The sequence below is a fragment of the Heloderma suspectum genome, chromosome 4 (assembly GCF_057233095.1).
Source record: "Heloderma suspectum isolate Gila_16-S chromosome 4, 16-S_ref, whole genome shotgun sequence".
Taxonomy (NCBI): Eukaryota; Metazoa; Chordata; class Lepidosauria; order Squamata; family Helodermatidae; genus Heloderma; species Heloderma suspectum.
In genome coordinates, this window is record NC_139461.1 from 34,257,122 (window position 1) to 34,401,300 (window position 144,179).

The 144,179-nt window shown below is 43.6% G+C and overlaps 2 protein-coding genes across 5 annotated transcripts; one reads left to right on the top strand and one right to left on the bottom strand.

The window, feature by feature from the left end:
* Nucleotides 1–4,719: 4,719 nt before the first annotated feature.
* On the bottom strand, nt 4,720–15,590 carry ENY2 (ENY2 transcription and export complex 2 subunit). 3 transcript variants are annotated; one of them, XM_084848928.1, is made up of 6 exons: nt 15,456–15,590; nt 13,044–13,131; nt 10,705–10,803; nt 9,303–9,373; nt 7,389–7,463; nt 4,720–6,347 (listed from the first exon to the last, which is right to left on the bottom strand). In XM_084848928.1, the coding sequence occupies exons 3-6, from the start codon at nt 10,770–10,772 to the stop codon at nt 6,271–6,273; spliced, it is 291 nt and encodes a 96-aa protein (XP_084705054.1). In that variant the 5' UTR covers nt 10,773–10,803; nt 13,044–13,131; nt 15,456–15,590; the 3' UTR covers nt 4,720–6,270. The 3 variants fall into 3 exon arrangements, with proteins under 3 accessions (XP_084705054.1, XP_084705055.1, XP_084705052.1); XM_084848929.1 differs by having other exon boundaries at nt 4,881–6,347; nt 13,044–13,128; XM_084848926.1 differs by lacking the exon at nt 13,044–13,131 and having other exon boundaries at nt 6,010–6,347.
* A 2,394-nt stretch (nt 15,591–17,984) lies between these two features.
* On the top strand, nt 17,985–77,729 carry NUDCD1 (NudC domain containing 1). Of its 2 annotated transcripts, XM_084848923.1 has the most exons (11): nt 17,985–18,199; nt 23,981–24,135; nt 27,931–28,005; nt 32,172–32,357; nt 35,573–35,756; nt 38,789–38,974; nt 41,549–41,753; nt 50,260–50,404; nt 59,883–60,008; nt 72,401–72,557; nt 76,208–77,729. In XM_084848923.1, the coding sequence occupies exons 3-11, from the start codon at nt 28,003–28,005 to the stop codon at nt 76,498–76,500; spliced, it is 1,485 nt and encodes a 494-aa protein (XP_084705049.1). In that variant the 5' UTR covers nt 17,985–18,199; nt 23,981–24,135; nt 27,931–28,002; the 3' UTR covers nt 76,501–77,729. The 2 variants fall into 2 exon arrangements, with proteins under 2 accessions (XP_084705049.1, XP_084705048.1); XM_084848922.1 differs by lacking the exon at nt 27,931–28,005.
* The last annotated feature ends 66,450 nt before the right edge of the window (nt 77,730–144,179 follow it).

Here is a 144,179-nt window from a genome sequence, read left to right on the forward strand (position 1 = left end):
GCAACAGCAAGATGAGGCAGTGGGAAATGCTGAGGTGAAGAAAAATGGAATAGAGGATACTCCTTGGAAAACGGGGACAGTTAGGAGAAGAAGAACTAGACGCCACTCTGCACCAGTGGAAGCAGTGGAGCTGTGGAACCGATTCCAGGTACTTGCAGATGAGACTGGAGGACGGCCTGCAGAGGAAGAATCACAGGGGAACCTGCATGAGAGTGAGCAAGAGGCTAAAGGTCAGTCAAACAGAGGCGATGAAACCCAGGCCTACAAGAAGAAGAAGAGAAGAGTGGTAGTAGTGGGAGACTCCTTGCTGCGTGGGATCGAGACCCAAGTATGTCACGAAGACCCATGGACTCGCCAGGTATGTTGTCTCCCGGGAGGACAGATTAGAGACGTGACTGAAAGGTTGCCTGCACTCATAAAGCCCACTGACAGGTATCCCTTTCTTCTCATCCATGTGGGAACAAATGATACCGCCAAGCGGAGCTACGAAGAGATCACATCAGACTTTGAAGCTTTGGGAAGGAAACTCAAGAACTTTGGGGCCCAGATAGTTTTCTCATCCATCCTTCCAGTAGTTAGAAGAGGGATAGAAAGGGAACGAAAAATACTCCAGGTGAATGACTGGCTACGAAGGTGGTGCCGACGAGAGAGATTTGGATTCTGGGACCACGGGCTATACTTCCTGGAAGATGGGCTGTTGGCTAGGGATGGGTTGCACCTCACAAAGGCTGGGAAGAATGTGTTTGGCCACAGCATGAAGAACTTCATCAGGAGGGCTTTAAACTGAATTCTACGGGGAAGGGAGATGTAATGTTGGGGGTAACAATGGACATAGGCGCATGCACTGCAATGGAGAGAACAGCTCTGATAGCGCCCAATAATACTCTTCAGACACATGTAGGAAGAAAGCCAGACTATGAAGCACACGGTCTTCGATGTCTATATACTAATGCCCAGAGTATGGGAAACAAACAGAACGAACTTGAACTCTTAATACAAGAGGGAAATTATGACCTGATAGGTATAACTGAGACTTGGTGGGATGACTCTCATGACTGGAATACAGCAATTGAAGGATATAACTTGTTCAGAAAGAAGAGGAGGAACAGAAAGGGAGGTGGGGTTGCACTGTATGTGAAAAATACATATCTCTGCACAGAAATACAGGAGGATGAGCTTGGTAGCCCCATCGAGAGCATCTGGGTTGAAATAAATGGAGCAAAGAATAAAAGGAACCTGGTGGTCGGAGTCTACTACCGGCCACCCAATCAAGGAGAAGACAAGGATGAAACTTTTGAAAAGCAAATAGCCAATGTTTTAAGGAAGCATGATGTAGTAGTAATGGGGGACTTCAATTTCCCCGATATTTGTTGGGAGACAAATTCTGCAAAACATGGCCCCTCCAGGAAATTCCTGACTTGTGTGGCGGATAACTTCCTCCTACAGAAAGTAGAGGAAGGAACTAGAGGATCAGCTATCCTTGACTTGATCCTAACCAACAGAGATGACTTAGTGGATAAAGTAGCAGTTACAGGAATTCTGGGGGAAAGCGACCATGTTGTACTTGAGTTCTTGGTTCTAAGGGAAGCAAAAGCCGAGTGTAGTCAAATGCGTACCCTGGATTTTAGGAAAGCTGATTTTCATAAACTCAGAACAATGATCAGTAAGGTCCCATGGCAAGCGATGCTAGCGAGAAAAGGAGTCCAAGATGGGTGGGAGCTTTTAAAAAAGGAAATTCTCAAGGCACAATCACAAACAATTCCAACAAAAAGAAAAGGTGGAAGACAACAGACGAAGCCAATGTGGCTTCACAAAAAGCTTAGGGATGACCTGAAAACAAAAAAGGACACATATAGGAAGTGGAAAGAAGGCCAAGTAACAAAGGAAGAGTACAGGCAGATAGCACAGAATTGCAGGGATGGCGTCAGGAAGGCTAAAGCTGAGAATGAGCTGAGGTTAGCAAGGGATGTTAAAAACAACCAAAAGGCTTTCTTCAGCTACGTGCATAGTAAAAGGCAGAGGAAAGAAATGGTGGTTCAGCTATTAAATAAGGATGGAAAAATGATAACAGATGACAAAGAAAAGGCAGAGGTGCTCAATTCCTACTCTGGCTCAGTCTTCTCCCAAAAGAGGGTCTATGAGCCCCCTGGCAAAGGCGAAGTACAGGCTGAAGGGGCAGGATTGCAGCTTGAGATCGATAGGCATATGGTCAAGGAACACCTCATTACTTTGAATGAGTTCAAATCTCCAGGGCCAGATGAACTGCATCCTAGAGTCATAAAGGAACTGGCAGAAGAACTCTCAGAACCGCTATCTATTCTCTTTGAGAAATCATGGAGGACGGGGGAAGTGCCAGATGACTGGAGGAGGGCTAACGTTGTCCCTATCTTCAAAAAGGGTAAAAAGGAGGAACCTGGGAACTACAGACCAGTCAGTCTGACATCAATCCCTGGGAAAATTCTGGAGCAGATCATAAAGCAATCCATCTGGGAGCACCTTGACAACAATGCCGTGATTACTCGAAGCCAACATGGATTTGCCAAAAACAAGTCCTGCCAGACAAATCTGATCTCATTTTTTGATCAAGTAACCTCCCTTGTAGACCGTGGGAATGCTGTAGACATCATATACCTCAACTTCAGCAAAGCTTTCGACAAAGTGCCCCATGATATCCTGATGAGCAAACTAGCTCGAAGTGGGCTAGATGAAACAACGATCCGGTGGATCCACAGTTGGCTACAGAATTGGACTCAAAGAGTGCTTATCAATGGGACCTTCTCAAGCTGGGGAGAGGTAACGAGTGGGGTACCGCAGGGCCCAGTGCTCTTCAACATTTTTATTAATGACTTGGAGGAGGAGGTGCAGGGAATGCTGATCAAATTTGCAGATGACACAAAATTGGGAGGGATAGCTAATACTTTGGAAGACAGAAACAAAATTCAAAGTGATCTGGATAGACTGGAGCGCTAGGCAGAAAACAACAGAATGGCATTTAATAGGGACAAATGCCAAGTTCTGCATCTAGGGAAAAGAAACCAAATGCACAGTTACAAGATGGGGGATACGTGGCTCAACCACACTATGAGTGAGAAGGATCTTGGAATTGTTGTCGATCACAAGCTGAATATGAGCCAACAATGTGATGTGGCTGCAAAAAAGGCAAATGCTATTTTGGGCTGCATTCATAGAAGCATCGCTTCCAAATCCCGGGAAGTACTAGTTCCCCTCTACTCAGCACTGGTTAGGCCTCATCTGGAGTACTGTGTCCAGTTCTGGGCACCACACTTGAAGAAGGATGCAGATTGCAGACAAACTGGAGAGGGTTCAGAGGAGGGCAACAAAGATGATCAGGGGACTGGAAACAAAGCCCTGTGAAGAGAGACTGAAAGAACTGGGCATGTTTAGCCTTGAGAAGACTGAGGGGAGATATGATAGCACTCTTCAAGTACTTGAAAGGTTGTCACAGAGAAGAAGGCCAGGATCTCTTCTTGATCATCCCAGAGTGCAGGACACGGAATAATGGGCTCAAGTTACAGGAAGCCAGATTCCGGCTGAACATCAGGAAAAACTTCCTGAGTGTCAGAGCAATACGACAATGGAACCAATTACCTGGGGAGGTGGTGGGCTCTCCCACACTGGAGGCCTTCAAGACGAGGCTGGACAGCCATTTGTCGGGGATGCTCTGACTTAGATTCCTGCATTGAGCAGGGGGTTGGACTCGATGGCCTTGTAGGCCCCTTCCAACCCTACTATTCTATGATTCTATGAATTCATTAAAAAAATAAAAATTAAGCCTTGCTCCAAAGCACACATTTTAAGGTTCCAGAGATAACCACAGGGCAGGTATGAGCAACATGTGGCCCTCCAGCTGTTTTGGCCTACAACTCCCACAGCCATAGGCAGGATAGCCAGTGCTGAGGGGTGATGGCCAAAACATCTAGAGGGCCACAAGTTACCTACCCTGCCATGGCAGGGCCGGGCCAGGGGGCAGGCATGGCTTCTGAAAAGTTTACAAACAATACCTGCTCACATCTCTAAGGAACTACTATACAGATTTGTATTACCGTGCATTGTTTGCAAACACTAGTAGAACTTACAGATATTTAGACGGAAGGCCCAAGGGGTGGGGAACAATATATAACAGTGCGATCCTAAGCACGTTTATCCAGAAAGAAGTCCTGTTCAGTTCTTTGGAAGTTGTTCCCCAATAAGTCTGTATGCTTAGGATTGCCACCGCAACACAGGTGATACCTATACTCAAGTGATTTGATATTGATACTTCTGTGCCAAATTCCACAGTGGTAGCCTTGTTGTTCTGTTGAAGCAAAAAAACTTATCTCAGGATACCCTACCACTGACCTAAGTTATCCTTCAAAAAAATGATTTCAAGAGATAATGTAAAACTTAACTAGGATTTGTTAGCATATTTGAAGTCTATTGAATGGAGACCTTTTCCACAACAGAAATTCACTGTCCCTCTACCAGTGGGTAATTATGTGCCATTTAAACATTCTCTCAGCCAAGTAGGATGTACGTGTTCCAATGACTGTTGTTGTAAGTGAACCATTATGTTCTTAATTACTGCTACTACTTCAATTTCATGTATATGTACATAGTGACAGAAACACACCTGCACCTATCCTTAATTCAGGTCAATATGTAATTCAGCTTTCCCCAACCTGGTGCCCTCCAGAAGCATTGGACTACAACTCCCAGTGTCCCCCAGCCAGCCAAGACTGATTTAATGCAACTGATGAAGTGGACTTTAGTCCAAGACAAGCTTATACCACATTACATTAAAGATGCTACATTACTTTTTTTCAGTACCAAAACTTGCTTTCTTGCATTGTATTTTCTAGATATTCATGAGAACTATGGTAGCAAGCCAACATTCACTGTGATTTTATTTTCTGATCTGTAATTCCATCTCATTTTAAAAGGTGCTAATTGAAGGCTTTTCACATTGCCATGAACAAATTTGGAATAGAAATTACAGAATTAAGCTAATCAATACCTGCAGAAGCCTGGCATCCACAAATATATTTAACTATATTAGCACTGAGCTAAAGCGTCATTAAGCCCAGTTGAACTCAGATGGACTTACTTCTGAATAAACTCGCACTGCACATCTGCAAATGAAAGTCCTCATGTTCACAATTTAGTTGCAATGACACCCTCAGCCCTGCTCACTAATTGCCTCTGTGTTTTATGTTCTGGATCCAAGTTACTTAAATGTACATGCAGGACAGTCCTAAGCATATTGACTCAGCATTAAATCTCATTGAGTTCAAGGGAATTTTCAAAATGTAGCTATTTTGCAACTGAAGCAGAATATGAGGGAATACATGGAATAAGTAGGATTGCAGAATTATTTTGATTAGAATTTCAGGGTTCTCAAATGGATCTTGATATGGGGAGAAGGGGAAAGCCATAATAAATCCACAGGCCTTTTGGTGAATAGATTTCTTTCTTATTCCTTTTTTAGGCCCTAACAGCACAGATGATGAACAGCAGAGGAAGGAAGATTTGGTTTCTGAGATCGCTTTCCAGTCTGACAAGAGTCTTGGAGGCTGGAACAGGAGCTCAGTTTATGGCTAAAATTGCATTGTACAACACAGAATCTGACTTATATTTCCATGGCAACCCCACGTCCCTCAGCAGCCAACTGTTTGGCTTCAAATATGGTATGCCTCTTTAAGGTCATCTTCATGCGAAGTACTAACTGGTGAAGGAAGTGTCTGTGAAAAGCTAAAAGTAAACAGAATCTTGCAGGAATTCTGAAATGTAATACTATTTTTCTATACTCCACCATTCTGTCCCTTTCAATATCCCATGCGCATCATTCCTCTCTGCTATCGCATTCCTCTCTACTATCGCACTATTTTGCAGTTAAGAGCAAATACTTAATCTAGCATGTGTTCTCTTGTTACCATTTCTGTCGGTGCATTTTGAGCGAGACACTTAAAGGGTCATCAGTAGACACGAAAGAGATGTCGACACATGCCAATTATGTTGAGCCACACAATGTCCTTTTAATGGCAAGAAATGTAATCTCTTTCCATCATACACCCACTGGTTGTTAATTTCATTGCATTTTATGTTTTTTTATTATTAAAATACCAAGTTTAAGAAGTCAATGTAACAAAGTACACTTTCAGTAACTAAACATTTAAAAAAATAGTGAACATTAACCCTAAAGCATGGAAAAATGTCTTCCAGTTTCTGGCATGATTCACTTAACACAACATGGTAAGACTCAAAGGGAAGAAATCAAAGGCTGGCATGTTGGGCAAGGAACGTTCTTATTCTTTGGAGAAGCTCTTTCTTTACACTGTCAGGTACCAAGGCTGAAAGATAAGTTAGGTAGTGGGGAATGGAGTGGGAGAAAGATGTGAGAAATTAAACCCAAGCCACACTGCGTGTTCTGAGTCCAATTTACAAGTATTCCAATACAAACACTACTCCATGTTTTACACACACACACAGGCAAGGGTGAGAAGGAAGATATCCAGATGTTTTGGACTTCATCTCCCAGAAGCCCCAGCCAACATGGCTATGGTCAGGAATGCTGGGAGTTGAAGCCCAAAACATCTGGATATCTTACTTTCTGTCTACACCTGAACTAGAGAGCTCAGTTTGAAATTCCCCCAGATGTATCCTATCTGCCCCAGTGTAATGGGAACACATCCCCAACTTGTGATCCACCAAACTACACAGGAACTATACATAATCTCTTGGATCAGGGGTGTACAAGATTTTCGGCCTCAAAGGCCACATCAGATGCTGCTTCAGGGGCTGCATGCATACAAAAGTACTCACATACAAACAAATACAAACCTGCACCCCAGTGATGCTCACACAGCTCAATCTTTCCTCACTGATGCTAGCAGCAGTGGGGAAAGAGTAAACTGTATGAGGATTGCTGAGAGGCGGGACGGAGTGTCTTTCCTCCACCCCTTCCCTCCGCGATCCTGATACAAATCATTATTTCCTCGCTGCTGCTACCAGTGAGGAAGAAGTGATCTATATCAGGATCACTGGCGGAGGGAATTCAAAGGCAACAGGGACAGGAGGACACCCTTGGGGGCCACAGTTAAGGTCTTGGGGGGGGCAGGTCTGGGTCTGGTCAGTATTTGGATGGAAAGCTACCAAGGTTTGCCCTACAAGCCACCTTGAGTTTTATGATGGAAGAAAGGAGAGATAAAAATATATTAAGGTTGCAATCCTATGCATCTTTAGACAGAAAAAAGTCATATAACTCCCAGCATTCCCCAGCCAGGACATTTTTTTTCTTTATAAATATGCATAGGATTGTACCCTAAAGAAATATAAGTAAAATACAAACCAGTGCTTTATGCACAATGTCAAAGCAGCGTTGCTTGTCTTACCTCTCCCTTTTGGAGTGATATCTGCCACCAAATCATCAACTGTGACGTGCTCTAGCCCTTTCTCTTTGATGACATCTAAATAAGATCAAGAGAACCATACACAATTTTTAAACCTTGTTTAAAAGAAGATGGGCTCATTCGCGATAACAGAACTTGATGGACCTAGATCGTGTACTGTGACAGCAGAATCCAAAGCTCATTTAAACATTGGATTCAATAACAGTTACTCCCTACTAAGTGCACTTAGGACTGCAGCCTTAGGGTGCAATCCTATGCATGTTTAGAGGAGAACTGTGAACACTTTTTGAACAGTAGTGTGCTCCTTGCCCTGTGGTCAAAGACCTTTGAAATTCAGATCAGGAGCACCTTTGTGGGCCCATGCTCCCCTCTCTTGCTCACATTGCTCTTCCTTTTTCATCATTTACGATGGTTTGTATTAACTGTAGTGCACATATTAAGGATACATTGTGGTTGATGTGAAAGAAGGGAAACAGGAGAAGAAAGAGGAACATCTGAGTCCCCAGTACATTCCTGACCTCTTCACCAAGTTTAAGAGATCAAGGGTGTCATGTGCGCACTGGGCCTATGCCGAAACAGGAGAATTACAGCACAGCCCTATATATGTCTAAGACATAAGTTCCATTAAGATCAATGGGGCTTGCTCCCAGGTAGGTGCATATAACATTGCAGCCTTACCCACCATATATCACCATTGGATATGGTAACAGTGCTGCAATTACCTTGAGATGTGTGTGTGTGTGTGTGTGTGTGCGGGGGTTAATATTGCTAAATATTAAAGGAGGGACCTCAATCAAGACAATGACCTGATTCACACTTAACAACAACCCATCAGTTTAAAAACTGATGGGTTGTCATGCAAGAGCAGGTGCACTGCCTGGAGCGTGTCCGCCCCTTCCGCTTTTACTTGCAACCCATGATCTACTTACCAACCCACAATCGGCTCCTTGTGAGTGTGACATCCGAACCCAGACTACTGGGTTGTTTAAGGGCTAAACAACCCAGCGACTAATCGATGGTTTGTTATTGAGTTAACCACTGGGTTGTTTATCCCCTAAACAACCTAGCAGTCTGGTTCAGACATCATGCTCAGCAGGAGCCAATCACGGGTTGCTGAGCCAATCCTCAGTTGTGGAATAAAGCAGAAGAGGCAGGTGCGACAACCGACTGTTTTTTAAACCGATGGGTTGACATTACGTGCAAACATCCCCACTGCTGAAGTCATTACAAAATATTATAAAATTTAATTTGTTGGATGTGTAACACTGGACCCTTCACAGGTTTGATCAAACAGGGAACAAATTAAAGCAGGGGTTGGCAGCAAGTGGCCTGCAGGCTGTATGCTGCCCCTTGCACCCCCCTGAAAGAATGCAGCAGCAAAAAATGGGTTCTTTTAGCATTACAGAGTACTAAAAGGATCAAACTTCAGTTGAGAACAAGCTGAACTTAGCCCTTTTCGCGTTGCGGAGAGCTACAAAGCAATTTGCTGCCAAATTTTGGATGGCAAACCGCCAATTTGGGGGGAGTGTTTTTGGGACTGCCTACAGTCTCCAGCCCACCGAGGGGAAGGGGAATGACCCTCAGACCTCCTGCAGTTGCCCACCCCTGAATTGAACATTTTCTATATGGAATTTTTCAGTAGCTTATTATTATCCATCAGAAGACTGAAAACAAATATGTGAAACAACTCGGGAAATAGAGAATCTGGTTCTACAAAGAACTGGATTTGGAATGGTATACTTACAACTACTAGAATGAGAGTGCAAAACAGATAGCTAATTTTTGATCTGTCGATGTTTAAAATACAGATATCCAGACACTTATTTTCATGAATATTGGACTGACGACTTTGCTCCATCAATACATTTGCAATCATTAAGGACAACTGACCATTACCTTTGCAGTGTGCCTTCAACTGGTCTTTCCAACCGCATTCAATTAATTTGGCTCTCAATAATTCCTTAAGACTGTAAAAAGACATGGAGTTAGAGGCCTGCTTTGTGTGTGTGTGCATGTCTGTATGTGTATGAAATCATTCAGTTAATTTAGGCAACTAGAAAAAGCCAAACAGGACTTGATTTTCTCCTAGTCTGTGTTCCCAGGTTAGGGAAGGCTGCACTACAGTACTTTCTGAAGGTTGCCCTGAGGAGGACTAACTCTTTAAGTTACAAGGTATTTGTTGTTTAGGTAACAGATACCCTGATCCTTGACACAGCTTGACAGGTCTTCCTATTGCAATCAGCCTTGAGTCTCCTCAAAACTGGGTGGGATATACATTTAAAATACTAACTTACAATCATGACAATAAAGGCTTTCCACTTCCTGATCCGTCAGTTACATTCTAAAAACCACTGGCTTGAAACCTAAGGCTGCAATCCTATACTGTTTCCTGGGACTACGTCCCACTGAGCTCAATGGGGCTTAGTTTGCAACACACACATATAGGATTGAGTTATCAGTTGCTCCTCCGTTCCCATATGGGAGGAGGCAATTTCCACCAGTTTCCCTGTCCATCTAAGGCCCCCTCCCTCATTATATCCCACACCATTCCCAACTGTCCCCTCGACCTCCAGGAGCAGATTTTCAGGTGGTGCAGGGGAAGGGGGAGATGGGGAAATCCTGTTATGTGAACTCTGTTCTGTTCAGAGGTGGAAAGTTAGGGTCCAAGCCAGTAATCTGGTTTGCAGAATTGAACAGCCCACCCTGGCTTATTTAAGCCAAGGTGGGCTGCGGTGCATGTGCATGGCCATTCTGCATATTCAACGACAGGCTGCAGTTGTTCTATTGTGTGAACCTGAGGACCGTGGGTTACGCGCAGGTTAAACAACCCTGACATAACGCCATCCGCTGTTGGGTTATGCGAAGAGTTATTATTAACCCTTGCATAATCCAGTCCCCGGGTTCACATGACACAAGTCACGGCTGGGCACTGAATATACAAATACCACCCAGCATGCACAGCAGCCCACCGTGGGTTGTTTTCATCGTGTGAACCAGCAGAACACCTTCTATAACCATTAAAATGCAATGATTTCCACATAAGAGCTCCTGCCTGACACTTCCCCACCCCGCAAGACTCTTTTTCTGATCTGGCACACCTCTTCTTCTCAGATACTGAATATGTAAGTCAGGGATGGCTCTTCAGATGTTTGGCCTACAACTCCCATCAGCCCTAGCCAATGGTGAGGGATGCTGGGAGTTGTAGGCCAAAACATTGAGGGGGCCAAACGTTGCCCAGTTCTGATATAAGTGATGCAATACACTCCTACAGGCAAAATAGGAAATAAACCCCACCTACCGTTCCCGTTCTCCTGTTTCGATTAACTTTTGATTAATAGTTGCTCTCATTTGCGCATCTTTGTTCATTTTCCCCCCCAAGTCTGCGTACAACTGATCTCTTTAAAAAGAAAGAAAGAAAAACATGAAGGGACCTTACTATAATAGAATATTCGCCTTTCTGTCTAAGCCAGGTAATAATTTGTCACCCAGAAAAGTGAATGCAGCCCAACAGCGAAGAATATTGCTGTTTGCCAGAGGCTCGATAAACCTCCTGGTTTTGCTTCCTGCGAACTGCAAAAAAACAGGGGGCCTGTCAAGCCGCAGCAGGCCATGATCCGTGGCTGGATGCACAGTGTTCCATTTGGTGAGTCACAAGTTGCCCAGGTCTGATTTTCTAATGCTTTGTTCATTGGTTCATTATTTCTAGTCCAAAACAAAACTATTCTTCCATCTAACACAAAGACCTCATTGGCAAGACAACAACTTCTGTTGTTGATTTGTGAGCCCTAAACAAGTGCCTTTTCAAGACCAGAACAGTGACATCATATGCAACTGCCATGTTTTACTGCTACTAGCTTTTATCAGCTCACAACACTTCTGTAGGCCTGCATTTCTATTCCCTATGTTTTGACCTGGTTTGCTAATCCTTGGCACGTACACTCTCAACTAAATCCCATTTCATTCAATATAGTGACTCCCACTGCAGGTGTATATACAGGATCGGAGAAGCTCAGTCCGCAGCTTCTGAGCTTTTGCCCGAGGACCTGTTCAGATATTTATTCATTGGCACACTTCCTATCTTTCTCTGCCCAACTAAATGTGACTGCAGGGGTGGGTGGAGTTGGACAAAACTTTTCATAGCTGGCAGTGGTGAACCCCCTTCTTACTCTGCCATCTCTCCCAATGTAAAATTGCCCCAAAGCACCCATCAGCCACAAAAGACTAGTGTACAACACAAAGGTAGGTACAATACAGGTAACTGTACCCCACAACTCGCTGTAGCTAACAGCAGCTGTGAGAGGAAATTTAAGTTGGAGAAATCAGGCAGATGGAAAAAGGGTTTCCCAGTGGTGGTGATTAATTAAAAAGAAAAGATTTTTGGAGTGGATATCCCAAGTAGGAACTGAGCTTTAGGCAAAGGCAAATACCGTGCCTGGGCACTGCAATGGACTGGATGAGGGCCATTAAACTGAAACTCAATCCAGACAAGATGGAGGTACTGTTAGTGGGTGGTTTGCCTGCCCGGCTAGGTGATATTCAACCTGTTTTGGAGGGGGTTGCACTCCCCCTAAAAGATCACGTTCGTAGTTAGAGGGTGCTCTTGGATCCAGAACTGTCACTTGAGGCACAGGTAAACTCAGTGGCACGGAGCACTTTCTATCAGCTTAGGCTGGTATACCAACTACGCCCTTATCTGGACAGTGATGGCCTAGCTACAGTTATCCATGCTCTAATAACTTCTCATCTGGATTACTGCAATGCATTATACATGGAGCTGCCTTTGAAAATGGTCCGGAAACTTCAGCTGGTTCAAAATAGGGCAGCAAGATTGTTAACAGGGACTAGCCAACAAGCTCATATTACGCCAGTACTTTTCCAGCTGCACTGGCTGCCAGTCCATTTCCAGGCCTAATTCAAAGTGCTCGTATTAACATTCAAAGCCCTTAACGGTTTGGGGCCAGGTTATCTGAAGGATCGCCTCCTCCCATATGTGCCTGCCCAGACCTTAAGATCATCTTCAGCAGCCCTTCTCCATGAGCCCCTGCCAAAGGAAGGGAGGCGGGTGGCTACTAGGAGGAGGGCCTTTTCTGCTGTGGCACCCCAGCTGTGGAATGAGCTCCCTAGTGAGGTTCGCCAGGTACCTACATTGTATTCTTTCCAGCTCCAGGTGAAGACCTTTTTATTTTCCCAGGCATTTTAGCATTTTAGCTTTCTAGACTTTTAGCTTTGCTGTTTTAAATCTGTATTTTAAATCCCTGCACTGCTGCTAGGTTTTATTCTGGTTGTATTGTTATACTGTGGTTTCAATGTTTTATATATATTATATTGTTGTATTGTGTGTTCTTTGGTTTTAATTTTTGTGAACTGCCCAGAGAGCTTCGGCTATTGGGCTGTATAGAAATGAAATAAATAAATAAATAAATAAAATATTGGATAAGCAAACAGTGGGCTGAAAGTCTCTTTATCTTGATTCAGGAACAATGCATTTCAAATAAGATCAAGAAATTCCATGTTTGTTAAACTATACTGGGATATATAAAGATGGAGGTAAATTGTGAGGGGGCAGGTAGGTAAAACAAGACAGGAGCCAAAAATCATTTTTTAATTTTCCCCCCAGAATCAAGTGCCTAAACTTACATTTAAAAAAAAATAACACACACAATCTTGTTTCCAAAGATATTCCGAATCAGAGTTTAAGTAAAGACCAACGTTCTCACCACCACTGCTGTACGGAAGAGAAAATTCATAGTTTTAAACATACCAATTGAACTCAGCATTTCTGAAAAAGTAAATTTGAAGATTAAAAACCACAACACTTTTTCCTTTCTATACAATAATGATTTTTTGTGCAATCTCCAACATAGACTTATAGGTTCATGACAGGCAAAAGAAGTAGTCTCGGCCTGTAACAGACACAGTTATACTTTCTACAAAATTTATGACAGAGATGGAATTCTCAAAGTACTGGGGAAATCTTACATTTGAAGTAAAAAAAAAAAAACCCGAAAGGGTGATATTGTACATCTCCCCCACTGATCCTATGCATTTTAATTCAGAATTTAAGTGCTATTCTGGAGTCTACAAACATTGGCTTAGTTCAGTAGTCAGACATTATTTGTAGCCAGTCATTATTTGTGTTCACCTATCCTTCCTACATAGACAGAGAGAGGGATATGGTCAGACTCACATTGTATGGGGCTTTGGAGAAGGGAGAAGCACTGAGTGACCTGAGCCACTTCTGCTCACTCTCAAATAGCTTCCCTGCCTCAAGTCCTGTGGAACATGCAGAGGACTCAGAAAAGGGGAGGGATGTCTTACCTCGCTTCACACTGGGCTTTGGAGAAGGTTGTTGTTGTTGTTCAGTCGTTAAGTCGTGTCCGACTCTTCGTGACCCCATGGACCATAGCACACCAGGCCTTCCTGTCCTCCGCTCTCTCCCGGCTAAAGTCCTGCTATCTACTTCTACCTTTTTCAACTTCTGGTTCATACTTACTATATAAACTCATCTTGCCTGTGTTTAATTAAATCCTGGCTAATTAAGCCAGGATATGCACAAGCAAGATGCACTACATGAGGCCCCTTTGCAACCACGATGCTCCTCCTTTCACAGGAGCAACAAAACTAGCCAGGAAGCCAGACCTAGAGCACAATCCTATGGCCGCTACTCAGCGGCTAAACGGCCACAGGATTGGTCAGTTTCTGGGAAGAGACCTCGTAGGCAGCGTGGATCGGCCCCGCACTCGGAAGAGCAGCGTGGAGCAGGGGAAACGGGGCGTTCCCGGGGGTGGGCTGGGGCAGGCAGAAGTGCCGGTATGACACTTCCTGTGTGTCGTCCGGCTGCCCCTTCCCGCGCTCCGAGGTCCCATGGCTAGACAGCTGAAATCAGCTGTCTAGCTGCGAAAGCAGGACAGCGAGGAGCGGGGAGGAGATCCGCTCCTCAGCCCTCCTCTTGTCCTGCACTGGACAGGCAGTTGGCCCTGGGATCAGAGGCGGCCATTGATCCACGTAGAATTTCTCCCTCCGCTTCTCATTATGTCTGAACCAGGAACTACGGTTAAGGGCTTCCAAACAAGCTGGGATCAGAAGCCAGCTTTAAACCACCATCTAAAGTTGGTTTATAAGCGCTGGCTTGTTTGGAGGCCCTTAACCATAATTCTCGGTTCATACTTCACAGAAAGCTATCATTAATTCTGGCTTCCTGAGTTCTTCACTCACTTGTGCAAAGCAGCTGCAAAGGGGATGCATGTGAGTGCACACTGCTAGCACATATCTCAGCTTAAGTAGCTAGGATGATGACTTACCATGGCATCCAAACCAGGCCTCTGTGTTGGGAACTGGATTCATACCCCCTTTCAGCCTCCAACTCCTCTCCCTCTGTGTGTACCAGAAGACTCATGATAAATAAAGGATTGGTTTCTTGCAACAGGTACAAAGATTAGTTGCTTGAGTTCTCTGAACCCACAAAGAATTAGAGCAAATAGCGGGAATCTTTGTACTGGGCACCTAGTGCAAAGACAGTCTCACTGAATTCAGTGGGAGTTATTTCCCCAAAAAATGTGCATCAAACTGTACCCTTGAAACCACTCACGCCGGCCCCCAGTTTTAGGAACACCAGGGGTTTTGTCCTGTTTGTGCCAGCCTCCTCCATCCTGAAGCTCACCAGATGGGTTGGGCTACAGCTGCCATCATCCCCAGCAGGGGGTGGGGATGATGGGGCGCGTGGTCCAGCCCATCTGGAGGGCGCCAGGATGGAGAAGAGCGGTTGATGCGAGGTATATTAGCCTGGAATCAACTTAACCCACATCCACACACCATCATTTTCTATGGGGTGCCTGGCATGTCATCCGTTGCCTACCGAGAGCCTTCCCATTCGTCACACGACGGCTGAAGAGGGAGTTCTTTTTAAAAAAGAGACTTTCCCAAACACCCCAAGCGACTGGAAATGGAAAAGAGGGATGAGAAAAGTAAGGGGAAGATCGCCGCTTTCAGACCAAAGCCCCACGAGGAAGGAAGCCCTCCGTTATCATCCACCACCCACAGACGCGTTACCTGTCCCACAGGCCACTGGATTCCTCCCCTTCCTCTTCTGCGAGGCGACCCAGACCGAACCCAGCCTCGAACTCGCGACACCGTCGCAGTCTCCTGGGCGCCCAAGACTTACCCCAACAAAAAACACCCCGCAACGCCCTGCCTCGACCGTGGCAGAGATACTTGGGAAGTGTAGTCCTTGACTGCAAACCACTAATCCGAGGACCCCTTAAGGAAACTACAATTCCCAGAATGCCATACTCTGCAGCTGCTCTTACACCGCCTTCCAGATTCTTCAGAGGTAAAACTACGTATCCCATCATTCCTTTCTGTACTTCCATTCGTCCAGGATAACCGGTCGTAGGTCCAGAGACAGACAAACAGATACAGGAAAGAAAGAAAGAAAGAAAGAAAGAAAGAAAGAAAGAAAGAAAGATCTAAGAGTGCAATTCTAAAAGCCATATAGTGTAATATCTTTATTAAGCCAGCTCAAAGATCACAGAAAAGATGCAACTTTTTGACATCTCCAGTCCGAGTTCTATTGGATTTAATTCCAAGTAAATGTGCATAGAAGATAAGAAGAGCCCTGCTGGATCAGACCCAGGGTCCATCTAGTCCAGCATTCTGTTCACATAGTGGCCAACCAGCTGCCCACAGGAAATCCACAAGCATGAGTGCAACAGCACCCTCCTGTACAAATTCCCCAGTAACTGGTGTACATAGGCTCACGGCCTCTGATGAATTAGTCAACCCCGCTTTTAAAGCCATCCAAATTGGAGGTCACCAAGAAGGAGGTTACTACTTCTTGGGGAAGTGAATTCCATAGTTTAACTAGGTGCTGTGTGAAGAAGTACATGTAGGATTGCAGCCTCCCTGTACAACCACTGTTTCCTAGTATATGTATTTATTTTAGTACATTCCTGTACTGCCCAGCTTTGGCATGATATGTTCACCAATACCAAAGCTGTTTGTATGCAAGTGAATGGCACACAAGGCGAGTCTGTTTCAAGTACTGAATTTGGGCTGAGGGAAGTGTCAATTTTTCTCAATATACAGAGTAATCCTATAGAGATCAATTCAGAAGTGAGTATAATTAATGCAATTTTCTTCCAGGTAAGTGCCTAAACAGAGTAGTCTTTGCTTTGACTTTTAGTGTGAGATAAGACACTGGGACAGTGTTAGCAAATATATATATATATATATATATATATCTCCACGAAAGCTTATGCCGAATAAATGTGTTAGTCGTTAAGGCGCAACAAGATTCGCTGTTAAGCACTGTTGTATATTCTGATGCGTAATTGTATTGCCTGTCTTACATCTTCCCAGCAGTAAATTATGTAACATAATCCTATGCATGCCTAGACAGAAAAAATGTCCTGCAACTGCCAGTATGCCCCAGCCAGCCTGTGTAGGCATGCATTTTCTGTCTAGGCATGCATAGTATTGCGCCCTTAGTTGCTTGTGGTGGTTGATGCTTCCCAAAAGATGGAGGAAGGATTAGGCTGATGAGATTCCTGGTACTACTCCTACTGTTGGGTTATTGCATCCTTCACTTCCTTCACTCAAAAACCTTATGGAGGCAGCAGAGGACAACCACATCATAATTCTGTTCATAACATCGCCATTCCAGCCTAGGGTGATGCCGTTCCGTGGAAGTATGTGCTTGGCCGTTCTCAGTTTTACAGAGAATGATATGACATGGAAGAGGCTCGGTTTAGCTATATTTTCGGCTCGGCTAACAAAAAAAAGTCCTACAACTCCCCGCATTGTACGACTTTTTTTCTGTCTAAGCACGCATAAGCTTGTTCCCTTACTAAGGAGTAAACTCCGTTGAACTCAGTGGGATTTACTTCTGAGTAAACATGCTTAGGATTGCATGGTAAAAACATCCTTTTCATTTTTTTTAACCCGAACCGAACCCGGTTGTTGCTCAGTCGTTCAGTCGCGTCCGACTCTTCGTGACCCCTTGGACCACAGCACACCACGCCTTCCTGTCCTGCGCTCTCTCCCGGAGCGTGCTCAAGTCCATATCCATTGCATCGGTGATGCTATCCAGCCATCTCATCCTCTGCCGTCCCCTTCTCCTTTTGCCTTCAATCTTTCCCAGCATCAGGGTCTTTTCCAGGGAGTTTTCTCTTCGCATTAGGTGGCCAAAATATTTGAGCTTCAGCTTCAGTATCTGCCCTTCCAACATTACTTTAAATCTGTATCTAGCAACTACATCCACCGTTGTTTGTCCCCAGCATCTGGTTGTTGCTCAGTCGTTCAGTCGCGTCCGACTCTTCGTGACCCCTTGGACCACAGCACGCCGGGCCTTCCTGTCCTGCGCTCTCTCCCGGAGCGTGCTCAAGTCCATATTCGTTGCATCGGTGATGCCATCCAGCCATCTCATCCTCTGCCGTCCCCTTCTCCTGTTGCCCTCAGTCTTCCCCAGCATCAGGGTCTTTTCCAGGGAGTCTGCTCTTCGCAGGAGAAGCGCAAACTGGGAAGCGCCCCAAAACTACCCTTCCCAGCATGCCCTCCCGCCGACCGCCGCTTCCTACCTCCGCGCCCGGGAGCCTTAGCGCTCGCTGCCTCCTCGAAGCGGCTGCGCCAGAGGCGGCCGCCCCTCCGCAGCTACTTCGTTGGCCTCCGGCGGGCGAGCGGCATGGAGGCGGCGAACTGTTCCCTGCGCGTCAAGCGGCTGCTCTTGGACCCCAAGTTTGAGGGCTACAAGCTGTCGCTGGAGCCGCTGGCCTGTTACCAAGTGGGGCTGGACTCCCGTGAGTGCCGGGGATGGGGAGGGGGCAGAGCAGTAAACGGCGCGGGAACGGGGGTTGCGGGACCACCCTAAGCCGTCCCCATCCAAGGCTAGGACCTGGCTTCTGCCCCCTCGCCATCACCTTTTCCTTGCTGCGTTTACAGGAAACATTGGCAGTAAAATAAAATAATTAGAAAAATGCGGGCCGTTTATGGTGGGACTCCCGTGGCTCATAAGCCCAGCCCTCCAGCAGGCCTCAAGCCTAAAGCTTCCGGAGTGAGGGGGAACCATTATCTCTGGGCACCTCTGGATACAGGGCAGGAAATGGCCGGGGGTGTGTGTGTGTATTTCTGTAGCTTTATTTGATATAAGGTGCAACCCCCTGCAAGTTTAGACAGAAAAAGCTGCTTCAGCTCTCTGCATTCTGTAGGGTCTCTTTCTGGCTGGGGAATATTAGGATTGTACCCATGCATGTTTCTATGCTGGCCGGGCAATGCTGGGGGTTGTAGGACCTCTTTCTGTCTAAATATGCATGGGATTGCACCCTTATCTGATTTTAATGGGACACACTAAAACAAATGACAGTACTTCCCCACAGGGAAACCCTGAATGCCCATAGGGAAACAGGCTTCTACTTGCCCATTGGGAGATCCTGAATGCCTGAAGGGAAACGCAGGCTTCAACCTGCGCGTAGGGGGATCCTGAATGCCCTTCGGGAAACATAGGCTTCTACTTGCCCATAGGGATATCCTGAATGCCCATAGCGAAACAGGCTTCTACCTGCCATAGGGAGATCCTGAATGCCTGAAGGGAAACACAGGCTTCTACTTGCCCATAGGAAGACCCATAGGTAGAAGGCTATGTTTCCCTATGGGCATTCAGGAACTTCCTATGGGAAAGTAGAAGTCTGTGTTTCCCGATGGGTGTTCAGCATCCTCCTATGGGCTAAAAGCCTGTTTCCCTATGGTCATTCAGGATCCTTCTATGGGCAGGATCTCTCTATGGGCCTGGAGAAGCCCGTGTTTCCCTGTGGGCATTCAGGATCCCCCTATGCGCAGGTTGAAGCCTGTTTCCCTATGGGCATTCAAAATATCTCTATGGGCAAGTAGAAGCCTCCATTTCCCAATGGGCATTCAGAATCCTCCTATGGGCAAGTAGAAACCTATGTTTCCCTATGGGCATTCAGCATCCTCCTATGGGCAGGTAAAAGCCTGTTTCCCTATGGTCATTCAAGATCCTTCTATGGGCAGGATCTCCCTATGGGCACGTAGAAGCCTGTGTTTCCCTATCGGCATTCAGGATCTCCCTGTGGGCAGGTAGAAGCCTATATTCCCCTATGGGCATTCAACATCTCCCTATGGGGAGGAAGATGCCTATGTTTCCCTAAGGGCATTCATGGTTTCCCTATGGGGAAGTACTGTCATTTGTTTTAGTGTGTTCCAATTTTAATCTTCCCAGTGACAAATGTTTTCTGGCCGAATTACAGACAGTTGAGAATAAAATAAAGTTGAGAGAATAAAATACCATGCTGTTTGTTTTAATAACTGTGTTATATGCCAATATGTGGAAAGGTCTATCAATTAAATGAGGGGTGCAGAACCTCTTTCTGACCAAGGGCCGAATTCCATTCAGAGAAGCTTTTGGAGGCCGCATCCCGATGGTGGGCGGGATCAAATGCAAAAGGGGCAGGGCCAAAATTGCCAAAATACCATCATGTTTCAGCTTGAAGCTCTTCCTGCCAGTAACTATGCCTTTGAAGGGGCATTTCAACCATTTAGAATGGGGGGGAAACTGCACAAAAGCTGGGAAACCATCAGGAGGGAAATGGGGTGAGCCATGGGGAACGGGACATGGGGAAGCGGAACTTTGGAGGGCTGAATTTGGACCCCGGGCCTGAGGTTCCGTACCCCTGGTACAGTTTTGGTTTGTTTGTTAAAAATACCACATGGACAGTTCAAGAGAATAAAATATCATACAAAACAACAAACAGCACAGGAGTAGAAAAATACAAAGATACGTATGAAAACAGCCGGTAACCTTCAACTTTTTCATACTCGGGGCCCTGCTTTAACACAAACATGCTTAAAAAAATAATGGAGCAATCCTATGTATGTTTACTTGACAACTAGTGCCCATGTGTTCAGTGGGGCTTGTTTGCTAGTAATTGTCTTTAGAATGACAGCCTTAGGGCGCAATCCAATGCATGTTTAGACTGAAAAAGGGTCCTACAACTCCCAGCATTTCCAAGCCAACATCACTTGCTGGGGAATTCTGGGAGTTGTAGGACTGTTTTCTGTCTAAACATGCATAGGATTGTGCCTTTAGTGATATAAAATACTTACAATCCACCCTTCAAGTTTATGAATTCCTGGGAAAGCATATATATTGATAAAAACACTAATTAGAATACAAAGGATAAAACAGCATATAAAAAATAAACACATTTTGTACAGTAAAAGAGGATAGCGGCGGTAAACAGTAAGCTGGTAAGACTAGCTTAGGGCGCAATCCTATATATGTTTAGACAGAAAAACGGCCTGTGGTTTCCAGCAACCCTCCAGCTAGGTATGCTGACTGGGGCATCCTGGGAATTATAGACCTTTTTTTGGTCAAAACATGCTTAGGCGTGTGCCCTAAATGACACTAGAAACATAGGACGATAACGTATACTGAGTCGGTTTATGTTGTCTGTACCAGCCTTCCTTAGCCTGGTGCCCTCCAGATGTGTTGGACTACAACTCCCATCATCCTGAGCCAACATGGCATCAGTTTGGAGAATGCTGGTGTACAGTGACTGGTAGCATCTTTCCAGGGTTTTAGATAGGTGTCTTTCCCAGTCCTATCTGAAGATGCTATGGATTGAACCTGAAATGTATGCTGGAATGCTGAGTTACAGCCCTTCCAGCACCATTCTGGAAGACCTGGGCAAATAAAGTTTTGCTTGGTGTTGGAAGGATTTCAAGCTTGGCAGTAGGCAAGGTTTCCTGGGCAGAGCATTCCACACATGGGGTGCCACAACAGAGGCGGCCACCTCTCTGGTCTCCTCACCACTGCCTAGCTTCAGGAGGCAGGGGGGCCTTGGGGAGAACCTTTGATGACCCACTTTTAATTTTTTTATGATGTTTGATTGTGTGTCCCTTTTTCCTGCTGTAGACTTCCCTCTCTGCCTTTCCCATCTTTCTTTTCTTTAAAACAATCCTTAACAAAATGGTGGTGCCACCGGTACGATTCACCTTCTTGGTCCTGATCCACCAATTGAAGATCAGCATGTTATATCTTTATAGCTGCTGTGTGCTGACTATGTAGAACTGTTGTGGCATTATGTTGTTTTTCTTTTTAAAAAAGTGACCCGTTTATAAATATTTATTTTATTTATTAGCTTTATGTGATGTTTTTAGAAAGGCATTATACAGGTGCCTCCAGATGGAGGACTCCTAGGACACTACCAGTCAAGAGGCATTGTGCATTTAGTCTCTCTTTTCCTACTTAATGGGTTTTCTCCGATAAGAACAAAGATGGAAGAAGCAGTGGGAAAACACAGGTTAGAAATCGGGGATGACATTGTCTAGATTCCCCCCCCCCCAAAGTAAAATTCCATATTTGAGGCGGGCTAAAACCACATCTGGAAGCCCTGTAGGCGTTTTTACCAAATAGAGTTCATCTACCTCTCCTTGTTTTTACTTAAAACAGTTCATCCAAATGTTTGATGAAAATCATGTAAGATTTATTAAAGTAGACTATGAAAGGATGAAGTGGGCAAACCACTAATACAGCCTTCCCCAACCTGGTTCCCTCCAGATTTGTTAGACTCTAACTTCCATCATTCCCAGCCATGATGGGGTTGTAGTCGAACGCGTCTGGAGGGTGTTAGGTTGGAGAAGCCTGCCCTGATGCAAGATACCACAATGATGTGAGTCTGTAGTAGTAAGTCTGTAGTAGTGAGTCTGTGGAGAGCCAGTGTGGTGTAGTGGCAAGAGTGCTGGACTGGGAGCCAGGAGATCCAGGTTCTACTCCCCACTCAGCCATGGAAGCTCACTGGGTGACTTTGGGCCAGTCACAGACTCTCAGCCCAACCCACCTCACAGGGCTGTTGTTGTGAGGATAAAATGGAGGAGGAGGATTATGTACGCCACCTTGAGTTCCTTGGAGGAAAAAAGGCGGAATATAAATGTAATAAATAAATAGTAAGAAGTTAAACACAGGTACATTTTAAGACTTTGTTTTTAAAAATTAGGGGGTTCTACTAAGCATTCCAATTAACAGTAAGGTGTATTGAAATTGGTTTAAATAGGAAGAATTGAGCAACAGGCATAGTAACTAAGACTATACTAATATTTCTCTAATATTTCACTACTGTTTTATAACTGTGTTAATGCACTGTGGCAGGTTTGATCCACAGGGTGGCAGCACAAACAAGGAGTTGTCCTGGGTAGTGTCTTTAGGGATGTCGGAGAAATCCTCAACGGAATTAAATGAGTTTGGATTTCTATGAGTCTGACCATGGATTCCACAGAAGACCAGCTTTTCCCAAGTTGCACGGATTCTGCGGACTTGTGCATTTTACACACATTTAGTTGTAGAAAAATGTGTAACATTAAAAAAACACCAGCCAAAAATACGCATTTCCTCCCGTAGGCTAAAGCATGAAAATACACATTGGGGGGGTGCGCATTTTCCCAGATGCAAATATGCAAATTCGGGAAATTGGCAAAAATCTGATTCTGACAATGAGTAGATGATGGAACAAAAGGCACCTGATAATCTGCGAAACGCAGACGAAACAGATTTTACAAAATCCATATATCCCTGGTCTTTACTGCTTTATGATTAAGAATGATTGAGAGAGAAGTTTGGACACTGATGTATCTCAGTGTTTACTGCACGATCCAGGGACCATATAAAGCCCAGCAGGCAACCCCCACCCCCCTGCAATTTTACAGTTTATCTGGCAAGTCACCTGACTGAGAGGAGTCATAGAGGCTCATAGATTGTACTAGAATTAGCAAGGGAATCCCTGGGGTTTCTCTTTCTAGTGCTAGGGAATCCCTTCTTTATGTCAGATCTTTCATTAGAGACTGGAGATAAGGAAGGGATAGGCAGTGCCACCACACTGGCAGATGTGGGGTGGGGGGCAGGTCTGGTGGGCTGTCAGAAATAGCTTGGTGGGCTCCTCACTTTTTGCACCCCTGAGTTAGTACATCAGAGGTTATGCAGAAGAAATTGTTGAGGTATTAGGGAATTTGATTTGGTAGACTAGAGCCTTAGCAATAGAACCTTAACTATTCTGTATGTGTGTCATTTGCTGTATGTGTGTACAATCCTTGTATGCCTTTATTACTTCGAAAAGAAATTTGAGTATAGTATGGGGAAGTTGGAATGGCATGTTCCCAAATGAAAAGGCTCTGAAGGTCTGCCAGGTTGAAGTATCGCTCTGTTGCTTTTTTTCTTCACATCTTGGGGATACCAAGGAAATGGAAGCTTTGAAGACAATAGGAAAAAGTTCTTTAAAACCTTTACAAAGTTACATGTTCTATAAACATAACTTAAGTAAGAGGCAGCAGATGGTACTCTGTTGCTTAACCGACCAGCTTCAATGTCTTTACATAACTTGTTTTTACAAATGTCTATATCCAGCAGATCACAGGCTTAAAATGAGGTTCTATTTTTCAAGGCGACTATTATTTTGAACCAAAGTCCCTAAGAGTAATTGTCTATTAAATATAATAATTATGTCATTTACTTTTAAATAACAGTCAGTTGAAAATGGTTACATGCCTCATATTTTTCTTGTTTTTTCCTCCAGCGGTAGCAGAAGTCAGACTTCGAGATGATCAGTACACCTTGGACCACATGCGTGCCTTTGGCATGTATAATTACCTACACCTTGATTCCTGGTACCAAGATAATGTGTATTATGTTGATCAACTTGGAAGAGTCATGAATTTAAGTGTTACTCTGGTAAGGTTGTTGTTGTTGTTCAGTCGTTAAGTCGTGTCCAACTCTTCGTGACCCCATCGACCATAGCACGCCAGGCCTTCCTGTCCTCCGCTCTCTCCCGAAGTGTGCTCAGCTTCATATTCATTGCATCGGTGATGCTATCTAGCCATCTCATCCTCTGCTGTCCCCTTCTCCTTTTGCCTTCAATCTTTCCCAGCTCCAGGGTCTTTTCCAGTGACATTTCTCTTCACATTAGGTGGCCAAAATATTTGAGCTTCAGCTTCAGTATCTATCCTTCCAATGAGCAGTCAGGGTTGATTTCCTTGAGGACTGACTGATTTGACCTCCTTGCAGTCCAGGGGACTCATAAGAGTCTTCTCCAGCACCACAGTTCGAAAGCATCAATTCTTCGGCGCTCAGCCTTCCTTATAGTCCATCTCTACAGCCATACGTTACTACTGGGAAAACCATAGCTTTGATTATACCAACCTTGGTTGGCAAGGTGATATCCCTGCTTCTTACTATGCTGTCTAGGTTTGCCATAGCTTTTCTCCCAAGGAGCAAGTGTCTTTTAATTTCATGGCTACAGTCACTGTCTATGGTGATCTTGGAGCCCAAGAAAGTAAAATCTGTCACTGCTTCCATTTCTTCCCCTTCTATATTGGAGGAAGTGATGGGGCCAGATGCCATGATCTTAGTTTTTTTAATGTTGAGTTTCAAACCAGCTTTTGCACTCTCCTCTTTTACCCTGAACAAGAGGCTCTTTCGATCCTCTACGCTTTCTGCCATTAGGGTGGTATCGTCTGCGTATCTGAAGTTGTTGATAATTCTCCCAGCAGTCTTAATTCCGACCTGTGATTCATCCAACCCAGCATTTCTCATGATGTACTCTGCATATAAGGTAAATAAGCAGGGCAACAATATGCAGCCTTGTTGTACTCCTTTCCCAATTTTGAACCAATCAGTTGTTCCATGTCCGGTTCTTACTGTTGCTTCTTGACCCTCGTACAGGTTTCTCAGGAGACAGGCAAGGTGGTCTGGTACTCCCATCTCTTTAAGAATTTGCCACGGTTTGTTGTGATCCACACAATCAAAGGCTTTAGCATAGTCAATGAAGCAGAAATAGACATTTTTCTGGAATTCTCTTGCTTTCTCCATGATCCAGCAAATATTGGCGATTTGGTCTCTAGTTCCTCTGCCTCTTCGAAACCCAGCTTGTACTTCCGGTAGTTCTCAGTTCACATACTGCTGAAGCCTAACTTGTAGGATTTTGAGCATCACTTTGCTGGCATGTGAAATGAGCGCAATTGTGCGGTAGTTTGAACACTGTTTGGCGTTGTCCTTCTTTGGAATTGGAATGTAAACTGACCTTTTCCAGTCTTGTGGCCACTGTTGAGTGTTCCAAATTTGTTGGCCTATTGAGTGCAGCACTTTAACATTATCACCTTTTAGGATTTTAAATAGGTCAGTTGGAATACTGTCATCTCTGCTAACTTTGTTGTTCGTAATGCTTCCTAAGGCCCACTTGACTTCACTCTCTAGGATGTCCAGCTCAAGTTCAGTGACTGCACTATCATGGCTGTCAGGGACATTCAGATCTTTCCTGTATAGTTCTTCTGTGTATTCTTTCCACCTCTTCTTAATCTCATCTGCTTCTGTTAGGTCCCTGCCTTCTTTGTCCTTTATCATGCCCGTCTTTGCACAAAACGTTCCCTTGCTGTATTTATAAAGATGCCCAGATTCCCTACTCATCATGTTCCCAAGGACAACACCCATAATTTTTCAGCAAAAATATAAATTCTTCATCGATTATGCACAAATCCATTGTGTTTAGCTCTTTCTCCCTTCCCTTAATTAAACAATCTGTTAATTTTGCCTAGCAATTTGTGACCATCCTTTAATGGTGAGAGAGGGTGAGGAATGCCGTTTACAGATGATCAAGATTTTTGCTGTAGTTAGATCATTGCACAGTACAGTGTGGTCCTCTTTCCTTGTGGTTTGTCCATAACCCCCAACAAGATATTTATAGGGAGTAAAGGAAACTTTATTGTGTACACAAGATTCTCCCCCCTCCAAAAAAAATGTGCATTTCAACATCTTGGCTATTTATGTTTTATATCAATATGGATTAAGCTGCCAAAATACACGTTTCATCATTTTTCTTATTATAAAAAGAGATGGTGTATCTTGTATCTTGTAAAAACAAAACAGATAAACCCAAATGTCCTCTGTGATATCCATGCTAGTTATTCTTCATTTTAGCGTAATGTTGTTTCTGTGTCATCATCTGATTCCAATAGAAGAATTTATTGGATTTCTGCTGAGAAAAGTGGGGAATGCCAGAGCTTGTTTGTCATTGTAAACTTGGGTATGATGGCCAAATGCAGCCAGTGAACCAGTTCACAAAACATGGCGGACTCATCCAAGGTTTTTTAACCCACAGTGGCCCACGGCACATGCCAAGCACCATTTTCAGTATGCAACCCTTAATTGGGGATTACTGTGTTGTGCAAACCTGGCCACCAAGGATTATTTGAGGGTTAAACAACCCTTCCATAAGCCAACAACAAACCGAGGGTTGTTTAACCCTCACATAACCCTTGGTGTCCAGGTTCATACAACATGGCAACCCCTGAGGAGAGGTTGCATATTCAAAATGCCACCCAGGACACGCCACAGCTCATGGTGGGTTAAACAACCTCAGATGATCCAAGGTCAAAATGTCCTGTAATTAACAAAAATAACTTGCCATTTTTTCTGGGGGGTTTTGTTTAAGACAGGGCTGGGCAACCATTTTGCTCTTGAGGGCCACATATGGCAATGGGCTGTGCCTTGGGTGCCACACATGCACAGCCTTCTCCCTCACCTGCCTCCCTCACTCTCAGACATGCACCCTCTTTCCTGACACACACAGGTGCATACATGCACTCTCACTCTCCCCTGTTCCCCACCCCAGTCAGTATGCAGGGCTGGGATAGTTTAAACCTCCCCTCCCTATGTGCTGCCATCTCTATGAAAAAGGAATCATGCTGGTGAAAGCCAGTGTGATCCCTGCTTTCAAAGGCTCTCCTAATATTAGTAATATGAAAATATTTTTATACATATTTACTCTTTTCAGTTACTGTGATGCCTGTATATCATTTAACACACACTTTGTTTATAATCTAACTTAAAAAAGATAGAGATCCTGCTGATAAATTTATACAATAAATTAGAATTCAAACGTTTGTACCTGATGACCTTTGGTATTTTAAAAATGTATACTCAGTTCCATTAAGTGCACAATCCAGTAAAGACTTCACATTCCCTGGTTATACTAAATTATTTCACTAATCGGTAATATTAATTGAATTACCCAATGTATGCACTCTTCCATGTTATTGACTGCATGTTTCATCTTACGTTAGTCAAATATAGTACTAACAAAATTATACATTGTTTAGTGGTATTTATCATGCTGTGTAATAAAGCTTGTACTATTCCCCCCCCCCTTTTTTTTTGTTTGTTTGTTTGCAGCCCGGTAAATATTGCAGTTAAATTAAATATTGCTATTGTGAGTTTTGCACTTATGAAGTTACTGCATTATCAATTAAAGTTTTCATAGACCAGTACTTAGAATAATGAAGCATACTTTTTTAATTTAAAGTTGAAACTTACGCTGGAGGCATGTTAATTGCTCAGATAGGTTTGTGTAACACTCTTGTCATCTCTAATCTCAATTCAGACAGTCCCTGAAGGCAAATGGCTGACATGTGCTTCCATCTATTCATCATTCTGTAGTTTTGCTTCTGCTTACTGAAGTGTTTTTACTTCCAGAAGCTTTGTCTATGAGCCCTTTCTGAGTTGGCACACATACTTATTGATGAAGTACTCTGATTCTTCTAAAATATGGTAATTCAAATAGACTCTGTAGCGAATTATAAAGAATGCTTTAGAGTTTACAAATAAAGGTGAACCCCAGCAGGTAGCTCTGGGCCCTTATTAAGACCAGAGCCAAGCTAAAGGTGAGACCAGGGGCATCTCTACAACAGCCTAAAATCCTGCATTTAGAACTGGGCTTCCTGCTTCCGTTTTAAATGCAGGATCACGACTCCCTTTTTCTCCTGCTTCCTTTCCCCCCTCCCCCTTTCCCCTCCTTCTCCCCATATCTGAGTCTTCCATTATTTTTCATTGATCTCTCTCCTCTTGCCGCTTTTCCTCTTTTCATGGAAGAAACTCAAGCAGAACACAACAGGGTAATTTTGATAGCTCATTATCTGCAATCTATTTAAAAATGGAACAAAGGGCATTTCGTGTAGGAGACGCCCTCAAGAATCACGGCATCAAGTAAAGAGCCCGCAAACTTCCATGGAGGAGCCATCTCAATTGCAGGATCCATGTGAAGAATTGCACCATGTGAAGAAAGCCGAGGTTTGAAGGCAATTGCCTGGAACTCAGAACACTGCTGCAGAAAGTATTGCCTGAAGTTCTGGGAATATCAAAGGCGATGTGATATTGAGAAGAAGCTAAGAAAGGAGTTAGGATTGCTGGGCAGACATGGTAATTGAGAACTGGGGAACCAAGTTGACATTGACAAAAGCAAAATGCACATTAACTGATAAGCAGGAAGGGAGGATGCACAGGCTAGTAGAAAGGCGTGGGAGAGCAAGAAACTGAAGAAATAGGGCTTTGGGGTAATGCAGTTGACAGGGAGAGAATGGGCAAGCAAGAGTGTTCTACAGGTTGGTACATTCTGTGGAAGGAAGGCTGGCAAAACCATGGATCACTGAACTTTATATTTGAGTTGAAGCAACCTGCCAAATATTTGGCTACAAGTTCAGTCCTATTAAATAATTTTGCTCTAATAAGTTTGGTGTGGTTAAGAATTAAAACAAATAATGGGGAAAATTATTTCCTGTCCTAAGGCTGGTGAGAGGTAGGTGATGTAGATCTCATAGCTAAGAATAGATGTTGAGAAAAACCTGTACCTGCACCAATGAATGGGATGTACGGCACAAGACAAACCAAAGCTGTTGTACTACTTCTTGCCCAGAGGTTTTTTAATTAAGTAAAATCCATGGAGGAGAAGTCTAAAACATGATGTTCCTCTGAATCTTCTGGAAGCCTGTTTTTAAAACACAGATGTGCACTCCCAATGTGTGTGCTCTCTCTCTGTCTCTCTCTCTCTCTCTCTCTCTCTCTCTCACACACACACACACACACACACACACACTGTCTCAACTCTCAAAGTTACTGCTTTTCCTTCACTTTCAAATAATTATGCTTGTGCTCCTGATCTTGATGGGATGAGCTTTCCCCTCCTCATTTCTGCTACAGACCTGGAAATTACAGCTCTGAGTAAGGTCCTGCCCCAGAATTATCTGCAAAGCGTTTCAACGAACAGATCAGGGAGCCAGTCTGTGTGGTTATATGCCAGAACCCTGCTCATACTAATGCTAACTATCGAGGAGCTGTTACCTTGGAGACTGACACTGAAAGAGGTTTTGCTCCCTGAAAACGGAAGCTGACTTCAAGATGGAGCTTGATATTTAGACAAGAGTGGAGGTTGTCAAATTGCCTTCTTAGCCCCAACCATAACTGAGAGAGCATCTTAAATTTCTAGCATTACTATTCAAGTCCAAGGGCATTGGAAACCAAGCCTGCCCACAACACAGGGTGTATACTGCTTTCTACTGTGATAGGAATATAAGAGCCCTGCTAGATCAGGCCAAGGTGTCATCTAGATCAGCAACCTTTTTCAACCATAACCACCTAGATGTTTCTGGAGGTCATGAAGTCAACATCCCTCCCTTTATTGATCAATAAGACAGAATGTAAAATGTATGTATTTATATTTTTACAACTAAGTCTACAACTTTTAATTCGCAGTAGGTTCTTAGTAATGCCTGTTTGGTCAAGGCTACGTATAAGGCACCTGTTTTAATCTTAGTCTAAAATACACATCTGATGAATATACCAGAAACATATACGAGCTGTGTGTGTGTGTGATATAATATTTAACAGCACAGCTACTGATGAGGGCAGAAGCTGAACATTTAGCTCTAAATATATTTTGAAAATACTGTGTTAGTCTGTGTGTGTGTGTGTGTAAAATGCGTAAGGAAACAGGTGCAGTCAAGTATTGGTGGTAGTGGTAACTAACAAAATATCACACTTCAGGTAAAAATTCAGATTCATTTAAGCTATTAAGTGCAAAATTTACAAGGCTGTGTACAAGAAGTAAATACAAGCAAATACCAATATTCTTTCTTAAACCCCAAAACTGAATGACTATGTGCCGGGTGGTACTCAATTGTATTTCTAGTTAATTTTTTATATTGCTAGTATGACTGCTTCCTTTGGCCTGCCCTCCAAAATTTTGCTGTTAGGCATATAGAGCATTTTTTCACAGATGACTGGCCATTGGGCAATCATTCATGTGCAGACTGGCTTCATCCCACAGGCCACCAGTTGCCAACCTGTTAAACTTAAACCTTTCCATCTAGGAGAGCTGAAACCTCTCTAGATGTATTGAATAAATGCCCAAATCTTCTAAATTCTTAACTCCTTGAAGTGTACTAGCTGTAAAGTTTTCTTAAGATGCAGCCTTCTTTATGGCATTAATTTCTCTTGGGACTTTGGCTCAGTTCATATGTTGCACTTCTAATAAGGGAATGGTGGATTGGAGTTAGAGCTGTGTACAAATGGCCTCTTGAAATTCTCCACCCTATTTGTGGGCAGAGAAATTGGGGGGACAGTTTCACTGAATTTCTCCAGGGGGAGGAGAAATTCTCCAACAATTTCTCAGAGGCAGAGGTCACTATTGGCAAGGGTTGTAGCACAGCATCTTTCTTTTCCCCCCTAAGGGGTTGGGGGTGGGTTTTTTTTTCTTTTGTGCACTGTCACTGCAAGTGGGAACAGCATCAACTGTGTTTGCAGCCTGGCCTCCATTTTGCATCCTTCACAATATCCAATATGTGGTATCATTCAAGGGCATGGTCGGGAAGTGTGGGGAGGAAATGCAGTCAGCAAAATAATAATAATAATTGAAGATTTGGAGACAGTTTTGTAAAGTGGCCCTTTATTTCTAAGAAAAGAAACTTTTCTGAGAAAATTGCCTTCTGAAAAATTTTGGCTTGGCTCTAGTTGTCATTTTTCAGGGTTCAGCACCTTCCTCGGGGTCTTCCAAATGTTAAATTTCTTAGGGATGTCTGTGGATATATCTTGTCTCTAATGCAGGTGCTAACAATAGCACTTCTTCCCTGCAAGCCCTGTAACAGGTGTGAGTGAAGCGGTGTTGTGTCCAGCTCCAGGGAAGAGTTGGAGCTAGTGCTGTGCCAAAATCTGACCTCCAATTTCCTGAAAATATTCTTCCAAAACAGGCTTCCATTTTTCTGCCTCATTCTCAGCGTATTTTATAATTTATTTTGAATTTATTTTGCTGTTTTTGACCTTACCTAATCCCTGTGATGGTGCCGTGTGTGTATTTCTTTCTATTACACATCTCTCCATTGCTGTGCAGCCTCCCAGGCTGCCTGCACTTCCTGTCCTTAAAAAGCCCTATATGAGGAATTACCTCATGATGTCTTCTCCTAGGCGGGAAGTGTGGCAAACCAAGGAGGCTACAGGCTGCCAGAGAGATGACTGTACAATGAAAGACACAACACTTGTGCTCACTCCTCAGCCACCTCATAAATAAGCACAAGAACCTTGAACCAAACTCATGAGAATTTCTCAGAAATGTCTTCTTCTTTGAATTTTGTTTTGAAAGCGGTTTCTCTTCTATCAAATTGAATGAGAATGGTTGAAAAATATGTGGGAGAATTTTTTGGCCCAGCATTAATTGGAGTGTTCCTCTGGCAATTTGGCATTCTTGGGTAGGGTTGGGGACTCTCTTCTGTTAGTATTCCAAACTACGTGCTGAACAAATCTGTGGATCTGCATTCATGTAAGGTCAAAGCCACAAAATTACAACTGCCACCAACCTCTAAAAGTCTCAACCAGGAACTGTTCTTCATCAAAGTGTTTGTTATTTACCTTACTACGATTCCAACAGTGTTTTTGTGTCTTGTTTACAGGACACTGCCTTAAAAAAGCCTAGAGAAGTGTTCAGGCTTCCTGCAGACTTGATAGCTTGTGATAATCGCCTTTGTGCTTCAATACATTTCACATCTTCCACCTGGGTTACCCTTTCAGATGGAACAGGAAGATTGTATCTAATCCGAACAGGGAAGCGTGGTGATGGTTCATGTGAAAAGTGGGAAGTAAGTCTTGTAAATCTCTTAACAGCTTTCCTTTTGTATGGGGCCTTAGAATGTGCTTTGAAACCTATCTACTGCTTTCCCCAAATGAGTGTGGGTGTTTGGACCAAGCCAGGTTACTTCCTTCCTGACACTCATTGTAAACAGGCCGTCCTTCCTGTGTATACTAATTCTTGGCATAATTACTTTCCCCCTTGTTCTTTCTTAAAGAAGGACTTGTGTTCCAAAAAGCCTTAACTATTCCCACTCTTCACTTGTACAGGATTGTATAGTAGCCAAGTGACTACAAGGTCAGCAGCGGCCACCTAAGAGAGCCTACCAGATGGAGAAGATAATTTTATTTATTTATACATTTCTGTGGCTGCCCATCAACAGATATTCTCTGGTTAGCCCATAGAGCAAAAACGTAAAACAAATACCATAGTAAAATACAATATACAATAATTAAAAGCAGAAAACAATACAAATGCAGCATAAAATATAAAACCTAGTGGGGACAGAACAATGTATGACAGAGAAGATAGAGTCAGACTGTAAAATGACAAATGCAGCAAGAGAAATAGAGAGTGCCGGAGAGTGATAAGTGTCCTGCTGGATCAGATCAAAGGTAAATTTGGATGGCTTTAAAAGGGGGTTGGACAAATTCCTGGAGGAAAAGGCTATCAATGGCTACTAATCTTGATGGCCATGTGCTCCCTCCAGTACCAGAGGCAGTGAGCCTATGTACACAGTTGTTGGGGAACATGGGTGGGAGGGTGCTGTTGCACTCGTGTCCTGCTTGTAGGTTTTCTTGTTCTGCTACTGGCGGGCAACTGGTTGACTGCTGTGTGAACAGGATGCTGGACTAGATGGACCCTTGATCTGATCCAGCAGGGCTCTTCTTATGGTCAATTTCTAACATACGTGTGTGTGTGTGTGTGTGTGAGAGAGAGAGAGAGCGCATATGTTCACACACACACACACACACACACACACACAGAAATGTGTGTGTGTCAGTTAAAATATAATAAATAAGACACCTAATAAATAAAAATCCCAACCCTTCCAGCAGCGCAGTTTAAACCTTAGAAGATAAAAGTTCTAATTTACAAAACAAACAGCCCAACCCAAAATAGGTGAGTTTTTAAAACATGTTTGACCATTGACAGAGTTGAAGGTGTAACACACCTCAGTGGGAGGGAATTCTACAACATCTGTGAAGCATTCTACATCTCTCTTCTACTGACATACGGCCTCTCCCATTACATTTAATGTTACTGAATCAAGGATTTTTTGATAAAGGTACATTTGAAGTGAAATGAAGCAAATAAAAAGGCATTAAATGTAAAGGATTATGACTCAGAAATATGTATCATCATTCTAAAGTGTCTCTCTGAATCGTCGTTCCTTGAAGTGTGCCTTTCAGCGTAGTTCTCTAATTTAGCTGATTCTTGAAATGTGTAATGTGGTCACAAGTCATAGATCAGCAGTTGAATTCATACGGAGAGTTAGATATTAATATAAACAGCAGAAGAAATTTGTGAACATCGTATTAACAGTAATTGCATTTAGACTGACATTAACCATAGCATCACACCACAAGTGGTTTTACTGAGCATTGAGGAATCCACTTCACTTGCCCAATTTCCCAGCAGCCCAGGGTCTCTGAGCAAATTGATCAGAAATCCCAAATGGCTGCCTAAACCAGAGGTGGGCAACTTCCAGAGACTCAGGATGCATTTTTGCCCCCTGGCACAGGGCACCCCCCCCCCCAAGTGCTGAAACTGCTTTGTAGTGTTATAGAGCACAGCAGTAGTTAAGGTTCTTCCCAGTGCTTTGAGCATTTTAAGATAGAAAAAGCAGTGGAAAGAGACTTTGCAAGATATTTGGAGAAAGATAAGTGGCCTCTGAGGAATGAAAGTCCTTTCTGAAACATGTTGGCATAATAAAAGTTTTTCTAGACACCTGAGAATATTTCCTCTTCTGTTCTGATAAACAGTGAAGTCCATTGTGTCTGCTTTGCGAGTGCTCAGTTATTGGCTGGCCTCTGTTGGAAATAGAATACTGGGGGAGATGGACTCTGATCTGATCCGCGAAGACAATTCTTAATAGCCATTGGCTGTAGCAGAGTCTATATTTTCAGTGACTGGGTTCAGATGATCGCAGGGGTGAAAGAAGGCGTCATGGCTTCTTCCCTCACCCCTGTGACCATGATTTGCATAATTACCTGTGATGCAGCGGGCATTGCCATGTCATCTAAACCTGGCACAGTGTGCAGCAGGGGTGGCTTCTTATCCATGCCACAACCCATGGCTTGTAGTAAGGGTTGTGGGGTTAGTAAGAAGCCATCTGTGCCAGGTTTGAATGACGCTGCAACCCGCGCTGCATCACGGGTAATTATGCAAGTCGCGGGGGTGGGGGAAGAAGCCACAATGGCTTCTTACACCCTGTAATTGTCCAAATGCAGCTGGTATATTCACTTCATGTCAAATAGGGTAGACAGGAGGATGGAATTCTTAAAACTACCCTGCTGCTGCTATTCTAAATGTCAGCCTCTCAGCATGAAATAATACTGGCACATAGGAAAAACTAGATCTTGTCTTTCACCATACATGAAATCCTGACATATATTAGTAACCTGATATAGAAGGGCAAAGATAAGGCACTGGGATCTCAAACTGGGAACTCTAACAACAGGACCCAGGTACTTGGTTCTTTCCGTTACTATGATGCTTACTGAGCCTGTCTATCGCTGTGACATCTTTGCCTTTGCAAGCCAAATATTGCCTACCAATTCATTAGACAGTTGAAAGAATCTAGCAGCTGAAAAAAAAATGAAATCCATAGGCACCAGAATAAATATTTTTTGTAGGTGTGAAGCCTAAGTAAAGATGGGGTGGGGAAGGACGGACGACGACTTTGGATGAAAAATGACCATGCACTATCAGCAAGCTTTAAGCACCTCAGATAATTGTATTCTCTACTCCAATAATTCTGGGTATGTAGTTGCTGTGTGTGCATCATCAGTATATTCTGAAAGGTATTTGCTTTTCTGAGGCTGAAACTAGGCACTAGAGCACATGCAGGGCTGCCACCAAAAACTAGAATCCTGAATCAGATTCTGTCTCCCCTGCAATGTATTCCTGTTCTAGCCCTAAGATTTCTGTTCCACCTAAAGCATGCATTGTGCATTCAGAAAGCACCATCCAGTAGCTTACAACAATCTTTCTCTCCTCCAGATATTATTCAGTGAAGAATTTGAAAGCCCCTTTGTTATAGTCCACAGTATCTCCTTCCTGCAGTTGGATGCACATTCAGTAGGTGTATTACTCCTGCGAGTAGAAAAAGATGAATTGGACATGCAAGGTAGTGGCTTCCATGTTTCCTTGGAGTGGGTTACAGTTGTGAAAACAGCTAAGGAAGGTGAGTATTTCAGTTGGTTTTGCCTTTTGTGCGTGTGAAAAAGAGACTTATAAATGCTTAGATATTTATGAAGTCACTATACCAATGGATCTGGGAGTGGAGTGATGAATATGAATGTAGTTATACAGGAATCTAGTAATCTGCTTGCATTTTAAAGATGTTAACAGAATAAGGCAACAATCCTAAACATTTTTAAATTTAGAAGTCAGGCGTGTTGAAATCGGTGGAACTGACTTCTGGATAAACATTGTTTTGGTCTAGGCCAGATGTCTTGGAAATGTGACTCTTGCATGCCTCTCATCTATGTTTCCCAAATACAGCATCCAAGGGTGCAACCAGAGTGTGTGGAGACAACCTCTCTGAAGCTTGAACTAGACATTAGGGCACACGCAGGGAAACCACCATAGCCTTGTGTCTTCGCTTTCTTCTTTAATAGCATCATCCATCATATATTCTATTTCTCATTTGCAAGTGAGAGTGCTGATGCTTCTGTAGCTAAAATGGCAAAGCTGTGCATAAGGGAGAGGTATCAGCAGACTTGGAGAATCTCTGCAGTATGCAGAAGCAGAAAAAAATCTGGAAGGGGGAAAAAACAAATGTAGGTTCACAAACAAACAAACAATACTGGTTTAAAAAAAAGACATTGCGTGCATACCTCATTCTGCTCTGAAATGGTGGTTCTGGGCTTGTGGTGGGGTGGGAAAGAGGAAAATGTTCCATTTCCTTTAAGGATCTTGGATTAGGTTTGTGTTGAAGCAAGGCTCTGCCACCTCTTTCCCCAAAGGGAACAGTTTCTTCAGAGTTCATGGCTTCATGTGAGATCTCCTCCTCCTCCTCATGGCTTAGCTGACCTTTAGCAGCTGCCCAATAGGTCCTTTCCTCCTTGCCTTCCTCTCTCAAAATGGCAACATACTAAGGTAGCCCTCTGCTTGCAGGTACTGTACTGTAATAGTATGTTTCATCCCAGTACCATCTCATCCATACAGATGAACACCTCCTGTGAATCCCAAGTGAAGATTAAACAAAAGATGTTGAAGGCAATGTTAAATTTTTCTGCACCCCCTCCCCCCTACACACACACACACATCTGTACAGAAACAACCAGTGCCCTCAAGCACTAGTCCCAGATGGCTGGAACACAGACTCCATGTTACCAGAAAGTCATCTTCTAGAATACTGCTGATGCAAATAACCTTGGGGTTGAAAATTAATGTGGCCTTTATTTGTATTCCTGCGTTCAGCAGATTGCCTGTCTAGTAGCTATTGTTGTCATCTAATTTTATAGGTTTCTTAGGTCTTTCAGGCATGGCTCTGGTTACTTAATAAGTAATCTTTTTTTAGTCTTATTTTAATGAGAAAATGTAGAAGGAAAAGAGCTAGAAGATTATACTGTTTTTCTTTGGGGGCAGCAAAAGGAATTTAATCTTATGAACCAGGTATTTTTTTTTCTATGTGTGGTTGCTTCAGACAAGTAAAAAGATGTCTGGCTTGCTAAGAAATACTGTGTACAGATTTATTTTGGGAGAAAAGGATTCTTGTAATCATCCTTTAGCGATAAAGCTCTAGTTCTCTCTGTCATGAACTGATCTTCCGATTAAACTTCGGTGTGAGGCTATCCAATTGCACAAATTGTTTCCAACAGCAGTGGGAAAAACTATGTATGTGTGTGCTTGCAGCCAGGATACAAAGAGCCTTTTCCATGTAAATGGCACTTCTGTGTAAAGAAGGTGGGCTTGCCTATGTTCTTTTCCCTTGTGTTGTATCAAATGCCACTCTGCAGGATCCTCCAATCTTCAGGGGTGGCTTCTTAGGAGATTTGAGGGCTGCATTGGGAATTGAGATTATGGTGTTTGCCATAGAAAAAATGCATTTAGATAGCACATCAATTGCCTACAGATATTTTAAGGCCACTTTGATTGCAGATGGCCATAATCATTATGGACCAGTACGTTAAGGGAAATGCTCCTTGCCTAACCATTTCTCTTTGTGAAAGAGGAGTCCTCAGGCCAGTCCTGTTGCCTAAGAAATGTATACTGGAGATGAGACAAAACTGCTCATATTTCAACAGAGCAGAAGCTTCAAAAACTCTTTCTCCATTTAATAGGAACTAGACATTCTAGAGTGAGACATATTAAGAGTGAAACCATGAAGATGGTTGCTAGTCCAAGGGGAGAGGAGACACTTCGGGAGTGAGTGAAGGAGTCTCTTGAGTCGGAGAAGAGGCAGCAAGGGGGCTTGTTGGAATGGCTTTTTATTGTAGTAATTTACACAGAATGGGGCAGGCTAATGGAGAAGTGAGGGCTAGTTAATAGAGGGAATACCTTATGAACAAAAGGGGCTATTAAATGAAGTGTTGGTAAAGATATAAGATAATTTTACACACACACTAACTTCTTGAAGTACATGCAGAGACACAAATTCCTAACACTTATGAAAGGTCATCTTGCAATAAAAAGCTCTTGGCAGGGATGTCCCAGAGGATATTGAAGAAGCAGGGAGTAGAGGCTTATGACACACTACCACATAGCATCTAGTCAGAATAGTGGAAGGGACCTGCAACAGGTTTGAGAGCAGGTCATAGAGTGCCCAGGAAGCCTTGAAAAGCACCAGGGATGCTGTTAGGATGGGGTGAGAACTAGATTCTAGAGACCATGTATTTGCACAGCAATGGTCCTCACTGCAATCCAGAGAATGGTTGCACAGCTTGCAACAGCACCCACAGCAGAAGACAACTTGAATGGAATGAACCTGGGGGTGGGGGTGGGGGATGAGAGAGAGAGAGTTCTAAAATTTTGCCCTATCAGAATGGCACTGACCCCACAACTAGGTAAATTTTCGTTCTTCTGCAAACAGTGTAGTGGTTTTCTTACAATCTGTCATGCAGTGCATACTAAGATTGTATTAGATAGGGAAGTCTAAAAGATACCTATCTCCGTCAAGAAAGAGATTCAGCAGTATTTGTAGTTGAATGTTTGTCCTCTTAAAAATGGAGGAATCAAAACATCCAAAGGTGCTGGTTTTCTTTTTATCAGGTGATCAAGGGTATGAAATTTCCAAGTGTCGAGTCCTTCAAGGAAAATCAGTTCCTCATTATGCAGCTATAGAGCCAAGCGGTAATGGCCTGATGGTTATATCTTACAAGCCCTACACACTTGCACAGAATGATGAGAACAAGCATGATGAAAGTAAAAAGGAGAAAGCAGAAGAGAACAAGAAAGGTAACTTTGCATCTGACCATACTTACTTAACTTGCTTGCAACCCATCCTGTCCTCAAGCTTCAGTTTAGAAAATGTATTTAAAATCATACAGTACTGCAAATGTTAAAATGTAGCCTTTGTATCACCCTATCCCAGGCCATAATAAACACTTTCCAGAAGATATTAAGAAATCAGGGTACTTTACAGTTGAGGGGCAGCTACTCCTAACTCCTCTCTGCATATCCCTTGCAGATCTTAAATTTAAGAGGGATAATGGTAGTAGTTAAAGGTTATGATGTATTCATCCCTGTATCCATTCTCTCAAATACAATGAGCCCCATCAGTTCAAAGCTTTATGTTCCACAGTCTGCACCAATTAAGGCCAGACAACTACTGAAAGCCACTGCAGATGCTGAAGCTCAAATACAACATACTTTTATTTGTGTGTGTGACAGAGACAGACAGACAGACAGAGAGGGGATGGAGTGGGGAGCGGGGATAGCAGGCAAGCATACCTCTCTCGGAAGAAAAGTGCTTTATGGTAGTCTGTCTTAGAGATTATGGGTTGTATCCAGATGTAGGTGTGTGCAACTGGGCTTGCAGAAGCAGACTTCATACCCTCTACCTGCCCTGGAAATGTTACACAGGGGGTAGCGGGACCCTGCTGAACTGGGTGAGCTTTGATGTGGGGAGGCAGTGTTTCCAGAATACTGGGTGGAAGTACCTTCTGTGGGTGGAGCTTTTCTGTCCATGAAAGGCAGATCTTGAATCCAACCCTATGACTGCATGAGTGATGTCTGCTAGTTCAGTTTCTCAGAGATAAGCCCTCCACCTTCTTAGGAAATGGAGTTAGTAGAAAGCAAACAGCTACCAAAACCTTAGCCATCCAGGGACACAATGAATTCTGCTCTAGACTGAAGTAAGGAAAAAATAATTTCCTTTTATTATTAAACTCGTGCTTTTAATACTTGTTACAATGGTATAGTGATCTACATTGCATTTTATAGATTTTGTTGTTGTTCAAAATGCTAAGCCTTGATTTGGTTAACCAAATTGTGATTTGTTTGAACGTCCAAACCTGTCCCTTGCCACAAGCCATGGTTTACTTTTCAACAACAAAACGCAATTTTAAGCCATATATTTATGTTAAGATTTAGTGCATTGTACATTCCATACAGTTGTTAGATTTCAGCAGTATGCCTTTAAACTTTTATCTGTGTAGAAATCAACTTGCCTACTCTAGAAATGAGCAAGGTAAAGTTTGTTTATTTGAAAGGCTGAATAGCTTGATGGCCATTACCTCAGGATATGGCAGACTAATAAGGACATGCCTCAAGACATAAACTGATAACTTGCAGGGGTTAGAAAAATGATTGCTTCCCCTTTCCACCCACACAGCATTTCACACAATTGATTATGCGAAGCAGTGCTGACTTCTGAAACTACAGGGAGCAGTTGGGATGCTGGGTTGAAGGCACTACAGGATAATCTCACATGGTGTTTTTGTTTCGTGCAAGGTGTCTCCTCTTAAGTTATGTTTTCCATGTTAAGGCAGAGCGATTTTTATAGGCCTCTCTATAAATAGAAGTGCATGGCTAACTCGGTGGGGGTCAGCGTTTTTGGCTGAAAGTGTAAAGAGTGTGCATTGCAATGCATATCCAGCCTCACGTGTGTCAGAGAGGTTTCATCTGTAGCCTATTTGAGGCAGGAACTCTATGCCGTGGCCAGGCTCGTGGGCTGCGCCTGTGACTCATACTGGGCTGTAGCTGGGAAGGGATGTAGCTCTACAGTAGAGCAGGTGCTTGGCATGCAAAAGGTCCCATGTTCAATCACCAGCATCTCCAGGTAAGGCTCCCAAAGGCTCCTATCGGAGAGCTGCTGCCAGGCAGTGCAGAGAATACTGAGCTGGTCTGAACCACTCACGTTTTTAAAAAATCTTTGGTTGTCGTGAGCAAGCCGACATGCTAGTTCATGTGCTTGATTGTTCCTGCTACTGGCAGAAGTAGCTAACCAACTCAAGAGTTCGAATGCAGGGTTTAACTGCTCCCACTGGCCGCAGCGACTAAAATGCTGGCTTGGTCACGGCAACCCAAGATCTTTTAAAAAGTCACACCCCATTGTTTGAGCAAACTCTGATGTTAGTAGGAATTTTCAATAGTTTTTATGTCCTTGAGGCACAACAATTCCTGCTTCAGTGCAAAGGTTTGAACTTGGTGATGTACAAATGGCTGCCATCAGAAGCGTCAAGTGCATATTTAGTTTTCCCTTTCCCCACCTCATCATCTAGTGTGACTTATCTGTGTCTTTATGTCATGCTGTGTAGTTCCCAGACCCCCTCTCAGAAGCAGCCAGTGATGTGGTGCAGGCATAGAAAAATGCAGTGACCTCAGGATTCAGGGAATGAAGAAACTAGATATGCTGCTTTCTTCCAGTCTTGTATAACTAGTGACTATAGTATTCTGTATTTGATTTTTTATTATTATTGAAAAAAGAGCTGGTTTTCTGAACACCATTCCACAGATCTTTCTGCAGGTGTTCTTAGTGCTTCAGTTTGTAACCTATTATGTATTCCCTTTTTGTGTTTCTAATGGTAGAGCCCCTGTATTACTGGAAACAGACTGAGGATGATTTGACAATTACTTTTTACTTACACAAAGACTTCGCCAAAGAGGACATACAAGTGCACTTTTCTCCAGATCGTCTTAGTGTAGCACTGAAAGATCCACTCCTTGTACTGGAAGGACCTCTTTTTTCATTGATTGACCATGAAAGCTCCACATGGATAATTAAAGGAAATAGGTGAGATGGTCTGATTTGGTAAATAATGTTGTGCCTGCATAGCTGATGCAACAGAAAACCCAAATTTAGTGTTGAGTTCTAGACGTTTGGTAATTAGTGGGCAATATGCTATCCTAAAGGAAAAGGGATATCTCATTCCTTCTATTGGACATGAAGTCAGAAACAGTGTTACCTAAAATGCTGTGTTTTTGTATCATAGGCTGTAGAAGCTGACATATCTATATCCTGCCATCCCTATAGTTGTGGCCACACTTTAGAGAACTATAAGTCCAACTTGTTTCTGATCTATCCTTTTCTTTCTGCTTTTTTTTCTTCTTTTATATAGAGTAGCCCCTGTGCTTCGTAGCAAGCCAGGCTGCATTTGAAAAACAGGAAAGTTTCAAAAGCAGTTCGTGATGGGAAACAAGGGAATGCTGGATTGGGTCTAATGCTGGTTTGTGACGGGAAACAAGGGTCTGTTGGATCGGGTCTAATGTTAGTGTGAGTGGAAGGAAGCTTTGTGCAAGGGGATGCCATGTTGTCTACTGTAGCCCACTTCACTTCCCGAAAAGCCTCTCCTGAGGACTGGGAGACTCCTGGTAACAGCACGGGATGAGTTTAGTTGCTGTTTGATGAGGGGGAAATTGCTTAAAATGGAGCACAATGCATCTTCCATGAGGAGAGCCTGAACTTGAGTGATTTTCCCCATCCTCCAGAATCATCCCACACCTTGTCCTATGCTACTGCCAAGGGTCCTCCAACCTTCAGGAGAGGGTTTCCAGGCAGCTGTAGTAGGAGGGTGAGGATGGAAAATTCCCTTCGGCTCATGCTAGTATTGGATCCAACCTGCTATTGGGGGGGAGGGGACCTGAAAACCTCCCCTGAAAGAGTAAAAACTCTATCCTGGGACAAAGGAGCTCTCTGAGTTGTCCTGTGTGTTAGGACAAGCTTTGATTAATAGTTTGTAAAGATGAAGTACAGGCTTCCACGTTTTCACTTGCTGCGCTCATCGCAGCAAGTGTGTGTGTCCCCTCTCAGCAAGCCCAATGAGCAACCAGTCTTCCTCCTGGCCTTGGACTGGCTGATGTGGAAGAGGATCATGCTGACAGTTGTGCAGTGACTCCCTGCCCAGCTGCAAGGCTGGGGGGAAGGCTGGTTTGGTAGATTCGTTGCTGAGGTGCCTCCTGCAATGTGGCCAGACTGGCAAGCTTTGGCCTATCCTTTTAAAAACAAAGGCATAATAGAGTTCTTTGGCTTTGTCCTCTATCGTAGTTTGGTGTGTATCTTTTTAATTCACTGTATAATTCCAGGGAAACTCAATATTCTTTCAGGGAACATTCCCCTCCCTGACCACAAGCCCAGCACCACCGCCACCTAACTCCTAAGAATATAAGAAGAGCCCTGCTGGATCAGACCAAGGGTCCATCTAGTCCAGCATTGTGTCCACACAGTAGCCAACCAGCTGCCCACAGGAAACCCACAAGCAGGACATGAGTGCAACAGCACCCTCCTGCCCATGTTCCCCAGCAACTGGTGTACATAGGTATACTGCCTCTGATACTGGAGATAGCATATAGACATCAGGGCTAGTAGCCATTGATAGCCTTCTCCTCCATGAATGTGTCCAATCCCCTTTTAAAGCCATCCAAATTGGTGGCCATCACTCCCTCTTGTGGTAGCGAATTCCATAGCTGAACTATGCACTGTGTGAAGAAGCTCTTCCTTTTATCTGTCCGGAATCTCCCACCATTCAGCTTCATGGGATGACCCCAGGTTCTAGTATTATGAGGGAGAGAGCAAATTTGTCTCCCTATTCGCGTACTCCACACCATGCATAATGTTGTACACCTCTATCATGTCTCCCCTTACTCACCTTTTTTCCAAGCTAAACAATCCCAGCTGTTGTAACCTTCTCTCGTAGGGGAGTTGTTCCAGCCCCTTGATCATTTGAGTTGCCCTTTTCTGAAAGTTAGGGCCCTTTAAGAGAGGCCTCTGATTCAAGACAAAGAGCTACAACTGGAAAACAAATGGGGCAATCCTCAATATTTGCATCCAAGCGTTTGTAATGGATGTCTACAGGCCTCTTCCATGTTCTTTAATTCAAAGCGTCTGTCTTTTGAACCTGGCTCTGGTTGATGGATCTTGGGGTTCCAGTCAAAACAAAGTAGATCCAACAAATCCGAAGTCTATCTGCCCTAATCTACATAGTATTATATTATGTTTTTAAAAGAAGGCACACAATGCAGGCTCAGAAGCAGTAAATTGTCCAAAGTCACCCAGGTAAACTGTGTTGAGCAGATGTTTTAACCAAAATTATCCAAATTAAATGTTCTGCCTAGCTACTGCATTGTTGGGAGTTCAGTCCAGTCAGATTCCATATAGTCCTCTGGTTACACATTTTATTACTCTGTGAGATCATCCTAAACATGTAAAAATGAGTGGTGCTTGTTCTTAATTCTTTTGAGATTGAAATATGAGGATTCAGCCTCTTAAGTTATAATTTCTAGTCATAAGACATGGTGGTCATGATATGCAAACTCTCTTCCAGCTGTGCCCTCCTGGGTACTCGGTGCAGCGCCAACACCAACTTGAGGGTCGGGGAGGGGGGGTTGCCATGGTCTATAGGAATTCAATCTCCCTCTCCAGGCTTCCTGCTCATTCGAGTGCAGATCTTGAGTGTTTGTACCTTGTGCTGGGTACCCGGGACAGATTAGGGATTCTGTTGGTGTACCGCCCACCCCGCTGCCCATCAGACTCCCTGCCTGAGCTGATGGAGGTGGTCTCGGACTTGGTGTTGAGGACCCCCAAGATGATGGTCCTGGGGGATCTCAACTTCCATGCCGAGGCCGCTGTATCCGGGGCAGCTCAGGACCTCCGCCATGACAACCATGGGGCTGTCCCAACATGTCATCGGCCTAACGCATATAAAGGGACACACGCTTGATCTGGTTTTCTCAACTGGACAGGAGGATGGTGATCTGAAAGTGGAGGAATTAACATCTGTCCCTTTGTCATGGTCAGATCACTTCCTGCTGAGGTTTAGACTCCTGGCAGCCTTTCCCCTCTGCAAGCGTGGGGGACCTATAAAAATGGTCCGCCCCCTGGAGATTAATGGATTCCGATGGATTCCAGAGGGCTCTGGGGGATTTTCCTGCTGGTATGGCTGGTGCTCCTGTCGAAGCCCAGGTCGCTCTGCGGAATGCAGAGATGACTCGGGCGGTTGACACGATCGCGCCCAAGCGCCCTCTCCCTCTGAGCAGAGCCCGGCCAGCTCCTTGGTATACACCTGAGCTGAGGGCAATGAAGCAAGAGGGGAGATGGCTAGAACGCAGGTGGAGGAAGACTCGTGCTGAGTCTGACCGAACACAGGTAAGAGCCCACTATCGAGCCTACTCTGTGGTGGTGAGGGTGGCAAAGAGACAGGTTTTTTCCACCAGCATTGCATCTTCTCAGTGTCGTCCAGCGGAGCTTTTCCGAGTGGTTCGCGGCCTGTTACATTCTGGGCCAGGGAGAGAGACGGTGGAACCCACGGTAGCACGCTGTGACACGTTTGCACGGCACTTTGAGGATAAAGTCGCTCAGATTCGTCATGAATGGGACACCACCAGTAATACAGTTCCGTTGGTAGTGGCGTTCAGAGCACCGTCTGGTCCAGTTTTATTGGATGAGTTTCGGTTACTGAGGCCTGAGGATGCGGACAAGGTGCTTGGCCAAGTCCGATCGACCACTTGTGTGCTTGACCCTTGCCCTTCATGGCTTATTAAATCAAACAAGGAGGGGTTGTCCGGCTGGGTCCAGGAGGTTGTAAATTCCTCCTTGAGAGAGGGAGTGGTGCCTGCCGCTTTAAAAGAGGCAGTAATTAGACCACTCCTGAAAAAGCCTAACCTGGACCCAGAGGATGTTAACAATTATAAGCCAGTGGCCAACATCCCCTTCCTGGGCAAGGTGCTTGAGCGGGTGGTTGTAGGACAGCTCCAGGCACTGTTGAATGAAACGGATTATCTAGATCCATTTCAATCGGGCTTCAGGCCTGGTTTTGGAACGGAAACTGCCTTGGTCGCCCTGTGGGATGACCTCTGCCGGGAGAGGGACAGGGGGAGTGCGACCCTGTTGATTCTCCTGGACCTCTCAGCGGCTTTCGATACCATCGACCATGGTATCCTTCTGGATAGGTTGTCTGGGTTAGGAGTTGGAGGCACTGCGCTACAGTGGTTCTGCTCCTACTTGGATGGCCAATTCCAGAAGGTGGTGCTGGGGGATTATTGCTCTGTGCCATGGCAGTTGTGCCATGGGGTTCCTCAGGGCTCTATTTTATCCCCCATGCTGTTTAACATCTACATGAAACCGCTGGGGGAGGTTATCCGGAGGTGTGGGCTGAGGTGCCATCAATACGCAGATGACACCCAACTCTCCCTCTCTTTCCCATCAAAACCAGGTGAGGCAGTGGCTGTTCTGAATCAGTGCCTGGGCACGGTAATGGACTGGATGAGGGCTAATAAACTGAAACTCAATCCAGACAAGACGGAGGTACTGTTAGTGGGTGGTTCGTCTGCCCAGCTAGGTGATATTCAACCTGTTCTGGAGGGGGTTGCGCTCCCCCTAACGGATCAGGTTCGTAGTTTGGGGGTGCTCTTGGATCCAGAACTGTCACTTGAGGCACAGGTGAATTCAGTGGCACGGAGCACTTTTTATCAGCTTAGGCTGGTATACCAACTACGCCCTTATCTGGACAGTGATGGCCTAGCTACAGTTATCCATGCTCTGATAACTTCTCGTCTGGATTACTGCATTGCGTTATACGTGGGGCTGCCTTTGAAAACGGTCCGGAAACTTCAGCTGGTCCAAAATAGGGCAGCAAGATTGTTAACAGGGACTGGCCCGCGAGCTCATATTACGCCAGTACTTTTCCAGCTGCACTGGCTGCCAGTCCATTTCCGGGCCCGATTCAAAGTGCTGGTGTTAACATTCAAAGCCCTTAACGGCTTGGGGCCAGGTTACCTGAAGGATCGCCTCCTCCCATATGTGCCTGACCGGACCTTAAGATCATCATCAGTGGCCCTTCTCCGTGAGCCCCTGCCAAAGGAAGTGAGGCGGGTGGCTACTAGGAGGAGGCCTTTTTCTGTTGTGGCACCCCGGCTCTGGAATGAGCTCCCTAGTGAGGTTCGCTTGGCGCCTACATTGTATTCCTTTCGGCACCAGGTGAAGACCTTTTTATTTTCCCAGGCATTTTAGCATTTTAGCTTTCTAAATTTTTATCTTTGCTGTTTTAAATCTGTATTTTAAACTCCTGCACTGCTGCTAGGTTTTATTGTGGTTGTATTGTTATATTGTGGTTTTAATGTTCTATATATTTTAAATTGTTTTATTGTGTGTTGTTTGGTTTTAATTTTTGTGAACCGCCCAGAGAGCTTCGGCTATTGGGCGGTATAGAAATGAAATGAAATGAAATGAATAAATAAATAAATAAATAAATAAATAAATCTCCTTTTATCTAAATTCACTTGTTGAAAGTAATAGGATTATTTGAATGCTGCTCGTGTCCCCATTATTTTTCCTCCAGCTGTCAGTATTCCAGGCCAATTTGGCTAGTTTTTGTTTTCATAAGCCCAATTAAGACATTTGTGAGAATCAGTTCTCACAACAAATATGCTTTAAGTTTATCTGCTGACAAAAGCGTTTGAAAACAAATGTGTGGTTATGGCTCTCTGTTCTTAGAAACTGAGAGATACATAGATTCATCAGCTGATTTTATTTGGTTTTAAATGCCACTCTACTCTCCCCCCTTCCCCCTCCCCCAAACAAACCTGGTAGGAAGCCAGCATTCATTCTGGTGTTACCAGATAATTCTGTTTAGAAGAAACTTCAAGAAAAGGCAAAGGGAAGGGGTGTAGCTCAGTGCCAGCATAGCTGAGGTCCCAGGTTCAGTCCCCTACATCTCAAAGTAGTGCTAGGAATGACCTTTGTCCGAAACCCCAGGGTGCTGCTGCCAATCAGATTGGCTAATACAGAAGTATATGGACCGTCTTACTCGGTATAAGAAAGCTTCCTATGTTCTAGAATACAATGCAGGATTGAAAATTATCTGGCTCAAAAGCTTCTGCTGGGTTAGGATTCTCTACATGGGAACACTTGAAATAAACCAGTCAGTGTAGCAGAAATACACCGTCCCCTATGGCTGTGTGCAAAGATGATATAATACTGTGTTCTTCAGTGCTTTATCAGACAAGCGGGCTTATCCATATATGCAGCCACAGTAGGGTGTTCTTACTTGGCAGGTGTATTAGCAATTGATTGCAAAAGAAATGTTAAGAAGTAGAATGGCCAAGACTGTTGGGTGGCCAAGACTGTTGGGTAGCAAAGACCACATCACAGCATACCTTGGCATTCTGGTGTATCTTAGTTTTGAAAACTGTGTGCTTACCCCGGTGACCTCGAGTGAACAAGAAAGAGAAACCAAATATGCGTTTGAAGCCTGTCTGCTTCAGGCCATGCTGCTGCTCCATGGTACAATCCTACTCATGCATCTTTTGAAGTAAGGCCCATTTGAAATCAACGGGCATTACCAAATAAACATAAGATCAGGATGCATGCTCCATTGAGAACTTGAAGTATTAGGAGGTTAAAAGTGGATGTTCATTTTTGCTCACATTGCGGTAGTTACAAGTTCTGGCTTGCATCCTAACATCTGTTCTGCTCAGAAGGGAATGCTGTTCATACAACAGAGCTTTTCTATCCCTTCCTTCCCTCTGCAGTCAGTTACACCCCTGTCCCCAAAAATGAATTCCTGAGGGTTGGGGAGCAGGTTGTGATGTGGTGCAGCACTTTTTCTTCTACACTGTCCACCTGCCCCTCCTACCAAGAGCAGAATGGGATATGGGAAGATGGACCAGGAAAAGTGGGACAAGTGAAAATCCGACACACTCCCTTTGGGTGTGCAGACATGCTTTCCACTTGTGCAAAAGCACCTTAGGATCCCAATCTCTCTTCTTTTTTTTTACAATTAAAGCAGTATACAGTAGGTATGTTAATTTTTATTCCCTATTCTCAAACAGTCTTCTAGAGTAGGTATCTCACCTTACTCAAATCTTCATTGTATGAAATGCAGTCCCCTTTGGAATGCCTTCTTCAAAAAAAACATAAGAGGCATACGATATAAATTGTGGTAGGCAGACTTCAGACTTGTTGGATCTATTTTGTTTGGCTCACACAACTGCCTTGTACTCAGTTTCTTAGGCAGGTTACTTGTTCTTTGTGGACATTCAGGTTCCCTCAGCAGCCATTTTGTGATTAGCCATGCCCCCGTTGCAGCTGTTTTGTGGTGGTGCCCGTGATAATTCCTCAGATTTGCAACTGTGCCAACTAGTAAAAATTACTTCAACTGATTTAATTTGCAGAATTGATCACATTCTTGGCACAAAACAGGGATTACAGTGAAGCAGAAATAGGAATGTTTGTCTGTACAGTGGCCTTGTACAGGCTCCCTTTTGCAGGTGCCATTTCGTGCAATCCTTACTTGGGCATGAGCTCACTATGAGTTTCTCCTGTGTGTTCCTGAAGAGCATCATATGGGGGCTGCAGCTGTGTGAGCCAACTCTAAAATTCATTAAATGTGCTCTGTTTTAAGCTTACCTCCAGAGCTATTTGTGCAAGAAACCAATTTTGAAATCATATGTGAACATTTGAAATTACTTGGATGCTAAATGTTGTACCTGCTTATAAATGCTGTGATTGCCCGTTGTGATCACCTTGGTATTCTGAATAAGAAAAAGCCCTAGAAATAGCTTAATGTCTGGTTGAGGAAGGGGCCGTAGCTCATTGGTAGAGCGCATGTTTAGTATGCGGAAGGTCCCAGGTTCAGTCATAACTGGAGAGTTGCTGGTAGTCAGTAGAGGGGACAATACTAACCAGTGGTCTGACTCCGTATAAGGGGGCTTCCAGAGTTACTGTTTTTTATAATGGAATTAATATGCTTATACGGCATCTCAGAATCATGCTGTGGATGCAGCTGATACATGATGATGGGTCAGCCACCCAGTTAAGTAAATAATCTGATTATATCTGCATAATTTTGCGTACGAGACAAAATAATTTGAAAGAAAAAAGCATACTTTATTTTTATATGCATGCATGTGTCTCAGGAGGCAACTTGGAAATAGCATTCCATGTTTTATGTTTACTCATCAGGAAATGCCCCCTAAGGTGATGCTTGCCATTATGTGCTTTTGCAAATAATTAATTAAAAATGTTTTTTAAAAAAATAAAATAGAAATTTACTGACTGATTAATTGGGGCACTTTTTTAGCCATTCAGAATATTTTAATTAGACTAATCTGATTGTTCAACTAAGGGTGTAATCCTTAGTTTAGGATTAAACCCATGCTGGCTGGGGAATGCTGGAAGTTGTAGGATTTTTTCCCATCTAAACACGCATAGGATTGTGCCCTAAATGTTGCAGCCCTCGATGATACGTATAATTTTGTCCCATCTCTCTGGTCTACCAATGTTCATCTTTTTTATCTCTTGCCAGTTTGGAGATTTCCTTGATTAAGAAGGAAGAGGGTCGTTTATGGCCAGAGCTGATCATTGGTGATTCGCGTGGTGCATCCATCGTGGACCCAGCCCAGAGTGCCGCAATAACTGAGCATCTAATGCATCTTACCTCTGATGAAATGGTAAAGTAATGATAAAAGAAAACGCCTGATTTTAAGAGAAATGCATATATCAAATCACAGTGTGATCCTATGTATTGCCATCTGTAGTATCTGGGATTTACTCAAATAAATGCCACTGATGTATGTTCTATAAGTCAATGTATGTTGCTCCCTAGTAGGTATGCTTAGGACTGCAGTCTCAGAAACTGAAGTTTTACTGGTCTTGCATATCACAATGCAACCTCAATCTGTTCTGTCAAATATTACGTTGACACAGACTGGAGAAAATAAGAGAACTGCTGGATACAAAAATATTTCTCTTTTCTCCTACTGTCACTGTTCCAGTGTAGGTAAGGAAAAGTGAGTTTTGAAGGGTATTGTATCCTGTAATGCCAATCTGCCTGGTGAAATAATGCGATGAATTTATAAAATAAATAGGTTTCGTCTATTTTTACTTCTATAAATAAAATGAAACAGGGTAGAACTAGATGTGATGATGAGGAAGAGCTGCTAAAAACACCGATGCTGCTTTGAAGAGCACCAGTGCTGCTGCTCTGCCTATAATGAGCAGTTACGGAGAGCTGTTTCCACGTCAGTGTCGCGCTTCTTCCTCCACTCCCCCGACCTCCTCTGGTGGCAGGTGGTAGTGTTTAGTGCAGATGTGGAAACCCACAGCACATATTTCGATAACTCTGTGTTATAAGTAGGGGAGGGGAAACTTGCTGGTTTTGGCAGCATTCATGTGTTTCCCATCTCGTCTAATTTTGCCCACGGGTACTTAATAAAGAGAGATTTGCTTTTGCCTGTGTCTGAATTGATGACAGGGTGAGTGTCTCGATTATGGCACTGGATTATAAAATGAATCTTAGTCTGAGACGCTTGCACTGATTGCGCTATTCTAAGACTCTTGTAGGAGCAGGTGGTTGGGCTGTGGTGACCAAGTATAACATGGCTCTGCAGTGATCTTGATGATGTTTCTCTTTTCAGTAATTTCTTTACTACTTAAAAAAAACCCAAAAGACAATTTAAGATTTCCATTTCCAACCCTCTGAGCGATGTTGATGCTGCTATGAGGAGAGTGTACATGGCAGCTTTAAAGGTTAACAAATGTACTGTGACATTAAGCATTTGTAGCCTGAAGCCTTTTTCAACAGATTGAGGAAATACTAAAATAACATGCCCTCCAACATTTCACTGATGAAAATAGGGACATTTTTGTGTAAGGCCCGTATTTTTATCCAAAGAATCACTGCCTGTGCTTCCCCCGAGCCTTCCTCAATCAAGGAGGGATGTGGTGGGGGAGAGAGAATGTGCTTGTATGTGGAAATGAGTGGGAGAACACATCAAGAACACATCCTTTCTACTTGGTATAACTTAATCCAGAAAAAACAACACTCACATTTCTAAGCTTTATAACCATTAACTGGTTGCAGTCCCCTCTTCACCCATAAACATGCATGTAAACGGTAGGAAACATTATCCTTTTTCTGCTTTGACCAAGAATTTGACAACATGGCTGCAGATTGGTAGAAAGTAACAATTCTACACTGAGTGATCTTGAGTATGCAGCCTGTGTGAGAAACCACAGGCTATATTTCATTTAATTGCACGTTCTAGGTAATGTCAGGTCTCAAGCTTCTAGGGATTGTGGGGAAGACTGAAAGGCTGTGATGTATTATTTGCTCAACTTCCTTTGGTACAGTAGTATTCAAACTTTTGAACTACACAGAATTCTTCATGACAATAGGTAGAGTCTCATAAAGAATTCCATGTAATTCAAAAGATTGCATACTTACCTACAATACAGAAACAATAAAATAGAGCATCAGTATGATTATGATTAATTACAAGCCAGAGAAAGCCTGCTTAAACAAATGCTTTTTCAGGAGGTGTTTAAAACATACCACATTTCTGCTTCCTAGACCATACAAGTGAGGGTGTTCCAGAATGTAGGTGCCAGTACTAAGAAGGCCCACTTCCGAGATGTTACGTGGCAACATTCTGTTGGTTGCAGAATGACTAACAAGGCCTCCCCTGAAGATCTTAAAGGTTAGCTGGGTGTATATGTAGGGGAGGCGGTCTGCTACGTATCCTGGTCCTCTGTTGTTTATGGAAATAGAGGAGGGGAGAGAGCAGCAAGGGTCTTCACTTGCCACTGTGTTGCGTTCTAGCTGCTGCAATGGAAGGCATGTTATTATACTGGAGCCACAACAACGCCACTTGTCCAGCACCATGTGAGAAGTACTGGTGCTTCTGCAGTTCCCGTGCTGCTGAGATAAGCTTCAGAACCCAGCCAGTGGGTGTTTATTTAAAAGGTGCGAGAGAAAGGAATGAGACAGGAAGGGTAGGCTTGCATGGTGCTGCTGGTGGCAGTTGATCTTACTACAAAGTGTCTGTAGTGACACTCGGCTCTCTTTGGACAGTTACGCCTTCCTCCAATTTTTGTGGGCAGTCTGGCTTAGCAGCACCTTGTAATAAGCAAGTGCTTGCCAGAGCTTAACTCCTGTAGGCATGAGGCCATCCTGACAGCTAGCTAAAAAAGGGGGGGGGAGGCTCCCCGAAACTGCCTGCCTCTTGCTTATACATCAAGTATAACTGTAACTATCTCCTAGTGCCTTTAGTGATAAAGTGCACCACAAACAAATATCTGTCCCCAATTTTAACTGAATTTGTTCTTTATTATAGCGCCTACAAGTATACTAGGGGTTTTACAGTTGTAAAACAGAGACAAGTCCCTGTTCCAAAGTACTAATTCTGAAAGACAGATGTGAAAGGGAGGAAGCTGAAAAAAATTATTTAAGGTTTTATAAATAATAGTATTATGCATACATACATACATATCCTATACCTGTCATATGACAGTCAGCAAAGGGCTGCTCTTTCACCAACATGTACACTACTGCAAGCTAGTTGGCTCCTTTTGTCTGCTTGTCCCAGGGACTTGGATCCCATGTCTTTGACTTGATACTGATGTTTGACAATGCCACTTTGAACCAGTGCAAGGACAGTAGCGGTCCACATGCTGATTGTGCTTAACTGTTGTCATGTCTCCTCTCTGCTCATATATCTGCTCGTGGTACAATCGTAAAGCTGTAGTGCCTTTGTTGTAGTGTGGGAAAGCACCACAGTGTTAAATGTTAGTTTTACAAGATTCCTTAGTTCTGGTCCTCTACCTTTTTCGATTTGCACAGCAGACAATAGAATTAGGCCACTACACTGCAGTAGGGTTCTTTAGGCATCCATGCCAGTGCTCACCACCAAATGAGATATATTGAGTTGTATCCAGACTAAGTTCGTTGCACTTTGTTCCTATTGAAACCCATAGGGCTTGAGTTAGTCATGACTAACATCTCACCTTGATTTTGGCAGTACCTCATGCAACTAACTTGTTCTGGATACAACATGGTTTGTTTATTTCCCCCCATTTCTACTCTGCTTTTCCACCCAACAAGCCCACATGGCAGCTCATACTAATAAAACATGAAATATGTCATTTATGAATCCCATTTATGATAGAATGGTAGAGTACAGATCTGTTACATTAAATAAAAGGAAGCCGTGACTAAAACAAAACACAACAAAATACAAAGATTGTCAGTTCAGTTTATCAAAAACAGCATGCAAATATGGGGCTCGGAGGGAGAATAAATACCACTGCCTCCCCTAAAGATAAGTCAGAATAGGAAATATCTCAGCCAGTTCTATGGAAGAACCCAATAGAGAGCTGGCTCTATCGTCTTCATTGTGGACAGTATTCCACAGAAGAAATGCCAACACTCTCAAGAAGACCTTTCAGCACTTAAAATGTTAACATGAATGTTTTATTCAAGCTAGTATTAATTTTGCAAGTTGAATTTTCTGACTTGTACCTTTCATTTATTTTCATTTAGTGTTTGAAGCTTTCTGTATGCAGCCAACAGATTCAGCACAGCCAAGATGAACATTAATTATAGACTAAACAAGCCTGGAAAAATCTAATGGTCTCCCTTATGGCTGCCTGAAATCATTGCTAGATCTAAAATTTGACTTACTAGGGAAGTTGCTACCTCTGTACCTCATAGTTCTCACGGTCTTTGACTATTAGAGGAAAGCTTTTTGTCTATTCTCCATCTGCCTACAGATTATGGAAATGATATGATTTTCAAATGAATGAATGCTTAAGTTATTCTGTTCTTTAAAAACACCTTAAAAGAAGGTTCATGCCATGCATTTGATTTTCTTAACTAAAGAACTACATTTGTGATGGAAGTAAAATTTAAATGCCCCAGGAAAGGTTGATTTGTAGTAAATGATAGGTTTCATTTGGGAAAGTGGGTTTTCTTAATAAACTAGGTAAAAGTAATCTCTAAAACAGGGCTGGGTAGACTTTAGGCTTGGAGGATCTAGTTTGCTTTTTTTACTAGGACACCAAGATCCACCAATCAGAGCCTGGTGCAAAAGACATATACTGTGAATGAAAGAATTCCGAGCCCAAGGATTTCTTTTGCGTACCAGAACTGAACAGAGGTCCCAGCCCTTCCCTCAAAAATCCTTTCCTGGTTACCCCAAGCTTTCCTTCATTTCAGCAGTATAATTTAGGGTGGGGAGAGTGATTTTGATGTTGCTATTGTTAAAGAATTGGGAATAAGACAACCTTGCTGATCTACTGCAAGTCACACAGAAATCTACAAGTAGATCCAGATCTACCTTCTATCCAGCCCTGACCTAAATCACAAGCCTCAGAGCTGTGTTTTTAAATTGGTAACTTTAACATTACTTGAGTACAGATTTTTGGGAGAGTTTACAAGCTAAAATTTGACACAGGGGAAACAGGAAGGGGAGGGAAATGAAGGTGTCTTTTAAATTCTGCTCCCGGCTTTTGAATCTGTTTTTATTTAGGAGCATTTGAGAGTGGCCCAGGAAGCCACATCAGGTGTCTTGTTTTTCTTTTCCTCCTGGAACTCCTGTGCTGAAAGCTGAAGGTGAAAATACCTGTCTTGCTTATAATAGGCCAGTCAATATCCAGAAAGTGCAATTATTGTTATTATTATTATTAATAATTTTATTATTAATAATAATAATTTTATTATTATTATTTATTTTTATTATTAAATCTACAAGTATCCCTATAGCCTACGCTCTCAGAGCAACATACAGAATAAGAGCAAAGCCATAAGACCAATACATCAGCTTAGTAAAATCAGAAAATGAGTTACTGGTGTCAGCGTGTTAAGAGCAGGCACCCATGCCAGATCAGGTACATAAGGCAACAAAAATCGTAGGTGGATGCACACCTCCTTCATGTTGGTGTATAGCATGTCCAGATGGGTTCATTACTCTCAGAGCTGTTAAGAGTTTTCCAGGAAGTAGCCCAAGCCATTGCAATAAGTGGTAGTGACCTTGAAAATGACCTTCGGGTTCACTTTTGAGGGAGGCATCCCCCCCCTTAATCTTTGGTACCCCATATACAATTGATATGCCATGGGTGCCCACTTTTAACATGCTGGCACAAGTAAAAAAAAAATGACATTGCGTCTGGCCTTCTATTACGTGACCCTTGAATATTCAGACAGGGAAAGCATGGCAAGTTGTAACAAGCCTGGGGCACTAAATGTTATTAATCTGGTCTGTTCATGAGCAAAAACAAAGTGTTAACTAGTCTAGTGACACTTTTTTGTCAGTTTACAAAGTATCTTGCTGGAGCATACAAATATCAGCCCCACTTAATACAAAATCAGTATACTCAAGCAGATTGAGAAATATAACCATTTTTTTTTTACAGTTGATTGACCGCTTTGCCTGCTGTTGTAGTTAATACGCTACTCACGTAACACAGTATTTATACTCGAGTGCAAAAATAGCTTTATCTTGTCTGTGCATCAAGCCTGTGAGTGCTGTTCCTGTTTTACAGGTGGGCAACAGAATCTGAGAAATGTTTTGGACAACTCATTGCAAATGATGGTGGCTCAGGGATTTGAATCCAGACTTACAAATCCAAAAGTAAAACTTTGTCCACTAGAATGAACTAATTCTCCAATTAATCCATGCTTAGCTCAGCCAGTTTGCATGACAATGACCTGGTTCACATAACACAACAAGCCAGAGTATGTGATGAGTATGGGTTATTGTTGAACTGTGAGGTTATTGTGTTGTGTAAACCCATCCATGCTAACAAACCATGGTTTGTTAACCACCAACAATTCACAACCCAACAACAAACCACAGGTTCTCTTCCTGGGTTGTTTGTGGTTAACAAACCATGGTTTGTTAGCATGGCAGGATTCACACAACACAACAACCCAAAGTTCAACAACCCACACTCAGCCTATAGTCAGCCCATATTTTGTCTAGTCATGTTCTGTGAACCCAGCCAGTGTTTGTTATTCAAGTGTTAGTTTGGATGGGTGACAAAGTTACCACACATCAGCATTCACACAGGCCTTGTCTACACTACAATTTTATGTTTTCATACCACTTATACCATATTCCAGGGGATTGTAGTCTGAGGTGCATATTCTCCATGATAGGTCTATAACCCTTCCTGTCGGAAGAAAAATACCTTAGGGTGAAGGAAATAACTATTAAACCAATTCAAATAGACAGCGTGAATATCATCAAATTTTTAATGCCGCACCATCAATCAAAGCAACTTAATCAAGTGATAAGTTTTACCATTTCAACTAATTAGTAAGTTGGAGCAATCTGTAATACATGCTCTGGATCTTAACTAGTATTAGGTCACCCTATTTTTTACTTATATTCTTTTTATCCCCAGCTGTGACTTACTTTACATTGTGTGTGTGTGCGTGCACGTGTGTGCAGCTTAGCATCCAAGAGAGGTAGTGTATTGGCTAGTGTTGGACTGGGACTGTGGAGATCCAGTTTCTGGTCTCCACTCGGCCATGAAGCTCACTGGGTGACTTCTTGGGACAGTCACTGACAGTCAGCCTAACCTACCTCACAGGGTTGTTGTGAGGATAAAATGGAGAGGAGTAGTATCTTGTATGGCTTCAGCAGTATGTGAACTGAGAACTACCGGAAGTACAAGCTGGGTTTCGAAGAGGCAGAGGAACTAGAGACCAAATCGCCAATATTTGCTGGATCATGGAGAAAGCAATAGAATTCCAGAAAAACGTCCATTTCTGCTTCATTGACTACGCTAAAGCCTTTGATTGTGTGGATCACAACAAACTGGCAAATTCTTAAAGAGATGGGAGTACCAGCCCACCTTACCTGTCTCCTGAGAAACCTGTACGAGGGTCAAGAAGCAACAGTAAGAACCGGACATGGAACAACCGATTGGTTCAAAATTGGGAAAGGAGTACGACAAGGCTGCATATTGTCGCCCTGCTTATTTAACTTATATGCAGTGTACATCATGAGAAACGCCGGGTTGGATGAATCACAGGTCGGAATTAAGATTGCCGGGAGAATTATCAATAACCTCCGATACGCAGATGATACCACCATAATGACAGAAAGCGAAGAGGATCTAAAGAGCCTCTTGTTGAGGGTGAAAGAGGAGAGTGCAAAAGCTGGTTTGAAACTCAACATTAAAAAACAAAGATCATGGCATCTGGCCCCATCACTTCCTGGCATATAGAAGGGGAAGAAATGGAAGTAGTGACAGATTTTATTTTCTTGTGCTCCAAGATCACCGCAGATGGTGACTGCAGCCATGAAATTAAAAGACGCTTGCTCCTTGGGAGGAAAGCTATGGCGAACCTAGACAGCATAGTAAGAAGCAGAGACATCACCTTGCCGACAAAGGTTCGTATAATCAAAGCTATAGTTTTCCCAGTAGTAACGTATGGCTGTGAGAGCTGGACTATAAGGAAGGCTGAGCGCCGAAGAATTGATGCTTTCGAACTGTGGTGCTGGAGAAGACTCTTACGAGTCCCCTGGACTGCAAGGAGGTCCAATCAGTCCATCCTAAAGGAAATCAACCCTGACTGCTCATTGGAAGGACACATACTGAAGCTGAAGCTCAAATATTTTGGCCACCTAATGCGAAGAGAAAAGTCACTGGAAAAGACCCTGATGCTGGGAAAGATTGAAGGCAAAAGGAGAAGGGGACAGCAGAGGATGAGATGGCTAGATAGCATCACCGATGCAATGAATATGAACTTGAGCACACTCCAGGAGAGAGCGGAAGGCAGGAAGGCCTGGCGTGCTATGGTCCATGGGGTCACGAAGAGTCGGACACGACTTAATGACTGAACAACAAATAGTGGGATCCCACAGGGATCTGTATTAGGACCAATGCTTTTCAACCGGTTCATAAATGATCTGGATTTAGGAGTGAGCAGTGAAGTGGCCAAGTTTGCTGATGACACCAAATTATTTAGGGTGGTTAAAACAAAAAGGGATTGTGAAGAGCTCCAAAAGGAACTCTTCAAACTGGGAGAATGGGCATCACAATGGGAAATGCGGTTCAGTGTAAGCAAGTGTAAAGTGATGCATGTTGGGGCAAAAAGACCCAACTTTAAGTATAGCCTCATGGGATCAGAGCCAAGTGACCAGCCAAGAAAGAGATCTTGGTGTTGTGGTGGACAGTTTGATGAAAATGTCCACCCACTGTGCAGCTGCTGTAAAAAAGTCAAACTCCATGTTAGGCATAATTAGAAAAGGAATTGAGATTAAAACTGCCAATATCATACTGCCTTTATACAAGTCTATGGTATGACCACACTTGGAATACTGTGTACAGTTCTGGTCACCACACCTAAAAAAAGATATTGTAGAGCTGGAAAAAGTGCAGAAAAGGGTGACTAAAATGATCAAGGGGCTGGAGGGCCCCCCTATGAGGGAAGGTTACAACAGCTGGGAATGTTTAACCTGGGAAAAAGGAGGGTAAGGGGAGACATGATAGAGGTGCACAAAATTATGCATGGGGTGGAGAATGTGGATAGGGAGTCATTTTTCTCCCTCTCTCAAAATACTAGAACCTGGGGTCATCCCATGAAGCTGATTGGTGGGAGATTCAGGACGGATAAAAGGAAGTACTTCTTCACACATCGCGTAGTTAAACTGGAATTTGCCACCACGGAAAATAGTGATGGCCCCCAATTTGGAAGGCTTTAAAAGGGGGGTGGACAAATTCCTGGAGGAAAAGGTTATCCATGGCTACTAGTCCTGACAGCTATGTGCTACCTCCAGTACCAGAGGCAGTGAGCCTATGTACACCAGTTGCTGGGGAACATGGGCGGAAGTGTGCTGTTGCGCTTGTGTCCTGCTTGTGGATCCCTGGTCGAAATGAACAGAATGCTGAACTAGATGGACAGTGAATGCTGGACTAGATGGGCAGGTCAGACTAGATGGTTTGACCCAGCATGGCTCTTCTTATGTTCTTGTAATATAACTGCCTATTTAGGTTGTGAGCACCACTGGCTAGTGCGAGATGCTTCATCCTCTCTGATTTAATATCCTGTGGCTCTTTTTTCTATTATTTCAGTCGTGTTACTTTCATTTACATTTGGAGTGCCTAGAAATCTAAAAATAAATAAATTTCTGGTTTCAGAATCCAGACCCTAACAAAGAGAACCCCCCATGTAATGCCCAGGAGCTGGAAGAATGTGACATTTTCCTTGAAGACAGCACAAGTTTGTGCAGATTTGATGGTAACACCTTGAATGTCACTCATGTGGTAAGTAGAAGGTAATATTCTAAACTCCTTTATCATTTAACTACCAACAGCAAACCAAGTGGTCCTTTTCCCCCTTGGCTGGCTGGGGAATGCTGGAAGTTATAGGAATCTTTTTCTTTCTAAACTTGCATAGTACTACACCCTTATGGTACTAAACGACTCCACTCACTTGCCAGTCCTCGGTTAGGGAATGAATTGTGGGTGGGGGAGCACAACTGTGTTGGTACTCCTGGACCTCTAAATGTTTTTCAATGCCATTGATTATGCTGTCATTCTGGCCAGAACTGGGCTGGAAAGTACAATGTTACAGTGACTCCAGTCCTTTCTGGAAGGATGAACCCAGAAGGCGGTGTTGGGAGACTACTGTTGAGGTGCCTCAGGGTTCCATCTTGTCTCCATGCTTTTTATTATCTACTTGAAATCATTGGGAGACCTGAGTGTCATCAGTATGCAGATGACATGCGGCTCTACCTCCTGTTTTTATTTACCAGTTCCAGGGAGGCTATGGAAATGTTGAACAGGTATCTGAAGACAGCTCTGGGATGGGTAAGGGCAAACAAGATGAAATCTACTCCAGATAAGATGGAGGCACTGTGGGTGCTAGTAGTTACCTATAAAGGCCCAAGTGGTTTGGGACCAAGTTATTTGAATGGCCGTCTGCACCCATATTAACCTGCACAGGCCTTAAGATTGGCTTCAGAGGTCCTGCTCATTGACCTGCCATCATGACTTCATTATGTTGGCTGACACTAGACAAGGCCTTTTTGGTGGTGTCCCATGCTTTATGGAATTCCCTCCCTCAGCAAGTGCACATGGCCCCTACTCTGCTGGCTCTTAAACAGTCCTTGAACACCATTGTTTTAGGCTGCTTTTAATTAGTGTTTCAGTGGTCTGTATTTAAGAGCAGTTTCAATGTCTGCATTTTAAGCTGTTTTGATGTGATATATGAAGTGTTTTACTGTTCTAAACTGCCAGTGGGTCAATATTTTCGTGATCATTTTGTGTTGAGTTTTATGCTATGCTGTGGCTGCCTTGGGATGATTACCCTGAAGGGCAAAATACAAAGGTTGAAATAATACAATGAAATACAAACAGTCAAATTTATTATAAGAATGAAATATTGTGTGTATCAAAGCTCCCACAGATCTTTGGCTCTAGACCAAGAAAATGGCCCAAAGTCACTTCAAACATTCTAACTGGGGAGAAAGGTAATATTTTTTAGCTCATTGACTGGATTCACGCAACACGCTAACCCACATTCAGTGGCTGAGTGTGGGTTGTTGTTGAACTGTGGGTTAGCATATTCTCTGGACCCAGGACATTTTCCACAGGGTGGCTTGTTAACCACGTAGTGTGGCTTATTTTTCTCAGGCAAGCCACCTTGAGAACCCATGGTTTGTTGTTGGGTTGTTCAGGGTGGTTAACAAGCTACACTGCAAGGTTAACAAGCCACCCTGCAGAAAATTTCCTGGGTTCAGACAACAGGTTAACCTACGGTTCAAAAAACAACCCACGGTTCAACAACAACCCACACTCAACCACTGAGTGTGGGTTAGCATGTTGTGTGAACAGCCCCATTGTCAAACACTATGGTACTCTGTCCTCGATCAGGCAAGCAGGTTTATACTCTCCAGCACCACCATGCATTAACTGACAATTCTTGGAGCTAGGGAGGTAGGGTTTTTTTTTGGGGGGAGGGGTGTTATGGACAGTCACTTTGTTGGGACTGCTCCTTATGCTTTGCCAATGTAGCTTTGTACCTTCTCGTTATTTTTTTCTGTCTACAGCCAGTCCAGAGACATGAGCATAGTCAGCCAAGCCATCTGTTTTTAGTTCATTTTTGTTACACTTGTGGAGGCTTCGCCCTTTTTTTTCTTGAAAGAGGCTCATTTTTGTTAAGTCAGGCAAAGCACCTTTACACCTTTTGCTGTCAAACAATTAATCAGTCTTTTGTGCACTTTTAGGTTTGGCAGTTTTCTGAATAAAGTCGATTCTTTCCAAAGAATGCCCAGTTGTTTGTATTGCAAACCAATGCCATTCTTAGAAGACATATTTTTCAGTGCATTTTCTCTCCCCCCCCCCAGCCACACACACACTTTTTTTCATTCAATAGTTGCGTGTGAGAATAACAACTCATCTTGTTTGCATCTAAACCAAAAGGTTGCTGCCATTCATTATTTGGGGGGAAAAGCAAAAAACATTTTGTAGAAAGATCATTAACTGTGACAGAAACAGAGAGGTGCTAGCGTAGATAACAAGCCGTGGATGCATGTTCATAAGAGGGGCAAGCTTCTCTTTTATGCACAAGAATCAAATAATTGCCAGTTAGCAACCAGGGAAGACAAGCTCTATGCAAATGGTTTTGTTCTTAATACCTGTCTGTCAGATTTTCAAAGAACCTGAATATGCTCCTTTCAAGCCAGATGCTTAAAATGACGGATGGTTTTAGTTACATTTGCTTCTCTGGAATAGAAGGGCAAGACATTGGAAAGTATGCCATATTGACAACACAATCATATACATGTCTGCTCAAACATAAGCCCCATTGAGTTCAGTGGGGTTTACTCCTAGGTAAGTGGGTATAGAATTGCAGCCTTAATATCCTAATATTTTACTTCCAAAAATAATACCTTTGACTTCCAAGTTAAAGAACATACTCTGCTCATTTGCCATGGGCAAATTCTTTTGCCTGAAGAATTTGTATGTTTAGAGTTAGGCTTTTTCATCTGCAAGCTGATCCAACTTCCTTCAAAGACATAGCAAAGGTTAGAAGTCTTTCACCACTGCGGGAAGCTGGCCACTATAAAGTGAGATATGGCATGGATTGGTTCAGACACATCCACCACCATACCAAGGAAAGCACTTAATGCATGCAGTACTCCTGAAAAGAAAGCATGGGGGTTGCCTTAGATTAGAAAAGAGGTCATGTGGTCTAGCACTCTTTTGGCCACAATGAACACTATTTTAGAGCGAGGGCAGGGAACCTCTTTTGGTCCTGGGGCCAGATTGCGCCCCTCCCCCGACCATGCCAGCAGGCCAGATGACATCAAGGGCCAGGGCCCCTCCCATCCCCACCCATTTTCCCTTTTTCTTTTCAGAGAGAGGCACAGAGCTCTGTGTGTGTCTCTCTGCACAGAGAAAGGGATTTGGCTTGTGTTTTTAGGAGCCATTCCTGCAAGCACCTGTCAAGTCCCTTCATGTTCCACGTGAAGCAAACTACCTCAGACAACACTTGCAGGAATGTTTCCTGCAAATGCCAGCTGAGCTGGGTATCTCCTTCACACACACCGCCCGCATCCCAGTGACAGCACAAGAAGCCTGAGAAGGGAAAGGATTTGGCAGGTGCTTTAGAAGAAAGGCAGGATATACATTTGATCAGTGTAGGCCAGTCCTCAGCATGTAATGATTGGAAGTATACTCCTTCTGAACATGGCACTCTCTGATGGCTATATGCTACCTCTAGCATCAGTGGCAGTATGCCTATGTATGCCTGTTGCTGGGGAGCATGAGCAGGAGGGTCCTATTACACTCATGTCCTATTGGGGGGTTTCCCACAGGCCGCTGGTTGGCCACTGTGTGAATAGAATGCTGGGCTTGATAGAACTCTGGTCTGATGCAGCATGGCTATTATGCTCTTATGTAATGTAGCTTCCATTATAGGCCATTATGGGTAACAGAGCATAGAGCATTCGTCTATGAATTTGTCTAATTTTGGTCTTTAAAAAAAAAAAAAAAGCTCAAAGAGCATGGTGTGATTTTGTTTTAATAGTACTTTTTATTTCTCTTATTTCCTGTCAGTCTTTTTTATTTACTCTGCTTTGTTTCTTCATGCTCATAGACACTGACAGTCCTATCGCCACTTTAAGGGTGTATGACCTAAAGAGGTTGTCTGTCCCAGATCGGAAGCTGCTCGACGCTTGTTGAAATCCTCCAGATATTACTCTAGAATAGGTCTGTGCAAGTTCTAACCTAGCAGCTGTGATGGCAGCCCAAGATAGAGTCAATTAAACTCCCTGTTTTTGCTATCTGCCTGGGCCTTCATAAACAAGGATCATGACATACGATTGTTGGGTCATTAGCCATGACCTGCGAGGCGATTTAGAATACAGGTCATCTTGGCGGATCACATGGGTCTGCTTTAAAGGTGCTCTGCAAGCTTTTTAAAATTATTTTTAAACCTCAGCAATCTAATCTCGCTATATTTAGAAGTAGAGTCCACCTCTTCAAAGCTGGCTTCCCTTGCTTCAGAATATTCCCCAGTGCCTACAAAATTTGGTCTTGCCAATAAAAGTTGATATTTGGATAGGGAAAATAATAGAGGTAGAGTGCTTTAACGGAAGGACTTTACTAGCTCACCAGAATGAAGACTTGCCATCCCAAGCCTTACTCATGCTTGAGCCTTCTGGATTAACTGTCTACACCGTGATCGCTCCTTGAATGCAAACCAGCCTTAACGCAGAGAGTATTATGCGTAGTCGTTATAAATAGGCAGTGTCTGCTCTAAGCAGTCTGCATTTTACTTTGAAATTAACTGTCTGCAAGAATAAAAGTGAAGATGAAAACTTCTAATGTGATTCACGCACACATTCTTGGTGCAGGGGCTGTATATTTAATGCAGTACACATAGAAAAATGCAATTAAGTTCTTATCAGCTACTGTTGACACCAATTAGGAGGTAAAGGAAGTATGCCTCTCTTTATTCTGTAACAATTCCTTAAAAATAGAGATGCACATTGTGTTAGCATTTAGAGCAGAGGTTTCCAAACTGTGTGCTGTGATACATTAGTGTGTCGGGGGCAGTGTGTAGGTGTGTCGCGCGAAATGCAGAAAATTGTGCGGAAGGGCACCGTGGAGCTCCCTTACTCGCGTTTGCTTCCCTTGGCCCCTACCCCCGAATTTCCTAAAGCAGCTAATGTTAAAGCAGCTAAGCCTTAGCTGCTTTAACATTAGCTGCTTTAGGATCATGTGGCGTCTTGATGTAGGGAGCAAGTGATTGGCGGTGTTGGAGTGGTACGGCGAGGTATAGGCATGGGGCGAAGAGAGGGGAGGGGAGGCGCCACCCTGGGAGCAGAGCTTGGCCACCGCTGGCTCAGAGAAGTGGCAGTGGCCACCAGCCCTGTGAGATTTCGAGCGCGCCCTTCGCAGACTTCTGCACCACGCTCCTGCGCAGCCAGGCCAGAGTAGCGCACGGGTGGAAACGCCGCCTGGGACTGCACCAAGCGGGCCATCCGCCATCTTGGCAGTCGGAACGGAGCTCAGTGGAGGCCAGAAGCCTCAGAATCAGCGTGCTCCCAATCACCCGGGCGAGCGCAGCTGCAGGCTGTCACCCAGTCAACCCACCTGCTGCTGGCTGAAGGGAGGCCACCCTCTCAAACCCAATGTGGCAAACAGCAAGCCACCCACCACGTGGCACTTATAATTTGATTTCTGCCATTTATTTTTATTTTCACTCTGCTGTAATTGTGGATTAACCACCCACCGGCAGTGTGCCACCGGAGAGCGCTGGAACTGGACTCTGGACATAGGCATTGCAAATATTTACAGCAATATAGCCTTGAAGTGAGACATATATATTTACACCATTTTTGTTGGACTTTTGCTTCTCTACTTCATGTGTTTTTGCAGCTGAACTCTTACCTGGGCCTATGTGTCCTAATATGTATTGTAAATACTTTAGTTAATTTTGTTTATTTTTCACATTTTCTTGCACATATTTACATACTGTTACTCATAAATGACAACAATGTATGTTATCTTACAAATCATACATTTTTAAAAATATAAATGAAAGGTTTTCATGAGATATGTCCTATCCCCATACATTTCGTTATTACAATTTATGTATGTGTCCGTATCTCTTATAACGGGTTACTTTAACCTCCGGTTTGCTAGTAGAACTGAATTACCGTGTCACGAAATGATGCATGTCTAAGAAGTGTGTCACCATCATGAAAAGTTTGGAAAGCTTTGATTTAGAGTATAGGAATGATTAAAGCTTTTATGGGTTAGTTTTTGTGCCAAATAATGTAATTGTGCATACATGTGTGCACATGTATTTAATCTTGTGTAATTCTGAGACACAGGACCACTATCATGTGAATTTATCTTGTATGAGCAAAAAACCCCTTCGGAACAGGTATATTTGTTTACGCAGAGATGAAGGAAATAGCTGTCAGTGGCCCTTTATGGTTTTCTCCCTTTTCATAGTGATCAATAGAGGTATTGACTGCTTCCATATTCTTTGTGTGTCTCAAAAATAGATTGTTATCTTGTGATCAATAATCATTCTTTGCTAGCTAGTTTGAGTATTAGTTCATCAAACTATATAAAGGACTAAGACGGTCTTTTCTGCCCCATGGGACTTTTCAGCCCCGTGGGGTAAATTCCCCGATGCAAGCAACCCCCTTCCTCCTGTATGATGATGGGAGGCATTTCTTTTTCTTCCACCATTCCTGACACAGGCTGTTTCCTTTCCCTCCATCAGTCTTTGCTACCTTACCCATCCATGCCCCAGATCTTATATCGATAGTGGCCTTGTCCACATAATTTCCCCTCCCCCGCCCCCAAAAAAGTGAGCTGGACAGTCCATGATGCCCATTTGTGAGGTGGTCTCCCTTGTGCAATTGCTCCCCATAAGGAAGAAAAATTTCATGGGCAAGCGTGATTGTGGAGGAGCCACCCAGCTCTCATGCTGTTCGAGGGGGAGATGAAGAACAGAGGGAAGATCCCACCAATATATGAAGAAGAAATGCTGCCGCTTCTGTTTAATGGCAGAAGAAAGGCAAGCAAAAGAGGCCCTATGACTGTTCCCTATTGAACTGGAGCTACTCTCCATTGTTCCCCACCCTTTCTCTTCCTTTCTAATGGATTCACTCTTCATGGCAAGGTTTCAGCATCACAGTCACAGTACAAGATGTTTCCCAACTTCACTGGTAAGCAACTGTGACTTGATTTTATTTTTAATTCACTGTAGCTGAAAATTGAGCTTTAGACTAAATTAGATTCTCTAGGCAGTTCTTCACTTATTAAAACAACTTTACATTACAGCTTACAGAAATGGTACCAACGTGGCCTTTGTAGATTCCTGAGTACCGATAGCCTGACTACTGATCAAAGCATTGGTAACTTCAAGATTGGATTACTTTAATGCGCTCTATGTAGGGCTGCCCTTAAGGCTTGTTCAGAAGCTGCAGCTAGTGCAGAATGCATCGGCTGGGTTACTGACCGGGATGCCTTACCGTGCACATATTACACTTCTGCTAAAGGATCTGTACTAGCTGCCAGTCTGCTACTGACCTAGGTGAACGGTGTTCTTATTAGTATTCAAAGCCCTATACAACTCAGGACCAGGTTACCTCAAGGAACATCTCCCCCTATAACTGGAGTGGGTAATATGTGGCCCCTGCAGCCCCCCAGTGTCTCCTGCCACCCCCAAAATTCAGGGATACCCCCAAAAAATCTAAAAAAAGGTTTCTTTTTTGGCAAACCAAATGGCACTCTGTAGCTGCTGTGGATCCCCAAAAGGGTCAGCATTAGCTTGCAAGCAAGCTAATTTTGACCTTTGGGGCACTCTGTAGCAGCTATGGATGGCTTTTTTCTCTCTCTCCCAAAGTTGTCCTATAACAGCTTCTCAAGCAACTACAATTTTTTTTGCGGGGGGGGGGGGGGTCTGTTGTCTGTGCCACAGCCTATGGATTTCCATTTGGCAAACACATGGAGACAGGCCTTCTCTGCAGTGGCGCCCACCCTGTGGAATGATCTCCCCTCTCAGGTACTTCGTTAAGAAAGCCTTCTTGTCTCTCCTTGCTATTCTCTGGAACTCTGCATTCAGTTGGATATATCTTCCCCTTTCTCCCTTGCTTTTCGTTTCCCTCCTTTCCTCAGCTACTTGTAAAGCCTCATCACCTCATCTACACCAAGGCCATGCCTGCCTGTTATTCCAGTGATTTCTTGACTTCCTACTTTAACATTCCAAACCCCTATGATGAAAAGGACATCTTTTTTTGGTGTTAGTTCTAGAAGGTGTTGTAGGTCTTCATAGAACCGATCAACCTCAGTTTCTTCGGCCTCAGTGGTTGGGGCATAGACTTGAATTACTGTGATGTTGAATGGTTCGCCTTGGATACGTACTGAGATCATTACATTGTTTTTGAGATTGTACCCCAGTACTGCTTTTCCCACCCTTTTGTTGACTATGAGCGCTACTCCATTTCTTCTAAGGGATTCTTGCCCACAGTAGTAGACATAATGGTCACCTGAATTAAATTCACCCATGCTTGTCCATTTTAGTTCGCTGATTCCCAAGATGTCAATGTTCAATCTTGCCATCTCATCTTTGACCACCTCCAGCTTACCTTGATTCACTGATCTGACATTCCAGGTTCCTAAACAATATTGTTCTTTACAGCATCGGATTTTCTTTTCACCACCAGACACATCCACAGCTGAGTGTCCTGTCAGCTTTGGCCCAGCCGCTTCACTCTTTCTGGCGCTACTTGGAAATTCCCTCTGCTCTTCCCCAGTAGTATATTAGACACCTTCCGACCTGAGGGGCTCATCTTCCGGCATCATATCTTTTAGCCTTGTGATACATTTCATGGGGTTCTCTTGGCAAGAATACTGGAGTGGGTTGCCATTTCCTTCTCCAGTGGACCACATTTTGTCAGAACTCTCCACCATGACCTGTCCGTCTTGGGTGGCCCTGCACAGCATAGCTTTTGGCTTCACTGAGTTACGCAAGCCCCTTCACCACAAGAAGGCAGTGATCCATGAAGGGGGAGAAAGTGATTAGCCCAAAGTAATTTAGTGAGCTTTATAGCTGAGTAGGGATTTGAACCTGGGTTTCTCCAGTCTGATATTCTGTCCTAGAGGTGGGCAATTTGTGGCCCTCCAAATGTTTTGGCTTACAATTCCCATCATCCCTCACCGTTGACTATGCTGATTGGAGTTGTAGGTTAAAACATCTGGAGGGGCACAAGTTGCCCACCCATACCCTATCCACGACACCACGCTGGCTCTGAGTACTTTTATGAAGTGGTAATTTAAGTCTTTGAAATGTGACTCCACATTTCTGTGAAATAAGGTTTATAAACTTTTGTACGGGAGAGTATTCATTCCCTGAATAAATAATACATTTTTAAGTGCTTGTTTCAGTAAGTGGAAATTCTGTTTTAATATCACTTCCACACCAAAGTGCAGAAATTCATTTCGTTGTAACTGATTAAATTTACCTCAGCTTAAAGTTAACATGGTACCAATTGCAGATACTCTCCTTAGCTGTAATACGCCTTTTCACTATATTGTATTGCTATCTGTAACATTTATATTCTTGTTATGGAAAGAAGAGGATGCCTTTATAACACTGAAATATAGTTAAAACCTCACATTCACTTGCATTCATAGTAATATTTTTCAGTTATTGGGTGACTCAGAAATGTAATGCTGACCTTTTGCAAATTGGTATCTGGATCTTTATTTCTCAGTTCTAGTGTGGCACTGGCAGTATTTCATTCCTTAATTAATGCCATACCCCTTTTAATAGCTGTGAATCAGCTATTATATTTTCTTTTGAGTTGATTTAGTTTGGGTAACATGTTCTCACTCGTGAGTTTTTCCCCTTCTAAATGCAGATTTATAGAATTCATGGTTCTAGATAGAAGCGGGGGGGGGGAGATTGTTATGATAAGGTCTAAGGAATGTGGTCGCTACAGGATAATTTAGCCTGTGAGATTTTTCTTTCAGTAAATTATCTTGTTTCTAACAGTGTTTATAAGGGACAAAATGTAAGTGAGGCGCCTAAAATAAGTCTTCATGTTACTGAAGCTGCTGGTAGGAAGTAGCTGTAAAAAAAAACTACTGAAGGGAAGAAGGGAAGTCTAGAATATGCTCCTGAAGGAGCCCCAAAGTGCCTTGAGAACAGCAAAAAAGGTGAAAAGCAACTAAGAACTCAAAGGAATAAAGAGTAAAGTTAATATGCATAGAAGAGGGACCAAAAGGGGATTAAGAGAACAGTTACACATGCCCTGGCTATTACAGGTTCCTTTTATTAGAATTTTTTTCATGCTTACAAGATCGATGTTAAAGATCAACCTTTATATCACCCAAGATTACTGAGATGTCTGGTTTACAATGTTGAATCCTGTTCAGGGCAGGTGGTGGTGAAGATTAATAAAATATGCTACTTCCGTTTTCTCTACTTTGAGTAATAATGTCAGGTTCATAAAAAATATTCCAGGGATGTGTTCAAGCAAGGAGACATGAAAGGTAACTTCATAAACCTGGCAAAATGCTGTACGTAGATGATTTCTTGTGCGAAATGCAAAAAGCTGATCATTTCAGCCACTTCCGCTACCTTCTCTGCCAGAATGTGGCCAACCATGTAGCTCATGAATTGGCATCCAGCCTGTGAGATCATTTTATTCAGCTCCAGTGTAGCCTTTGTAAGGAGGGCAGTGTTCATGCTTCCTGGAAAGAAGCATAGAATTGTAGAGTAGAGGAGGCCTTATAGGCCATCTAGCTTAACCCCTTACTCAATGCAGGACATTTAGAGCTAGAGCATCCCCAGCAGATGGTTGTCCAGCCTCTGCTTGAAAACCTGCAGCGAGGGAGAGCCTCCCCAACCACCCCAAACGCTATGGATGCTACATATCAGAACAACAAGAAAGCTTCACACTCCATGCGTTTTCCATCTTCAGCTGGGATGATGGACATGCGAGCTAAGAGTCCATATGTTGAATTCCTTATTGGCCAGCCTACAGGATAGCATTGAAGATAAGCCTCTGCACTGCTTTGGAGAATATGCCAGCCCAAGGGGAGCCTTATTCCTCCCACACCATCACTGTAGATGACATGACTCTTTCCTAAGCATAACAGCTCTCCTTTTTTTTTGGTTCCAAGCTTGTTCCATTGGTGGCCTCACTCTTCTATTGGGGAATCTATTTTGCTTCTTACAGCAGATGACAGCCAGAGATCATGTATCAAGAGTGAATGTAAGAAAAGCCAAAAATTCCTGAAGTGGATACTGAATTAAATTAATCACTCCAAGCACAGCTAAAGCATACCATTTTCTCCATGCTTAAGACATTGGCCAACCCTGCCTTTGGTTACAAATTCTTTTCTTAGTTGAAGCAGACTGCTCTTTTTCATAAAAGTAGCTGCTGGTGATGAAATAGCCTCTGCATTTAACTGACCTGCTTAGATTCTTCTCCACATGCAAAGGAGAGTGGCTTATTTTCATGCCATCAGAAGTTTTGAAAAGCAGGAATCTGTTTAAATTGGCGTAAATATCTCTACAAAATACTTTCTAGATGAAGTAACACTAGTGGTTTTCATTAACCATTGTTAAGTATACCTGCTATTATATTTATAGAGCAAGATGGTGTGATGTGCTAATGTCATTTAAAGAAAAGTAGATGTGTATGACTGCCTTTGTAAAGGAGGGTATAATGATCTCTCAGTTTCACACAGTTAAAGCAGCAGTTTCACTCCTACCTGAGTAATATGACATCACCCATGAAGCTCCAAATTCTAGAAAACCATACCACCCCTAAGTCTTATAGTCAAAATACATTGGTGAATCCATGCAAATGTGTTCTATTATATGTTTATTCAGGTTTTTATCTTGCTCTTCCTCCAAGATCCTCAGGGTAGTATATACTCAGAACAACCTAGTGACATAGGATTACACTGAGAAATAGCAATTAGCCCTTGGTTACCCAGTGATCTTCATGGTTGAGCAGGAATTTGAACTTAGGTCTCCCAGGCTCTAGTTGAACGTTGAAACTACTATGCCACACTGTCTCATGAGCAAAGAATTTTGATACACTTAGAACCATAAGGATGCAGTCTTGAATCTAATGTTGCACTAAAACATTTCTAGGGGTAAATCATCTAGATTTCAGGGATATCTCAAAAAAGATCACAGCTAGACTGGTGGTCTGTAATGCATTGGGCAGTATCCAACTGTGTCATTCCATTAGCGCAACTGATGTTGCGCTAGCGTAAGCTAGGTCTAATGATGCGCAAGAGAAGAATCCAACTAAAGTTACATTTGTGCAAGCATGATTCCACAAGCAGTTGTGCATTGTGGCTGTGCAACCCATTGCGCATAACTCTGGTGCATCCACTTGCTCAACTGCTTGCACAACCAGTTGCACAAGCATAATGGGCAACCACTTGCACATTGGAAAGATTCAGCAGAGCTCTGTTAGCGCTATTTGAGTTTGTGGAATGACACAGTTAGGTACTACCTATCGATTAGAGGTTTGGATAACTGCCCTACCAATATCTTAATGTAATTTTGCTCAAAGCTGAAATTATGCTGCTGGTGGTACATGTCATCAAGCAGTTAAATACTGAATTGGTACTAAAAGGATTACTCTTCTGTCCTGCAGGTAAATCTTGGAAGCAACCAGTATCTCTTCTCAACAGTGGTGGATCCCAAGGAAATGCCATGTTTCTGCTTACGTCATGATGTCGATGCTCTTCTCTGGCAGCCACGCCCAGATCAACAGGACAAGTGGGAGCACATTTCTACTTTCAACGCATTAGGTATGGGAGGAAGGCTACATAGCATTTATCTTCATTCCATAATGGCTTCCCCACTTCAGTTCAGTCATCTCTGCTCTCACTCATAACAGAGGTCCGTGATTAAAAGGTGGTTGATTATTGTAGCAAATCTCAAAGTATTTCAGTCTTGGGTTGATTTTCAGAAAGACTTACTTTAGGTAAATAAGTAACTGATTAGCATCATAAAATCAAGCCTATTTTTCTTAAGGATTAAGTACTTAGTTTTATGAATGAAAGTTTGTGCAATACCTTAGGAAGAGCACAAATAAAATGAAGAGGCACCAACATTCCTGCAGATGTAAGCTATTTCAGACCATAGTTCAGGATAAACTCCAAGTTAAATCTTCTAGAAGAAATCCATAAAATGTTCCAGGCATGTTTATGCTGTGTTGATTCCACTGAGCCTACTGCCAGCAAAATGAGTGTTGTGGTATTGCCCAAAGGGTATAAAAGTCAGATCAAACCAGCATGGAAGTCCTGTTTCAAAATTCACAGGCACTTTGCATAGAAGATTGAAGCTTGGCTCAACTGGAAAATGATAACCTTTTAGTTTTTAGCTGGCATATCAAGCAGTTTCATTTTTCATTCTTTGTTGTTGAAACAAATGGGGAATTCTAAAGCATGTTTGCTTCAATCGTCCGGTGGTTTTTTGTGAAGAATTCAGATTTATAGGGCAGTATCCTATTGTGCACATATGCCAGAGGAAGCAACCACTGGTGCAATGGGGATTTTGCGGTTTCACAAGCAACCTGAAGGATGCAGAAATGCTTATTTCTGGAACCGGGCAGGTCAGTGGAGCTCACAGAAGGGAGCTCCACTGTCCTATCCCAATCTAGAAATGAGCATTTCTGCTCGTTTCCAGGGTTACTTTTAGAACTGCAGAACCCCATTGTACAAGCAATCACTCATGCTGGTGCAAAAGAAACAGTGGAAGTGCAGTGGCAGCATAGGATGCTGCCCAATAGTTTGTTTCTGGATTTCTGAACTTTGGCCAGTTCGTATACCAGGTTTTTCAGATATGGGGAGTATTTTCCATTTCTGCATAAATGGCTAGGACCCAAAGCACTACTTTAGGTGGGCCAAAAGCGCTTGACCATGATTTGGGTGGGTTGCTTTGTTTTGTTTTGGCAGATCCCCATGCTATATTACAATCCGCATTTGAAAGTCCCATCTGTGTCAGCAGTGCTTTCCCATGGGGTCTTTTGGTGTCTGTGTGTTGGGTGGGAGTTTGCTGGTCCAGAAAGGCAAGTCCTAAGCCATTACTGGTTCCACAGTTCTTTGGAGCCCGAGTAGCATGTGGTTTTGATTTGAGTACCTTGACAGAGCTACAGAAGTTCAAGCTGCTTCTAAAATTTTGCAGGTTTCTTAGCATGTCAGATGAATTCGTGCATGTTTTGCTTACGAATAACAATAACTTCTGCATCTGCCAAATGTAACTGACAAACCAGCCTTTTTCCATCTTCCTTATTTCAACCATCTAGTAGTACCCTTCCATTTCCTCTTCCTGAGACTGCCATCTCTTAAGTGTTTCCATCCATAATATCATTCACTGAGCCACTGTCGGTGAATTTCAAAATCTATATAGTGCAATACCTTTATTAGGCCAACTCAAAGATCACAAAAAATATGCAACCTTTTGAGATCTCCAGATGTCTTCATATTTATTTATTTATTTATTTATTTATTTATTTATTTCTATACCGCCCAATAGCCGAAGCTCTCTGGGCGGTTCACAAAGGCAAGGTTCACAAAGGCAAAGGTTCATCAGGCAAGGTGTTACAAAAAGCAGGGGGAGGGGAGAGGATCTGACTAGATCTTGTAGCCAGTATGTCTGCATAGTCAGAGTCCTAAGATGATAATAGAGGAGGAAGGGTTTCAGGCTGGGCTCTGTTAGGTGATGTGATAGTTTAAGTGCCCTGGAATCACTGGGTAAAATAAAAGTGCTGGACAATGGTAGATCCTCCATTTTTGAAAATATAAAATCCATCTGTTAAGTCACACCTGTCTTCATCCAGGGCAAACCAGACAGGCACATTGGTTGGCAGAAAATAGAAGTTTTGTGGTGAAGTTACTACTCCAGTGTTTTCCTACTGGACAGGTTTTTTGCGAAAACCACTGTAGCCACTGTAAGTGGTGGAATATGTAAACAGAATCACATTTGATAATATGGCTGCTGCAGTGGGGTCCAGAATAAGAGCTTTAGCTAGCACTAGGGTTCATTTTTCAGGGGTAGGATCCTGGCTCTTGGTTCTTGTTTGGCAGTAGTTGAAGTGGCAACCTAGGTGAGCACCTCTTTCCTCAAACAAAGTGAGCAAAACGTGTGGTGCTGAAGGTCGGGGAAGTACTACCCTATAGGTTTCCATTCAACAGGCAATTGCAGTCACACCTTAAATTTTTTTATTTTATTTTTTTGGTGTTGGGGAACAGTCTTTGCCAAGTAGTTTGAGTCTGCTTTTAATTGAAATTGCTTTTAATTTGCTAACTGATGCTGGTCTGTAGTTCAAAGATGTTGATGGTTGCTGCTGGTACTGAGTGGTTTGTGTTTTTATATTTCTGGTATTTCGTCTTGGTAATGGTTTATGTTTTTAATTTTGTAAACCAGCTTGAGCGGTGGGGGGTGGGGGTTGCGCAGAAAGGAGATATAAACATATAAAATAAATAACTGTAGATTTTGTAGAGTGCCTCTCAGTATCCCATTTTTAAATCATAAAATCACCAGGATTTCTGTTGATTTGCAAGTAGCTGGAAAAGAGTCTAGCACTTCCATATTGGGTTTATTTTAATGCTTGATTTTTTAAAAAAAACAGCAGCATTTTCCTAAGTTATCGCTATTTTGCAGTATCGAATAGAAAATAACACTTTTGTATTAATCTGCTTCACTTATTATTTCCAGAGGAGGGTGTATCATCAGTTTATCCATGTATAATGAAACATTAGAAATGCTTTGCCAACTGTGTAACTAAGGGCTTGGATAGACGTAGCAAGTATAATAAATGTAATTCCCTTTCTTTGGAACCCCTCCTTGTTATTTACCATGGACTAGGATGAGAGCAGATTTATGTGGTGACATTTAAAAAGCTATACAGAACTAATTAAAATGCAGAGCACTGTTATGATATTTATCCAATGCCTTCCCCATCAGGAAGCATGCTACCATATTTGTCCTAGCTTTAGTTCTGTACAGTCTCAAAGAGCAGCCCCAAGTGAAGTGCACTGCAGTAGTCTAGTACTGAGGATAGGCATAGAAAATGTTTACTAAGTCTGAATCCAAAAGAAAGACTTGCAAGCTTTGCACATTTTCGACTTTTTAAAAAGTATGTGTGTGTTTTAAAAATAAAACCATGCAGACCACTATCTGAGAGAGAGTTTGGCAGGAACAAAATAACTACCTGCTTTTATTTTTTTATAATTGATTTTAAAAATGAAAGGAAAAACAAAGATCCTCAACAACAGCATACCAAGAAGCCAAATTGTGCCAGTGTTTCCTCTGCCTTACATCAACAAAAATGGGTTACCAATCATGATTTGTTGTCTGTTGCAAAACTGTTTAAGCTGCTTCCATTGTGGCTCAGACTTAGCTCGAACCTCCCTCCCTGACCTTTGCCTGCTTTTATTGGCTGTGTGTGTTTCAGGTTATGTGCAAGCATCAAAGCAAGACAAGAAATTCATGGCTTGTGCCCCAAACCATTCATACTCTGCCCTCTGTGAGTGTCTGCGGCGCGTGTTCATCTATCGACAACCAACTCTTCTGTCTACTGTTCTCTACAACAGAAAGGAGGGAAGACAAGTAGGACAAGTTGCTAAGCAGTTGGTAGCAACTCTGGAAACCCACGATCCTGTTTTGGGGTTTCAGGCAACAAATGAGAGATTATTTGTTCTCACAACAAAAGTCCTGTTTATAATAAAAGTAAGCACTGAGAATTAACGACTAAGTATATCCTATTGATATCTCTGCGTTCCACATTCACTCAGATAATGACTATATAAATTAGTGGGAAAGTACAGAAGTGTGCTGTCAGTGCAAAAGCAACGTATCATATGTACCTTTTATGACCAAAATTTATCTTAGTGTCTGCCTATATTTAAGAGGGATAGAAGTGTTCAACTTTATTTTTAAAAAATGATTTATTATTTGTGCAAACTATCTAGTTCTGTTGAAAAGTGTAAGAAAGCTGTTGAGTTCTTTCTCTCTGTAATACTTTCCAACAGTTTCTAGTGGCAGAAATTGCATTTATGAAATGATTTTTTTTCTGTATTTCCAAATATATATTTTTCAATCACAGTGCTCTTAATAGCTTGTTGCAAATACACTCTTTGTTTATTTTAGCTTTTTATCACAGCAGTTACTGTATGGCTTCCTAAGTCAAATCAGCCCCTGCGGTTTTTGTTCGCCCCTGCCCCACCCCAAATAAGGAAACGTACCCAAATACTTAAAATGTAATTTGCAGCATAGTAAAAACATCTGAATTTTTGCTTTTCATTTCCTTTTTAATGTCCTCACTTAAAGCTTGCATTGGCTCATTGGACAAATGATAGTCAATACCAGCATCTACTTTTCTCAGACATATTTTTAATTGAAGCTCAACTTTCTCATTATGTGCAAATATGGTAATCGCATTTGGATTGTATTCGGATTCCAGTTGAAGATCTACAAGCATTTTAGAAATAAAATGGATTTTTTTAAAAAGTTCTTGTGTTCTTTTCCCTGAGTTTGAAATTGGAGCTCCTATGTGAGAATGAGGATACCTTTGAAGGCTCTCAATTCTTTAGCTGCTACCTTTACCTGAAGGGTAAGAGATAATGAATTCGCCCTGTAGGTTTAAGCCTGGGATTTGTGAGGGAAATGTTTTAGCAGTGTTGCAGAAGGAAGAAAATCTCTGATCTCCGGTGGTTAAAAACAAAGGAGTACCATCCAACCTGCTCTGTCCTTTCACACCCTAGCTTGCAGGTAAGTGAAGCCTATCAGTTCAGATTGGAATTCAATTTTACCAGATTACCTCCCCAAATGTCCACTCACCATCCAGTTGTTCCACTTGGTTCTGACACTGTTGCTTTTCTTGTATGAGAACCAGTCCAGATTTTGGAAAGATATTTAGAGTCATTATTAATTAAAATTTATATAGGACTTTTGTTGCACATGATGATCTACATAACATAAGCAAAAAAAAAAAATACAGCTCCCTGCCCTGTATTTAGATCTTACAATCTAAATGTCAACAGAGCAGAAGAAAGAGGCAAAGGTAACAATGGGAATAATGTACACCGATGCAGTTAACCTGTACTTGAGCTTAGTTTCTATAAGGGTGGAAGGCTAAAGGATTAAACCAAGAAGTTTGCAGAAAAGGTGGGTTTTGAGGAACAGTAGAAACAAGAGAGGGCTTATGCTTAGTCCATGTGCATGACACACGAAAGGCCAAGATAATTCCTCGTTTGTGGAATTATCTAGATGTGCACAAAATTGTGCACATCTAGAACTGTGGTCATGTCTTGGTTTGTTGTTTATTCATTCAGTAGCTTCCGACTCTTCGTGACTTCATGGACCAGCCCACGCCAGAGCTTCCTGTTGGCCGTCGCCACCCCCAGCTCCCCCAAGATCGATTCCATCACCTCCAGAATATCATCCATCCATCTTGCCCTTGGTCAGCCCCTCTTCCTTTTGCCTTCCACTTTCCCTAGCATCAGCATCTTCTCCAGGGTATCCTGTCTTCTCATGATGTGGCCAAAGTACTTCAGTTTTGCCTTCAATATCATTCCTTCAAGTGAGCAGTCTGGCTTTATTTCCTGGAGTATGGACTGGTTTGATCTTCTTGCAGTCCAAGGCACTCTCAGAATTAACCTCCAACACCACAGTTCAAAAGCACCTATCTTCCTTCGCTCAGCCTTCCTTATGGTCCAGCTCTCGCAGCCATAGGTTCCTGCGGGGAATACCATTGCTTGAACTATGCGGACCTTTGTTGTCAGTGTGAAGTCTCTGCTCTTCACTATTTTATCAAGATTTGTCATTGCTGTCCTCCCAAGAAATAAACGTCTTCTGATTTCCTGGCTGCAGCATCTGCAGTAATCTTTGTGCCTAGAAATACAAGGTTTGTCACTTCTCCCTGTATTTGCCAGCAAATTTAGAAAACACAAGAATGGCCATCAGATTGGAAAAAATCAACTTATATCCCCATACCAAAAAAGGGAAACACTAAAGAATGTTCAAACTATTGAACAGTGGCACTTATTTCACATGCCAGTAAGGTAATGCTCAGGATCTTGCAAGGTAGACTCCAGCAATTCATGGAACGAGAATTGCCAGATGTACAAGCTGGGTTTAGAAAAGGCAGAGGAGCTAGAGACCAAATTGCCAATATCCACTGGATAATGGAGAAAGCCAGGGAGTTTCAGAAAAACATCTATTTCTATTTTATTGACTATTCTAAAGCCTTTGACTGTGTGGATCATAACAAATTGTGGCAAGTTTTTGGTGGTAGGGGGATACCAAATCTCGTCTGCCCTGAGGAATCTGTATAACGACCAAGTAGCAACGGTAAGAACAGACCACGGAACAATGGACTGGTTTAAGATTGGGAAAGGAGTACAGCATACAGGGTTGTATACTCTCACCCTTCCTATTCAACCTGTACGCAGAACACATCATGCGACGTGATGGGCTTGATGAATCCAAGGCTGGAGTTAAAATCGCTGGAAGAAACATTAACAATTTCAGATATACAGATGATACCACTTTGATGGCTGAAAGCGAGGAGGAGCTGAGGAACCTTATGACGAAGGTGAAAGAAGAAAGTGCAAAAGCTGGGTTGCAGTTAAACCTCAAAAAAACCAATTATGGCAACCAGCTGGATTGATAACTGGAAAATAGAGGGAGAAAACGTGGAGGCAGTGACAGACCTTGTATTTCTGGGCACAAAGATTACTGCACCTTGACAGCATCATCTTGCAAGATTTTAAACAGTTCAGCTGGGATACCATCATATCTCTCCCTTTCACTGTTGCCTTTGCTTTCCTTCTTTCTTGGGCTACTTCCAGTGTCTCAGCAGACAGCCATCTTGCCTTCTTGGTTTTCTTTTTCTTTGGGACATTTTTTGTTGCTGCCTCCTGAACAATGTTGCGAACGTCTGTCCATAGTTCTTCCGGGACCCTATGTACTAAATCTAGTCCCTTAAATCTATTCTTCACCTCCACTACATATTCATTAGGAATATTAGTGAGCTCATTTCTAACTGCTCTGGATCTTCCCTATTCTCTTTATTCTGATTCTTAATTGTGCAATAAGAAGTTCGTGATCTGAACTACAGTCAGCTCCAGGTGTGTGTTTTTACCGACTGTATATATGTCCACCACCTTTGGCTACAAAGGATGTAGTCAATCTGATTTTGGTGTCGGCCATCTGGTGAAGTCTATGTATAAAGTCGTCTTTTAGGTTGTTGGAAGAGAGTGTTTGTTATGCACAGTGAGTTGTCTTGACAAAATTCTATCAGCCTGTGTCCTGCTTCATTTTGTTCTCCCAGACCATGCTTGCCTGTAATTCCAGGTGTCGTTTGACTACCCACCTTAGCATTCCAGTCTCCTGTAATGAAAATAACATCTCTTTTTGGCATATTATCCATTGGGTGCTGCAGATCCTCATAGAACTGATCTACTTCTGCTTCTTCAGCATCTGTTTGCAGACATAACGCAAGGAAGCTTAGTTTCTACGGGACAAGTAACTCTCATGTATGTCAGCCAGCCCAGCTGTGAAATTAGATTTTACCGTTTTGGAAAAAAAGCTCAAAGGGAAAAGAGCAATTAATCTATTATACAATAATTCCTCTTCATACAACGTTACATTTATGAAGCCAAGAGTTGTGGAAAGCTGATTTCCTTTATCTCTTGTGACAAATTAAGGAAAGTGAAGTAACACCCTTCTTGTTTTTTTCACATAGTCTTTATTATAACAGATAATAAAGAGAAGGGGCAGCAAATGTACCTTGACTTCAAAGGGAGGTTACTGACAAAGCACATCTAGCCAGAAAAGGGCTTTCTGTTCTCTTGATGATACTTCTGCATGCTTGTTGAGCATAGAATGGTGTTTTGAATGAATCATGGTTTTGTGATATATCTAAAGGATATGTAGTTCAAGCCAAGTAGTCAAAGCCGATTTAACTGCCTCATTCGCTAAACCTCACAGTGTGCCACAAGCAAAAAGATGGAGCAATCAAAGTGCTTTACTGCAAGACCTACCCATCCACTTTAAGGGGTAGTTTAGTAAAGCAACCCAAACCATATATAACAAGGGATGTCAACCCGTTTTGGCACTCCCAGGGTGCTTGGCCATCTAAGCGTCACCATGACAGAACCAAATCCTTCCTCTAGGCTTCCCCAAAAAAGCTTTTCCTTGGCTGTCTGTCATAAATCCACTGTGCAACAGCTAAGGGCTTATTCAGATAATACATGGCCCAGAACCTTTATTTACACTGAAACCAGGACTGGGTTTTGTGTGCCTTCTCCCACCTTCTTCCTTCATTGTGCATAGAACATCTCCCCTGAACCAGCAGAAGGCACATTTAGTTGAACATAGTATTTCCTGATCCAGATATTGTTAGCTTTTTCATTTCAGATACTATTCGATACATGGGAGAGGCAGAGTGGTTTGAGCCAAAGCCTGTTTCCATCTTCTAGTGCATTGTGGGCATATTGGGTTGTATCCAGATAGGGTATGTTTATATCTAGTCCTGATGGCTATATGGTACCTCCAGTATCGGGCAGTATGCTGATGTACACCAGTTGCTGGGGAACATGGCTGGGAAGGTGCTTTTGCACTCATCTCCTGCATGTGGGTTTCCTGTGGGCAGCTGCTTGGCCATTGTGTGAACAGAATTCTGGACTAAATGGACCCTTGTCTGTCCCAGCATGGCTTTTTACTCTTATGTCCTTATAGTAATACCCAACTGTGTCCCAGCACTAGGACTAATTAGGTTACGTTGTTTTAAACCAACCTTATTTACACCAGTGCAACGTATTTAGTGCTAGTGCTGGGGCGAAGGGTTTTTTTTTTTTTTCAAATTTTTAATTGTGAATTTTAACAAAACAACCCAAAAACATAACAAAACCAAAATAATAGTAATAATGATAATAAAATAAAAAATACAACAATATATTCTAAAATCCTGAGTTTCAAATATTGCAATATTCAAAAAAGGAAAAAAAATAGGTACACATAAACTTCAGTGAAAGCAGACCAAATATCCACATAATAAGTCCATCTGCAAGTTACACCACTCTTTCAAATGTTACTATTGTTGCTAAGTCTTCAGTCCATTGCGTTATAGGTGGTGAGCTTTTATCCATCCAATATCCTAATATCAGTCTTTTAGCAACCAAAAGGGCATGAAAAATCCACCTATGCTGACCATGTGTTGCATTCCAAGAAGCAGGTAAGTAATTTGAAAGAGCATTTACATCAGTAAATATTAAAGAGCTTTCCAATATGAAATATATCTGTATAATAACTTCCTCCCAAAAGGAGGCAACCGTTGGGCATTTCCAAAACATGAATAAGAGAAGCATTGACTGCATTACACCTCCAACAATTTGCCGAATTTGACAAGCCTTTATTAAAAAGACGTTGTGGCGTCCAATAGACCCAAAACAAAAGGTTTTGTTGAATAAGGCATAACTGAAGATCCATTGAAATGTCTGATACAGATGCCAAGGCAGCAGTCAACAAAACAAAATAGGACCTTCCAATTCCCTGTTCCATTCCTGCTGTAAACCACTTGTATCATATTTATTCATTGATAATAAGGTCGATATATCTGGTCAGTTTCAGTAAGTATTTCCAATAGTGAAGGAGATTCCGAAGCAGTAAAAGCAGCAGGATGGAATCTAGATCGCAACAAATGTTTCAATTGCAAGGATGCCATTCCACTGTAGCAGGCAAATCAAATTGACCTCGCAAAGTTGAAAATAACAAAAGCTCAACCCCCACTAATTGATCCTGGGTAAAAATCATTTTATGTGTCCAGGTCCTCCATAAAAACATTTTCTTACCAATTCTTAAATCTGGATTTCCCCATAAAGCCAGTTTAGCATGGGAAAATGGATCAAACTGTAATTGACGTGACATTATACGCCAAACTTCTCTAACTGCCAAAATTGTGGGAGGAGCTCTATCTACCTTGATATGCCGAGAACCTAAATGCCACCCATTTAAAGAGAGGCTCCAGACAAGAAGATTCCAACACTGACCAAGGTGGAAAGTCTAATCTGAGTGGAAAAGACCAAAATTTAGTAGAAGTCAGCAAATAGGCACGATGGTACATAGATCTGGAAAACCAAACCTGCCTTCATTAATTAAAGGTTGCACCCTTTTTAAAGATATTCCTGGTGGAGAGGAACCCAAGAAAAATTTACAAAACAAAGCATTCAGTTGTGCTGGGGCACAGTTAGAGTTACTCTATCTGAATACAACCCAATACCCCCAATGCACTATAAGGTGGGAACAGGCCTCTGGTTCAGATCACTTCATCCCCTTCCATGTTGCCCAGTGTAACCAGTGTTTGCTAGGACAATGGGGAAAAGTGGTGATCTGCCATTGCCCTAGCAAGCACTAGTTACATTGCACAAGCATTGGTTTATGCTAGCGCAACGTCATTAGTCCTAGTGCAGGGGCACAGCAGGATACTACCATTAGTATCCCTCCTCTGGCAAGAGGTTCTAATCCAGCAGAGGCTTCCATCAGAAGATCAGGGAGGGGAGACTTTGACGTTGCATGTACATAAATTATGAATTGTAGTAATAGATGTGTATTCATGTTATAGCTAGATGTTTATGGTTAGTATATCTAGAGTAAGAGTGAAAAGACTGACAGGAGGAATGGTGTATTAGCATATGGGAGGTGCCTGGCTGAGTGAGTGTAGGGGGGAAGTGTGTGATATATATGGTGGGTGCTGTGCTTGTGTGACTCAGATAGGAATGAGACAGGGTTCAGAACAGAGATAGGGTTTGTTACGGAATGAATCAGAGAGAGAGAGAGAGATTTGTAAGAAATGGGATTTGTGTTGGGTTTGTCTAGAGTTAAATTGAAGAGTTTGAAGAGAGAGTGACTATGATTTATGTGTATGAGAGGATATTAGTATTAGTATTAATATTAACATTTGTATACCTCCCCATAGCCAAAGCTCTTTGGGTGGTTTACAAAAGTTAAAACATTAAAATACAATATACAAAGTTTAAAAACTATTTACATAAAAGCATATGGACAATACATACAAACAACATATAATTAAAACAATTTTGAACTAAAAACAATTTTTTAAAAAATCCAACAATAAAACACAGCATAAAACAACACAGCTTAAAAACAGTATACTAGAGTCAGCAAAAGGAACAAGAGTTCTAAAAACGGAAGGCCTGCCAGAATAATAGAGTCTTTAATGCCCGCTAAAAGACCTTCAAAGAGGTCAGCAGGCGCATTTCAACCAGCAGGTCATTCCACAACTGAGGAGTGGCGAAGGAAAAGGTCCTCTTGTGTGTGGCTGCCACTCTCACATTAGGCAGCTGCAGCAGAGAGCCCTCAGAGGACCTTAGGTGGTGGACTGGGACGTAGGGGAGAAGGTGCTCCCTAAGGTATCTTGGACCTAGACCATGAAAGGCTTTAAAGGTAAGAATCAGCACTTTATATTTTGCTTGGAAACAAATTGGCAGCCAGTGTAAAGATTTTTAAATGGTGTAATATGGTCTCCACAGGATTTCCCAGAGACCAGCCTGGCTGCCGTATTTTGTACCAGTTGTTTCCAAACTAAATATAAAGGCAGCCCCAAGTACAGTGCATTACAGAAATCAAGCCTAGAGGTTACCAGCGCATGCACCACCGTTACCAGGTCCACATGTTCCAGGAATGGCTGTAGCTGGAGAATCAGCCAAAGTTGGTAACAGGCACTTCTCACCATTGCCTCCACCTGGGGTGCCAGGAGCAGGGTTGGTTCAAGAAGCACCCCCAAGCTACACACTTGCTCCTTCAGGGAGAGTGCAACCCCATCCAGAACTGGTTGACATACCTAAATACCTGAATTAGGACCCTTTGCGATGAGCACCTCTGTCTTGCCTGGATTGAACTTCAGCTTGTCCTCCCTCAGGCAGTCATTCAGAGGAGTCATACCTTCCTTGAATAAAGATGTTAAGGAGAAATAGATTTGTGTGTCATCAGCATACTGATAACACTCAGCCCCAAACCTCCTGATGATCTCGTCCGGTGGTTTCATGTAGATATTGAACAGCATCGGGAATAGAATGGAGTCCTGAGGGACTCCACATAATAGTTCCTTTTTCGAGGAACAACTATCCCCAAGTGACACCATCTGGAACTGTCCTGAGAGAAAGGAGCAGAACCACTGCAGAGCAGTGCCCCCTCAGGCGATCCAGAAGGATACCATGGTATATAATATACATAGACAGAAGCTCTAAAAGTTACAGATTTACTGTTGAACATCTTAACGTTATAATTAATAAAGATTTCTTTGTTGTATAAAATTCTATGCCTTCTGCTCTTGGCTATGTAAGGGTTAAGATAATAAAGGAAATAATGCATGTTCTTTGTGGTCACTGTGCATCACACATATGGGCTCTGCGCCTGCACTGAGCCTCATTTGGGAAACTTCTAAAGCTGAGGAATGTTTTGGCGGGAAACCTCCCCCACTGTCCACTGCGCATGTCCAAGTGGGTTCCTGCCCATTCCCTCAGTTCTCTTTCGACCGCCTAGTTGGTTGCATCTACTGGAGCTTCCTCTATATTTTGAGAACAATTTGTGATGCTTTGCACTGTGCTGAGGTCCTTTTTTGTTTGTTCTGTCAGGTTTTCTTCCCCAACTTCTGTCATCTTGTTACCACACACACACAAAATTATCTTCATCGACTTCTTGTTCAGACTGTCGTCAACCGCAGCTGCAGTCCTCATGGCGCATGGCTGCAAAAGCTCCATTTTGCAAATGTGTAAAATGTGGGAGCAAGTTGCCTCCTGCTGATCCTCACTCACTTTGTCTTTTTTGTTTGCCCTGAGGCTTGTTTGCTCTGCCAATCTTTCACCAAGCAGGTGAGAAAGAATAAGTCAGACAGACTGAAAGTGGAGCTTTGGAGGCTCCATAAGAGTTAAGGTAATAAAGGAAATAATACAGGTTATAGAATAAAGCCACTGGGCCTATTCACTCATCACGCTAACCCATGGTGGGTAGCTAGCTATGTTGGGTAGGTGGTTATGCAAACAACCTACTGTGCTCTCGTTAGGCAAGGAAGCAAGCCACACAGAGTAGTTTATTTCACCACTACCCCTCACCCCTTCTCCTGTAATCCTCCCGCCCAGCCAGGCAGGTATCCCAGCTTCCTTAGCGGTGGGAATAGAGATCACTTGAGAGGAGCAGAGCAGTGGCAGTGTTTTTGGCTGCTCTTGCCGAGCAGCTCTGTAGGCAGTCTTCATAACCTATGCTGGCATGATAGACAACACGCTAACCCACCATAGGTAAAATAACCCTTACTGCATACCGTGGGTTCTCGGGTTGGCTTCTTTAGGGTCAATAACCCACCATGGGGGGGCGGGGGAACACGCTAAGTCATCTTGGCTTGTTCTGGAAAATAAGCCATCATGGGTTAGTGTGTTGTGTGAACCCAGCCAGTGTGTCCTCAGCTCAAGGACAGAGTAAAAATGGTTGGATCTGAGCTAAAGGTCCCAGTGGCAGCATTGCTGTGTGGCGGGGAAGATGTTACCTGCCGTGGGAAAGGTTTTATTGAAGAAGAATTCTCACTGGTAATTGGCAGGAATGCCATAGAGATCATTTTAAACAGCTCCCTGTTCTGAAGGGTCCTCCAACCCTTCAGAGCAGATGGGGGGGGCTACAGGAGGGAAGGGGGATTACCCAGAATTGCCTCCCCCGCCCCCGCTTTCTGCTGATGGAAGCCTCTCCTGGGTCAAGCAGCCTTCGTCAGCAGTGGGACACCAATTGTGCTGGGGGAAAGGTAGTCACGCCTGGGGAAGGCAATGGCAAACCACCCCGCAACAGTCTGCCATGAAAACGCCAGCGAAAGCAGCATCCCTCTAGGAGTCAGCAATTACTCGGAGCTTGCACAGGAGGAACCTTTCCTTCCAGTATCTCAACAGATCCTTATTTTTCCACCTTAGCAGTAGGATATAACTTATCATTCCTTGGACTAAGTGAATGAGATAAGGGGCCTTAAGATAAGAAATAGCAAAAGGCATGAGGCTTATGTTCTTTAATCAACAAAGCTATTCTAAGATTAAAGAGTGAGGGCAGCAGTCAAATGAATGATCTGAAACTCCTTCAGTAGTTCTGAGACAGATGTGTTGGCAACTGCGGTGTAACGAACTTTGTATTTGCAAAGCATTTTCAACCCATGAATCTAGCACATGGGAAACTTAGTCACTGGCTCTGCTTGCTGATCTGGAAAACAAACCACCAGACTTCCATATGAACCTGCCTGTGCCCTAAATTGGCCTTGAAGGTCCTCTTTCTGTCCTGTTGTTGTTGGAGATATTCAGAAGGTGAGGATGAGAATGGCTTTTTTTTAGTGGTGACACAGATGCCCTCCTGGAGAGATGTATTTCTTATTTACTGTATTTTTATCCCATTTTTCAGACAATTATTGTCTCCCCAAACTGCTCACATCAGTCAAAAAGAGAGACAGGCTTAGAAACTAAAAAGGCAGGACTTACAAGGGAAGAGGAGCGGAGGGGAAAGGAAGATGCAGGCGACCAGTTTTTCAAGGCCAGAACAAGGCAGTGAGCTGTGAGCCGGCATCGCAGTGCGCTTGGGCCAGGCTGATCTTCCCTTGCTGGTGTTCCTGCCTGAACAGCAATTGGTGGTTCTTGTTCCTGTGCCTGATAGATGGGGCCAGGGTGTTCTCCCCCCTTGCTGTCCCAGAGCTGCAGGCAGATGGAGCAGAATGTTCTTTCTGGCAGGGAGGGGGAAACGAGCCAGGCTGGTCTCCCCCTTGGCTTGATATTGCTGGCAAGTAGGGGGTTCAGCATCCCTAGGTCCTGTGCCTGATGGTAGAAGCCAGACTGTGCTTCCCTTCTGTTATCCAGTCTCAGGATAACTCAATTTGGGGGGCTCCTTAACATGTTCAGGTAGGTGCTGGAAACTTACTTAAGCAAGCATTTGATATTTAATACTTGCTGCTTTTGGAGACATTTTATTCTACAGCTGCTGCAACTTCATAGTTCTCATAGTTTTATAATCTAGTTTTTAATGTCAGCCATTGCTTTTAAATTGTTAATTATTTGTGTTTATATGCTGTAAGCCATTTTGGATATAAAATGTTTATAGAGAAGTGGGATTAAAAAAATGCATTAAAGTTCCTGTAAAGAAATTTCCCTAGTTTCCATGCTGTACTGGCCTCTGACTAAGCCAAAGCACATGCAACTGACTGAACAACCACCGCATAAAGGTTCGCTGTTTACCCCTGCCTCCCTTTCCTCTGTTGTTTGCCTTGTGCCAAATTTTAGACTGTAAACTCCTCAGGGCAGGACCTGATCTCTTGTCCCCTGTAAAGCACCATTCACACTGATGGTGCTTTTTAAATAACAGTAAATTAAAATGTCATCAATTATGCTGTTATGGTAAGGAAATAAGATACACGACAGCTCCCTGCTCCCATTTGATTACAGTACCCCATCAGAACTTGCATATTATTCATTCATTCATTCATTCATTCCATATCCCACCTTTCTGCCAAAAACTGGTGCTCAACCATAAAATCCAGATTAAAAAACAAAATCTTAACTAAAACATAACAAAAAAACCAAATTGAAAACACACCAATAAAAGAGCTAGAACCAACCAATTAAAATACCCCTCAGCAACGGACCCGCTTATATGCCAAAGGCAACAAAGGAGGAAGGGGTCAACGTAGCCTCCCTCAGTAGGGAGTTCCACAGCCTGAGAGCAGCCACCAAAAAGGCCCTCTCTCCGTCCCCACCAAATGTGCCTTTGATGGCAGTGATACAAAGAGAAGGGCCACTTCAGAAGAACTTTAAATCCAGGCAGGCTTGTATGGGAGAAGGTGTTTTTTCAGGTATCCTGGTTCCAGGCTGTATAGGGCTTTATAGGTCATAACCAGCACTTGGGCCTGGAAACAGACTGGTAGCCTGTGAGGCTGTTGTAACAAGGGAGTCAAATGCTCCCTGTAATTGGCCCTGGTCAACAGTCTGGCTGCAGCGTTTTGGACCAGCTGAAGTTTGTTGAGTTGGGGGGGGGGGTGGAGAGGGAGAGGGCCAAAAGGATTACTTAAAGGTGGAAAATTAGTCAAAGCTACTGCCGGATCTGGCTATACCTTCCTTTTGTTGGGGAGATGGTGGGATAAGTGGCTGGTATTACTCTCTCAGTAGGGAGGAAAATAGGTGGATGGGTTCCAGACTATTTTGAATAGGGGCATTCCATTCTCCTCCCACCCCAGCTAAGGATGATGTAATATAGAGCTGTGTGTATGTCAGTGCAAAGAAACAAAGGAAAATGGTAGTTCAAGTTTGTTTCAAGACCAGAGAAAGGCCGAGAGGGCTGGGGTAAGTTGTTGAGCCAACAGCATATGGGATTGCAGGGATGCCTCTCTTCTGGGGATCGAACATAGAGCTGTGGATCTGACTGTTGGTTAGTGTTGAAGCTGTGTGGTTCCATTTGTGCTCAACCTGAATATCTGGAAATAAACTCAAGTTGTACAAAACACCTTTTATGTCTCCACAGATCCATTCTTCCCCAGGATACCAAATGCAGTATGTGCTGCAACCCTGGGGAAGTGGGGAGCATGTCTGAGTATACCATTCTGCTGTTGCTGTGTAGCCTGATCTGCAAATAGCCATTCCTCATTTCTGAATTCTACTGGTCCATTCATCTATGTAAAAGGAGAGTGGTTGCACATTCCACTGCTTGGCTCAATAACTCATAGAGTTTCAGTACCAAAGAAGACTCCTAATGACAAGTCTCCTGTATCCATAATATATGACTAGTGCCGGGTGACCAACTGCATACAAGGCATGTATAGTGGGACTGAAGTCCACTGGGTGATCTTGGACCAGTCACCGACTCCCAGGCTAACCTACCTCACAGGGTTGTTATGAGGATAAAATGGAGAGAATGAGGATTGTGTACATCACCTTGGGCTCTTTGGAGGAAAAGGTGGAATATAAATGTAACACACAAAAATAAAATCAATGAAATTTAGCACACAACCGGATCAAGGATGGGAGGTTGGAGGTACATCCAGATTACTAATAAGCCTGTGGTTCAAGTTGTAAGCACGACTGCCTTTTTTTTTTTTATCCAGGAAGCAATAAATATTTCAAAAAGGGTTTGCATTACATTTCTAGGCATCTTGATTTGAATTTTTACTGCCTGTTTATAATGATTAAGATGTATCATATCTACAGCGACAACACCAGGAAAAAAAAGTCTGAGGTGGGCACAAAAGGGGCAAAGTGTGCTGCAGGGTGGGAGTTTTTTCCTTCCCATTTGTTTTCAGTAAGAAAGGAACATTCAGGTATGAGCTATTTGTCTAGGAGGAGCTCTCTCCCCTCCCCTGAACAGCGAAGATCGAATGTATGTACAGCTTCACATACTAAAAACATTTTTTAAAGAGTGAGCAACCATCTGTTTTCCAGAGAAAAGGAACGTGTGTTAAGGGTTTACATAGAGCTGTCTTCCCCAACCTGGTGCCCTTCAAATGTTTTGGACTTCAGTTTCCATCAGCCTCAGCCAGCATGGCATATGGTCAGGAATGCTAGGAGTTGTAGTCCAAAATATCTGGAGGGGGCACCAGGTTGGGGAAGGATTATGTAGAGGAAAACATCATTCTGCTTAGTTATTCAGGTATTTCACATTACAGAGAGGGAACTTCATCTGATAAGATGAAGTGAGCAATTAGTTCATTTAACATTATCTTAAACAATTCCATATCTTAAGTAATTTTGAGAAATCCCATATGGATTCAAAGTGAGGACAGCAAACCAAAGTAGCTTTTTTAATATAACCATTTTACATGTTGTATAACAGGGAATTTATTTATTTATTAACAATATTTTTATTTTGCCCAATAGCATACTTTTCTGGGTGGCTTAAAGTAAAAATTAAAACGAATTACCACAAGTATAACAAAACCACAATACTAATGCATAAAAACTAGCAGTATAAGATAAAATCCATATTTATTTTATTTATTTTTATTTATTATTGCATTTATATCCCACCTTTTTTCCTCTTGCAAGGCACTCAAGGCAGCTTACATGATCCTCCTCCTCTCCATTTTATCCTTACAACAACAACCCTGTGAGGTAGGTTGGGCTGAGAGTGTGTGACTGGCCCAAAGTCCCCCAGTGAGCTTCCATGGCCGAGTGGGGACTAGAACCCGGATCTCCCAGCTCCCAGTCCAACACTCTTGCCACTACACCACACTGGCTCTCATATAACAAAGCTCATGGTAGCACCTGAATTTCACAAGTCTTAAAACTCCAGGAATATACAAAAAGATCTAAACATCACCAAGGGTGCAATCCTATGCATGTTTGGACAGAAAGAAGTGTGTCTAAACTTGGAGCTATAGGACTTTTCTCTGTCTAAACATGCATAGGATTGTGCCCCATAAAAAGTTTTAAAATTGAAAAGCCTGGGAAATATAAAGGTCTGTACTTCATTTATCAGAAGATGATCTTAAGATCCAGCCAGGTATGTAGGACAAGGCAACTGATGGTTTTTCCAGTTACGACAATCTTGTCTGTAATTCATTTTCTTACACATTATCCTTTCTCACCTTTTGAGCCAAGTTAGTAGTAGTAGTAGCAGTAGTATTATTAATAATATCATTTTCAAGTGTTCAAAATGCTTCACATGCATTACCCAGTTGCAATCCTATCCCCCATATTGTTGATGGGGGCCAAGGCTGAGAGGAAGCACCTTAGCTATGGCCACCTATGGTGGAAACTTATACATATATCTAGGGTGCAATCCTATGCATGTTTAGACAAAGAAAAGGCCTACAACTCCCAACATTCCCCACCCAGCCTGCCCTTAGACACAAAAAATCCTACAACTCCCAGTTGATGACTTCTTGGTTAGCTTTTGTAGCATTTTGCATTGGAGCTGTATGACTTTTCTTCTGTCTAAACATGCATAGGATTGTACTCCTAGTGAGTTCATGGCTAGGGATGCTAGAGAATTCTGCCGCAGACTCAAATGAGGCTGGATTCCAAAGAATCCAGCCTCGAGTCTGTGGTGGAGCGGCTGCACTTACCTCCAAGTCCAGAGGAGTTCCTACGGGGCAGCTCTCTGGCTCCCTGTAAGACACGATACGCTAATGGCAGCTGCCATTAGCTTATTGCAGAAAAGTTACAGCCGTAAACAGTTGCAATTTAGGTCAAAGTCAGTCCTCTACAGCCACAAATGGTGTACAATACACCATTTACAGCTGTATTTTTCCCGCAATAGCATTATTGCAGCAGTGCTAATGGCAGCCAGTGTTCACGTATTGCGTCTTATAGAGAGCCGGGAGAGCCATTGTGCCAGCTCCGGTAGGTATGACTCAGCTCCAGAGGAATCAGTGGGGCTCTGAGCAGACCAAATTGCCCCTCCATGGGCCACCCCCCTGGACTCAACAGTGGGGGGTTCGTACATCCCTATTAATGGCAGAGTCAAAATTCAAACCAGGGACTTCCTGATTTGTAGTGCAGTCCCTTTAGCCACTGCACATCTTTTTAACTTTCAAGGTTAAAAAAAAAACCCTAATAAATCATCTTTAAAGTGCACTTATATGAATTGTTAATGCCATTATAGCTATTTTTCAGATTCTGCCACTGAGGAAGAGCAATAGTTCAAATTGCATAGGACATTTAATTTACAAAACAATTTACAGCAACCGGCATTTGCTTCTTTGTACAGAGATGTAAAGAAAGGAATGCAATCTATTTCCCATCGCCCACCATGTAATTTAGTTTGTCGGGATACATCGAATAAATAATAATCCATTCAAATCTTAGCATATTGTTGCCGAAGTCCATTTCTGAAAGTTAAAGGGAAATTACAAGGTACATCTCCTGATAAAGTTTCTCTCGAAATAGGACCCAAGAAGCAATATCCTACTGATATTGATGATCAGTTATAATGCAAGAAGTGTAGTGATAGAATGTGCAAAATTATTAGCAGATGGTACCATACACTTTGTCACCTAGGCATGTTTCATTGAACTGGTTACCAGTTGTTTTCTGGGCCAAATTCAAGGTGTTGGTTTTGACCTTTAAAACCCTATATGGTTCTGGCCCAGCCTAACTTAAGGAGCGCCTCCAGCAGCACCAGACAGGCTGCTTAACAAGATCAGCCTCGGATGGCCTTCTCTCTGTCCCATCAGCCAGGACAGCTAGGCTGGTGGTGACGAGGGAGAGGGCCTTTTCTGTGGTGGCCCCCACTCTGTGGAACTCCCTCCCTAGGAAACTCCGTCATGCCCCCTCTTTAATGAGCTTCCGTCGTGCATTAAAAACGTGTTTGTTCAGGCAGGCATTTGGGGTGAGTTAGGGTATTTTAGAAAATGTTTTTATTGTAGAATTTTATTGTTTTAAACTGTTTTATTGTATGTTGTACATCGCCCAGAGTGGCTGGGTGACCAGCCAGATGGGCGATTAATAAATTTAATAATAAATAAATAAAATAAATGTGCAGCCTTGCAAACATAAGCTAACATTCACACACTTCTAGTGGGCATGTCTAAAATTACCATGATTCTGGGCAGATTTATGGCAATGTGTACAAAGAATATTGGACATTGTGTGCCCATGGGTCGACAGATTGAACTGGTTGGATAAAAACAGGCATTCCCAAAATGTTATCAAGATCTAATTAGTTGATTGCTTATTGCAGCTAAATTTTATGTGGCAATGTAATTGGGGGAGGTGAGGGGCACCATGCATTCTAATGTGGCTTGAGAGAGATAACGTCATACCAAAGGAAAGCCCTATGGGATCAGTCATTCTGATGACTTCTTGGTTAGCTTTTGTAGCATTTTGCAGGCAGTAATGGCTTTTCGGCTAAGGATATTGTCACCAACTATTCCTGCTGCAGCATTTACTGCAGCAGGAATAGTTGGCCACATCTTTACTTGGCAAAATATTTATAAACTGTGCCCCAGTACACCCTACCAATTTGTTTAACACAGAGATTTGACCCTGAAGTTGGCTGGGCTGTTATTCATGGTGGAAGGTGTCTCACTCGATTTATACAAACAAAGTCTGTTAATTTAACTTTGCTGATGGCAAGATGCAGTATCTCTGTTGGGACATCAAATACTACTACACACAACTGGAGGATCTGCATTTTTTTTCTGCAAGATATGGATAGCAGAACCCAGAAGATTAGCAACCTGGTCTCCGTCAACTAAAACCTCTCTTGGCTGTACAGAACCTAACCCAAAAAAGCAATCTAGGCTTAGAATTTTCTAAGACTTGAATTTTCATTCGTATATATATATATATAGAATCATAGAATCATAGAATAGTAGGGTTGGAAGGGGCCTACAAGGCCATCGAGTCCAACCCCCTGCTCAATGCAGGAATCCAAGTCAGAGCATCCCTGACAAATGGCTGTCCAGCCTCGTCTTAAAGGCCTCCAGTGTGGGAGAGCCCACCACCTCCCCAGGTAATTGGTTCCATTGCCGTATTGCTCTGACACTCAGGAAGTTTTTCCTGATGTTCAGCCGGAATCTGGCTTCCTGTAACTTGAGCCCATTATTCCGTGTCCTGCACTCTGGGATGATCAAGAAGAGATGCTGGCCTTCTTCTCTGTGACAACCTTTCAAGTACTTGAAGAGTGCTATCATATCTCCCCTCAGTCTTCTCTTCTCAAGGCTAAACATGCCCAGTTCTTTCAGTCTCTCTTCATAGGGCTTTGTTTCCAGTCCCCTGATCATCTTTGTTGCCCTCCTTTGAACCCTCTCCAGCTTGTCTGCATCCTTCTTAAAGTGTGGTGCCCAGAACTGGACACAGTACTCCAGATGAGGCCTAACCAGTGCTGAGTAGAGTGGAACTAGTACTTCCCGGGATTTGGAAGCGATGCTTCTATTAATGCAGCCCAAAATAGCATTTGCCTTTTTTGCAGCCACATCACATTGTTGGCTCATATTCAGCTTGTGATCGACGACAATTCCAAGATCCTTCTCGCTCGTAGTGTGGTTGAGCCACGTATCCCCCATCTTGTAACTGTGCATTTGGTTTCTTTTTCCTAGGTGCAGAACTTGGCATTTATCCCTATTAAATGCCATTCTGTTGTTTTCTGCCCAGCACTCCAGTCTATCCAGATCACTTTGAATTTTGTTTCTGTCTTCCAAAGTATTAGCTATCCCTCCCAATTTTGTGTCATCTGCAAATCTGATCAGCATTCCCTGTACCTCCTCCTCCAAGTCATTAATAAAAATGTTGAAGAGCACTGGGCCCAGGACTGAGCCCTGCGGTACCCCACTCGTTACCTCTCCCCAGCTTGAGAAGGTCCCATTGATAAGCACTCTTTGAGTCCGATTCTGTAGCCAACTGTGGATCCACATGATCGTTGTTTCATCTAGCCCACTTCGAGCAAGTTTGCTCATCAGGATATCATGGGGCACTTTGTCGAAAGCTTTGCTGAAGTCGAGGTATATGATGTCTACAGCATTCCCACGGTCTACAAGGGAGGTGACTTGATCAAAAAATGAGATCAGATTTGTCTGGCAGGACTTGTTTTTGACAAATCCATGTTGGCTTCGAGTAATCACGGCATTGTTGTCAAGGTGCTTCCAGATGGATTGCTTTATGATCTGCTCCAGAATTTTCCCAGGGATTGATGTCAGACTGACTGGTCTGTAGTTCGAATATAGAATGAATATATATATAGAATGTATATGTATATATATACATATATGAATATATATGTAGAATGAATATATATATATATTCATTCCTTTTATTGCATCTGTTTCAGATATTTCAGATATTCCTCAGACTTATTATTGGCTCTGTTCAAAAGGTAGATACTTGATAAAACCCAAAATTAATCCTTTTTATAAATGGCAGACAGAAATGTGTCATAGCAGTGACCTGGGAGGAAATGTATTGTGAGGAGAGTCATAAGGGCAGAAAAACAACACCACCACCAACAACGACAATAATAATAATAATACATTACACTGGCCAGGAAGGCAAATTGGGCCAATAGAAAATAACCTTAACTGTAGGTATAATATTGGTGTAGTTTGTTAACTACTAATTACTGCTGTTCATAACAGCTCCTGCATGGTAGATGGCAAAAGGTCAGAAGTTGTTTAAAAAGACATGGGAGGAGATGGTTCTAGCTGTTGCCTGCTAGAAAACTCAGGGATTGTTACTAGGGGGAAAATGATAATTAGGAATGAAAAGCCATTAAGATCTCTCCCTAAATCATCATTCTTAATTTCCCAATTTTATTAATGCTTAATTTCAATTGCAAGGCTGCAGGTAGGAACATCTGTCATTTTGCATAATTTTTTGAGGCCACAAAAATGAATAAATCAGCCTTCCCCAATAGGTGCATTCCAGATAGCCACACTGGCTTGGAATGATGGGAGTTGCAATCCAACACATCTGGAGGGCACCATGTTGGGGAAGGCTGTAATAAATAATCATTTTGGTGAACTAGTTGTCTTTTGAGATATTTGAGCCCTTTTAGATAACCATTTTACATAAGCTCTTGCATCTCACAGCAGAATTATTTATTTACTGCATTTTATACCACTTTTCAGACAGTGATTGGAGACGTTTTTCTATTTATTTATTTTTTAAAAACCATGTGGGAGGTCACATTTTGGAGAAAATGGGTGGGGGGAAAGGTTTAACTCCCCCCTTTCCTGAAATACCATGGACCCAATCCAAAACAGGGCTGCATGTGCTTACACAAGAGCAAGGAAAACTATCACACATAACTAGGGATGTTGCAGAAATATGCAACAGAATCAAATGAGCTTGGATTTCTATGAATCCAACCTGTGGATTCTGTGCAGGGGACCAGCTTTTCCTGAGTTGCATGGATTTCACAGACTTGCAGACAGGTTTGTTTACTTTCTGGAATTTTACACAAATTTAGTCATAGAAAAATACATAAAAAAACAACAAAAAAAACTCATCCGAAAATTCACATTTTTCCCATAGGCTAAAGCATGAAAATGCACATTTGGGGGATTTGCTCATTTTTGTGAGTGCAAATTTGCATAAATGTGAATTTGTGCAAATTCAAGACATTGGAACAAATTTAGTTCCACCAATGAGTGGGAGATGGAATGAAAGGCTCCTGACAATCCATGAAATGCAGACGGAAAAGATTTTACAAAATCCATACATCCCTACACTATGCATGATTAGCAGAACATTGAGTTTGGCCATCAGTTGGAGCCAAGTGTTCTTTCTGGCAGGGAGGGAGAAGTGAGTTCCCTGCAGTTGCTCCTTCTCTGCTTGATAGGTGGACACACTTGGGCATCCCTTGGCTTGATGCTACTCTTGGGAAGCAGGGGGTGCAACCTCCCAGTGGCCCTTGGTCTCCTGGCTGACTGCAGAAGCCAGAGTGTGTTTCTGCTCTCTAGTCCCAGGGCATCCCCAGTCCCATGATAATAATGCAGGTGAACAAGCTGCCCAGTTATCTCTATGAGCTCAGCATCTAACATCCCACTTGTTAGCTGGGAACACCGAACAAAAGAATGTGACCCACAAGGAGCTCTTCCCCATTGCAATGAAAAACAGCTGTGCATGTTTCTCCATGAGAACTGAGTCAGGGCTGGACAATGTAGAAGGTGTGGCACGGTCCAGCACAGCACATCCATGAAGTTGTATGGATTCGGGGAAGTCTCAACAAGTTGTTCTTCTATTGTCTCACATAGCCAGTTTCAAACCTGGCCCCAGGTGCAAGATCAGGAGAGGAAGAATACAATCCGCCTCATATGATCTGCCAAACTGGACCAGGATACTTCCCTCTTCCTCCTGAATGGGCTTCGTATGAAAGAAGATGCTAAAGAATACAACAAGGTATGCAATTTCAGCTAAGATCTAGGTCAAGCTCAGATCCCAAACTCGAAAGATGCTGGCTGTTTGTTTTATTGCATTTGGATCCAAGCTCACAACGGCATACATGGAATTATCTCATTTTATTCTGGCTGCAATCCTGTCCTGCCCACAAGAGTTTAATATTAAAGGATACATGCAGCATTATGTACTGCTGACCCTGGAAACAAAGCTCATGCAGGTAGAGGCTTAGGACTCCCTGTGCTGGCATTAATGAAGGTGTGATGCTGTTGCTGTTGTACAAGAAGAGGCTCTGTTGCTGCGGAACAGAAGCAGGCAGCTCTTGCTCACAATCTTGCAACAAACAGAATGCCGACTTAAATTAAGCAGGAGAAACGACTAGGTGAAAATTTAGTGATGAGACACTATAGCAGGAGGTGGGCAACTCAGGCCAAATGGGCTCCCCCTCCCGTGGCCTGGGGTGCAGCACCTGCCTCTGTACCTGCACTGCTGAAATTTAGCAGGGCAGCGAAACAAAACAAAAAAGGCGGGTTGCTTGTTTTCAAGCTAAATACGGCCCTTTTGAGTCTCTGTTGCAATTCGCCACCTAATTTTGGCAGCAAACCACCCATTTTTATGCCACTACTGCACCACCAAATTTTGGTTGCCCAGTGGTGACAGGAATGAGACCACCAGGGAGGTCTGATGGCTGGAAATTAGCCCTCAGATCATCCAAATTTTTCCCACACCTGCACCATGGAGAGGGATTTATAACGGGCAAGTATAGAAAGAGTTCTTCGTAAGAGCAAAGGCTGCGGGAATTTCAATGCCTACATTTTTAAAAAGAAGTTAACGTTAGGGCTGTCACTGAGATAAATGGCAGGAGTGTGAATCTAAACTGGTTAGAAATAATTACTTTAGCCTGAGGTGCTCTAATCCTATAAAAAAAAGTGGATTCATTCAAAATTGATGCCGAGAAGCACTTTTTAAGTATGAAAAAAGATTTGGAAGTTTACTCCCAACAGAACAAACTTGAAAGCCCGTTTCATTGGTTCACTTATCTTAGGGTTCATGCTCGCTCTCTCTCTCTCTTTCTCTCTCTCTCTTAGTTCTCTGACTCCCCAAAGCTTGAAAGAATGGTGGGAGTTGTATTGACTTCTAATGTTTATAAGGGGTTTTCTACTGGCTGACTTGGCTTGAGATCTGTTCTTGGGCTTTTGAATTTGTCATGCTGTTTGTACTGTTTGATATTTGTCTAGTCTTCAGGAAGTTAGTATTCCTACAGTTGGATAGTTTTATTGTGAGTTCTCTCTTGTACGCTCATTGAGAAGCTATTTATTCATTCATTCATTTCTATACTACCCAATAGCCGAAGCTCTCTGGGCGGTTCACAAAAATTGTTCCCCTTCATAACTACCAGACACAGATCTGGTTCTTTAGCCAGCATTGGACAAACTGCCATTTCACTGCATGCAAAGCTTCCTCTGGCACGGAGATAAGATGCAGGAAAAGTTTCAGTGGCTACATTTCTGCATGTGTCAGGCTGTCGTTAAAGGCCTGGGAGAAGCCGCAGGGCCAGTTTAAAGAAAAAAGGTGGTAATCCTAGACAAGATGGCAATGGATTTTTTTTCTTTTTACTATAAATATACAAAACATTACCAGTGATGCATTTGCAATGCACAAATATATGTTTGCTAACAAAGATTATATAATACAATAAAACGAAGAAGCAAACAGTAGATAGAGCAATTACACGTTTGCCTTCGGTAACCAATTCCTAGTAAATCATACTGGTTTTCCATGACAAAAAGTATATACAAGACATTCAGCTAAGATCCTCATGCTATTTTATACCAACAATGCACATTCTCTATATTTGGTGAGAGCCATGTTATATTGCCGATTCATATAATCAATGAATGGCCTCCAAAGTTTCTCAAATTGTAGGTTTTGTCTATGTAAATCAGGGGAGCAGAAACTAGGGTCAAATCTGGCCCTGCCCCCTTGCCTTCAATATGGCAAAGAATGTAGCAGATAAATGAATGAGGTTCAAGCACAAATATAGGAGTTGTTGTTTTTAACATCCCTAAAACATAATCAGTTTTCCTTAAGGCCAGTGAAGGCTGAGGACAGACTATATTGGTGAAACCTGGGAGAAATGAACTACCATCACACCTAAGGAATTAGTGCTCCCTTCATGCTAGGGATGGGAGAATTAGTGAGGCTTGACTTTGTCAAGGTTCTCCAATTCCACCTCGAAGCTCAGTCCGTTTTGTCCCCATTCCTTAATGAAAGGTTTGTTGTTGTTGTTCAACAGGGGAAAGTGTGCATTAGGGTGCACATTTTTTTAAAGTGTGTACCCAATTGCAGATTTTCCCCCACTGACAAAAGCAGGGGTCCCCAATGGGGCACTCACAGGTACCACTGGCCTCCTACACTGCCCATGAAGCTCTCCACTCCCTGCCCCCCCAATGCTTTTGATAAAAACTTTGAGAAATGTTTCAGTAGTCTTCTCTCCCTTTTTAGCTTCTGGCCTTGCTCCTCCTCTCCCCTCTACCCCTTGGCCTTGCTATTTCCCCCTCCCAGCCTCCAGTCTCACTATTTCCCACCCTATCTACTTAGCTCACTGTTTCTCCTCCTCCTAGCCCCTTGCCTTGCTCTTTCTCTACACCTTTCTGTTTTCCCCTCCTTCCTAGCCTCTAGCTTCACTATTTCTCTCTCCATGCCTATACCTCCCTGTTTCTCTGCCCTTCCAGCCTCTAGCATCACTATCCCACACACACATACCTCTTTAGCTCCCTGTTTCTCCCCCTCTAGCCTTGCTCTTTCTCTACCCCTTTGTCTTGCTGTCTCCCCTTCCTCACAGCCTCTAGCTTTGCTATTTCTCTCCCTACTTCTTTACCTCAGTTTCTCCCCCCTCCCAGCCTCTGGCCTCACTATTTCTCCGCTCCCCCCTTCCCACCTCTTTTGCTCACTTTTGACTAGCCAGGCCCCCATGGCAGCCATTATGTGACTAGTCACATTCTCCGTGGAGAGCCATTTTGTGGTTGTGCCCACAGCAGTTTCTCAAATTCCTACATGTGCCCATGTGTCCAAGGTTGGGGACCCCTGAACTAAGCATGAAAATGCATCTATCTATCACCTATCTATCTATATTGAAAGCACACTTTTAAAGTGCAGATTTTGTGAATGCAATCACAAGGTCAGGAATATGCAGGCTTTGCCAAAAAAAAAAGTGTATACACATTCAGAGGTGTGGATGGGGTAGGTTTTAGGGTGGCAACTTATGAATTGCCCCCAAAGAGGAAATTCATCACCAAAAAAGAGGACACACATTTCCATAAATTAGATGCAAATTTAGAAATCAGTATTATAATTTAAACAGAAAAACAGTATTATTTATTTATTTATTTCTATACCGCCCAATAGCCGAAGCTCTCTGTGCGGTTCACAAAAATTAAAACCGAACAACACACAATAAAACAATTTAAAATATATAGAACATTAAAACCACAATATAACAATACAACCACAATAAAACCTAGCAGCAGTGCAAGAGTTTAAAATACAGATTTAAACCAGCAAAGATAAAAATTTAGAAAGCTAAAATGCTAAAATGCCTGGGAAAATAAAAAGGTCTTCACCTGGCGCCGAAAGGAATACAATGTAGGTGCCAGGCGAACCTCACTAGGGAGCTCATTCCAGAGCCGGGGTGCCACAGCAGAAAAAGCTCTCCTCCTAGTAGCCACCCGCCTCACTTCCTTTGGCAGGGGCTCACGGAGAAGGGCCGCTGATGATGATCTTAAGGTCCAGGCAGGCACATACGGGAGGAGGCGATCCTTCAGGTAACCTGGCCCCAAGCCGTTAAGGGCTTTGAATGTTAACACCAGCACTTTGAATCGGGCCCGGAAATGGACTGGCAGCCAGTGCAGCTGGAAAAGTACTGGCGTAATATGAGCTCGCAGGCCAGTCCCTGTTAACAATCTTGCTGCCCTATTTTGGACCAGCTGAAGTTTCTGGACCGTTTTCAAAGGCAACCCCACGTATAACGCATTGCAGTAATTCAGACAGGAAGTTATCAGAGCATGGATAACTGTAGCTAGGCTATCTCTGTCCAGATAAGGGCGTAGTTGGTATACCAGCCTAAGCTGATAAAAAGTGCTCCGTGCCACTGAATTCACCTGTGCCTCAAGTGACAGTTCTGGATCCAAGAGCACCCCCAAACTACGAACCTGATCCTTTAGGGGGAGTGCAACCCCCTCCAGAACAGGTTGAATATCACCTAGCCGGGCAGACGAACCACCCACTTACAGTACTAACGGTACTTGTCTGGATTGAGTTTCAGTTTATTAGCCCTCATCCAGTCCATTACCGTGCCCAGGCACTGATTCAGAACAGCCACTGCCTCACCTGGTTTTGATGAGAAAGAGAGGTAGAGCTGGGTGTCATCTGCATATTGATGGCACCTCAGCCCACACCTCCGGATAACCTCCCCCAGCAGTTTCATGTAGATGTTAAACAGCATGGGGGATAAAATAGAGCCCTGTGGAACCCCATGGCACAATTGCCATGGCACAGAGCAATAATCCCCCAGCACCACCTTCTGGAATCAGCCATCCAAGTAGGACCGGAACCACTGTAATGCAGTGCCTCCAACTCCTAACCCAGTCAACCTATCCAGAAGGATACCATGGTCGATGGTATTGAAAGCCGCTGAGAGGTCCAGGAGAATCAACAGGGTCGCACTCCCCCTGTCCCTCTCCCGGCAGAGGTCATCCCACAGGGCGACCAAGGCAGTTTCCATTCCAAAACCAGGCCTGAAGCCCGATTGAAATGGATCTAGATAATCCGTTTCATTCAAGAGTGCCTGGAGCTGTCCTACAACCACCCGCTCAAGCACCTTGCCCAGGAAGGGGATGTTGGCCACTGGCCTATAATTGTTAACATCCTCTGGGTCCAGGTTAGGCTTTTTCAGGAGTGGTCTAATTACTGCCTCTTTTAAAGCAGCAGGCACCACTCCCTCTCTCAAGGAGGAATTTACAACCTCCTGGACCCAGCCGGACAACCCCTCCTTGTTTGATTTAATAAGCCATGAAGGGCAAGGGTCAAGCACACAAGTGGTCCATCGGACTTGGCCAAGCACCTTGTCCACATCCTCAGGCCTCAGTAACTGAAACTCATCCAATAAAACTGGACCAGACGGTGCTCTGAACGCCTCTACCAACGGAACTGTATTAATGGTGGTGTCCAATTCATGATGAATCTGAGCGACTTTATCCTCAAGGTGCCATGCAAACTTGTCACAGCGTGCTACTGAAGGTTCCACCATCTCTCTCCCTGGCCCAGAATGTATCAGGCCGCAAACCACTCGGAAAAGCTCCGCTGGACGACACTGAGAAGATGCAATGCTGGTGGAAAAGAACTGTCTCTTTGCCACCCTCACCGCCACAGAGTAGGCTCGATAGTGGGCTCTTACCTGTGTTCGGTCAGACTCAGCACGAGTCTTCCTCCACCTGCGTTCTAGCCGTCTCCCCTCTTGCTTCATTGCCCTCAGCTCAGGTGTATACCAAGGAGCTGGCCGGGCTCTGCTCAGAGGGAGAGGGCGCTTGGGCGCGATCGTGTCAACCGCCCGAGTCATCTCTGCATTCCACAGAGCGACCTGGGCTTCGACAGGAGCACCAGCCATACCCACAGGAAAATCCCCCAGAGCCCTCTGGAATCCATCGGAATCCATTAATCTCCAGGGGCGGACCATTTTAATAGGTCCCCCACCCTTGCAGAGGGGAAAGGCTGCCAGGAGTCTAAACCTCAGCAGGAAGTGATCTGACCATGACAAAGGGACAGATGTTAATTCCTCCACTTTCAGATCACCATCCTCCTGTCCAGTCGAGAAAACCAGATCAAGCGTGTGTCCCTTTATATGTGTTAGGCCGATGACATGTTGGGACAGCCCCATAGTTGTCATGGCGGCCATGAAGTCCTGAGCCGCCCCGGATACAGCGGCCTCGGCATGGAAGTTGAGATCCCCCAGGACCATCATCCTGGGGGTCCTCAACACCAAGTCCGAGACCACCTCCGTCAGCTCAGGCAGGGAGTCAGTACATCTCACCATGGTGGAGAAGACTGACCAGGTGACCTGTGTGCCTTGCTCAGTCTGTTGTCCAGGTTGCTGTTCATGGGCAACATCAAGGCCCAGCAATTCCTTCAGATGGTTCTTTATCTTTCAAGCAGACTTGGACTGGACAACCCTTCAAATAGATGACACCTTCAAAGTAGTAAAAGAGTACACTTGGCCACACTAAAGGTTCTGATGTTTAATGAACTGAAACAAAATTCTCATACATTCCTACTTGTTACTGGCATGAGGAGCAAAGTGAATAGAAAGGGGCATGCTGCTGGCCATGCCCTGAGGATACCTGGGTCTTCACCCCCTCACCATTTTAGCATGGATGTTAGGTGGGGAAGCTGACATGTGTAGACCTCTGCACAGGTAAGCTTCCCTGTGTGATCAGAGTTCCATAATCCAGGGGCACCTACCCATGTAGAGGTCTACACACGATGTTGTCCTCACTTCAGCCATCCATGCTTATGTGTGGATGGAGCCATCAGGGGAGCTGTGTGGCTTTGAGGCAGCTATGTGTTATTGGGGGCAGGGCTAGAAGTGTGGTCCCACAGTCCTTTAGCCCCTTTGTACTGGGATTACCGCTCCATGTGAGTAAAGTGTGAAGGGAAGTTATGAGTCTATGGAGAACTGTATGGGGGGGGGGTCCCCCCTGGCTGCTCTCCTTGTAGGCTACAAAGACCGTTTCCAATTCACTGAAAGCCAGAGTAATTGAAACCATGAATGCAATTCGAGCCAATTCATACATGATTTGGTTAGTTTCGAAGATGCCGGAAGAAGGAACATCATGTGTAGCAGCAGCTAGCAGATTGTACCCATGGTTTTCTCAACTTAAGCACAGCACGAGCTGGAGGCTAGAGAAAAATAATAACCAAAAGTTAAAACAGAGGCATTTCCATGCTTCAGTGAGGTACAACTCAAAAATGGTGCCTCCCTATTAGGGATGTCTGGATCTTGTGAAATCCATCCCGGGTGTGTTTCATGGATTGTGTGGTGTCATTCGTTCTGGCATCCATTCACAGCTGGATTCAGGGTTTTTTTCGTTATGCAGAAAAATACGTAAATAATTCCGTAAGAAGGTTCACAACAATTTACATAATTTACGTTAGTACATAAAATTTAGTGTTTTGCCTCCCATTCCATTCAAGTTTTCCCCACATATATTTACCAGTCTCAGCAGAAACTTGCTTATTTTCCTACAAATAAATTTGCGTAAATGTCAGGAACGTTTTTTTTTAAAGATCCAAAAGTCCACAGACTCGTGCGGCCTGAGGAGGCTGGTCTGCAGCAGATTCCTCAGGTCGGGTTCTTAGAAATCAGAGCTCATTTTAGTCCATCTCGAATTCCTCCAGCATTCCTACTCCCTATGTTCATATAGCAGTTCAATTCTATGAGTATATATACCAGTACGTATGTCTAAATGCAAAGACTGTTACAGCCAGATCTGCTGCACATCCCTTGGCCACATCCAAGTTAGATTACTGCAGTGTGGTCTACATGGGGCTGCCCTTGAAAAGTGCCTGGAAACTTCAGCTGGTGCAAAATGCAGCAGTTGGGGTGTTGGCTGAGCTTAGCCTTGTGAAGCATATTAGTTTTTTTTACTTGAGGTGCACTGGCTTCCAGTTTATTTTCAGATAAAACTCAGAAGTGCTAGTTAGTACCCATAAAACCCTAAAGAGCTTGGGACCAAGCTATCTGAAAGACTGTCTCCTCCCTCCCTCCAATGAGTCTGAGCCTTGCTGTCTTCCTGTGGCCTTCAGAGTCTTGGCTGGTTGGATCACATGATGGGGCCTTATTCGTAGCGGCTTCAAGATTGTGGAACTCCCTCCCTCAGATGCCTGTTTTGTTTCTCAGATGGCAAATAGTGGAAATGTTCCTGTTTCAGCAGGAACTGGTCCATCTTATTTAGATTTTTTCCCTTCTTGCTGTTAAGGTTAATGTTGCTGTAGTTTTTAGCTGTCATTACTTGTATTTTATCATTGTGATTTCATTGTTTACTGTTGGTTACTGTTGTGAGTTGTTGTTGATAGGCAGGATATTAAAATCCTAACAGGGGCTAGATCTACACTACTGCTTTATAGCAGTATTGAAGTGCACTGATAACTGTTGGGGCGTATTACACATTCTAGATACCGCTACTGTGGTGTTATTTCCTGCTTTCTATTCCACATTATCCAAAATACTGCAACAAATGTTATAGTGTGTCCCACGAGGTATAAATGCGCAAGTGGGATATAGCATCACCATGATGGAATCATAGCGTTATGACACGAGGTGTAGATCTAAATGTGCCTAATAGCGAGGCTTACTCCAAAATGCGTAACAGTGAGGGCAAAAGAAAGCTATTATCACAATGCTGAATTCAAGTTCCATGTGAATATAAACTGAACATAATCCCATAATTCTTTTAAAACACCCTTGAGATGCCATGTTACCATTTATATAGTAGGAAGTAATACTTGTGCACTGATCAGGTTAATTGCTCAGACTTGGAGTAAGGCGCATACCAAAATGGATAATAGACTGGCATCCTGTTCATGTGCAGAGTACATGATGTGTATCCTGAGTTGAGCTTGCTAACAGCCTGTTGTGTGTGTGTTTGGTCAAAGATCAATGTACTATGTAGTGTAGTGCAGCATATTCTTTTTGTGGACTTCTTATACTAGAAAACCAAAGACTGCCATATTGGTTAAACTAGTTCGCCTTTTATTTATAGTAATGGGGCAAACCTCTTTGATGCCGCAAGCTAGGTGGAATATTTAGCTGGTGCTGAGGTATGGATTGATGCTAGTGGGTCTCTTTTGCGACTTGATGTAACACCAAGTTAGAAAAAGGTATTATGTGGCACAGAAGTGAGCTGGGGAGGGATAGGATGAGAGGAAAACAGTTATCTATACCCCATGGAATGTGTCCCATGCTTGAGCTGAGAATGTAGCATCATTTCTTGACCATACTGTAAGCGTTTTCAAGGGTGGCCATGTGTCCTCTTTTACAGAGGATAGTCCTCTCCTTGAAGGGCTGCCAGAGGTATGTCCTCTATTTTGAAGGCATCCTCTATTTGAAGAGTTGTCCAGTCTAAGTCTGGTTGAAAGATAAAGAACCATCAGAAGAAATTGCTGGGCCTTCAAGTTGTCCATCAACAGCACCTGGGCCATGGTGTAGTGGTAGGAGCTCATCATGGCAGTTTCCGTAGCCACACCCCTAAGGAGAGGTAAAAGAAATGCAGGCAGTTGTACTGAGCCATATCAACAACCCCTTGCAGCAGTTTTCATCTCCACCAGGAGCAGGTCTTTTGTAAAACTAATGGGCCTTAATTGCCCATTCCAGACCAAGCCACCCGAAAAAACTTTACATTGCAAAAGGAAACAATAGGTTCTTGCTGGAAAAATTCCTTTGCCCTCAGCTATTGTAACTATTGCAGCTAAACTCAGAGGGAACACAGAATTCTGCCCGGGGTGGCAGATGACATCAGTGTACCTGCTAATAAACAAGTGCTGCCATTGCCCCTGTGAGTCCTGGCTCCACTACACCACTGGCCAGGGCTGGACTTCAGGGCAGAGGTCCAAGGCCCCATAGCTCAGGGTGCATGTGGCAAATGACCACCCAGAGAGGGGCAGGTGATGGGGACACTAGAAACAGTCAGCACCTGTTTGGCTTGTGCATTTGTTTGGGGCTCACTGGGGCTGACGCTGTCCCCAAAATATATTTTATTTTTTTAAAAAAATACAGTTGTGGGGGGCAAGCATGTACATGGTTACAGATCTCAATTTATTATTTTTGTTGTAGAAATATATTATTCTTTTCTACAACAAAATGGTGCTTGTTTCAAAGTACATGTGTTTAGCATCAGGGCAGCAGAATCAAACTCTTTGATTCCTGTAGTCAAGATGTTGCTTTGAATTAAGTGAGTTTAAAATAGGTCTGTGCACTGCCTTGTTACGAAGCCCAAATAACGAGGTGAAGCGGGCTGATTCGGGGGACCCTCCTTGTGATACAAAGCAGATCAGAGCAGAACTGAGGCTCCATGAGGCAAGGTGTCTCCTCCCACGAAGCACCTCCTCCGCCTCATGTATTCAGAGATCTTCTGGATGTTTGAGCAGTCCAGACAGGCTGTCTCCAAAATGTATCGACTTCTGAAAGCTCATGCAAAGGGGAGGAGGAGGAGGAGGAGGAGGAGGAAAGAGGGGGAAGGCGAGGGGATGCGGGAGGTGGGGGAAGGGCAGGCAAGCAGAGGAGGAGAAGGGAGTGTGCTGTGGCAAACAGGAACTCTGGGGTGGAATCTACACCGGCAGTCTCCAATCAGAGAGAATGGTGGAGGAGGGTGGTATATAATAGTTGGGTGAATGGCTGCATTTGTTTATTGCACGAGTTGTGTCTTTGGGAGAGGGCTGGCATTAGGGATGTACGAAAATTCCGCCACGGATCTCAGGGAGGCCGAATGCCAGTGCATTCGGCCCCCCGAAATTGGTGGCGGAACGGCCTGCCACCCCCCCACCCCCCGGGACAAGACTTACCTTGGGCGGATCTTCCTGGCGGCGGTGGCTCCAGCGGCGGCAGTGCGGCAGTGGTGGCGGCAGCCGGTCATCCGACTGGCTGCCACCGCCGCCACTTCCATTAAAAAAAAAAAAAAAAAAACGTGATAGGCTATGTAAATGTTTACGTAGCCTATCATGTCTGACTTAAAAGCAACAACAACAAACAACGCGTATATGCAAATGGTAGCGGCTACGGCGGCCGCCATTTGCATTCCCTATTTTTCGCCGATTTATCTTACGTAAATATTTATGTAAGATCAAACGGAAAAAAAAGGGGAACGCAAATAATGTAGTGGGCACTATTTGCGTTCCTTTATTTTTCGCCGTTTTAGCCTACATAAATATTTACGTAGGCTAGAATGGTGAAAAATAAAGGAATGCATATAGCGCCCACTACGCTATTTGCATTCCCCTTTTTTCGCCGTTTTATCTTACGTAAATTTTTAAGTAAGATAAATCGGCGAAAAATAGGGAACGCAAATGGCGGCCGCTGTAGCCGCCGCCATTTGCGTATGCTGCGTTTTGGGGGGGGGGTTAGCCATGATAGGCTATGTAAATTCTTATGTAGCCTATCACGGCTTCCTGGCTGGACACAAATGGCGGCCACTACGCCGGCTGCCATTTGCATCCGCACCAGCCCATCCACGGCCGGAAATCCAGCTGCGGAAAGCCCTGGCTGGCTGCTCCGCGGCCTGGCCGTGAAGTGGAGCTGGCCGTCAAGGATTCGGGGGGGGAGGAGCGGATCACCTCCCCCCCGTTGAGGATTCCGGGGGGAGGGACGGAGCGCCTCCCCCCCACCACGGAAGATTTCACGAAAAGGTAAGTGAGTTTCGTACATCCCTACTTGTACCAGAATGATGGGAAAAGAAAAGTATGGAGTAGGAGAGGAACAGCTCATGAGTCATGATCCAAAGCATGCCACATCATCTGTCAAACATGGTGGAGGCAGTGTTATGGCATGGGCATGTATGTCTGCCAATGGAACCGGGTCACTGGTGTTTATTGATGACCTGACTGCTGATAAAAGCAGCAGGATGAATTCTGAAGTGTATAGGGCTATACTTTCTGCTCAGATTCAGCCAAATGCTGCCAAACTGAGAGGACGCAGCTTCATATTGCAGATGGATAATGACCCAAAACATACAGCAAAAGCTACCCAAGAGTTTCTCAAGGCAAAGAAGTGGGATGTTCTTCAATGGCCAAGTCAGTCACCTGATCTCGACCCAATAGAGCATGCTTCTCACCTACTGAAGACAAGACTGAAGGCAGAAAGACCCACAAACAAGCAGCAGTTGAAGGCAGCTGCACTAAAGGCTTGGCAAAGCATCTCGAGGGAGGAAACTCAGTGTTTGGTCATGTCCATGGGTTCTAGACTTCAGGCAGTCATTGACTGCAAAGGATTTTCATCCAGGTATTAAAGGCGATCCTTAAGTTTGAAATGATGTTCGTTTGTTCCATTACTTATATGAGCCACCAACGATGGGTGTGTGTGTATGCCACTGGCTGTCCTTCCTGAATGGTTAGTGCCCCACTTTTGTCAAACCCCTTGAATGACAGCTGAAAGTCCTGACTTCACTCCTATCTGGGTGTGTTTCCTTTCAATTTCAATGTGGTGGTGTACAGAGGCCAACTGCCAAAACATTTATCCTTGTTCCAATATTTCTGGCCCTGACTATACATTTGTTGTGGGGTCGGTCCTTCACTCCGTGCATAAGTTGCACCTTTGAGAGTATTTTTTTGTGACTGGGCACCCGTTTCATCTACCTTCTATTTCTTTCGTTCTCCAACTGTTTTATTGTGTGTATTCATCTCTCTTTTCAATATTTTTTTTCATACAAACATAGCTTTTCTTCACTCATTGCTATGCTCCCCCTCCCCCGCCTTTCCATCATTGCACGAGGCACTCTCCTGGGGACTCCGCAAAGTTTCCTGTTAATTAGACCCTCACAGTTTCTGGTTCCATTCCATTCCATGTCCTTTTGGTCTTTCAACTCTGTTTCTAGCTTTTTAAAAATCCAGTCTTATTTTGATTTTTAAAAACAAACACTGACTTCTGGGCATGTTCCCCCCCCCCCGCCCCAGTAATATTCAAACGTTTATTTTTTTCTTGCTTTCTAAATTCTTAAATAAGGGCACACTAGAGCTGCCTATGAGTTTAGTGTTTGTTAACCCCCCACCCCCAGTCTGAAGTGATCCTTCTGTTTGGGAAAACACCAAAAATGGGCGATCCAGATATCTGAATCTGGCTTCTGATCCAGATCTGAGTCAGAGTGGAGGGGGTCCGAATTGGTCTGAGAAGGATAGGGGTCTCTTCAGAGGATCCAAAGTGGCATCTAAAGCAGATCGGGGGGGGGGGTGTCCATGCACAGCCCTAGTTTAAAATGTGAAACTACGCATGGTCATTCTTTTTTCCTTTTTTAATTGGGGTTGGCAAGCGGTTTTTTGTTGTTGTTGTTTTCCTTTTTGCTCTAAGTTATTGGGAAGGTCGAAACAGTTGCAAAGCATGGAATGTTAGAGTGGAGGAGAGAAGAGAAAGGTTAGTTTTGTGCTTCACAACTGAAGAGGCCCCCATAAAGCCATTAAGTCCAGGTTCTAAAATGACCTAGCTGTACCACTGCACCTGGTCACAGTCTTCCACAAATAGAAATACCCTATTTCTGTTTAAATTATAATAATTCTTTCTAAATTTGCGTGTATACATATAAATCAACATATGCAAATTTATGCAGATTGGCACCTTCATCCTCTTTTTAAAGCAATTCATAAAAGGCCACTCTAGTATTTTCTGATGGAAAGGCTAAAAGGAGCATCATGCTTCTTATGGCACTAGCATCATTAAAGGAAATGTGCTGAAATCATAACCAACAGCTTCAGTTAATGATCTCTAGAATCATTATCTCCTGGCTTAATAGGTCATCTGAAGACTCCGGGCCTACTTGCTGCCTATTAACATCAAAATTTACTTGACTATGTTGGTAAGTGTGAATGAATAATCTCTGTCTAGTCGGAAGCCTAGGCAACACACCTACACACAAGCTCTGAGACTATTTCAGCTGGCCTCCAGGTGATAGCAACAACACTGTCATTGTCGATAATGAAAAGGAAAAGAAAAAAGAGGGACACAGCAACGCACAACAAAGAGGAGAAAGAATCCACAGGTACAAAGAATGTATTGGATTTCAGTTTGTTCATTTGTTTATAAATCCGTAAGTTGGATCCTGAGTTCGTCATATTTAGAGTAGACCCACTGAACCCAATGGGACTTAGTCATTACTAGCTTAAGTCCCTACCATAAGCCCATTGATTTCAATGGGTCTACTCTAAGTACGACTAACCCTGAATCCAACCCAATGTGCATGAGTTTCATGTTACACTGTTCTTCAGGGAGATGTTAAAATAGGTATTTAAACTAGTGCTGTGCAGAAAATTTCTCCCATATTTTTTCGATCATTCTCATTCAGTTTGATAGAAAAGACATGACTTTCAAAAAGAAATTCAAAGGAGAAGAAAATTTCAGAGAAATTCTCCTGGGCCAGGTTTGGGGTTCTTGTGTTTACCGTACATATGAAGTGGCTGAGGAATGTGAGTGTCCTGCCTTTCATTGTACGATCATATTTCTGGCTGCCTGCAGCCTCCTTGGCTTCCTATACTTCAACTGATTTTATATGGTGGCCACCTTCCCCCTCTTCCCTCACAATGCTCTGGAATGATGCTAGGTATGGGAGATAGTTGCTGTTCAGTCGTTCAGTCGTGTCTGACTCTTTGTGACCCCATGGACCATAGCACGCCAGGCCTTCCTGTCCTGCACTCTCTCCCGGAGCGTGCTCAAGTCCATATTCATTGCATCAGTGATGCTATCTAGCCATCTCATCCTCTGCCATCCCCTTCTCCTTTTGCCTTCAGTCTTTTCTAGGGACTTTTCTCTTCGCATTAGGTGGCCAAAATATTTGAGCTTCAGCTTCAGTATGTGTCCTTCCAATGAGCAGTCAGGGTTGATTTCCTTTAGGATTGACTGATTTGACCTCCTTGCAGTCCAGGGGACTCGTAAGAGTCTTCTCCAGCACCACAGTTCGAAAGCATCAATTCTTCGGCGCTCAGCCTTCCTTATAGTCCAGCTCTCACAGCCATACATTACTACTGGGAAAACCATAGCTTTGATTAGACGGACCTTTGTTGGCAAGGTGATGTCTCTGCTTCTTACTATGCTGTCTAGGTTTGCCATAGTTTTCCTCCCAAGGAGCAAGCGTCTTTTAATTGCATAGCTACAGTCAGCGTCTGCGGTGATCTTGGAGCCCAAGAAAATAAAATCTGTCACTGCTTCTATTTCTTCCCCTTCCATATGCTAGGAAGTGATGGGGCTAGATGCCATGATCTTCGTTTTTTTAATGTTGAGTTTCAAACCAGCTTTTGCACTCTCCTCTTTCACCCTCAACAAGAGGCTCTTTAGATCCTCTTCGCTTTCTGCCATTAGGGTAGTATCATCTGCGTATCTGAGGTTGTTGATAATTCTCACGGCAATCTTAATTCTGACCTGTGATTCATCCAACCCAGTGTTTCTCATGATGTACTCTGCATATAAGTTAAATAAGCAGCCTTGTCATACTCCTTTCCCAATTTTGAACCAATCGGTTTTTCTATGTCTGGTTCTTACTGTTGCTTCTTGACCCTCGTACAGGTTTCTCAGGAGACAGGTAAGGTGGTCTGGTACCCCCAATCTCTTTCAGAATTTGCCACAGTTTGTTGTGACCCACACAATCAAAGGCTTTAGCATAGTCAATGAAGCAGAAATAAACGTTTTTCTGGAATTCTCTTGCTTTCTCCATGATCCAGCGAAAGTTGGTGATTTGATCTCTAGTTCCCTGCCTCTTCGAAACCCAGCTTGTACCTCTGGTAGTTCTCGGTTCCCCTTCATGGATCACTGCCTTGTTGTGGCGAAGGGGTTTGTGTAACTCAGTGAAGCCATAAGCTATGCCGTGCAGGGCCACCCAAGATGGACAGGTCATGGCAGAGAGTTCTGACAAAATGTGGTCCACTGGAGAAGGAAATGGCAACCCACTCCAGTATTCTTGCCAAGAAAACCCCATGGGAGATAGTGGATGATGTAAAATGGGGCCAGGCTGCCAATGCAGTTGCCACTTGCAGTGGCAGAGCAAAACAAGGAGAAATAATATGTGGTACAATTCTTTCCAATGGTGAGCCTTACCTTTGAGAAACAGTTGGAGAATTTCTCCTCCCCCTGGAGAAATGTGGTAAAATTGTTTCCCCAATTTCTCTGCCCACAAATAGGCTGGAGAATGTTGAGAGGCCACTTGTGCCCAGGTTTAATTTAAACCTACAACAAAATCATAGTGATACATAATTCAAATAAATCCATTATAATCTTCTATTTTATTAAAATGTGTATAAACGTTTGGAAATGCAGCATGTTTTATTACCACAATACTTTAGACTCTGCTAGTGACTTCAGACAAATTACTCCACTGGGGAAATATTCTGATATCAGATGATGATGATGATGATGATTAAATAGATTTCCATAGCACTAAACATATTCAAAAATATCTCTAAGAGGCTCACAAGAAAATCCCAAGTACATCAAACGTACATTACCCCAAGTACATTATAATATACATTAAAATACAATTAAAATACATTAAAATTGCTAAAACATTTACATAAAACAGTAATAAAAACATTAAAATCAATTAAAACTGATACAAAACCATAATTGTGAGCAGACTGGACAGTAATTCACTCAAGGAAGGTCTGGGTAAAGAAATGGGCCTTTAATTGGAAGATTCATGCTGTTCACCATTCATTTGGAGACCCATCATTTGTAAGTAGAGGGGGACACGGAAAACACTTTTCAATGTTTAGAAGTAACTATATTTTACTTTAAACATCAGACTATGACCCAAAACTTAAACATAAATACATTCCAAAGCTTATATGTAGGATGGCCCATGTATGAGGGATGCTGCTGCAGTGGATTTCCTGCATTGGCAGGAAGTTGGACTTGCTGAACTTGGATGTCCCTTCCAACTCTATGATTCTAATTGATACACCACCGAGTTCTTGTCATTTAAACTGAGATGTGTGCGTGCTGTTGTTTTTAATTTTTAAAAAGCACATTCAATACATTCTTTGTTCTCTTGAGCCTTTGGATTCTCTCCACTCCCCGTCTCCCCCTCCCCCGGTTCGGTGCATTATTGATACGTATGTAACAAGGAGGGAAATGCCTCTCTTTTCTTTGCTTGTATATAAGTGAGTTCCTCTTTGGCCTCCCAATCTCTCAATTAAAAATTATCCTTGTCTCACATCATGTTACATTTCTAAATAAGAAATAACTGTGTATTTCACATTAATGCTCCCACCCTAAGTATATGCCCTACTGATATTGATGGAGGAAGAAATGCTTAGGATCGCAGTCTTAATTTCCAGTTATAATATCGTGGCAGAAAGTATTTTTCTTCCTTTCTTTCTGATTAGTGAATAATAATAGAAACCCTGTTTCATTTGCTCTGCAGAAGTGTGTGTATGTTGCAGGGGAAGAGCTAATAATAGAATTATAGAATTAGACAGGACCACGGAGATAATCTGCAATGCAGGATGTGACTACCAGCTCCCTGGCAGATGGTTATCCAGCTTCTGCTTAAATACCTCCAGCGGAGCAACGGCCAGCACCTACTGAGCTAGTCTGTTCCACTGTCGAACAGCTCTTACATGTGGGAAGTTTCTCCTCATGTTTAGCTGGGATCTTCTTCCCTGCAATTCCCACTCATTTGTTCTAGCCTTGCCCTGATTTTTGTCTAGTCTTGCCCCTCATTCTCTTCTAACGCAACCAATGTCCTTGGAGTTCTGCCGCCAATCAGATTAGAGTCTCACTTTGGGACGGGGAGGAGCATGCACGAGAATCAGAGATTGAAGAATATAAGGGGATTCCTCTCTCTCTCCTTCCTCCTCCCCAAGCCCCCGGTAGCTTCCAGGACAGGGGGCAAAGCTTGGGGAGGGGGAGGGGCCTGTGGAAGGAGTCCAAGCCCCTGCGGGCTGGATGGGGAACCTCTGTGGGCCAAATTAGGCCTACAGCCCAGAGGTTCCCCACCCCTGGATTAGACAATTCTGGGCTTAGGGTGGCCATGTGTCCTCTTTTGCAGAGGACAGTCCTCTATTTGAAGGGCTGCCAGAGGATCATCCTCTCTTTGAAGGCAGCTTCTATCTGAAGGACTATCCTATCCAATTCCAGTTTAATGATACAGAACCCTAAGAACTGTTGCCCGTCAACAGGTAACACCTGAACAACAGACTGAACAGGCAGGCGCACAGGTCACCTGCTCACAGTGTTCCACCGTATAGTGAGATGTACTGTATTTCTAATTAAATTATTATAATTCCTAAATTTGCATCTATCCTTAGCATATGCAAATGTTATGCAAGTCACAGTCTTCTATTGTCCTCTTTTCTGGTGATCCATTTCCTCTTTGAGGGCAATTTATAGACAGCCACCCTACTGATGAGTAGTAACAGCCATGACTCACGAGGCACCCATGCACTTCTACCTTCAGTGGCCAGGTCAGTGGAGGTGCTCTAACAGCCTTCCCCAACCTGGTGCCTGCCTTCCAGAAGTCTTGGCCTATAACTCAAAGCATCCCCAGCATAGCTGGTTCACACCCACACTGCCATCATATGCCAGGTCCCCCCAAAGTACTCTTTCCTTTTAGTTTTTAGTTTGATGAGAGTGCTTTTTAAATAGATGATCCTTAGCCCCCACGCAGAACAATTGATTAAAATTTGTAGCTTCCACTCATCAGGCTGTTGCATTTCATTTATGCATTTCATTGTCTGCGTGCCATCTTTCTTTTACAGTTTTTATTAAAAGTCTCATTCCAAACAACAACTCTTTTTATTCACCCCAACAGAAGCTGCATTAAGGTTTTATTGCTCAATTATTTTGTGCTTACACGAGGCTTTACAAAGAGAGGTGGAATGAATTTCCAATCCATGAAAGTGTGTGTTTTGCTGGGATTTTGTGTTAATGCAATCTGGGGTGTGGTCAATGATTTAGCAAGTGGGTGGAAGAGTATCAAACAAGATTCTTTGAAAATGCCAGCCACTTGGCAACTTGGCAGTACTTTTCGACAACTGTACTTTAGGCTGTATCTAGAGTGCAAATCCCCCTCTCGCTTAGGGGATTTCTTCACCAGCCTAAAATCCTGTATTTAAAACGGGGTGCTTTCCACTTCCGTTTTAAATGCAGGAACACAACTGATTCCCTTTACATGTGCTTCCTTCTCTGTAGATGGCCATTCCCATAGAGTTATGTTTCTGTGAAGAGGCATTACACCCACTATAGGTTCAGTGATACTTGCTCCTGGGTTCCTGCCCCTTTCCCTCCCCTTGCACATTACTGGTGGATGGGGACTGACATGCGGACAGCCCTCCCACTGATCTCCCCGGGCCCCGCCTCCCTCTTCCATGCTTTTGGCCGGTCCCTGCTGATCTACTGCTCCTCCGCTCTGCTGCCCCCCCCTCACTGCCGCTCTGCTGCTCTGTTTTGGACAGGCAGGCTGAAAATGGCAAGGAGCCAAAATGGCGCAGGAGTGGGAAGGCTGAACGCCTATCTTGGTCACCACCTTTGACATCATGACCATGCCCCCAACAATCACACTCAGTGCTTCATTCATGCTAGGGGAGAAATACACGGGGAGGACATGGCGCTCCATTTGCGCATATCTGGAAAAATAGCCCCCTTTTTCCCCTTTGAGGAAAACATGGGATAGATAGCAGGAAATAGTGGAATAATAACTGGACAACAACGACATCATGTAATGGAGCCACACAATTCAGTGAGTGAGCAACCATGAATGCACAATAAACTTGAGGTGTAGAGATCCCTTTAGAGTGCCCCTTGTGGCCTGATAGTTGGCATGTTGAATTGGCATATAGGACTGCTTGTCCAAACAGCAGTTCAGGTTCTGCAACAGGGGTGGGCAACATGTGGCCCTCCAGATGTTTTGGCTTACAACTCCGGTGAGATCTAGCCAGCATAGCCAATAGTGAGGGAAGATGAGAGTTGTAGGCCAAAACAGCTGGACAGCCACAACTTGCCTTTGGTCTAGCAGGATTAGGGCCTAACTATATATTGTGTTAATAGTATGGCTTGTAGCCACATCAGGATCATCATCAATCATCATCATCTGTGGAGACTGGTGGCTCTGATTGTGGTGGGGCTATGAATCCATTCTGGGTTTCTGTCAGAACAACCAGAACTTTAAACGACCTATCCAAAGTGCTGAACCCTATCCCCAAAATGGGTTCAGCATTTTGGATAGGTTCTTTAGAGTTCTGGCTGGTTCTGTCTGAAACCCAGAATGGATTCACAGCCCCACTGAAATTGGAGCCACCTATCTCCACTGATAATGATAATATTGTGGGGGGGGGGCGGATTCCCATTGGGACTGCAGTACATGGGGAGGTTTAACACTTCCCTCCTCAGCCACAAGTCCAGTGAATATCACATCCCTGCCACACATTGCAATTAGCAATAGGAAAAAAGCTTGGATTGGTGCCAATGGGAGGGTTGTTTTTTTTTTTCCTATTGCTATTTGCAGCATGGCCTGGGGGAGGGTCATCAGGATTACAGCTGTGGAGTTAAGGGTTAAACCTCCCTCCCTCTGCACTGCAGCCAAGATGGAAATCTGGAGGGGGGTATACCTAGGATTAAATGTGTGTGTGGGGAACCCCTGACATGGCTGCAAGCATGCTAGTAACATAATGTATAGTCCTGAGTGGGGGTGGAACAATTTAAAACAGCAATTATGATTCAAAGTGATGGGGATCATCAGGAAATCAGGATATAAGCAGCAGAATAATCCTAGGTGGAGGAGGACCTGTAGCTCTGAGGGAGAGCACATGTTTTGCAGGCAGAAGGTCCCAGGTTCAATACCCGGCATCTCTGGGTAGGGCTAGGAAAGAATCCTGCCCGAATCCCAGGACAGCGGCTGCCAGTCTGTGTTGACCATACTGGGTTAAATGGACCAACGGTCGGACTCAGTAGAAGGCAGCTTCCTTTATTCCTAGGCAGTGACATGCAGAAGCCAGGGCTCAGAGGGACACATCATCTGCCATCCCAGCCCCCAGACCCAGAATTCCCTGTTCCCTCTGAGCTTAGCTGCATTCCTCACAGTTGTTGTTTATTCGTTCAGTTGCTTCCGACTCTTCATGACTTCACTGACCAGCCCATGCCAGAGCTTCCTGTTGGCCGTTGCCACCCCCAGCTCCCCCAAGGTCGAGTCCATCACCTCCAGAATAACATCCATCCATCTTGCCCTTGGTCGGCCCCTCTTCCTTTGGCCTTCCACTTTCCCTAGCATCAGCATCTTCTCCAGGGTATCCTGTCTTCTCATGATGTGGCCAAAGTACTTCAGTTTTGCCTTTAATATTCCCTCAAGTGAACAGTCTGGCTTTATTTCCTGGAGCATGGACTGGTTTGATCTTCTTGCAGTCCAGACACTCTCAGAATTTTCCTCCAGCACCACAGTTCAAAAGCATCTATCTTCCTTCGCTCAGCCTTCCTTATGGTCCAGCTCTCGCAGCAGTAGGTTACTACAGGGAATAGGAATACCATTGCTTTAACTATGCGGACCTTTGTTGTCAGTGTGATGTCTCTGCTCTTCACTATTTTATCAAGAGTTGTCATTGCTCTCCTCCCAAGAAGTAAACATCTTCTGATTTCTTGGCTGCAGTCAGCGTCTGCAGTGATCTTTGTGCCTAGAAAAGTCTGTCACTGCCTCCACGTTTTCTCCCTCTATTTGCCAGCTATCAATCAAGCTGGTTGCCATCATCTTGGTTTTTTTGAGGTTTAACTGCAACCCAGCTTTTGCACTTTCTTCTTTCACCTTCATCATAAGGTTCCTCAGCTCCTGCTCGCTTTCAGCCATCAAAGTGGTATCATCTGCATATCTGAGATTGTTAATGTTTCTTCCAGCGATTTTAACTCCAGCCTTGGATTCATCAAGCCTATCACATCGTATGATGTGTTCTGTGTACAGGTTGAATAGGTAAAGTGAGAGTATACAACCCTGCCGTACTCCTTTCCCAATCTTAAACCAGTCCATTGTTCCATGGTCTGTTCTTACCGTTGCTACTTGGTCATTATACACATTCCTCAGGAGGCAGACAAGATGGCTTGGTATCCCCATACCACCAAGAACTTGCCACAATTTGTTATGATCCACACAGTCAAAGGCTTTAGAATAGTCAATAAAACAGAAATAGATGTTTTTCTGAAACTCCCTGGCTTTCTCCATTATCCAGTGGATATTGGCAATTTGGTCTCTAGTTCCTCTGCCTTTTCTAAACCCAGCTTGTACATCTGGCAATTCTCATTCCATGAATTGCTGGAGTCTACCTTGCAAGATCTTGAGCATGACCTAGGGATGGGGGAGAATTTCTCCCCGAAACTTCAGGGGGCTGAGCGCCAACGCATTCGGTCCTCCGAAGGTTGTTCAGGGAGAACTTCTCCCCCCCCCCTGGGATGGGACTTACCTTTCACGAATGTCCCTCCTGGCGGCGGGTCCCGGCGGCGGTTTGGCAGGTCTTCGTCAGGGGCAGGGGCGGCAGCCGGTCTTTCAACTGGCTGCCGCCGCTGCCATTACAAGCAAAGTTAAAAAAAAACAACACGCCCCTGTGATAGGCTACGTAACAATTAACGTAGCCTATCACGGCTAGATCTGCAAAGTCAGCCATGATAGGCTATGTTAATCGTCACGTAGCCTATCACGGGTGACTTTAAATTTTTTTTTAAAAAAAGTGCGTACGGCTAATGGCGGCCCCCATAGGGAGCCGCCATTCGCATTCCTTATTTGGTCCCTGTAGTCTACATAAAGATTTACGTAGACTACGGCGAAAATAAGGACAATGCAAATAGCGTTGCCCTTATTTTCGCCGTAGTCTACGTAAATCTTTACGTAGCCTACAGGGACCAAATAAGGAACGCAAATGGCGGCTCCCTATGGGGGCCGCCATTTGCGTACACGCTTTTTTTTTTTTAAGTCACCCGTGATAGGCTACGTGACGATTAACGTAGCCTATCACGGCTGACTTTGCAGATCTAGCCGTGATAGGCTACGTAAATCGTCACATAGCCTATCACGGGGTCGTTTTTTTTTAAACTTTTTATTTCGCGGCCGGGCGAAGCGAGGCGCCTCCCCCCCGGCCTGAATTTCGGCCGGGCGAGGAGGGAAGCCTCCCCCCCCCGGCCTGAACTTCAGGGGGAGCAGCGAAGCGCCTACCCCCCACAGCGAAGCAAGCTGCGAGACCAAGTAAGTGACTTTCGTGCACCCCTAGCATGACCTTACTGGCATGTGAAATAAGTGCCACTGTTCAATAGTTTGAACATTCTTTAGTGTTTCCCTTTTTTGGTATGGGGATATAAGTTGATTTTTTCCAATCTGATGGCCATTCTTGTATTTTCCAAATTTGCTGGCATATGGCATGCATCACCTTGACAGCATCATCTTGCAAGATTTTAAACAGTTCAGCTGGGATACCGTCATCTCCTGCTGCCTTGTTATTAGCAATGCTTCGTGAGGCCCATTCAACCTCAGTCTTCAGGATGTCTGGCTCTAACTCACTGACCACACCATCAAATCTATCCCCAATATTATTATCCTTCCTATACAGATCTTCCGTATATTCTTGCCACCTTTTCTTGATCTCTTCTGCTTCTGTTAGGTCCTTGCCATCTTTGTTTTTGATCATACCCATTTTTGCCTGGAATTTACCTCCAATGTTTCTAATTTTCTGAAAGAGGTCTCTTGTCCTTCCTATTCTATTATCTTCTTCCACTTCCACGCATTGCTTGTTTAAAAATAATTCCTTATCTCTTCTGGCTAACCTCTGGAATTTTGCATTTAATTGGGCATATCTCCCCCTATCACTGTTGCCTTTTGCTTTCCTTCTTTCTTGGGCTACTTCCAGTGTCTCAGCAGACAGCCATCTTGCCTTCTTGGTTTTCTTTTTCTTTGGGACTTTTTTTTGCCACCTCCTGAACAATGTTGCAAACTTCTGTCCATAGTTCTTCCGGGACCCTATCTACTAAATCTAGTCCCTTAAATCTATTCTTCACCTCCACTGCACATCCATTGGGAATATTAGTTAGCTCATATCTAACTGATCTGTGGGTCTTCCTTATTCTCTTTAGTATGATTCTAAATTGTGCAATAAGAAGTTTGTGATCTGAACTACAATCAGCTCCAGGTCTTGTTTTTACCGACTTCATAGATGTCCGCCACTGTTGGCTACAAAGGATGTAGTCAATCTGATTTCGGTGTCGACCATCTGGTGAAGTCCATGTATAAAGTCGTCTTTTAGGTTGTTAGAAGAGAGTGTTTGTTATGCACAGTGAGTTGTCTTGGCAAAATTCTATCAGCCTATGTCCTGCTTCATTTTGTTCTCCCAGACCATGCTTGCCTGTAATTCCAGGTGTCATTTGACTACCCACCTTAGCATTCCAGTCTCCTGTAATGAAAATAATATCTCTTTTTGGTGTATTATCCAGCAGGTGCTGCAGATCCTCATAGAACTGATCTACTTCTGCTTCTTCAGCATCTGTGGTTGGGGCATATATTTGGATCACTGTGATGTTGAATGGCTTACCCTGGATTCAAATTGAGATCATTCTATCATTTTTTGGATTGTATCCAAGCACTGCTTTAGCCACTTTATTATTAATTATGAAAGCTACTCCATCTCTTCTGTGGTCCTCTTGTCTAAAGTAGTAGATCTGGTGGCCATCTGATGTGAAGTGACCCATTCCAGTCCATTTCAGTTCACTGACACCCAAAATGTCTATATTTAATCTTGACATCTCCCCAATAACCACATCCAATTTGCCCTGGCTCATAGATCGTACATTCCAGGTTCCTAGGGTGTGTTGATCTTTAGAACATTGGATTCGTCGTTCACCACCAGCACCATCAGCAGCTAGCCATCCTTTCGGCTTTGAGCTAGCTGCATCATCACATCTGGGGCTAGTTGAACTTATCCTCTGTTCCTCCCCAGTAGCATTTTGACCATCTTCCGACCTGGGAGTCCCATCTTCCAATGGTATGCCGACATATCTCTGGTTGTACTGATCCATTTAGTTTTCATGGCAAGAATACTGGGGTGGGTTGTCGTTTCCTTCCTCAGGGATCGTATTTGATCTGACCTCTCTGCCATGACCTTCCTGTCTTGGGTGTCCCTTCACGGCTTAGCTCATGGCGTCATTGAGGTGCTCAAGCTCCAGCACCACGACAAGGTAACAATCTCCTTTGCTGGAGATTCCTCACAGTACTTGGGGGGAAATGAATTCTCCCAGCAACAGTATTGTTACCTGCTGTAATGCAAACAAAATACTGAAGATAACAAAGTATGTTGGCTTCAGTGCTGGCTGGTGGCTCCGACTTTGGTGGGACTGTAAATCCGCTCTGGGTTTCAATCAGGACCAGCCAGAATTCTAAAGAAGCTATCCAAGGTGCTGAACCTATTTTGGGGTCAGGGTTCAGCACCTTGGATAGCTTCTTTTTAGTGTCCTGTCTAGTTCTGACTGAAACCCAGAATGCATTGGTAGCCCCACCAAAACAGGAGCCACCAGCCGCCACTAGTTAGCGTTACAAAAGAGCTTCTCCTGGTGGAGATGGAAACTGCTAGAAGTGCTTTGGGGGCATGGCTCTGGGGACTATCGTGATGAGCACCTGCACCTCACAACTGACCACTACACCATTGTTCCTAGGGAAAGGTTTGAGGACAACACAACTGTGAAGGGGAAGAAGGCAAAAGTTGAAAAGACAGTTTGGAGAGCCGTGATCATGCTGGCATGGCTGGATGGTTATCCACCATAGGACAGGATAATAGACAGGCTATGGGATTCGGAGCAGCCTCTGGGAACTCACCGCATAAGGCACAGGGTTAGAAAGCAGGGCATGGGAATTCACGCCCCACCGTGGGGAAGGGTAGGAATAGAGTCCGATGGCCTGGTTGCCACCAGATTTGGCGATGACACTAGCCCAGGTAGCTTTAAAAGGGGATTAGACAAACCCATGAAGGATAAACCTGTCAGTGGCTGGACACTAATCATGATGGCCACACCCAAGCTCCATGCCTCTCAGTGCCAGATGTGGGGAGCAACAGTGGGAGAGGGTTCTTGCCCCATGCCCTGCTGTGCACCTGGGTGGCCACAGGAGCCAGTTTGCTGCATGGACGAGATCAGACATGTGGAACCTCAGGCCCGGAGGCCAAGTCTGGCCTTCCGAGTCCTGGGGGTCACAATCCCACCCTCCAGGGTTCCCCAGATGGCCACATTCCCTTTTGCCCAACCACTGATTGTTTGCTGCTTTCCTGGCTTTTGCGCAGTTTTTGTCTCCATTCTGAAAGATTCAAATGCCTCTCTTAAGGCTTATTTAATGGCAGCAGTGGAGGCTGGTGTCTCTGATGCCAGTGGGGCTGCGAATCCACTCTGGGTTTCAGCCGGAACTCTAAAGAAGCTATCCAAGGTGCTGAAACCTAGCCCCAAAATAGGTTCAGCACCTTAGATAGGTCCTTTAGAGTTCTGGCTGAAACCCAGAGCAGATTCACACCCCCACTGACATCAGAGCCACCAGCCTCCACTGAATGGCAGTACAAGTTTTAAGTAGAGCTGTGCGCAAATGGCCTCTTGAAATTCTCAACTTTACTTGTGGGCAGAGAAATTTGGGAGACAATATCACAATTTTTTTCCTGGGGGAGGAGAAATTCTCAACAGTTTCTCCCCGGTAGGGCTCCCCACTGGCAGGGCTTGTAGCACAGCTGCTTTCTGTTCTGGTAAGGGCTTGGAGGAGGGGGTTACGCTTCACTAGCATCAACTGTCTCGGCAGGCTTTCCCCCCGTTTCCATCCACTTCAATGCAGGTTGTATCCAGCTCCAGGGATGAGGTGGAGTTAATGTTCTGCCGAAATCTGCCCCCCAATGTCCTAAAAGTCCCCCCCCCCAAGAGGCTTTCATTGTTCTGCCTCATTCAGGATGTTGTATAATTAGTTTTTGTGGTGTTTTTGAGCTTACCTAATCACAGCTGGCCTCCCAGGCTGCCTGCATGCCCTGATCTGGAAAAGCCCCATGGGAGGAATTACCTCGTGGAATCTTAACCTGGGCTTTAATTGAAGCGCAGGAAGCTGAGGAGGCTACAGGCGGCCAGAGAGATGATCGTACAATGAAAAACACGACACTTTTGGTCACTCCTTGGCCACCTCCTTAGTAAGGGAAGCCCAAGAATCTCAAACCCAACCCATGAGAATTTCTTTGAAATTTCTCCTCCTTTGCATTTCTTTTCAGAAGCAATTTCTCTTCTACCAAAGTGAATGAGAATGGTCGAAAAATATGTGGGATAAATTTTCGGCGCAGCACTAGTTGAACCTCTTTCAGCCCTAGGGCTGAATTCAATTTCATGGAAGTTCTCTGGGGTGGCGTTCCAGTGGTGAGCGGGGCCAAATGCAAATGGGGCGCGACCAGAAATACCAGCATATTTTAGCTTAGAGCTCTTACTGCCAGCCACTAAACCTTAGGGGAGGCATTTCAGCATTTTAAGGTGGGGAAAAACTGCACAAAAGCTGGGAGGCCACCAAATGATCAGCAGTTGGGGAAATGGGGTGGGGCCAGGAAAAGGGGAATGGGCATCTGGGGAACCATGGAGGGCCAAATTGAGATCGCAGGCGGGCTGGATTTGGCCCGCAGGCTTGAGGTTCAATACCCCTGCAATTTTCTTTGTATTTATTTGGTGCCCAGAGATGTTATATGATTAACACGAGCCAATCAGAAGCACCATCATCAGGCCATGCTTATCTGAACAGTGAGCTGTTGTTGGCCAAGGCCCTCCTGCACAACAATGCAGGAAGTCTCAACATGGCCGTTATCCTGCTGCTACTGTATCACTATGAATGGGCTCAGAGCATTTCTCTAGGACTCCTGCTGACTAGTGCCGGGTTGTAGAGCTCCCTAAATTCCATACTTCAAAAATTTTTTTTAAAAAACTCTGGGTAAATTAGGTGGGGGGAAGCATTCAATTTTGCCCTTCCCTGCAAAAAACCATAGCCTAAAGGATTGTCAGCTGGTGGCCCTTGGTTTGTCCAAAGCCCCAACCTTGATTTGATCCAGCTCATCTTTTTCTTTCTGTCAAGTGGAATGCATGAGATGCTCCTTGTTACCTTACAGACTCCCCTCTCATAGGATGGCCACTTAGACATTGCCAAAAAAAAAAGAGGACAGAAGAACATAAGAAGAGCCCTGCTGGATCAGACCAAGGGTCCATCTAGTCCAGCATCCTGTTCACACAGTGGCCAATGAACTGTTGATTGGGAAACTGCAAGCAGGGCATGAGTGCAACAGCACTCTCCCACCCATGTTCCCCAGCAACTGGTGTACATAGGCTCACTGCCTCTGGTTCTGGAGGTAGCACATAGCCATCAAGACTAGCAGCTATTGATAGCCTTGCCCTCCATGAATTTGTCCAATTCCCTTTTAAAGCCATGCAAATTGGTGGCCATCACTACATAGTTCCATAGTTTAACTACACACTGTGTGAAGAAGTACTTCCTTTTATCCATCCTGAATCTCCCACCAATCAGCTTTATGGGATGACCCCAAGTTCTAGTATTTTGAGAGAGGGAGAAAAATGTCTCCCTATGCACATTCTCCACACCATGCATATACACCGCTATCATGTGTCCCCCTACCCTCCTTTTTTCCAAGCTAAACAATCCCAGCTGCTGTAACCTTCCCTCATAGGGGAGATGCTCCAGCCCCTTGATCATTTCACTTGCCCTTTTCTGCACTTTTTCCAGCTCTACAATATCCTTTTTTAGGTGTGGTGACCAGAACCATACACAGTATTCTAAGTGTGGTCACACCATAAATTTGTATAAGGGCAGTATGATATTGGCAGTGGGAGAAATGTTTGGCGCAGCTCTAGTTTTACGCAACAACAGCCTGGCATTTTTTGTAATTTTGGCTCTATCCTTTTTGCCTTTGGCCCTGCCCCATTTGTCTTTAGCCCCACCCACCAATAGAATGTGGCCCCTGAGAGCTTGTCTGAAATTGAATTTGGCTCTGAGGTGGAAAGAGATTCCCCACCCCTGGACACGCTGACCCACGGACTATTGACTTGATTCAGCAGGGCTGTTCTTATGAACACAAGGTTTTGACGTACATCCTTTGGTTCCATTCTACCAAACTCTGCCCACAACTGCCATAGGGTCTTGTGCATTGCAGCACCTGTACAAAAATCAGGGGAGCGGAACTGTTAATGAGGCTGAGCTGGGTTGGACTGTAATGAATAACAAACCTTTAACTTTTGTTTTTTTTTATGTTTGACTCATGATCTTTAGACATGAAAGGCTTAAATATTATTTTTTTAAAAGAAGCTAAGATGAAGCTTCTCTCATTATGTGATAGTGTTTAATGTCACACATTTTCAATAACTAGGGTTGGCTTTATTGAATCGGTTGGAGGGAGCTATTTCCATCTTTTTGGTTGACAGAGGTAAATGGGATGAACAATGGAAATCAAAATTGGTCTTGAAAATCATTCTTCAGTAGTCTGTTTCAAGATTCAATGAAATATTCTTTTTTTAAAAAAAAAATGCTGCTTTTTCACTGGAGTGCTTTTATGTCTAAGAAAAACTGAAATAGGAGGGAAAATAAGTAATAACCTAGAATTTTGAAAGATTAATTGTGTTCAATCAAGATATATAACCATGTCAGGAAATAGAGAAATAAAATGTGAGTGTGCTAGGAAAGGAATTGTTTTGAAATCTCTATTGTACTTGATATATATCCCGTGGAATTCACAAGAGAGACACAAACTGTCCTTATTACCGAGGCTGTATTGATTTAAAATTCTTGCCTCTGGGTAAAGAGAAATTGTTAGATGTACAAAGAGGAATAAATGGAGGAAATATTTTCAGAATGATCTCCATTTTAGACAAGTGAATTATTTTTTTCTAATTAGTTGCTATTAGGTGATGGTTGGGAAGTTCTTAAGGGTGATTTATAATAAGTAATTCTCCTTCACTAGTGGAACCAGGAGCAAAATGTTGCAGGGTCAGTTAGGAGCACTTCTGTTCAGGGTTCTAGCCATCCAGCCATGCCTTCTTCCAACAGGCCATTCCACGCCTTCTTCCCACCTCCATTTTCTAGTTCAAAATCAGCTTTCTATGGCTACTGAGCAAGCTCAGTACTCATTGGGTTTCTCCCTTTGTCTTTAAAATTTTATTTTTTATTTTTTTTACTTTTGCAAACTAGGGGGTTCCCCTGAGAATGCTAAATTTCCAATTTACCTCATGTTCTATCAGCACTCATCACCTGAGTTTGCTATTAGAGGGAGCTATGGAGCCTTGTTGATTCAAAAGCTTAGGTTTTCTCTACCTCAGGTGTTCATTTCCACACTGCTGCTACTTCTACTGGTACAATTAGATTGTTCCACCAATCATATAAGTAAAACCTATAACTGTGTATATTTTATGACTAGAATCATAGAGTTGGAAGGGACCTTGGAGATTATAACTTACCATTAAGGAATTTGGTGACCAAATTCCTGTTGTGCAACCAGTCTACACTAGTGCTGTGCCAAAAAATTCTCCCACATTTTTTTTTTACATTCGTATTCAGTTTGATAGAAAAGAAAGCGCTTTCAAAAAGAAATTCAATGGTAAAGAGAAATTTAAGAGAAATGGAGTAGTCAAGCAGTGTGCCCAAGTGTCCTGTTTTTCATTGTACAATCATCTCTCCAGCAGCCTGTAGCCTCCTCAGCCTCCCACACTTCATTTAAAGCCCAAGAGAAGACATCATGAGGTAATTCCTCCAAAAGGACTTTTTCAGGTCAGGAAGCACAGGCAGCCTAGGAGGGTGCAGGGCAATGGAGAGATGTGTAATAGAAAGAAAACACACAGACAGCACACACATAGACAGCACCCTCGGCCACCTCACAATGATTAGGCGAGCTCAAAAACACTAGAAAAAGAAATTATAAAACACTTGAGAGTGAGGCAGAAGAATGGAAGATACTTTGGGGAAGAAAACTTTCAGGAAATTGGAGGACAGATTTTGGCTCAGCACTAGCTCCACCACTTCCCTGGAGCTGGAGGCAACACTGCTCCCCTCACACCTGCATTGATACAAAATGGAGGCCAGCCTGCCAACACATCTGATGCCGTTGCCATTTGCAATGGCAGTGCTAAAAAACCAACACTATGGTGGGACGTGGGAGAGGGCCTTCTCTGCTTTGGCACCCTGGTTGTGGAATGCCCTCCCCTTGGAGGCCCGATTGGCGCAGACATTGGTCTCGTTTTGGCGCCAAGTAAAAACATGGCTTTTCACCAAAGCCTTTGAGGGCTAAATGCTTTCCCTAGCACATTGTTTTACCTGTTTTATTGTTTAAAATTTTAACTGGTTTTAGTTTGTTTAATAGTTTACTATGTTTTAGGTGTTTAAATTATTTATTGTTTTATACTGTTTAAATTGATTTTATCTGTACACTGCCCTAAGATCTTAATGATATAGGGCGGGATAGAAATGTTTTAAATAAATAAATAAATAAATAAAACCCCTTATGAAAAAAGAAAGAAGCTGTGCTACAACCCCTGCCAATGGTGAGCCCTACCTGTGAGAAATTGTCAAGAATTTCTCCCCCACCCCCCGCCCGCCCCGGAGAAATTTGGTGAAATTTGGTGAAATTATCCCCCCAATTTCTCTCCCTACAAGAAAGAAAGGTGGAGATTTTGAGAGGCCATTTGAGCACAGCTTGAATCTGCGTAGACTGAGTGCACGTCGGGCACTGGCAAGCCCTGGCCCAAATTCCATGCCTGAACGGCCTCTACTTGTGTGCAAACTGTACATGTAATTTCGAACATAGCAAAAAGCAATCATGTGGACAAGCTTATTCACATACAGTTTGTATGTATGAGAATCTGTTCAGACAGTAGACTGAATGTGTGTAGGTTGGGGTGGTGGTCGCTATCCTGCACTGAGCCTACCTTCATTCTACCTACACTACCTGGGCACATGTAAACTTGGTCCTTTATGATACAGCTACATGAGCAGTCAAAATATGGAATATCTATAATTTCATTACAGTCGATTCCTATTCACACCACTCCAGTTGTTATTTATTCACCGTTAGCAAGATTTGATTGCGAAGTTTAACTTTTTAAAGTGAAAGAAACATACATGGACTGCATGTCCATGTAATTTTTAGATTAAGTTTTAATCTAAGTTAAAGTTCTTTAAGTTCATTTTTAGATTAAGTTTTCAGTGTGTTTTTGACAGTACACACAGAATTGGTCGCTATGGAATCCCCCTTCCTTTCCATCTGGAGCCTGTGGGACTCATAGTGTCTATACCGCTAGCAGAATCACACGGTAGAGAGCTTTTCTTGGCTGTAGCACTGCAGGCTGCAGGTAGGCAGAGGGATGGCATGTTTTGAATGCTTTCCCACAAAAAACAGGACAGGCAAACAAAAACACATTAAGGGTGCAATCCGATGCATGTTTAGTCCAGTGGAAGCTGGTGGCTCTGATTTTGGTGGGGCTGTGAATCCATTCTGGGTTTCAGTCAGAACCAGCCAGAACTCTAATGGAGCTGTCCAATGTGATGAGCCTATTTGGGGAATAGGGTTCGGCACCTTGGATAGCTCCTTTAGCTTTCTGGCTGGTTCTGACTGAAACATAGATTCACACCCACCCGCCCCGAAATCACAGCCACCAGGCTCCACTGGTTCAGACAAAAAAATGGCCTGCAAGCTGCAACCAGTGGAGGCTGGGGGCTCCAGTGTCAGCGGGGCTGTAAATCTGCTCCGGGTTTCAGTCAGAACTCTAAAGAAGCTATCCAAGGTGCTGAAACTACTTTGGGCATTGGGTTCAGCACCTTGGATAGCTCCTTTAGAGTTCTGAATGGTTCTGACTGAAACCTGGAATGGATTCACCGCCCCATAACATTGGAGCCACTAGCCTCCACTGCCTACAACTCTGGAGGGGGTTGCACTCCCCCTAAAGGATCAGGTTCGTAGTTTGGGGGTCCTCTTGGATCCAGAACTGTCACTTGAGGCACAGGTGAACTCAGTGGCACGGAGCACTTTTTATCAGCTTAGGCTGGTATACCAACTACGCCCTTATCTGGACAGAGATAGCCTAGCTACAGTTATCCATGCTCTGATAACTTCTCGTCTGGATTACTGCAATGCGTTATACGTGGGGCTGCCTTTGAAAACGGTCCGGAAACTTCAGCTGGTCCAAAATAGGGCAGCAAGATTGTTAACAGGGACTGGCCTGCGAGCTGATATTACGCCAGTACTTTTCCAGCTGCACTGGCTGCCAGTCCATTTCCGGGCCCGATTCAAAGTGCTGGTGTTAACATTCAAAGCCCTTAACGGCTTGGGGCCAGGTTACCTGAAGGATCGCCTCCTCCCATATGTGCCTGCCCGGACCTTAAGATCATCATCAGCGGCCCTTCTCCGTGAGCCCCTGCCAAAGGAAGTGAGGCGGGTGGCTACTAGGAGGAGGCCTTTTTCTGTTGTGGCACCCCGGCTCTGGAATGAGCTCCCTAGTGAGGTTCGCCTGGCGCCTACATTGTACTCCTTTCAGCGCCAGGTGAAGACCTTTTTATTTTCCCAGGCATTTTAGCTTTCTAAATTTTTATCTTTGCTGTTTTAAATCTGTATTTTAAACTCCTGTACTGCTGCTAGGTTTTATTGTGGTTGTATTGTTATATTGTGGTTTTAATGTTCTATATATTTTAAATTGTTTTATTGTGTGTTGTTTGGTTTTAGTTTTTGTGAACCGCCCAGAGAGCTTTGGCTATTGGGCGGCATAGAAATGAAATAAATAAATAATAATAAAAAAATAATACAACTCCCAGCATTCCCCAGCCAGCAAATGAGTTATAGGACTTTTCTCCGTCTAAACTTGCATAGGATTGCACCCTCAGTGGTGTGGAGAGGCTTAGATTTGCTTTATCCCTGACAGGTTCGCTTCTTTGGGTTTTGTAAGTGCACTCAAATATGCAGTCCATCCTGGCAGCTCTTCAGATAGAGGAGCCCTTCATACCGAGGGCTGTTCTGTGACAGCCTTCAAACAGAGGACCACTTCAATTAGAGGATGGTTACCTTATAGCCCTTCAAATAGAGGACTGTCCTCTGTAAAGTAGGCAGGTAGCCACTGTATATCATATATGATACCATCTAGGAACGGTCTTAAGAATGATTGTACTGGTTTGTATAACTTGCCCCTGTGAGATGTTTTAATCTGGCTTTGTGCCAGGACTTGCATGGCCATTGTGGCTCTGTGGCACCTGTGGCTCTGTGGCTTGAACCTGCCTGGCTAGAAGTAGGCAGCAATGGATGTATGGACTGGGAGGAGATTGGGGTGGCTGGCTTACAAAGAATCCTTCGACCACCCCAGCCTCCTTCCCTCCTGCTCTGCAGGACCCCAGCTAGATGGGCAAAATCACCGGTTGAGTGAAAATGCCGGGCAAGAGGAGCATGATGGCAATGATCACCTCCACCCTGCTCCAGCCCGAGTTCGGAGGCTGATGAGCATCCCGAGAGGACTGCGCCCTTAAGTGAAAAATGTCCCATTGATGGAGAACATGTACACAGTAGCATATGTTACAATGATTTCATTCTCTGCTTTATATTTTATTGTTTATAGTTGTGTTTTATTGTCACTGTAAGCCAGACAGAGAACTTTGTTATTGGGCGGCATATACATTTGGTTAATGAATAAATGTTTGTTTAATGTTTTCTATCAGGGATACCTTTTCCAGTCACATCACAGGTTCAGCATAGGTGCTGAGCTTCTTTCCAGTGGTCTCCTACATTGGGAGGGAGAAGTAAAAAAAACCCTGGTGATTTCCAAGAAAGCAAACAAAACAAGATGGCGACCCTCAAGTTTAAGAATTGCTGAGTTAGATTGAGAATGAAAGATGCAGGCAAAGCAGATAAAATTCAGTCATCCCTTGAACCCTGCCATTTCCAAGCATATTTCCTTAGAAATAAGTCCTACTGAAATCAAGGGAACTACTTAAATTGGCTATGAGCTACTGTGATGTTATCATGTTCGCTGTGTGATCCCTGATTGGCAGGGATCATGCAGTAGAGAAGTATACATGGTTAGGTTAGGATTGGACTGAAAAGAGAAATTAACTTATGTTAGTGAAGTGGACATCTAGGTATATATTTTCTTGCCGCTGCATTTGCTGTGGAATATCCCATAAAGGTGAGGATAAAATAGATAGAGGAAATCAATCTAGGCATGAGGTCACAGACAATAATAAAAAGTAACACTGTGCTATATTTCTGCAGATGTCTTACTTCAGGCAGTGCCAGGGTAAAGGAGCTAGAAGCCAGCAATGGTCAGTACTGGAAGCAAAGTCCAAGCACACAAGGTTTTACAGAGAGCAAAGTAGCCAAGATATGCAGGCCTGGAAGTTGGAGAAACAGATGTTGTTCCAGCAATGCTCTTCCTGGAACCGAAGGCTTTAAACCTGGGCATTCAGAGCACTTGAGGAAAGGTCTTACTCATGAGAAAACCTTTACTCATGAGGAGGTGGCACTTATTTGCCTGGTGGCTGAGCCTGCATCTTTAGGCACCTGTGTTTCCTCAGACTAGGTAGTGGTTTGGCTTCCACCTCCAAATCAGAAGGTGTGTGTGTGTGGGCGGGGTCTCCATGTCTCAAGGGAATATGGATGCTGATTTTTTTCAGAGGGACCAGGATCTCCCTGATTTATCTCCAGGTCCCTTGAAACAGGCTTCTCATCTGAGATGTTTGGCTCAGGGAGTGGCAGATCTGAAGAGGATTCCTTCAGAGAGGCATGACAGTAAAGCTCAGAATTTTTGTGAGGTTCAATTTGATGCAAAAGTTGCCAGGACTGGGGTTGGATGGGAAGAGTGTGCAACAAACTCTTACACTCTTTCACACTTTTTTTTGCATGTTTTTGTCATTGTTTTCCCAGTCTACCATTGCTTCAGCACCATTTTTTCTTACTTACAAGACATTCATTGTATGATCCCTGCCAATCAGGGATCACATACTAAGCAAGATGATGTCATGATGCCACATAGCCAATGAAACAAAACCTTACCATTGCCTTCAATCCGAATGGGCTGAGATGCATAGACAGGGAATGCACCCCTATTGCCCAGGAAACTGGGCCTACACTCCCTGTCTTGTGATGCTGAACCCATGGTTTCATTGCCTACAGTACCATGTGGAAAAACATTGGTTTTGTTTTGATCCAGATCTAGTTGCACATCATTATGTATGCCTAGTTGAGGCACTGTGTGGATAGGGCTGTGCATTCTGAGGTAAATCCAAATGCTCATGCCACTGGAATTAATGCATTGCGTTTGGATGACATCTGTGCTCAATGCACACCTAGATGCAGATGTCTTCCATTCATACTGCACTCCTATAAATGGAATGTACATTCAGATGTGCAGTTGAATATGAATCGATATCCACACTGAGCCTCAACTAGCCAACTCCGCATGACTGGATATGTCAAGGGAGGGTCTGCCCAGTTGCTTTGGCAACAGAGACATGTTCCATCTTCCCCCAAACCTGCATTATTGTGACCTGTTTTATACACTTTTGCAAAAGGGTGCTAAATCTCTCTCCCTCACACACACAAATAAAAGGAAGCCCACAATTTACAGCAGGCAAAAATGTACATTTAAAAGATATCCTCCACTGTTTTGACACAACACTAATAAAAAGCAGTTTGTAAAAGCTGATCTTTCATCACCTAGAATCAGAAGCTCTTCAGAGACAGAAACAACTATGAGACATTCTTTTATTATGTCTGGTTTTCCTTTAGTTAAAGAACATGTACTTGCTTTTGCTGCCTTGGAGGAAAGGAGACAATTGATTTGTATATTGTGTTTGTGGTGATAGGAGATATACAAGTGAGTTCTGTGATATCCAGGCATCAGTACATTTTTTTAAAAAAACTTTGATTCCCAGTCACTAGAATTGATTAAATTTTGCTTTTCTTTCAACATTTAACAAATACATCATTTAAAAAAATCAGCATTGTTACCTTGATAAAGCATGGAGGTAGATTGAACAAGGACTGATTGTGACTTAGTGCATATGCACACTGAATGAATGAATGAGAAGCTCCTGAGGTATGAAAAGCTTTTAAGGAGGTTTAGAAAAACAGCAGGAAAGATACAAAGGCACAAACAATAAGGAAGGTGGCTGAACTGCTGAATGAACAAGACTAGATTTGAGGGTAGCCTGCTACAGAAAGAGCCTGTTAAGGCTGATTTGTGCATTACATACATCTAAAAAAAATTTAAGTGCGCACTTTACAAAGTAATTTGTGAATGAGAAAACACGCATTTGGAAATATTCATCAGCAAGCCTAGATTGGCGGGCAATTCCCTCTTGAATATATACTCGCTCACAAACCCAAGTTTGTGGCCCAGCAATTCCCCTAGATATATAGAAATATATATTTGTGAGTAGACAAATAAGAACATAAGAGGAGCCCTGCTGAATCAGGCCAAAGGCGGATCTCATCTCGCATTCTGATTGCACAGTGGCCAACCAGATGCCTGTGGGAAGCTGCTGTCTTCAGGCTGCTGGGCAGTAAGGAAGGCCCTGCGCCCTCCCTGATACTGGCAACCTAACAAGAGCGCCTTTCAGAAAGTTGATCTGGAACCAAGGCAAGAGACTTCAGCCTCTGCCAAGGAGATGACCCAGCAGCTTTAGGTCAACTATGCAAGGCTAGATCTGGTGTGACAAAATCACAATGCTTGCCATGTGGAATTTATATTAATGTTGATATGTGTTTGCTGTGTTAAATAGAACCCAGGTAAGGTGGGGTTAACTGTTTGGTAGTGAGTGAGTGAAAGGTGGGAGGGGCTTATGTGTGAGGAGACTGGGTTTATAAAAGCCAGGAGCAGACAGTTAATAGTTAGATAGGGTTTGGAAATACAGATAGGTCCATAGGGTTTGACTAAACTACATCTAGACACTGGAGTTGTGAGAATAGGATTTAGAAGGGATGGACTAGGCAGGGTAAGACGGAGAACTGAGTGATTAATTATAAGGTATAACACTTCTTATATTGAATACACTTTAATTTGTTTGTTTTTAAACTATAAAATCCCACGTTCATCTTTCTTATAGTGTTCATAATTCCTGGGTTCTTCTCCTGATTGGGTAAAGGGAACTAATTGGGCATATTGGGTGTCTCTTTTACCTGGTGAATTTAGGGGCTGAACCTTGTGGGACAGTGAGGACAGTTGTCCCAAAGCAGAGGCAGACGGACCTGAGGGAGGGTAACGTCACATCTGGCATTACCAAATCAATTGAAGCTGCCTATATTTGAAAAGCATCAGGGCAGACAAGAGATAAAATTAACCAAACGTGCAAGAAACCAGTCCTGAAGTAATTTCCCCCTCCTGATTTTCCTCCAAGGAAACACCTTCCATGTATAAGGAGAAATTATATAGTTTGCAAAATTGTGGAACCTTTACATGGTTGAGAAATAGCTCTGCACGATGGAATGCTCACTCCCCAGAATCACCCCCATTTGCATTCACTGATGGCTTTGGTAGCTGGGTGATATATCTCATTGTTTTCAGCCAGGAACTATCATTCTCGGTACTTGAATATCTTTCTGCAACTTTTGTGTTTTTTGTCATAATAGCCGTGACGTCAATGTCTTTGTGTAAACTGAACAGTGTGCCAGCTTGTGATGGGTTCCAACCATAGCTGATGGACCTGTAAAATCCAGGGGCAGTGTTAGGCAGAGCCCACCTGGGCATGCCCCCCCCCCCCGATCTTCTTAGGTACCAAGTACCACCCTGATAACATCTAGTCCTTGCTACTGGATGCTTTGGACTCTTAGCCACCCATGTTTTTGGCAGGAGCTCCAACTGATCTCTTTTAGACAGAGACAAAACCCAGCATCTGACACCCCTGGACAAACGTAGAGAGAACAACCTAAAGGGTACTGAACACTGCGGTTCTAACACTCCTCTGCTGCTTCTTATTTTGCCCAGGCTAAGCATAGTCTGGCTGCTTAGGTCCTCACCTCACCACAGGTGAAGGTCTGCAAAAGCCCCCTTTTAAAATGGACATCTTTTTCCTTCGCTGCTGAGACTCAGGAGTTTCAACATTCCCCGGTCTTCAGGTTGAGGAATGGGTCAGTCAGACTGACCCAGGGAGAACTATCTTTGAAACATTAGTCTATTTTCGGAGGTCTTTCTACAAAATGTAGCCTCTACCCTACACTATCATAGCCATCATGAATAGTAGCCATTTGTAGCCTTATTCTCCATGAAGCTCACTGGAGATTGTTGCTTGGTTTGGGGTATGGGGGTTGCTTGTTTGCATTTATACATTTCCCATTAAAAGCTTAAGCTTTCCCCACCAACCCCCCAAGTTCAGGTTCTATAGCATTCCAGAGCAAAACTCTTTAAATGGGTTACAAAAAAATACACTGACATACAAAAATGAGACATAGAAAGGAATATACAGTATTATATATAATAGTGACAAGGAATGAAAAAAAAAAACCCAGCTTAAAACCTGATTCAGTGAAAAGCTCTTTAAAAGAAAAAGGGTTTCACTTGCTACCTGGAAGCTAATAGGCAGGATGCGAAGTGAACCTTCCTGTTCCACACCTAGGGTGTCACTGCTGAGGAGGATAAGAAGAGTTGTGCTGGATCAGACCAAAGGTCTACCTAGTCCAGCATTCTGTTCCTACAATGGCTAACCAGATGCCTATGGAAAGCCAACTAGCAGGTGATCATTTTAGTGGTACTGTCATTTGGTTTTGATGAAGATAGAGACATTGCCTTCCAAGTGTACCATACTTCATTAACAAATATAGCTGCAATCCTGATTTTGTCCTTGTGTTCTAGGTGTAACCCCACCTGGCTATCAAACATCGGTGCAGTGGTAGATATTGAAGTGCCCATCATGACAGTCCCCATAGCCACACCCCCAAGGACAGTCCAAAATTGGAGACAGCTGCATTGATCACATCAACAAACCAGTTACTGGACTTTTCATCTCCACCAGGAGCAGGTCTTTGGTAAACCTTTATGAGTCTTAATTGGCCATTCCAGACCAAGCCATCCTAAAATACTTTACATTACAACAGGGAACAATATATTGTTACTGGGAAATTTCATTCCTCCCCCCCCCCCCAATACTGTGAGAATTGCAGCTCAGCTCAGAGGGAAAGGGGAATTCTGAGGGGGTGGCAGGTGACGTCAGCATTACAAACGTGCCAGCACTGCATCCCTGTGAGCTCCACTACACCACTTCTAACACAGTTCACACATTACATAGCCTTTGCAGCTCTAAAATCACATTGTTGCCTGGATTGCTTGAACTCAGTATAAGTGACCAATCTTAACCCCTTTGTGTTTTTACTGCCTTGCTGATGCTGAGGATGAAAACATCTAGCTTATTAACCTTGCCTCAAAATGGAGTCTCTACTGTTCACTTTGAATGAGATACTTTGTAACAAAGTGTAAGGCGAAAACAAACCAGATGTTTCATGTCTCCCCACCCACCCCTCTTTTTCTTTCTTTTTTAGTGAATTGCATAAGCCTTTGATGCAAAATGAAGGCCACATTTCTGTGTCAGTCAGGATCATTTATTTGGGGTGATTTCTTCTGGGAATCGGCAGCATGACAGAGTCAGAAATTCCTTTTACAAGATTTAGAATTTTTAATAGAATTAATATCACCTAGTATCCTTTTCTATTAATTTTGCCTTAGTTGTGCTACACTTCCAATCAATGTTCCTGTTGACAGTTCAATAATTTTCACTGTTTAATGTGTGGAGGGGGGAGCGTGTCAAACCACTGGCAAAATGAAACCCCATTTCGAATCCGCGTAGGGTTGTGTAGGCTCTTGGATGATATTCTGTGCTATTACAAAATTCTGTTCATGCACAATGGTAGTATCCCTGTGATCTGGCAGGCAATTGGACTCCCTGTCTTTAGAATGCAGTTTCACGCCTTATATTGAAATCCCCTTGGTTGCACTTCAGTGCAGCTTTTATCTGCTCTACAGCTGTTCGTGTTGGAGATAAACAGATGTACGTTTTGCTCAGTGCATCAAATGGCATCAGGCATTTCAATAATCAGTCAAGTGAGACTTAACTGTGCAGGGAAAATGGAGTGGGAGAAGTGAGCTGCATATTGAGGAGATGCCTAATAGTTAAGATGGTGTTTTTAAAATGGCATTAAAAAGGGAAATTAAAGAAGAGGGGGCATGATCTCATTTCATCACTACTGGCATCAAATTATCAGTGCTCAATTTAAAGCAAGTCAGGACTTTCATTTCCTGTTTCTAGTATGATGCATAGACACACAAAACTCATTTTCCCATAATCCACTTCCTCATCACTTCAATGGAGGAGGCAGCTTTGGGCAGATGAAAGAATCAAATTGATCATCTTTGAGATGCCACAAGATTATTTCATGTTTCAGAAGGATGATCAGCATTAGTTTCTAAGGAATAGCCTGCTTTGAGCTGTCCTCTGTTGGAGGCAGATTGCTGGCCTGGATGGACCTTGGCCTGATCCAAGCAGAACAATGTTAGGGTTCCCTGATCAAATGCTAGGCTCCATGTATTGATGTATGGAAATATCACTTATTTTAGCCTTCCCAAACCTGGCACCTTCCAGCTGTGGTGGGCTACATGCTGGCTGGGGGTGATGGAAACTGTAATCCAATACAGCTGGGGAACACCAGGTTGGGGAAGGATGATTTATTTTTTCGGACAGTGAGAACCAGCTCTCTGCCAAAGGATCAGGATCCTTGTGTGCAAGGAACTTGAGGGGAAAGGTGCATCCTTTAAAAAATAACAATGAATCATGTTTTTGTGTTTGTTTCTTAGAGGCCTGCAGAAAAAGATGAGGAACCTAGATCCACACTGGTGTAATTATTTGGGGGCTATTCATATTGTGCATAGACACATTTGGGAAAATAGCTGCTTCTCGGAAAAGCCCAGGACAAGGCTCAGAACCACTCTCAGCATAAACGAGCATCCCCAAGCCTGGTGTCCTCCAGATACGCTGGACGGCAGTCTGGCATAAATGGACTTCTTGCATGGGTACAGAAATGAGAGCAAGCAATGCAAAGAGTCTGAAGGGTCCCATAGGCTCTAGTTCTTGCTTTGTCCCAGCTTGCTTTAGAATCATGGAATCATGGATTCGGAAGGGGCCATTGAGGCCATCGAGTCCAGCTGCCTGTTCAGTGCAGGAATCCAGTTTAAAGCATCCCTGACAGATCCCTGTCCACTCTCTGCTTGAATAATTCCAGTGATGGAGAACCTACCACTCTAGGCCATTGGTTCCATTGTCTGACTGCTCTGACCATTAGGAAGTTTTTCCTGATGTTCACCTGAAATCCGCCTTCCTGTAACCTAAGCCTGTTATTTCATGTCCTACAGTCTTGGATGATAGAGAACAAGTTGTGGCACTTTTCTATGTGACAACTCTTTAGGTGCTTATAAAGTGCTATCATATCCCTCCTCAGTCTTCTCTTACCCAGTTCCTTCACTATTTCCTCACAGGACTTAATTTCTAGTCCCCTGATCATCTTTTTTCCCTTCCAACTGAACTCATTCCAACTGATCTGAATCCTTCTTAAAATGTGGTGTCCACAACTGGACACAAAATTCGAGGTGAGGTCTGACCAGTGCAGAGTACACTGAACTATTACTTCCCGTGATTTAGAAACTATGCTTCTATTGATGCAATCTAAAATTGTATTTGTCTTTTTTGCAGTCACATCACACGGCTAACTCACACTCAGCTTGTGATCAACTACAGCTCAAAGGTCCTTTTCACACATACTATTGCCAAACCAGGTATCCCCATCTTATACCTGTGGATTTGATTTCTTTTTCCTAAATGAAAGACTTATCTATATTGTGACAAAGAAGCTGAGAGAGCTCCTGCTGCCACCGCCTCTGGCTAATGAACGGAACTGGAGCATTGCTAGGCCTGGTGAGACCTTTGGTGCTCTGGAGGGAGCTGTAAAGCTCTTTTCATCGCTACTGAAAGCAGCAGGCATCCAATATTCAGCACCTTGGAGAGAGGCTGGAAGCTGGAAGCATCTGGATGGAGGAACATTCTGGTGCTACTTTGCCTCTGGTTGGAATCTCATTTGCAATATCAGCTGCTGGACCTGGAGGCAGCACAGTTCTTCTTCACAAGTATCCAGCAATTAGGCAGGCAAGTACCTGACCCTGCAACAGCACAAACTGATTTAGATCCCCAGATGAGCAGGGGTCATCAAATAGAGAGATCAAGGGGGAAAAACAACTTATCAGTAGAAAAAACTTATAGCAGCCTTCCCCAATATTTTGGATTACAGCTCCCAGCATTCCTGACCACATTGGCCACACAGGCTGGGGCTGATGGAGCTGAAGTCATAGAATCATAGGACAGTAGGGTTGGAAGGGGCCTATAAGACCATCGAGTCCAACCCCCTGCTCAATGCAGGAATCCAAGTCAAAGCATCCCTGACAGATGGCTGTCCAGCTTCATCTTGAATGCCTCCAGCATGGGAAAGCCCACCACCTCCCTAGGTCATTGGTTCCATTGTCCTTTGCTCTAACAGGAAGTTTTTCCTAATGTTCAGTCACAATGTGGTTTCCTGTAACTTGAGCCCATGATTCCGTGTCCTGCATTCTGGGATGATCAAGAAGAGATCCTGGCCTTTCTCTCTGTGACAATTTTTCAAGTACTTGAAAAGCACTATCCTATCTCCCCTCAGTCTTCTCTTCTCAAGGCTAAACATGCCCAGTTCTTTCAGTCTCTCCTCATAGAGCTTTGTTTCTAGTCCCCTGATCATGTTCGTTGCCCTCCTCTGAACCCTCTCCAGTTTGTCTGCATCCTTCTTAAAGTGTGGTGCCCAGAACTGGACACAGTACTCAAGGTGAGGCCTCACTAACGCTGAGTAGAGGGGAATCCATGTGTTTTGGATGCTATGCTTCTATTAACGCAGCCCAAAATAGCATTTGCCTTTTTTGCAGCCACATCACATTGTTGGCTCATATTCAGCTTGTGATTGACAGCAATTCCAAGATCCTTCTTGCTTGTACTGCTATTGAGCCACGTATCCCCCATCTTGTAATGGTGCATTTGGTGTCTTTTTCCTAGGTGCAGAAGTTGGCATTTATCCCTATTAAATTTCATTCTGTTGTTTTCTGCCCAGCACTCCAGTCTATCAAGATCACTTTGAATTTTGTTTCTGTCTTCCAAGGTATTAGCTATCCTGCCCAATTTTGTGTCATCTGCAAATTTGATCAGCATTCCCTGCACCTCCTCCTCCAAGTCATTAATAAAAATGTTGAAGAGCACTGGGCCCAGGACTGAGCCCTGCGGTACCCCACTTGTTACCTCTCCCCAGTTTGAGAAGGTCCCATTGATAAGCACTCTTCGAGTCCGATCCTGTAGCCAACTGTGGACCCACCGGATCGTTGCTTCATCTAGCCCACTTTGAGCTGGTTTGCTAATCAGGATATCATGGGGCACTTTGTCAAAAGCTTTGCTGAAGTCGAGGTATATTATGTCCACAGCATTTCCACAGTCCACGAGGGAGGTTACCTGATCAAAACATGAGATCAGATTCATCTGGCAGGATTTGTTCTTGACAAATCCATGTTGGCTTCGATTAATCACTGCATTGTTTTCAGGGTGCTTACAGATGGATTGCTTTATGATCTGCTCTAGAATTTTCCCAGGGATTGATGTCAGACTACATTGTAGTTCCCAGGTTCCTCCTTTTTGGAAGACAGGGACAACATTAGCCCTCCTCCAGTCATCTGGCACTTCCCCCATCCTCCATGATTTCTCAAAGAGAATAGACAGTGGTTCTGAGAGTTCTTCTGCCAGTTCCTTTATTACTCTAGGATGCAGTTCATCTGGCCCTGGAGATTTGAACTCATTCAAAGTAATTAGGTGTTCCTTGACCATATGGCTATCCATCCCAAGCTGCAATCTTGCCCCTTCAGCCTGTTCTTCGCCTTTGCCAGGGGTGTCATAGACCCTCTTTCTGGAGAAGACTGAACTGAAGTAGGAACTGAGCACCTCTGCCTTTTCTTTGTCATCTGTTATCATTTTGCCATCCTTCTTTAATAGCTGAACCATCATTTCTTTCCTCTGTCTTTTGCGATGCACATATCTGAAGAAAGCCTTTTTGTTGCTTTTAGCATCCCTCGCTAACCTCAGCTCATTCTCAGCTTTAGCCTTCCTGACGCCATCCCTGCAATTCTGTGCTATCTGCCTGTACTCTTCCTTTGCAGTTTGGCCTTCCTTCCCCTTCCTGTATGTATCCTTTTTTGTTTTCAGGTCCTCTCTCATCTTTTTGTGAAGTCACATTGGCTTCTTCTGTTTTCTTCCACCTTTTTTCTTGTTGGAATAGTTTCTAATCGTGCCTTTAGAATTTCCTTTCTAAAAAACTCCCACCCATCTTGGACTCCCTTCCTCATTAGAGTCGCTTGCCATGGGACCTTACTTATCATTGTTCTGAGTTTATTAAAATTGGCTTTCCTAAAAGCCAGGGTACAAGTTTGGCTACACTTGGCTTTTGCTTCCTTTGGAACCAAGAACTGAAGTATAACATGGTCACAGTCCAAAAGCATCACAGTAAAAATTCCAATCCTGTTCCCCTTTCCCCCTAGCATTTCAATGAACCACCCTCTATGAACCACACAGAGAGTGTTTGGCTATTGGGCAATAAAGAAATGTAATTGTTGTGATGTCATAGATGAAGCCCTTTCATTCTGATCTGCACGGTAAATCACCAAGGGTGAAAAATTGCCATTCTTGTCCAGTTCACACATTCCTGTACTTCCTTTTCTACACTTGATTCCTCTGCACAATGTGTAAACCAGGGGTCCTCAAACTTTTTTTTTTTGGACTTATGGGCACATGTAGGAATTTGCAAAACTGCTGTGGGCACCATCACAAAATGGCTCCCCATGGAGAATGTGGCTAGTCACATAATGGCTGCCATGGGGCTTGGCTGGTCAAAAGTGAGCTAAAGAGGGGTGGGGAGAGAAATAGTGAGGCTAGAGGCTGGGAGGGAGGGTGAAATACCAAGGCAAAGTGGTAGAGGAAAGGAACTTGAGTTTTGCAAGTTTTATTTTCTCTTAATGCCTTTTGTATCACTCAGCTCTATTGTGTAATTACCTTTAGTTGTGCTTTGCTTGCTTTAATTTGCCAGTAAACTGTTGTGGTTAAACCCAGTGTCTAGAGTGTCGATCACCCCATGTCTACGGACTAAACCCTACATTACTGGGAAGGGGAAGTATAAAAGAAGGAAGGTGGGACTCTTAAGGAGGCAAGAGATCCTTAAGGAGTTGCTCAGGAGATCCAGGTCATAAGGGTACCCCTCACAGCATGTTTTGCTGGGATGTGGCTGGGGGAATCGTGGGACAACATGTTGTGGCGGTTCCAGTCCTTTCTTGCAGAAAGGTTCCAGGAAGTGGTGCTGGGAGACTTGTGCTGGGGGACTTGCTTGACCCCTCAGCCGTGGTCTATGGGGTTGTGCAGATCTTGTCCACCATGCTGTTTAACATCTATATTAAACCTTAGGCAGGACATCCAAGGGTTTGGATTTGGTTTTTTATCAATATGTTATTAATACACAGCTCTGTGCTGAGGATACTCAGTCCTTGTTATCTTTTTATGGACATTCTGAATTAGGGTTGTGCATGGACCCCCCAGTCTGACTCAGAAGCTGCTTTGGGGCTTCTGAGGCAGGCCCGATTTGGCTTGGGCTGATTCGGGGGGCCCCGACCCGCCTCGGCCTATGAAATTGAAGTCAGATTCAGATATCCAAATCCTGCTTGCCCCCCCCCCCCGCAACATGCCACCCAGCCCC

What these genes read in the sequence shown, in the direction of transcription:
- ENY2 (XM_084848928.1), bottom strand. Translation starts at nt 10,772, where the DNA reads ATGAACAAAGATGCGCAAATGAGAGCAACTATTAATCAAAAGTTAATC. An exon ending in GAAACAGGAGAACGGGAACG is followed by an intron (nt 9,374 to 10,704) that starts GTAGGTGGGGTT and finishes GTCTTTTTACAG; the next exon opens with TCTTAAGGAATTATTGAGAG. An exon ending in GTTGAAGGCACACTGCAAAG is followed by an intron (nt 7,464 to 9,302) that starts GTAATGGTCAGT and finishes GATCTTATTTAG; the next exon opens with ATGTCATCAAAGAGAAAGGG.
- NUDCD1 (XM_084848922.1), top strand. Translation starts at nt 18,085, where the DNA reads ATGGAGGCGGCGAACTGTTCCCTGCGCGTCAAGCGGCTGCTCTTGGAC. An exon ending in TGTGAAAACAGCTAAGGAAG is followed by an intron (nt 35,757 to 38,788) that starts GTGAGTATTTCA and finishes TCTTTTTATCAG; the next exon opens with GTGATCAAGGGTATGAAATT. An exon ending in AGCAGAAGAGAACAAGAAAG is followed by an intron (nt 38,975 to 41,548) that starts GTAACTTTGCAT and finishes TTCTAATGGTAG; the next exon opens with AGCCCCTGTATTACTGGAAA.